This window comes from Myotis daubentonii, chromosome 1 (assembly GCF_963259705.1).
Source record: "Myotis daubentonii chromosome 1, mMyoDau2.1, whole genome shotgun sequence".
In the NCBI taxonomy this organism is placed as follows: Eukaryota; Metazoa; Chordata; class Mammalia; order Chiroptera; family Vespertilionidae; genus Myotis; species Myotis daubentonii.
The window spans coordinates 9,480,297-9,610,900 of NC_081840.1; the positions used below are offsets into that span (position 1 = coordinate 9,480,297).

At 53.0% G+C, this 130,604-nt stretch overlaps 2 protein-coding genes across 7 annotated transcripts; one reads left to right on the plus strand and one right to left on the minus strand.

Moving 5' to 3' along the window:
* Positions 1 to 894: 894 nt before the first annotated feature.
* Positions 895 to 29,257, plus strand: GPR68 (G protein-coupled receptor 68). 6 transcript variants are annotated; one of them, XM_059688095.1, is made up of 2 exons: positions 895 to 994; positions 26,576 to 29,257. In XM_059688095.1, the coding sequence occupies exon 2, from the start codon at positions 26,676 to 26,678 to the stop codon at positions 27,762 to 27,764; it is 1,089 nt and encodes a 362-aa protein (XP_059544078.1). In that variant the 5' UTR covers positions 895 to 994; positions 26,576 to 26,675; the 3' UTR covers positions 27,765 to 29,257. The 6 variants fall into 6 exon arrangements, with proteins under 6 accessions (XP_059544078.1, XP_059544061.1, XP_059544043.1 ...); XM_059688078.1 differs by lacking the exon at positions 895 to 994 and adding an exon at positions 10,148 to 10,348; XM_059688060.1 differs by lacking the exon at positions 895 to 994 and adding an exon at positions 17,493 to 17,911.
* Positions 29,258 to 34,016: 4,759 nt separating this feature from the next.
* On the minus strand, positions 34,017 to 103,682 carry DGLUCY (D-glutamate cyclase). The gene is made up of 13 exons (XM_059688118.1): positions 103,467 to 103,682; positions 78,593 to 78,737; positions 75,043 to 75,196; positions 72,881 to 73,079; positions 69,553 to 69,703; positions 68,475 to 68,597; positions 66,927 to 67,130; positions 61,394 to 61,654; positions 59,382 to 59,481; positions 53,170 to 53,318; positions 46,086 to 46,205; positions 40,377 to 40,528; positions 34,017 to 34,475 (listed from the first exon to the last, which is right to left on the minus strand). Exons 2-13 carry the CDS (start codon positions 78,705 to 78,707, stop codon positions 34,326 to 34,328), a joined length of 1,878 nt encoding a protein of 625 aa, XP_059544101.1. The 5' UTR covers positions 78,708 to 78,737; positions 103,467 to 103,682; the 3' UTR covers positions 34,017 to 34,325.
* Between the last annotated feature and the right edge of the window lie 26,922 nt (positions 103,683 to 130,604).

Genomic DNA, 130,604 nt, shown 5'->3' on the forward strand with positions numbered 1-130,604 from the left:
GTTACCTTTGTTTTTTAATATAAATTATTTAATCGCAGGCTTACGTAAGTTTATTTTTAATGATGGCTGTGTTTAACACCTGGCTTTCCAATCCCTGGAAACATGGATGGGCTCTCACAAGCCAGCACAGGCTGGCTGCAGCACCGCAGGGCAAGGGCTGGGCTGACAGGGAAGGGACAACCAGGAAGAAGTGGCCAAAGCAGAAGGTGCCTGCCCAGAGCAGAGCAGCTGGCCCTCCTGGTCCCTGCTGGCATGTGGAGGCGCAGTGACACCCCCCCCCCCCCCCCCCCGCTCCAAACACCGGCACAGAGAGGCCACCTGGGCTGGGGCTAGAGGCTGGAAACTGCCCAGGCTTCTCTCTCCCCTGCCCTCCTTCCTCCTTGACCTTTTGCAGGGGGTAGAGCGGAAAGGGGGGCCTGGGAAACCATCACCTCGCATCTGCAAAGTGGGGCAGAGTGGACAACAGGAAGGCGGGCAGGAGCCTGGGCCGGGAGGGTCCTGGCAGGGCTGACGTGCGGGAGGGTAGGGGGTGGAGGGGGCGTCCGAGCAGGGCTCAGAAATGGCCTTCCCTTTCTAAGCTGTTTTCTGGCCCAGCCCCTGAGGTGGGGTTCACGCAGCCGCTTAGCGCAGGCAGGCTGAGCGCTGCAGAGGCAACACCGGCCACCTGCGTCCCCATCGCCCCTCCCACGAGACCCCCCGAGGACACAGGGAGGAGCACACATCCGCCCCTCCGTGCCCCCCCGCGGGAGAGCGATGGCCCTGCGGAGCCCTCCTGGCAGCCGCGTCCTCCCGAGGCCCCGGGGGCAGCTGCTCCGCGCCCGCGCGCCCAGCCTCCGCCCCTCCACGGCCTGCGGTGGCGGCGGCCGCGGGCCCCTCCGCACCACGCCCCGCCGGTGCTCTGGCCCCAGCCGCGTCCCTCCCTCCTGCCGGCCGGCCCCGGGCTCAGCCGGTGGCACCTTCCTCCGCCAGCTTCCTGCACCGGGACCTGGGAGAGGTGAGTGCGCCCGCCGGGCAGCTCGGACCGAGACAGCGGGGCAGGCGGCGGGGGCGTGGGTGTAGGGGGATGACAGCAGCGGACGCGGGGCGGAGGGACCACGGGCCTCCAGCGAGGCCGGCTCCCCAACACTAACTGCAGCTGGAAAGTGGAAATTCCGTCTGCGAGAGAGGGCTTGGGGGCCAGTGGAGGACGGAAGGCCTGGGAGGTAGGGCCCTTCATGCCAGGGACCTGCCGGCACGTGGGTGGCATTTGGGGACACAGCAAGCCAGAGGGGGCTGCCCTGCCCAGGGTGCCTGGGGTGGGGCACATCTCAAAAGTCCAACACTGTCCGGTTCCCTGGGGACGTGCCCGCACCTGCCTAAGGGTTAGGCCCACTTGGGAGGAGCCCAGGACCCACCCAGGAGGGCTCTCCTGGGCTCAGTGGCACCAGCCTGGCTGGGGAATGTCATCCTGCTCAGGGGTGGGGAAGGGGGTTGGGGAATGGGAAGGTGAGCAAACTCACCTGGTCCTGGTACTTATCCTGGCTGGTCCTGGTACTTATCCGGAATTATCTCCTTTAACTGTCCCAGTTCATCCCTTCTGTTCACTCAGCTCATGGCCCTGTGCTGGGCTTCAGCCCGCACCTACACTGTTCAGAGGGCTCCTTCTTCACCTACTGCACCATGCACACCACCCCCGGGAGCATTCCCACGGTACCTCCTATCCCCTTGTAGGTTTCCGGTGAGAAGTCTCCTCTTTCAGGAAGGCCACCCTGACTGCCCTCCTCCTGATCAGGAGCTTTTGAACTTTGGGCTCCCACAGTGTGGCCCCTCCTCCCCCGCCCCCCTCCTCCAATCATAGCTGTTGTCAGAGTATTGTAATTGCTGTGGTAATCCTACTTTTCCCTTCTAAATCAGAGTTTCAAAAACTCCGCCATTCAAACTTCATTTTATTACATATGTGGGGGAGGGAGACATTTTCCTTCCCCTCCTAGGCTCTTTAACTGGCCTAATAATTAAATCGGCACCAGACAGATTCACAAGAGAGAATAACCACATTTAGTTACATATGTGTGCATGGGAACCCCATGTCCATGAGCGAGTCAGAGACCCCGCATCCACGAGGGGCTCAAAGACAGGAAGGGAAATGAGGTATGTATGACGTTCTGAGTTAAGAATGAGCTGAGGTGCCTTGGGGCTTCAGAGGGGAAAGGCCATTGCAGGATGATAAGAACAGATGCTCAGTAATTCAGAGTTTGCCTTGCCCCAGAGATAGGTCACCAAAAAAAGAGTTATTTCTGGTGGTAATTCCTATTATGGGCAAGGCCCCTAATTCAAATTCTTCTAGGTAGTTAAGGGGGAGGCAGATGTTCCTCTTGAGCCCACAGGGTCTCCATAGCCTTTAGCTCAGAATAGCCCCCATGCCACAGAGAAGGGAAAGAGACGGGACGCATGTCCCCTTATGCAGCCTGCCACCCCTGCGGGCCTCACACTGCTGGTCCTCTCTTCTCTCTGGCCAGCCTGTACTGGCCCGGATGCCCACTGTGTGGCTCCCTTGAGGCTTCCCTGCTGTCTAGACTCCTGATGTGGGAGCTGTGGCTCCAGCGCCATCTCTTCCATGTCCCCTGAGCTCCTGCCTCCACCAGGCAGCCCTCCGGGGTGCTCAGCTCCTCTCCTCCATATCCACTTAGCCACACAACCCTGCATGACAAGAGGAGGGTGTGCAGGCCACTCCCTGTTCCCTGGCTGGCTCCTGCCTCTCTCCAGCTTTCTTTTCTTCCTGTCCAGGAAGGCACACTGAGCAGACTAGCTCGGCCCCTGTCTAACCAGGCCCTCCCCCCTCGCAGCGCCCCTCCCCCAGCTCTGTGCGGGTTCTCAGACCTCGTTCTCTCAGACCTCACAGCCGCTCAGCTCGCCTTCTGACCCAGTTCCCACTCGCCTTCCCCACTATGGAGAGTGTGTGCTGGGGGTGGGGATTAGGCCGTGGACGTCCTAAGGGAGTGATCAGGCCCGTTGCTGAGGGGCACTCGGTGCCTCTTTGTCCACAACTGGACCCAGTGGTCAATTCCAGGGCAAGAGGAAGAACCTCCACACGAACAGTCACGGTTCTATGGCACTTCAGTTCACACACACACATTTCTAATCCTCACCTGAGGATTTTTTTTTTATTACTTGAGAGAGAGAGAGAGAAAAAAAAAGACCATCAATGTGAGAGAGAAACATCCATCAGTTGCCTCCCGTATGCACCCCGACCAGGGATGGAACCCACAGCCTAGGTATGTGCCCTGACTGGGAATCGAACCTGCAACCTTTTGGTGAACAGGATGATGCTCCAACTAACTGAGCCACCCAGCCAGGGCAAGTTCACTTATATTTAAACGGTAATTGTGTCCCACTCCCATAAGTGGCAAACAAGAAAACATAGAAAACCAAGCCGTGTTATTAAATTTTAATTAACACCTGTTGCCTGCAGACCAGCCTCTAGGTTACAAGGGGAGATGAGCAAGAATTAAGCTGGCACTCAGCCCATACTAGTGCCCAAGTGAAACTTTCTCCTTCGTGTCATGAAATGGATTCAGAGGGAACTGGACAGGGAATAACAAACTATGTGATGAAATTCCCACCTGTCAGCACCTGCTGAGTGCTAAGTGCCAAGTGCCACCGGGGCTCAAAGTGGTACAGAACAAACCTTCAGTCTATTTTGTGTCACCTGAAGGGCCACTTCCTCCAGGAAGCCCATCCTGATGTGCCCTCTTACGCTGCACTTCTGCTGTAACACTTGTCATGTTTTATTGCAATGGCATATTGGCGCTTCCACTCCAGAGGGTCAGCTCCATAACCACCACCAGGTCTATCTCACTCAGATCATTGCCCAGGTACCTCCCACAGGGACTAGAGCGCAAGCATTGACCCCACTTCCAGCGCTGTCTTTCCTTCCTTCCTTCCTTCCTTCCTTCCTTCCTTCCTTCCTTCCTTCCTTCCTTCCTTCCTTCCTTCCTTTCCTCCTCCTCCTCCTCCTCCTCCTCCTCCTCCTCCTCCTCCTCCTCCTCCTCCTCCTCCTCCTCCTCCCTGCCCAAACCCCACACCCTCCATCCTTCAACGCCCTGCCCTGCCGAGGGTCCAGCTCCAACCAGCTGAGCCCACCCTGAGCTCTCCTGCCCCTGAATATTCCATCCCTGGCCGTGCCTATGCCCAGGGAACGTTCGGCTCCATGGTCCGGGGTGTCCCTACACCTCCACAGGGCAAGAAGTGCGGTGACACGGCAGTGACTCGATGGATCCCGGGGAGTGACTCACCGTGGCGCTTCCTGTCGGGAGGCAGCTGTGTGGGGTCTGGGCGGCTGGACGAGTTCCCTGTTGCTCTTGTAACAAATTACCACAAACTCAGTGGCTTTAAAACAGTGCACATCTATTCTCTTGCGATCCTGGAGCTCAGAAGTGGGGAGAGAATCCATTTCGTTGCCTTTGCAGCTTCCAGAAGCTGCCGGCATTTCTGGGCTCGGGGCCAACTCTGGTCTACGAAGCCGCAGGGGCCGCGTCTCCCCCGGCCTGCATGCCTGATGCCCTCCCTCTCCTGCCGCCGCTTTCAGCCTGGTGAGGGGTGTGGGCCCACCTGGGTAACCCGGGACCGTCTCCCCAACTCAAGATCCACAGTCACGCCTGCTAAGTCCCTTGTGTCTGCAAGACAACACATTCACAGGTTCCTGGGTTAGAACAGGCACATCTCTGGGGGTGGGGAGGGGCATTATTCTGGCTACCACCACGGCTGTCCCTGGTATCAGAGGGCCTGGCGCTGGCCGCATGTTAATAAGCGGGCATGCACTGAGCATTCACTCTGGGCCGGCACTGTTCTCGCACATCACACGGCTCTCCTGAGGCAGGTGCCGTGCTGTCATCCTCACGGTAAGGGGAGGCGCTGAGAGGGGAAGCGCGCTGGCAAGTGGCAGAGCTGGTTCCGAGGGGCGCTGCCTCTCTGGCACCGTTATCACCCCCATGACACCAGCTGGCGGCCTGGAGGCCAGGCGAGGTCTGAGACCCAGCACAGAGCGGGTTCACCGAGATTTCTGGCGAGGGCCCTGTCCAGGTTACAGCGCTTTGCCAGTCCTCTCCCATTCCCACTCTTTCTCACGATCCTACCACCCACACCCCATCAGAGCCCCAGGCTTATGCAGGGAGCCTCCAGGACTTCTCTCTAGGGGCTCCAGGCAGAGTCCTGGGTGCCAGACCACTCAGATCCACCCTGGCCTCACCCGGCATCCACACAGCCAGGTAATATGAGTCCCGTGGGAGGCAAGTCTTATAATGCACAACGAAGAAAGTGAATGCCATTTCCCAGCTCGCCATCACAAAAGCCGGTAGTGTACTGAGCCAGAGGGCCACACACAAGCCTTCCACGGGCCCTGGATGAAGAGGGTGCCAGTGTTGGTTGCGCACTCCCCGGAATAGTTCTAAGAGTTTAATACTCACTAACTCATCGAACACTCACCACACCCCTGTGAGATACATTTATTATCCCCGTTTCACAGATAAGGAAACCGAGGCACAGAAAGGTCATGTGACTTTCTGAGGTCACACAGTCAGTGTAAAGCGCCAGGATTCAATCCATTCTCCATAAGCAGGGAAACCAAGGCAGAGGCTGGTCAAGGCTGGTTGAGCAGCCCCAGCCTGGCCCATCCTACCTCAGTCGGCCAAGCCCCCTTTTGTATCTTCCCAGCCTGACCTGCTCCCTGTGCACCTGTTCCTGGGGAGAGGGCAGTGCATAGATGTCCGCCTGATTTCTTGAGAGCACATTTATATTTCACTAGAGGCCCAGTGCACAAAATATGTGCATGGGTCGGGTCCTTAGTGCTGCTGGCTGCCAGCAGGGGCCTTCCTTCATTCTGTGCCACCCCCTGGTGGTCAGCGCACATCATAGCAAGCGATTGAACTCCAGGTGGGTCAAACTCCTGAAGGGACACTTTGCATATTAGGCTTTTATATATATGACTCTTACACTGACCTTCATTATTAACCCCATTTTAAAGAAGAAGAAACTGAGGCTCGGGAGGCTACATGACTTGCCAGAGCTCTGACAACCAGAAAGAACATCTGAGATTCAAAGCCAGATGTTCAGATGCTACCCCCCACCTCCCAACTGCCTCACCCTGAGCAAGCCTAGCCTGAAGGCCTCCTCCAGGAGTCTGACTTCCAGCCAGGGATGCCGCATGGGTTCCCCAGCTCTCCAGAGATGCCCAGGCTTCACCTGGGCTCCAGCTGACTCCCCACCAGCCGCAGAGCTTCCTGCCTCCCGGTGTCCTTATGGGAGGGGAAACGTCTTACTCAGGTCGTCTGATTAATCAGCTCAGGCCCCAGCCTGCTGCACTGTGGCTGATGCCAGAACTTGTTCTCAGACAAAACAACTTCTCTGTGCCTGAAACTGGCCAGGGAGGTGCTGGGCTCGGCAGTGGCGAGCATTTCTCAGCGGGAGAGCTGCCCACAGGAATGAGGAGTTAGGAAGCTCCCAGGCAGCAAGCACAGGGCAGCTTGCAGGAGGAGGTGCAGGATGAGCAGGGACCGAGAGGAGCTGGCTCTGGAGCCCAGAGAGGAAGTAGGGACTCATTCTGCTTTTCGGGGGATAAAGAGATTTCCTCTGAGGCTGGCCAGCTGTGCTAATTGGAAGAATGAACTGGGAAGTCGGTGATTTTTTTTTTTTTTAAGTAGATCATCTGTGAGCCCTCTAAAATCTGCACGCATTGCTCCGTGAGTGTGAGTGTGCGGCGCAGACTTGCTGCTTCCTCCGCTTCTATAGCAGGGGCGTCGTGGCAGGAAGCAGAGGCACAGGCAAGCAGGGTGACTGAGGAGAGGTTAACACAGGGACGGTTTTCAAGGTGATGCTTAAAGGAACCAAAGCAGGAGGAAGGAGGGGGGAGGGCAGTGCAGGAAAGGGACTGTGACAGGAGCTGGCGACTTCCGTAAAGGGAGGCAGCCACCCTGAAGACACCTGGCAGCTGGATAAGTACTCCCCGGATGCCACTCCCCTCCATCCTCTGATCCCAGTGAGTGCTTCCCGTTGGCCAACCCCAACAGAGGCCAGATGGCAAGGGGACCCGTGATGTAAGCGCTCGAGTGGGGTGAAGAGCGCATCTGAAGGGGCCATATCGAGTCCTCGGCACACTCTGGCCTGGGGCCACATCCTCTCTGGTCCAGCCATCGCTGCCGTTTCTGAGCACCTGCCTTGTGCCTCCCTGGGCTTGGCTCTGGGAAAAGACAAATGCCCAGGCTGCAACCCCCCGAGAGCCTGGAAGAGAAGGAATGACATCAATGCCACTGACACTGTGTACGGAGAAATCCTGACCGCGAGTCTGGAGCCCGGCCTGGTGTGGGAGGTGATTTTTTTGTGGGTAAGAAAGGCAGTTATTAGCAGCGTCTCAAATCAGCATTCCATGAGCCTGGGCCATAATTTGCCATTCTCTAGGAAGGTTCTGGAAAGCAATTTGTGCTTCATTTTCACTGAGAGAGCTGTGTGCTGTGTATAAGGCCGATGCCTGGTTTTGTTTACAAAACAACAAATTTGCTGCCCCTGCCAAGGATTGGACATCGTGACACCAAGAAACACAGCAATGAAGTGAATCTCTTTGCTTCTCCAAATCTCGCCTTTTCATAGGGAAAGCGCAGCCAGAGGCGCCAAGCCTGTACCCACGGGCCAATTCTGATCGGTAACTGGTACAGGCGCCGTGCTGTTCTGTCTCTGAAGCGTGAAGCATAAATCAAAACGGTGCTTGTTTTAATTGAAGAATATTTAGACCAGCGGTTCTCAACCTGTGGGTTGCTACCCCCCAGGGGTCGCCTAAGACCATCAGAAAACACATATATAATTACATATTGTTTTTGTGATTAATCACTATGCTTTAATTATGTTCAATTTGTAACAATGAAATTGGGGTCACCACAACATGAGGAACTGTATTAAAGGGTCGCGGCATTAGGAAGGTTGAGAACCACTCATTTAGACTGTGAAAGGTTCTAGGTATCCTTGGACATCTGTAAAGAGACTGAGCTACAAAAAGAGAGGCAGGGCCCAGCTGGTGTGGCTCAGTGGTTGGGTGTTGACTCGGGAACCAAGGGGTCACTGGTTTGGTTCCCAGTCAGGGCACATGCCTGGGTTGCAGGCTTGATCCCCAGTAGAGGGCATCTCTCAGTGATGTTTCTCTCTCTCTCTCCCTCTTTGTCTTCTCTCTCTAAAAATCAATAAAACATTTTTAAAAAGGGAGAGAGAGGGAGGGAGACAGGGTCACCAAGTACTGCGCAGTGTCCCCCTCCCCGGGACTGTAATGTGGCCGCCCTGGCAGGATTCACTTTGTAATCAGCTGTCTCCACGGCAGGCACCGTACCTGAGAGTCCGAACTCTGCACCTGGCAACGGATGACACTGGGCTTTCAAACGCCCGCTCTTCCCGGGGGCGTAGGGTGAGGGGCATGATCCCTGCAGGAAGCAGCTTCCAGCCCGGACTCCGTGCAAGTCCTGGCCCAGGTGCTCAGAACTCAGCGGCGTTGAGACAATTCACTGACCCTGTGTCCTGACCTGTGAAAGGAAGATTATAACACTGCTTGTTGGGATGGAAAGAGGACTGAGGACAGTAAACACCACCAAGATAAGAGCCATAGATAAAGAGGGTATTTGGAGCGGACAGTCACAATAACAGCTAACATCTACTGACCCTACTGTGTGCTGGGTGTTGAGCTGAGGGCTTCATTTAACTCAGGCAGTCATCTCAGCCGACTTTTGAAGCTGTGTCCCTGTTTCTCACACGAGGAACCCGGCACTGAGGGTTAGGGACTCGTCCAGGTCACCCTACGAGTAGATAGCAGAGGCGGGATTCAAACTCAGGCACTCTGATGTTCAAAGCCAAAGTCTTAACAGCTGCTTTCAGTTTAGCAGTTTTTATAAAGCAGGCGTGCATCTCTGTGGCATGAATTGTTAACCTGGGAAACGCCATTTGTGAGGGTTTTGCAAGAAGGAGACATTTCAAAATGAGGACCAGCAGAAGAGGTTGGTCCAGCCCCAGAGCAGAGCAGAGCCTGCTGGGAGGTTGCCGGGCGTGTGTCCAGCAGGAAAAGCAAAATTCCAGCCTCGGTCACCTGCCTGCTGGCTCCCTCTGCCTCCCCCGCCCGGGTATCTTCTGCCTTCTGCCCACTGTCCGTTTCCTTCCAGACACTCTCCTAGGGGCCCAGTCAGAAAGTGTGGGGCGTTGAGCCGCCTCAAGGAGCTAGCAGAAAGTGAGACGTAGCTCTCTGCCTTTACCTCCCCTGCGTCACTCCAGCTGCCCTCCATCCTAACCCCGGAGAATCTGTCCTGACAACCACCCGCACCAGCTCCTGCAGACACCTGCAGCGCCCGGCCCCAGACACTCCCTTCACAGACAGGAGGGGGGCACCCTGCTCCGAGCCAGGCCCTGGGCGGGAAGGAAGACCATGCATGCTAGAGAGAGGGCTGTGGAACAGTGACCCCAGTGGGCAGTGCAAAGAATGCTGGGAAGGGAGTCCAGGGAGCACCCCGGGGGCTCCGCACAAGTTGCCTGGGGCAAACAACAGGCTCCATAGGGGAAGTGACTTTCTCATCTTCAAACTGGGGCAGGCGCTCAGGAGGTGTTCTGGGTGGAGAGGGAAGCAGGTTAAGGTATGCAGGTGTGAGAGAGCGGGAGGTGCTGACGGCGCAGCTCAGGATGGCTTGAGAGAGGCTGCCGGTGGTGGTGATGGCTGTAGACTCGCCTGCCTGGGTTTGAATCTCAGTGCCTCTACTCATACCTGTGTGACTTTGGGCAAGTTCCTTGACCTCTCTGTGCCTCATTCCCCTTTGGGTACAACGGGGGTAATAATAGCATCTCACAAAGTGGCGAAGCTCCAATGAGTTCATGCATTTAAGTGCTTGGAACGGTGCCTGACTCAAAAACTGGGAGCTGTGAATATCGTTCTTGTTGTCTGTGAGCCTGTGGGGCAGAGGACCCTTAGGCTCCGTGAATTATCAACAGCACCAGCAGGGGTCCTCTGTGCTGCCCATGCCACCCCTGCCATGGGCACGCTCGGGCCCTGGGAGGCACCAGGGATCCAGCAGGCAGCAAACTGCCTCCTGCTGAGGTCGGAGAGTTGGAGGGAGCCTGAGCAGCAACAGGAGGGGCCTTCACTGAGTGGCTACCGGTGTGCTGACGCTGAGGACTCGGAGGGAAAGGGTATAGAAGGGCTGCTTCGTGCGCTCTCCCAGCTTCTCACCAAGGGGTTCTGGCTGTGGCTGGAGAAGGACCCGGGGCCCTCCCTCCTCAGCCAGGCCCAGTCTGAGCTCACCCAGCAGCTCCGGAGCCGGTCCCGGGACAGGATGGAAGCGCTGTACCTCCAGGACAGGTCTGCACTCCCCGGGTTTCTCAGGGCAGGCGCTCAGCCATGGCGTGGAAGGGCAAGGCTGGGTGCGCAGAACTGGAGGAGGGGGAGGGGGAGGGATGCGGTGAATGGGAGCACAACGTGGCCGTGTTGTCCAAGGAACAGAAAGGCCTGGCCGGAAACGGACCGGCCCAGCGCCCCAGGCCACCCCCGCCAGGCGCCAAGGACGCAGGGCCCACCTGCTTGCTGCGCGGGCCGTAGGAGGGGCGCGGTCTACGGGCGGCCGGCGGGGTGATCGTGGCCGGCCCCTCGCCGCATGGGTATGACTCCCCAAAGCCAGTCCTTTTCCCCTTGTCTGGGTCCCGGGAAACCGCTTGAGGGCGACCGCCGGCACCGGTAGCCAGCTCTGCGCCTTCCCCGGCGCGGCCTGGGAGCGCGCGGTGAGGGTGCAAGCACGTGGCCCCCACGTGTGCGTGCGCGGGCGGAGCGGGCGGCCAGGTGCGGGAGTGGCCGCGTGTGCGTGTGCGTGTGCATGTGCATGTGCACAGCCGGGGGGGTGCTGCCAAGTGCGGGCGCGCCGGGAGGCGAGCAGACGCGGCATCGGCACCGGAAAGGCCTGCCTGGTGTCTGCCCCAGCGCCCAGCGCCCGCCGGCGCGTCCCTGTTCCTCTTCTGGGCGGGGTGTCTCTGCTGCGGTTGTTGCCTGGTTTAGCAGCCACCCCCTCGGCTGGCTCCGTGGCCGCCTGGTAATTACTTCCCGCCCTTCATTTCCCAGAGTCCACGCACGGCACAGGTGACACACGTTTCCTTTCCTGCCCCCTACATCTGTGCGTTCCCCCTTAGTAGGCGGGCGGCTGTCAGGGTGGGGGGAGGCGGGGGGGGGGACGAAGGAGGAGGACAAAGCTGGGCTGTGATTGGCCGCTGGGGTCCCTGGTTGGCAGGCCCCCTAAGCTGAACACAGCGATGCGGTGTGAAAGGGCACAGCAAGGCTCTTTTCGATCAGAGGTGGGCAAAGGAGAGACCACTGACTTGGGGCCTGTGGCTTTGGGCAGGCCACTTGCTGTGGCTGAGCCTCTGTAAATGGAGATAAATACTAGCTTGGCCACCTCACAGAGGGCTTGTGAGGGCAAAAGGAGTGAGACTGGTTTGGACTATACAAATCTGAGATGACATGGTTATGTCTTGCTTAACCCTGCCCTCCCCCCTTCAGCCTCCAAAGGAGGCAGGAGGGGCAAGGACTGAGTGTCCCAGCGGAAGCGGGGCTGGAGCAATGCGACTGCACTAGACTGCATGGACCAGCGCATCTGTTGAGAGCTCAGTTCCAGAACTGGAGGGCTTGGGTCCAAATCTTGGCTCTTCCACTTATTAGAGATACTAACTGGAGATCATCACCTGCCCTCTTCTTAAGCCTCAGTGTCACCTTCTGTGAAATGGGCATGATAGTAGAGCCTGCTTCCTAGGATGGTCATGACATCATGCAGATACTATAAAAGCCTTGCAGTGGCCCCTAAAAGTTAGCTATGAGTGTTCTTGATGTTTCCATTATGCTGCCGCCTTCTGGGTATAGTGCACTGTATGGAGAGAAGACTCATCTAACAGGAAACAAAGAGTAGAAACTGGTTTCATCCTTTCTATCTCAAACAAGATACCTTACCTCTGAGTATCTTGTGGGGGAAAGGGAGATTATTATATCCACCTCACAAAGTTGTTATAAAAATTAAAATCACCCGGCCGGTGTGGCTCAGTGGTTGAGTGTCGACCCATGTACCAGAAGGTCGCCAGTTCAATACCTGGTCAGGGCATATGCCCGGGTTTCCGGCTCAATCCCTAGTAGGAAACTGCGTGCAGGAGGCAGCCAGTTGATGATGTTTCTCATTCATGTGTCTATCTCTCCCTCTTCCTCTCTTTCTCTAAAATAAAAGCAGATACTTTACAAAAATTAAAATCAAGTAACCTTATGAATGCATACAGTGCTCATGATAAGCCCATAAGTGATTTTGGAGAAAAATAATCCTTATGTTCCAGTTATCTATTACTGCATAAAAAACCACTTTAGGAGGTTAAAATAACAGTCCTCATCTATTTTGCTCACGAATCTGTGATTTGGGCAGGGTTTGGTGAGGACGGCTTATCTCTGCCCCTTGCAACATCAGCTGAGGGGGCCCAGCTGTGGCTGGGGATCTTTTTCCAAGATCACACAACATGTGGGAAACCAGTTGATCCTGGCTCAGCGGGGGCTGTTGGCCAGGGTCTAGGTTCCTCTCCATGTGGGCCTCTCTCACAGGCCACTAGGGCCTCCTCCCATCAGGGCACCCAAGTTTTTAAGAGCAACATCCCAAGAGACAGGAGGTGGGAGCTCCCAGTCTCTTCAGACCTGGACTCAGCAACTGGCACAGTGTGGCCTCGACTTTATTCTTCCGGTCACGTAGTCACAGAGCCCACCTAGGTTCAAGGGGAGGGGTCTTAGAACCCATCTCCCCCTGAGAAGAGCATCAGTTTCCAAACATCTTGAATCTACCCAAACTTGAAAGTCTTCCCTTTTGCTTTGTCTTCCTGGGTGCCGTGGTGTAACAAATTAAGTCATCTTTGCTAGACCAGCAGGCGTACAGTTGGCCCTGCCTGGGGCCTTATCACAGAGCCTGTTAGGGTGGGGGTCAGGTTCTCTGGGCCTTGCAGGGCTGAGGGTGCAGGCATTCTACATGGTGCCTTCGCGAGTGTCTGTTTCGCTGGAACCCCTGCGGCTTCAGGCCCCAGCTCTGCCAAAACCCATGCCTTTAAAACAAGAGAGAGAAGCCGGGGAGAGAGGAATCTGGATTCAGAAAGCTGGATTATAACAGGTGGCCCAGGCTGAGTCTAGTGAGCATCTCTGTAGCTTAGGTCCCTGGAGAAGTCTGTTTGTTTTTCGAGAGGACTGCTGCCTGGGTGGTTGGAGTGACTGTTGTCATACATTATTAGGTTATTAATTGATAGGTGGGAGCACTCCTGGTGGGAAGGCAGGCTGGTGGGAACGCAAGCAGGTTGGGGAAGCAGGCCTGCGGTCCCCATGGCAACCTCCTGGCCTGTGCTATGTGCTTCCTGTATCAGAACAGGAAGGGTGTCCCAAGCAGCTCTCCTTAGACAGACCACAGACTCTCCAAAGAAGAAATCGAAGTCTCTCTTTCGGCAGAAGCTCCCATGGTAATGCGTTTCCATACATAGCTACCCACCCACGCCCTCAGAGTCAAAACCAACCTTCTTCCTGTGGCCTCATCCCATACCCTGTCTCCCTCAGTTCCTTAGCTCCTCACCCTGGCCTTCTGCACGTGGGCTGCAGAAGTGAATGGAGTTTAGGTTCATTTACCGATTCAGACATCCAGCACATTTTTGTTGTGCGTTTATTTTGGCGGAGAACAGACCCAGCTCCTTCCTCCTGATGGAACCTACCGTTTGGAGGGGAAGATGGGCACGAACAAGTCATTGTATAAAGTCCCATGCGTCGCATTGGTAATTATTAAAACACAATGAATTCAGACCCTGACTTGAATCGCAGCTCGGCCGCTCAGCCAGTGCGATCACAGGGTCCTTAAAGGTGGAAGAGGAGGCAGGAGGGCCAGAGTCAGAGGAGATGTGACCGTGGGCACAGAGGGAGGTGGGAAGCACTCAGTTCCCCACTGCTGGCGTTGAGGACGTAGGGGCCGCAAGCCAAGGAATGCCAGAAGCCCTGAGGAGCCAGGAAAGATAAGGAAGTCCATTTCCCCTCCGCCCCCCAGAAGGAAGGCAGCCCTGCCAACGCTTTGATGTTAGCCCCGTGAGATCCACGGCAGACCTTTGACCACCACAGAGAAGAAATCTGCGTTGTCTTAAGGCATTAGGTTTGTGGTCATTTGTTCCAGCAGCAACGGGAAACGCATAAAGTAGCCAAGAGCCCCGTCTTCGGAGCCAAGCAGTCCTGCTGTTTCTGAGCTCTGTGACCTGGGCGGGCGGCTGGCGCTCTCAGAGTCTCAGCAGCCTGGCCTGTAACACCGGGCTAACCCTGCCTCACGGGGCCGATGCGAGGGTGCAAACGGGGAACGGCGGGAAGGTGCTCAGCACGGGGCATGGTACAGAGCACGTGCTCCCGAATGGCAGTGACTGCACTTCCTGATCCGAAGCTGCTCCCGCCTCCTCTCTGGCCGCTCCGGTCCGCGGTGCCAGGCCCTCTGGGAGGATCCCTGCCGCTCCTCCCCTCGGTCCTTCCGGCATCTTCATTCGCACCTGGCACTTCTGCACCTGCAACAGCGCAGCGCCTTGTGTCAGTTCCTCTGACCCAAGCCTGTGCTAAAGTGTAAGGCCCAAGGCGCCTTCAAGACGCAAGTCAGTGAAGGTCCCTGCAGGCCAACAGCGATGGCTCCTGACAGACACTTCCGGTGCTTACCAGAGCCCTCGAGGCTCCTCCAAGGCCTTTACCCCCACCTGCTCCAAGTCAGCAGGTAACCGTGGGGGATAAGGCAATGCGCTGTAACAAGCATCTTACCCAGGTGGCCTGCCCACCCTCACCGTTCCCCGGGCGAATCGGGCTGCGGGCGGACCTTCTAGCCTGAGGGATCGATGCTGTCACCACCACCCTCCTCAGCGTCACTGCACCCTCACTGACACGGATCAGGAGCCTACTGCATGCCAGGCGCTTGTCGGACCTCATCTCTCGGGTCCTCACAGAAGCCCATGGATCGGCCAGGAAGGCGACTTGTTCAGGTCACATAGCCAGACAGTGACAGCTCAGGATCTCAACCTCCTCCGTCCGGCCCAGAGCCTCTGCTTTTAACCTCCGTCCCTGACCACGGGGTTGCCGCCCTGTGCCGAGGCCTTGCTGGGTGCCACCAGCTCAGAGCAGACTCCAGAGTCCTCCCTCTGGTGACACCTAGGCTGCCTGGACCGCTGGGGGCCCGTGAGTAACCTTCTGGCTGGGGGCCCTGTCACCCTCACACGAGCCTCCAGAACATTTCACCCGCCCCCCAGCCCAGGTCCCCGGAGGAGTGTTCATGTTGGGGGCAGGCCGGACACCCAGGGTCAGGCAAGCCTCTGGTCTGTCATCCAGTGGGGTCGGCTGGCACTGGGCCCGAGAGGGATGGGAAAGGAACTCAGGGGTGGGCCTGGCCCAGTTTCAGCCCTTCTGTCTTTCCAGGATGAGAGGAGCCACTGCGGCAGGCCCTGGCAGCCCCCATGAGGTCACCCCCCCCCGACCCCCCCCCCCCCACACACACACACAGGGCTTGAGCATTCTCACCCTTCACTACATGCCCTTCTCTGTTCAGCGCGGCTCCGAGGTTCTGGCACTTTGGGCTTCGGGCCGGGGGTTTGAATGGGGGAGGTGAGCCAGGCTTCTCTGGAGGCCACGTTTTGATTGCAGACTCACCACTTGGGCTCAGCTGCAGGTTTACCTGGAGAGGTTTGTGAGGATCGGGGTTCTGGGTCTCTAGGCCCCTCAGGCCACAGCTTGATGCTCGGTGTCATCACGGTTTCTCATTCAAAGATGAAATCATAGCGCCAGAGTAGGTCACAGCGCGGGCTGCTCTTCCTGTCCCCGAGCGGCATTTCACAGAGGACGTGGGCTCAGCGATGTGACTAACGCTGAAGCCAGCTTCCTCCCACCTGCAGTCCCAGAGGCCCAGTGGGGAGGGAAAGGGGGTCCCTGGCCCCGGAGAGAGAGAAAGGCTTCCCATCCCAGATGCGGTGGGGCACACTGGGGCAGCCTGGGGGAGGGGGCGGGCACCGGGTCAGCAGCGTCTTCCCGGCACAGACGGCCTGTGTGCACGTGTCCAGGTGGCTGGGCTGCCTGTAGGCAGAGCCAGGGGTGCTCTCTTTGGGCCGTGTGTCCCGGGGGAGCCTGCACTCCTCACCCACCCGTCCTCTCGTCTGGGAAGGGGAGAGCCAGCCACGCTGCCGCAACTCAGAAATGGCGTCTGGTCTGTGTGCACCGACCCCCCACAACAAGGCGCAGCCTTCTCGGTAACTAACGTAGGAGACCGTTGGAGAGGGCCCGCAGAGGGGGGTTCCTGGGACCCCTGCCAGTACAGTCCCCGACAGGACGAGCGCGATTTGCTGTCTGGAGGAGACGAGTCCCACAATCGCGTAGCAGAGCCAGGGGCGCGAGCATCCTCAGGGACACCCTGCGTGGATGGTGGGCGTGGGCTTCCGGGCTCCAAGGAGGGAGGAGGCCACGCCAGAATAGTGTGGCTCTGAGGTCGGCAGCGGGGGGCCTAGAATCACCGCTCTGTGGTTTGGCTGTAAGACCCTGATCAGGAGCTTTTGCCTGGCCCGGCTGGAGTTTCCCCACCTGAAGGAGGAGGAGGCGGGGCCAGGGAGCCTCCAGGGGCCCGTGGGGCCGCTCTGCCGGGAGAGCTTAGCAGATGCTCCCGAGAGCCAGAGCACCCCGTGACGCCCAGCCCTGTGCTTGCTCCCCACCCGGGGCCCAGCTGTTTAAAAACATGAACGCTGCCTCACTGGTGGCCCAGAGCCCTGCTCCAATGCGCTCGCCCCGCTGGTCTGAACAACAGGGTCCAGCCGGCCTCCGGCGCAGACCCGGTGCCTCTGCACCTGGCTGCCCGCCGAGCTGTCCAGAGAGCTTTTAAAACAGCGGTGCCGGCGCCGCATCTCCAGCGAGTGTGGTTCCCTTCGCCCAGGGTGGGGCCCGGCATTGGTATTATTTGTTATAAGCTCCCAAGTATTCTCTCAGGGACGTGAGACCCACTGACCCAGATGGTGGTTGCCGGTGGCGGGAGAGTGACATCCTGGGCATGGGAGTGGAAACAGTCTGCTTGCCCCATCCTTGCCGCGTGGTCCCGTTGTTCTCGCTGGGGTCCGAGGTCTATGCTAGTCACCTGGGCGGCTCAGTGAGGACCCCTGGCGCAGGGCTCCACTGCCCGCGTCTCCTCTCCTGGGATCCCAGAGGTGCTCAAAGGGGGTTGATGGGTAGAATTAGTGCAGCCACTTCTGCATGCCCCCCAGCCCCCGAGGTCCCCTGTCCCTAATTCCGGCTTAACACCCCCCCCCCCCCCCCCGCAAGGTTGCTCCCTGCCTCTGGGGTGTGTGGGAAGCAGGCCGAGCAGGTGGAGGGAGCAGTCCCGTCGCCCTGGTCCTGTGGCTGGCAAGTGCTCCTGGGCCTCCGCCAGCCTGACACATGATTCTGCCTCAGCTCCGGAAGGGGCAGCCTCCAGCTGGGGTTTTCTAGACGGAGCTGGGAGGCGTGGTCTGCGGGAAATCCCTGGAGGGCGAGTGTGGGTCCTGGTGGCGGCCTGGGGGGTCCACCAGGCCCCGGAAGGTGCTTTTGCGGCTCCTCCCCCGACCTTCTCGGAGCCTCAGAAAAAAGCCCAGCTGTTTGAGGTTTGAGAGCAGAGCTCAGCCGTGAAGCAAGTCACAGAGGACCCGGGATCCCGCTGGGACAGCTTCCTGTCGCTGCCACGCTCTGCCTGCCCCTCGCCTGGCTGAGGCAGCCGCCCCCCTGGGGTCTGGAGGCTGAGCAGGTGGGGTCAGTCAGCATTCGAGGGTCAGGAAATCAGTTTGGTAGCTCATGACCTGCATTTAGAGAAACAAAACAGAAGAGACCTGATCAGAGGGCGTCGCAGACGGTAGGGTAAGTACTACGTTGGGGAAGTTCGTGTCTGTGTGCATGCGTGTGTGTGTGTGCATGTGCGTGTGTGTGTGTAGAATGTGTGTGCTGGGTTACAAGGTCAAGTGCATCTCTTGCTGTGGTTTGTGGTCAGAGAGCTTAAAGGCAGGGAGTTGTGCCTCGATGCCTGGATTCTGGATTCAGACCGCCCTGACTTGCTGTATGAACTTGAGCGACTGTGTTGTAGCCTCTCTGGGCTTCGGGTGCTGTGAAATGGGTTGGCGGCGCCAGGCCCGTCCGAGCCTCCTGAGCCCAGATGGGATTGAACTTGGAAACAGTTCCGAGGCGTTAGAAATGAGAGTCTGCCTTGTTGCTGGAGTGAGTGGGAAGCGGTGGGGGCTAAGGAAAAACGCTGCCTGCGTTCTATTCCCGCCCCAGAGGGAAATATCAACAGCCTCTGAGTCAGGCACTTGTAGGAAATGAAACAACCTTGTTGAAAGAATGTGGAGGTTGGAGCAGAGAAAGGAAGAGAAATTGGGTCTGCAGGAAACTCCCTGCTCTGTGGGCTCAGGGCTCCCGCGAGCAGGGCCACCCTGGCACGGTGAGCAGTGATCTGTGTGCCCGTGTGCACCCCGTGGAAGCGACCGGCTAGATCACGTTTATGTGCCAGCTGTGCTCCCGCACGCGGCCCCTCCTCCTGGCTTGGAACGTGCAAGCGGTCCTTACCTGCGTCAAAGGGCCCTTCCTTCTGTCCTGGGCTGACGTTCTCCTGGTCATTAAAGTCCTCGGAGACCCCTCTATGCTGATGAGCATTTGTCTACAGGTTTGCATGTAGGTGTTGGGTTGCCTGTGTGTGATGTCTGCTCCGTAGCTGGATGATAACTGTGTGAACAGATGCTGTAGCTCCTTGCTCTGCGTCTTTGCCCCGCCCCCTCCACTTGGGGAAGCACGACTGGACACACAGGTTTTCTTCAATGGGTGCTGAGGGCATGGGTGACCTGGCAGAGCATCCTCCAGGCGCAGGGGCTGGCCTGGGGCCAAGCCTGGTGGCCCTCCTGGTGGCAGCTATAAGGACTGGAGCCTGGCAAGGCCTGGAGGAGGAGGGTGGCTGCTCAGTGCCATAAAGACAAACAGGAAGAGAGCGTGGCGTAAAGGACAATGCGGGCCAGCCTGAGTTCAGGTAACGGTGGAATCCTGAGCAGGTTGGCTCATCCCTCTCCCAGCCTCAGTTGTGTTTTCTTCATCTGTAAAATGGGCACTGATGAGAATGGCATTGGAAGAGAGGTGCCTAGCAGGTGGAGGGCTCTCAGAGGATAGGGGTTGGCTCTTCTGTCCCATCTGCATCTTTTCGCTTACAGAACACTTTTGCATCCGCTGTGTGTTGATTTTTGAGGGGTAAGATTCCTATGGAGACCAGGCAGAGAAGGGACGCTACGGGCAAGGTGTCGTTTCCACCTGGGGTAGAAACTAAGCGTAGTGTGGTGTCTGTCTGTCCTCGGGCACTGGTGGAAGGGAGGACTGGCTGTGACAAGGCCTGGGTGGAAGAGCAGGACCCTCTGAACAGCTCAGGCAGCTTGAGCAGGTGCCAGATTGGAAACAAGGCTACAGTCATTCCTCCTTGTCACCTTTCTGTTTCTATAAATGAAAACCCCACTGTCCCAGCACCCAACCTCAACCACCTCCCCACCCTAGCCATCTACCCATCTACCAACCCATTCATCTATCTCTCTACCCACTCACTAATCCATCTATCCATGTACCCATCACCCATCTAGCCATTCACATACCCAGCCATTTATACACTCATCCATTCATTCATCTGTCCACCCATCTACACCTCATTCATTCATCTGCTCATGCATTTACCCATCTACCCAGCCATCTACCCACCCACCCATTCATCCATCTATCCACTCATTCACTCACATCTATCCATTTACCTCTCATCCATGTATCTGCCCATCCATTTACCCATCCGCCCACCCAGTTATCCATCTAAAAAATAATGTTTTTGGAGCTAATAAGGACTAATCACTCAGAGTCAGGAACACCTCAGATTTGTCCCTGACTGTTCCCCACCTCCCTTCTAATTAATTGTTAGTTACCACAGCTTCTTCTTATCTCCTCTCTGACCATGCCCCCCCTTTAGGCCTAGATCCAGTCATGCCAAGCTACTTTCAGTTCCCTGGAGGAGCCCATTCTCTCTCTCTTGGATTTGATCTGTTGCACACATGTGTCTACAGCAGAAACGCCTGTCTGCTCAGGCAGCCCTTCCCCTTCTCCTGGTCTCAGCATAACTTGCTCCTCAGGAAGGCTTTTCTGGCTGGGTTAGGTCCCCTCTAACGAGCTCCCTTAAAATCCTCTTCTCTCTTAGGAGCTGGCTCGTTTATCTCCCCCCGCCCGCTACCCCCCCCCCCCCCGCACCTGGGGGACAAAGCAACTTGAGTTACCCTAGGAGCCAGTGTTCAGTGCAGTGCCCTCCATATAATAGATACGCAGTAAGTATTTGTTGTGTGCATGAATAAGTGAATGGGAGAGTGGGTGGGTGGATGGACGGATGATGAACAGGTAGACGATTTGAAAGCCATTCAAGGGTTCAAAGCAGGAGGCACTAGGTTAGATTTGGGTGTTAGAGGATGGCTTTGAGGGTGGTGAGATGCCATGGAACTGATTCTGGGGCGGAGGCCTTGACCACGCCCATCGGGGCACTGGTCGGGGAGCTAAAGAGGAGACGGATGTGGAAACATTTAAGAGTTGAAAATGGTAGAACTGGGTAATGGAGTGGATGCTGTGGGTGGGGGTGAGGGGAGAAGCTGAAGGCCAGCCATCCACCCTGAGTGACTGGGCAGGCAGCAGACCAGTGGAGAAGCAGGCGGGCAGGCCTCGCTGAGCACGTCCTGTGTGGTGGCAGGAAGCTGGGGAGGGTGGTGCGGTCTGCGCGCCCTGAGAGTGCAGAGGGGCTGAAACTGTGGAGGAGCTGTCATCCCACAAGAGTGGGCAGAGTGCCAAGCACAGACCAGCAGTGAATGTGAGTGGGAGGGACGTGCAGTAAGCCCGCCGCCCATGGCCTGCGGTGCAGTCCTTCCTGCAAGTGGCCTTCCTGGAATCTTAGGAGATTGGAGGCGCCCTGAGGGCGGGAGCCATGTCTTCCTTATCCCTCAGTCCCGTGTCTGGTCTGGTGCCGAGGACATTGCAGATGCTCCACAGATACTTGTCTAAGGAAACGCAGAGGCGCTGGGCTCTTGGGCAAGCCACTCCCTCTCCTGGAGCCTCAGTTTCCTTGTCCCTAACACGGGGGACTTGACGAGGCTGTTGTGAAGATCGGGCAAGAGGGCAGATGTGAAAGGCTCTGGGGACGGCAAAAGATTTTGCAAATATGAAGTGTAAGCCCAGTCACTTTGGTTTGAGATACAGATGCAGTCGCCACATTTGAAAAGCCGGCGTCAGGCTGCTGAGCTCCCAAAGGCTGTGTCCTGGCGCTGACCACGGGGCTGCCCGGTCTCCAGTTCCCCTTCCAGCCGCCTGCGCTCCCCAGCCTGGGACCTCGTGTCGAACACTCGGTCAGGAGCAAACCCCAGACTTTCTGGACCTGTGGGTCCCTGGCTCCTCAAAGTGTGGCTCACGGGCCGCAGCACCCGCGGCACCTGGGAGCTTGTGGCTGGTTCTCCGGCCCCGGCTCAGGCTCAGACGCTCGGGGTCAGAACCTCACGTTGTGGTTCAGTCATCTGCGGCGGCAGATCCTCCGGTGACTCAGGCACCAGGGTCTGAACCCCTGTCTAGAATGTCAGAACCCTTTTTTGTTCCAAAGTGAACGTAGGAGGTGCTTTACAGAGTCCATGTTTCCTTGCCCTGCAGGCTTGACTCTTTGTGACCTTGGGAGCCAGAATGCACTCAGTAAGGAAAGGGAAGCCGCGAGTGGTTGTCCCGGCCCACCCCCTGCATATACTCGCTCACACGGTAAACACCAGGCTTTGGGCCTGGTGACTCTCAGGGGATTGTTGAGACCTGCCAGGGCGTGTTCTCGCGGTGGCTCATGGGCCCTGTCTTATTGGCTTGGGAGGGCCTGTTTATGAATGGATGTTAGCTTCCTGTGGGTGGATTGCATCTGGACTGGGGGGAACCTGAGGTCCTGGGGTGGGGAGAGGCGGCGGGGGGTGGAGGGGGGCGCCTGCGCTGCTGTGCACTTCCTCATAGCGAGGCCCCGTGGACGCTTCGGCCCCACAGGTGCGGGGTTGGGATCCACGGACAGGAGAGCTGGCGCAGGGAGGGCAAGGAGGGCCTGATTCTGACTCCGCTGGGCTGTGGGCAGAGCTTAGGGGTCACAAGTCTCAGCTGCCCCTTCTCCCCTCCTCTCACCATCAGAACATGGAAACAAAACAAAAATGCAAACAGCAAAAAAGAAAACAAGCAAAGCCTGGGCACTGGTGGGAGGAATGCAGCATGGTGCGGCCGCTGCGGAAAACAGAACGACGGTTCCTCAGAAGGTTAAAAATGGAGTTACCATGTGGTCCTGCGATTCCACGTGTGGTGTATGCCCCTAAAACAGAAAGCAGGGATGCACACAGATACCTGCACACCCATGTTCACGGCAGCATTATTCGCAACAGCCAAAAGGTAGATACCACCCACCTGCTCATTGATAAGTGAATGAGAAAACAAAACGCAGTACACGCATAGAGCAGAGTAGCCCTCAGCCTTAACAAGGAAGGACCTTCCGGCACGTTACAGCATGGGCGAGCCTTGAGGACCTTATGCGAAGTTAAATAGGCCGGTCACACAAAAGACAGAAACTGTCCGACTCCGTTTGTATGCGGGACCTAGAATAGTCAAATTCCTAGAGACAGCAAGTAGAATGGGGGGTTCCAGGGGCCGGGGGTGCGGGGGACGACAGGGGAGTGGGGAGCTAGTGTAAATGGGGACAGAGTTTTCCAGTTGGGGCAGATGAAGAATTCTGGAGATGGATGGTGGTGACGGTTGCACAACAACGTGAATGTGCTTCATGCCAGAGAACAGTTAACTGAAGAATGGCCAACATGGTAAACTTCATGTTAAGCACACTTACCCACAATGAAACACAGTGACAGCAGGGAACACCCCCTCCACCAGCATCACTGAAATGCCAGGCCTTGTGTCCTGGAGAGGAGGGGACAGGGAGGTGAGCCTGCCTGGGGGCCCCGGTCTTCTGGGGACTGAGAGGTTGGGGGTGAGTCTCAGTTGGGTACTGGAGGGGAGACATGGAGCAAGAACACCAACACTTCCTTCCTCAGGCTGGCTTTGGGCAAGCCACTTCTCCGTTGGGACCTCAGTTTCCCCACCTGTGAAATGGGGAGGTAGCATTCACTCATTCCTCCCAGAAGTGTTCATGAGTGCCTGTGAGATGCCAGGCACCATTCGAGGTCCACAAGGCTTCTGCCCGCTTGGAATTTACATTCTCGTGGAGGAGACGGATCATCAATAAGCAGACAAGTCAATAAACGAGAACAATCTCAGATATCGATGGGCGCTCTGGAGCAGTCGAATAGGATGGTGTGATGGTGACTGGGGAGGGGGCTGCTTTAAGCAGGGTGGTCAGGGAATGCCTCATGAGGAGGACGAGGTGGCCTTTAAGCTGAGATCTGGCAGCAAAGGAGCCAGCCCTGAGGTGGAGGTAGAGGGGGGTGGTGGGGGTGGGTGGAGTGCTCTAGGAGAGGCCACGGCTGGTGCCAAGGCCAGGAGCCAGGCTGGGGGCTGAGGCACAGAAAGCTGGCCGGTGTGGCTAGAAGTGCTGTGATGGGCCAGGTGCAGGGAGCTGGAGTCAGATCCTGTTGGGCCTTGTAGGTTCCATAAGGAATTTGGGTCCTGCCATAGGTGTGATAAGAAACGGATCAGTGGGTTTAAGCAATGAGGAGGAGGAGGATCTGGTCTTCATTATAGGTGTTGAGTGATAACGGTGGGGGGCAGAGTGGGAGAGTTGGTGGTGTGGGCTTGGCTATGGAGAGAACCATGGCGGGTAGAGGTGAGAAGGCGGCAGCTTTGGACCAACCAGGCCCATCTCCTGCCTGTTTTAGAGACGCTTATGAAAGTTACAGGCCCTCTTCCCAGGAAAAATGCACACACTTATCTACATAATAAAAGCCTAAGTGACCATTATGGCGGAACGACCAGAATGACTGGTCACTATAATATGCACTGACCACCGGGGGCCAGAGGCTCAGTGCAGGAGCTGCCCCCTGGTGGTCAGTGCGCTCCCACAGGGGAGCGCCACTCAGCCAGAAGCCGGGCTCACAGCTGGCGAGCGTAGCAGAGGTGGTGAGAGCCTCTCCCACCTTCGCGGCAGCGCTAAGGATCAGCGAGCAGGCGGGTAGTAAGGAGTGAGGGATCCTTGACTATGAGAGGGATGTTCAACTGCCTGCTTATGGAGGTGGTTGGACATCCCCCCAAGAGCTCCCGGACTGTGAGAGGGCGCAGGCCAGGCAGAGGGAACCCCCCCCCCAATCCCAGTGCACGAATTTCATGCACCGGGCCTCTAGTATGTGTATAAGATTGAGCATTTGCTTTCTGGGGAACCCCAGAACCCCAGACAGGGAACTGCTGGACTGATGTGTCTGAGCCCCTCCCCAGCACACTGTACCCACTTCCTCTGGCTCAGGGGCCACAGGGCCTGTGGGAGCCAAGACAGGCCACAGGTTGTAGGGGGAGGGGCCCTGGTTGGCAGGTGATGAGATGTGGGTCCTGAATGCTGAGGGGATTCTCTTCTGGTCTTGACTATGGTGAAGAGAGAGCAAAGGGCAGGGATGATCTGCTGGTGCCGCCACACCACCTCATTCAGGCCTCTCATGCAGCATCTGCAACCGTGTAGACCAGGGGTCCTCAAACTTTTTAAACAAGGGGCCAGTTCACTGTCCCTCAGACCGTTGGAGGGCCGGACTATAGTTTTAAAAAAAAACTATGAACAAATTCCTATGCGCACTGCACATATCTTATTTTGAAGTAAGAAACCAAAACGGGAACAAATACAATATTTGTATTTGCATGTGGCCCGCGGGCCGTAGTTTGGGGACCCCTGGTGTAGACCATGCATTCTCAAGGGGGGTGGGGGGTGCAGGCTGGTTCTTGGGTGGGGTGAAAAAAAAGTAGATATTAAATGATTATTAGTCTTAGGTATTAAATGATTTGTCACCCCCCCAAAGGGCACATACGCAGATATGCAGTATACCTGAGGTATCACCATTTCATGGAGCTGGGGTGTCGGGGGACGCGTCTAAAAGGGCTCCTTGGGAGGGTAATTGTGGGGGGAACAAAGGTTGAAAAAGATGCTGATTTAGACACAGCCAGACTTCTCATCTGAACCAGAAGTGTTAAATCAATAGAGAAGCTCAGAGCTTTGGCTTTGATATGTTGATTTATAAAGTAGGCTTACAACAAAAAATGTTGTTCTATCTTATTCAAATGTATTTGTATATGCAGGGTTTTCTTTAAGTTCTCAGGAACTTTTCGCTAATGTACGACTCCGACTCCGCCGCTTGGCTGCAAGAAAAACAGCGCCACGCACTCTGACATCCGTCATCTTCTGTGGCCCTCGTCCTGATCCCGAGGGCAGGCGTCTCTATCCTCACGTTACAGAGGAGGAAACTGAGGCTCAGAAAGGGTACAGTGGGGCCTTGACTTACGAGTTTAATTCGTTCCGTGACGGAGCTCGTAACTCAAATTACTCGTATGTCAAAAAAGTGAGCGAGTGAGACACGTGATGCTGGGCTGATGTTGTGGCGTTCACTGTGCTGTTCGCTGCGCCAGCTAGCGGTGGGGTATCTGAAGCTGGCTCGTAACCCGAATTTTAGCTCGCAACTCAAAGCAAAAAATCGACCGAGAGACGACTCGTATCTCGAAAAACTCGTTAGTCGGGACACTCGTAAGTCAAGGCCCCACTGTATATGACTTGTCAGCGGCTGACCTTGGCCTGGAGCTCATGTCTGTCAGTGCCTGGTCCTGCGCTGTCTCCCATGTGGGTCCCCAAGCTCCGTGGAAGCGAGGAGGGCCAGCACCCACTGACAAACACCCAGGCATCCAGGCAGTGCTCAGGGAAGCTCAGCCTTCGCTTCCTGCCAGAGCACGGTGGGATGCGGGCAAGGCCGGGCCGCACCCGTGCTGCCTGGAGAGGTCCCCAGGAGGGGCGGTGGCCTCCATGGTGACTGACCTGGTCCATTCCTGTGAGCAGGCAGGAAGATAGTGGCTGTTCCCTTGCTGTTCCCTGGAGAGCTGGGCTCAGGATGGGCTGTGCCGTGGTGATCAGGAGCATAAATAAGGGACCAGCCGGGGAAGGAGGGTGGGGAGACATAAACCGCGTTCAGAGGTCCTAGTGGAGGTGGAGCCGGTTGGCTGGATCATCCTGTAGAGCAGTGGTTCTCAACCTTCTGGCCCTTTAAATACAGTTCCTCATGCTGTGACCCAACCATAAAATTATTTTCGTTGCTACTTCATCACTGTCATGTTGCTGCTGTTATGAATCGTCATGTAAATATCTGATAGGCAGGATGGTCTTAGGCGACCCCTGTGAAAGGGTCGTTCGACCGCCAAAGGGGTCGCGACCCACAGGTTAGGAACCGCTGCTCTAGATTAAGTGAGGCACTTAGAACGGCGCCTGACACACAGTCGGTGCTTTATACATGTCAGCCGCTCTTCTTCTAAGCCTTTGCCGCCTTTGACTTTCAGAAGCTCACCCGCCGCCAAGGAGGGGCAGCCTGTGAAGGCCATGGCGGCAGAGAGGCCCACTTCCTGAGCCAGGAGGGGTGAGGCCCCCGCCGGCCCGAAGATGGGGAACATCACTGCGGACACCGCCCGCCCGAACTGTACCATCGACCACACCATCCACCAGACGCTGGCCCCCGTGGTCTACGTCACCGTGCTGGTGGTGGGCTTCCCGGCCAACTGCCTGTCCCTCTACTTCGGCTACCTGCAGATCAAGGCGCGGAACGAGCTGGGCGTGTACCTGTTCAACCTGACCGTGGCCGACCTCTTCTACATCTGCTCGCTGCCCTTCTGGCTGCAGTACGTGCTGCAGCACGACAACTGGCCGTACAGCGACCTGTCCTGCCAGGTGTGCGGCATCCTGCTCTACGAGAACATCTACATCAGCGTGGGCTTCCTCTGCTGCATCTCCATCGACCGCTACCTGGCCGTGGCCCATCCCTTCCGCTTCCACCGGTTCCGCACCCTGAGGGCGGCCGTGGGCGTCAGCGTGGCCATCTGGGCCAAGGAGCTGCTGGCCAGCGTGTACTTCCTGCTGCACACGGAGCTGGTGGAGGACGAGGACCAGCACCGCGTCTGCTTCGAGCACTACCCGCTGGAGCCCTGGCAGCGCCGCATCAACTGCTACCGCTTCCTGGTGGGCTTCCTCTTCCCGCTCTGCCTGCTGCTGGCCGCCTACCGGGGCATCCTGCGGGCCGTGCGCCGCAGCCACGGCACCCAGCAGAGCCGCAAGGACCAGATCCGGCGGCTGGTGCTCAGCACCGTGGTCATCTTCCTGGCCTGCTTCCTGCCCTACCACGTGCTGCTGCTCGTGCGCAGCCTCTGGGAGTCCAGCTGCCAGTTCGCCCAGAGCGCCTTCAACGCCTACCACTTCTCCCTGCTGCTCACCGCCTTCAACTGCGTGGCCGACCCCGTGCTGTACTGCTTCGTCAGCGAGACCACCCACCGGGACATGGCCCGCCTGCGCGCCGCCTGCCGCGCCCTCCTCACCTGCTCCAGGACCCGCGGGCCCCGGGAGGCCTACCCGCTGGCCACCCCCGAGGCCTCCGGGGTGAAAAGCGAGGAGCCCGAGTTGTTACGGAAGCTCCAGTCGACCTTCCAGACCCCTAACTCGCCTACAGGGGAAGGGCTGCCCCCCGCCGGGCTGGCCTAGCCAGAGGCACCCAGGTGTGGGGTGAAGTGAGGTCTGAGCCTGCTGGCCGGCTGGCGACGCTTTGCCAAGCGCGGGCGCCTCTTTCTGCCGGGGCAAGGCCTCTCTGTTCCAGGGAGCGTGCATTGCTGAGCCCGATGGGGTGAGCCCGGGCAGTCCTGTCTTCTGTTGCAGGCGGGGCTGATGGCGGGAGGAAGAAGGTGAACTGTCACCTGCAGGAGGTTTTCAAAGAGAAGCGGGGTGGGGGAGTGCAGGGTGAGAGGACGTGCATAGAGGGGCGTTGGGAGAGGAGGGTGGGGACTAGGTGTACGCCGGCCAGGGCCTTCCAGTGCCGTTGCTGCCATAGAGGGCTCCTGTCCAAACGAACGGTGTCATCCAAGGAGGTGAGCAAAGCTGCACTGTCATCATGAACACTAGCCCCGCCCACAAGGGGCTCGGAAGGAAGAGGAGTGGGGCCAGGAGGCTGGAGGGGAGCAGGAATGGGGGGAAGCATCTGGGGTGCTGGTAGTGTGCACAGGGGACAGTGCAGAAGTGGCACACAGAGCGGAGACCCCAGCACACCATTGAGTAGGGAGAGCCGAGCAGGTGCCCCAAGCTCCAGGGCTGATGGAAAACCGGACTTGGGGCTCCCAGTCCGATGTCTGTGGCCCTTTAAACAGCCCTGAAGCACACGTGTCAGGACAGAGGCCTAAAGCCCCGGCGTCTAATCACGTTCCCCACACGGATTCCTCCGCTTCAGTGTTGTTTCCATCTGCCCAGGAGCACCAGCCCTGGGTGTGTGTGTGTGTGTGTCCATGTTTAAAATGCCAGGGTCTCCATGACAGCTGTGTGCCAAGACCCTGAGGCTAGGGTCACGTGACTATTGGCAGTGTCCCCCACGCCCACCCCGGCCTCTGCCTCCGCCCCTTGCCACACCCACAAGGGACTGTCTAATTCTCAGATACAACAAAACAAAACAGATGCATTCTCTGGCATCTCTCAGTCTCTGTAACGGAGAGAGGAGGTGTCCCTGGGCTCCCCTCGCCTCCTTTGTTGTCCTGCACGGCTCGGCCAGATCACCCACCTCAGCCACCTGGAGCGTGAGAGTGGGCCCGTGGGCCACATGTCGCCCAGGGTGCTGACCGCCACCTTCCGCCCTGTCCTGGAAGGCTCAGCGCCCCTGCAGCTCTGCCAGGCATGTGGAGCCCCTGCCCTGGCACTCATACCAAGGACCAGAGAGCTTACTCCTGCTCCAGGGACCTGCCCACTTTAACAGACATGCTAGCCCTTCAGGTGGCCTGGTCGATGGCTGGGGCCAGCTCTCGCGTCCCTGGGATTTGAGTCCCTCACACACAAGGGGACAGGTGGGCTCAAGTCTGGGGAGGGACGAGGGCTGGGGAGATGGAAGCTGGTGCCAGTAGAACAACTGTGGAATCTGCTAAAGGCAGGGCCAGGAAGAACGTCTTCGATCTTTCTCCCCACATCCCCACCCCTCTATTTGCCAGGGATGCCCTAGGGAAGTGGGGTCCCAGGGCTACACTTGGCTTTGACTGGGCAGCACCTGCCCCAGCTCCTTATGGAGGGTTCTCTTCCCCTTCCTGAAGGTCTGAAGGTGGCTGAAATGGCCACACAACCAAGAAAAGCCCGCCCGCCCCAGCCCGGGATCCTACTGGGGCCATGGCACCGGCTGAGCCCTCCATGCCTCCTCATTCCATATTTTGACCTTAAACACCAGTGTTCCCACCAGGATGGACTAGGGAGAGCTGAGGGCGATTCTATTTACTATCAAGAGTTGTGTTTTCATATCGTCCTCTCTTTTATGCCAAGTATGTGTGTGTTGGGCTGCGCAATTGATTTATGTAGCAACTGTGAGTCTGCAAATAAAACAATAACCAGCCCCAGCTGGCGTGTGCTGCAGTCCTTGTGGGGAAGGGGGGGTCTCCTAACACCAGGAGGGTCTAGAGGGGCCTTGAAACACCCAGTGGAGTCGGGAAGGTCGGGGGATTGACTTGCTCACAGGGAACGTGAACAAGGCAATTGGGGGAGTTGCCCTTGATCACCCCGCAGTGTCCAGGGAGGATGGAGCCCTCAAGTGAAGTAGGTCTTCCCTCCCTGCTCTTGAGATCCATGTCTTTGGCCCTTCAGCACTTGTTGCAAATCCACTCTGGGACTCACCCTTTGCGGACAGAGCCCAGCCCTGTGGTTGGAGAATATCACTCCTCTGTCTTTGGACCCCTGACCCCTGCTGAGAGCTGCCCCCCGCGGAGAGGAGGGCTGGTCAGACCGGCCGCCCCGCACTGGGGAAGGTTACAAAGCAGAACGGCCTGTTGGAGTCATCTCCATCTCGCGGGCTGTCCTCCTCCGCTCCGGGTGTGGTGGGGAAGACACATCCGTTGGCCAGGCCAGAGCACCATCTCCGTAGGGGCCGGCTCCGTGTTTATTACCGAGGATTAACTCATCCCATTAACATGTACATTCAGTTTTAGTCACTTAATCCCTCTCGGGGTCAGATTCCCGGAGTCCTGAAGTGTTTTTGGAAGAGTCAGTCCTTCTTCCAAACAGACAGAGGACATGGTGGTCGCTCAGGATTCCTTTCTCTCCTGAGAGAATGGGCGGAGGGAAAGGTCCAGCTGGTATGGACTGGAGGTGGCAGAAGCCAGCCACTTCCTGTTTCACCAGATGCTGAGCAAGGGGAGGCTCATCTTCCTGTTTACGCACAGTGGTCTGCAGGGTGGCCAGACAAGGGTGGGAGACGTTTCCAGCACAGAATACACCCCCATCTGCTGCTGTCCTCTGACCGGTACAACCCAGGGAGAGCCAGAATCGGGCCAGCTTGGGTCAGTGCTTTTCAGAAAAAACTGCTGCTTACAGCTGGTGGTCCCGCAGTCTCCAGGACCTCATCTGGCCAGACAACGGTCTTTGGCGGCCATCTCCCGGGGGTCACAATGGTGCCCAGTGCTCTGGGGAAATGGTGGGACTTCAAGTCCATCTGCTTCAACTCAACAGAAGGGCCCTATGAGATCAGACATTAATATCAGTGCTGGGATGTACCGATGAATTATCCCATGTATGTCCCCCAAAATGATGGTCCAATTTTTCAACAAATACCACCCATGACACTAATTTGCTACCACCCAAAGCAAGTCACTCCAAGGTTGGGAAGAAAATCTGATGAGGCAAAGTGGAACCTCTTTCCCCACTGGCCTTAGTTCTGGCGTCTGGAGCCACGTGACCCTACAGGCAGTGTGTTAAGCCAAGCGTGCGTTAGACAAGGCTGGATTAATAGCAGTGCTTACCTGCCAAACCACGGTGCCTTAAAACAAAAGTTTATCCCTGGTTCCTGCGAAGTCATGAGCGGCTGCTTCCTGACAGGGTATTCCCGAGTGATGGCAGTGATTCAGGTTATATCAAGAGGTTCCAGGGTCTTTGGGGGATGGGGGGTGGAGGGGGTGGGGGTGGGGGTGGGGGTGGTCTTCCCTTTCATCCACACAGGTAGGGGAAGATGCACAAATAGGATCTCACAGGGGGTTGATGGCCAAGTCTGGAAGTGGTTGATATCTCTGCTACTCACATTCCATTGGCCAGATCCCAGTCACAGGGCCCCAAGCTAACTGCAAAGGAGGCTGGGAAATGTAGTTTTCCTATGTACGCAGGCAGAGAAAGCGGAATTGGGGAGCGTCCTGTTAGTCTCTGACAGACAGCTCTTCAAACCACTTCCACGGAATAGCGTTTAAACGCTTACCTTCCTATAAAACCCACTTCTTCAAAGGCGATGCTTGGGTTGGAAGTGGGACTCAGTCTGCCTGACCTGCACCAAGGAGAAGGGGACCATTGATCTACCTCGCTGTGCTTCTGTGGAGGCACTGTTTTGGGGGCTAGGACATCACATTGCTGACAGAGATCGAGTTGATGTGACCTGCAGTTAAGCCACATCTTCTCCTTCCTGCCCAGAGCTGTGGCCTTTTGAATCTGAGAGTTTGACCTCATTGTGGAGCCCATGGGGCCCACACAGAATGGGTAGGAAGTAGAAGAACGCCAGGGGCTGGACGAGGTAGGGCTGGAGGTCAGCAGGGCCTGTGCAGGGAACGGCCTGGCCCAGCTGAGGGAGGTCCACTTGGCCAGGGGACAGGCAGGGGGCTAAGGAGTCCTGACCCCCTTAGCTGGTTTGCTTGCCTTCAAGCCCCACCAGCAGGGGTGTGGGGCGTGGGCTCCTTAATGCTCCTGCCCCTGAACACCCACAGAGCATCCCGGACACTGTCTACCTGGATCCCCCCAACCCCGCATTCCTTGAAATGCCCAGGGATGCTCACATGCCCCCGAGTCTATCCTGGTGGAGACCCCAGCCCATCTCCCCCCCACCGTGCAAGGACGAGGTCACCTCTTGCCCCCCGGTAACCAGCTTCTCCAGGTTGCAGCCACGCCACTCCCCACGTGGACACAGCCCCTTCCCCAAAGCACAGCCAAGACCAGGACAAACCTGAACAGAACTTGACTGAAGGCCTGAGCAGGAACCATATTGTGGAAAAGCATCAAAACTGGATCCTAGAACTCAGGGCGCCAGTGGTCCCTGGGCGGCCCCTGCTACGGCGCCTTCTCCTGGCTTCCCTTACACCGTGGCCCCTGCTGCACGGCCTTGGGCTTGCCTCTCCCTGCAGAGGGGCCTTGAGACGCCTCACTCCAGAGCTCGGACCCCGACTCTCTGGCTTCTCTGGGCTCCGCCGGGTCTGAGCCTTTTCCCCAAACAGCTTAATCATCTCCCCATAAACTTCTGCCCACAGCGAAGACAACTCGTTCCACAGCCACGCCTCAGAGGCCCCGCGCTGGCGCAGAACTCCATTCCTATTACAAAACCGAAGGCACGTTCGTGTCTCCCCCACATGAGTCAGAGAGTGCCGGCTGCTTTACCGGTGACGTTTCTCGCTTCTAGCCACCAAGGTTTCAAAAATGCAGGGTGCAATCCTATCAAAATCCCGTGACACGGAGCTCTGCTGTCTCAAATCAGGGGCAAAACTGTCATTGGAGGAGAGCTGGCCAGGGAAGCTTACCGCTGGGGGGGCGGGGGGGGGGGCGGGGGGGGTGTCCGGGGAGCTGTGGTAAGTTGCAGGCGGAGGGACTGTGAGCTCATTACAATGGGCGCCCCGGCCCTGATGCCACACCAGCAGGAGCACAGACTGCACATGGAGACTCCCCGCCAGAATGCCAAAGGGAGGTCTGGGCCATCCTCCCCCCATCCCCGCTATGTCTGGCCAGGGGCTCTGCCACGCCCCTGTGGGGGGAGCACAGGAGTGAACCCAGATCACTTCCTATACACTTAGGGCTTACTGCTGAGTGCACAACTAGGGGTAGTTTCTACAGCATGTGTTCCATGCTTTCCAATCAATGCCCCATAGAGAAGCAAGCTAGACATGTTCAAGAAAATAAACTAGACCGTCAAACCTCAGAGGGAAGGCAGGGGAGGCAGGTAAGAGACCAACCAAAGGGCTTGTATGCATGCCTATCAGTGTAACCAATGGACACAGGCAGTAGCGGGGTGAGGGCATGTGCTGGGGGTGGGAGCAGCCGGGGAGAGGTCAATGGGGGGAAAAAGGGAGACATATGTAATACTTTCAACAATAAAGAATTTAAATTCAAGAAAGAAAAACAAACTAGGCAGACTCAGTTAGCATCTGGGGCCCTAGCCACCCCCTCCCCACCCCCGTCTGGATGAGCCAGCACAAGACACTACCGGGCTGGTCCAGCAGGTATGTGTAAAGGGATGTGGTCAGTGACTCCGTTTCTGGTTTTGTCCGGAAATGTGCAGTGGGAGATTGTGAAGGAGATAGGGACACGCTGGCTAGAGTTGTCCGGGAGGCCTCTGTGAGTGACTTAGGTCCTAGAGAGCCTGACCTGCCCAGGCTCCAGGAGTGTGGCTGCCCGCCTCACCCCTGAGCAGGGAGGGCAAAGCATCTGGATCCAGGCAGGGTATTGGGGGTGGGGGGATGAGATGAGGAGGAGGTGGGGGAGGAGGAGGCTCCCAGGTGGGGGCTCAGGCGGTGTGGGGACTCAGGAGGTGAGGGAGGGGGCGGGGAGTGATGGTGTGAAATGTTAAGGTGGGGGGATCTTTTGCTAAGCAAACAAAGTGCTGTTTGAAAAGAGAGCATTGCAAAGGTATATTTCCTTGGCTGTGGTAGTGAGTAAACCTTGAGTAAAGTCCCAGAGTTTCATAGATACGCACGTCACATGTGTGCATCTTACTGTTTCACAGTTAGCATGGGGGCTTGCTCATGGCTCTTGGTCTGCCTGGCACTTTATTGCTTACCATGTGGCCTCCAGAGCACGCCACGTGGGCGGCCTGAGAGGCTAAGGTGAAGGAGGGTTGACAGCAATGCCTCTGGCACCTGACAAACAGAAACAAACACTGGGAGGCCCAGAGGAAGGGTCCGGGGCCCACCTGCCCTATGCCCTCCCGGAGGTGGCATGCAGAGTCCCAGGCCAGCTCCCGGGCTGGTGCTCATTTGCAAGGCTGGTTCAGAGGCCCTCAGGGACTCCTCCCCGGTCCGGACATGGCCGTCTGTCCCGTACTCGCCACCGGTGTGTTGGGTGTGGTCACTGGCGCCCCGTGGTGACGTCCAGCAGCTTCTGGATCATCTGGGCGTGGGTGCCGTGGAAGGGCAGCCCGTCCACCTCCATGCCCACGTTGCCCGAGACGCCACTCCGGACTCGGTGCTGCACCAGGATGCTCAACATTTTTTCTTCCTGAGACAAGAGGAGGCAGAGAAAGAATTAGCGAATGGGGGAGGGGAAAGAAACACAGACAAGCATGTAAGTGGAGGCAGGGCGTTGGACGTGACATGGCCTCTTCTTCACGACGACGTGTTGATTAAAAATACGAATGCCACTGGGAGACTCCTCATGAAAAACAATCCTAATCAGAAAGGATAGATGCACCCCTATGTTCACAGCAGCACAATTCACCATAGCTAAGATTTGGAAACAGCCTAAGTGCCTATCAGTAGATGAGTGGATTAGAAAACTGTGTTACATCTACACGATGGAATACTACGCTGCGGTAAAAAAGAAGGAACTCTTTCCATTTGCAACAGCATGGATGGAACTGGAGAGCATGATGCTAAGCGAAATAAGCCAGCCAGAGAAAGATAAATATCACATGATCTCACTCATCCTATCTAATAAAAGAGAAAAATGGTAATTGGTGTACGACGATACCCTTTTCATTGGCTAATCAGGGCTATATGCAAATTAACTGCCAACTATGATTGGCAGTTAACTGCCAACAAGATGGCAGTTAATTTGCATATGTAGGCACAATGCAGGGAGGCGAAAGGGAAAGCAGGAAGAAGCCCCCTGCCACTGACAGTGATCGGAAACCCAGGGGGGAGCTAAGAGCTGGGGGGCAGGGCAAAGGCGGCCCTGGGGCCGCCTTTGCCCTGCCCCCCAGCCATGATCGGAGAATCAGGCGCCTTTGCCGCCCTGGCCAGTGATAGCAGGAAGTAGGGGTGGAGCCAGCGATGGGAGCTGGGCACGGTCGAAGCTGGCAGTCCCGGGAGCTAGGGGTCCCTTGCCTGGGCCTAAAGCGGAGCCCACGATTGCGGGGCCGCTGCAGCTGCGGGTCCCCGCTGCCCGGGCCGGACACCTAGGCCAGAGGCGTTAGGCCTGGGCAGGGGCGGAGCCTGCAACCGCGGGGAGCTGGGGGTCCCCTGCCCAGGCCTGACACCTCTGCCGGAGGCCTCAGGCCTGGTCAAGGGGCCGATGCGGTGATTGGTGATCGGAGGGTGATGAGGGTCAACTCCTCTGGCCGAGGCATCAGGCCTGGGCGGGGGGCAGAGCTGGGGATTGGGGGGATATGATGGTCCCCTTGCCCAGGCCTGAAGCCTGGGTCAGAGGCGTCAGGCTTGGGCGGGGGGTGGAGCAAGCGATCAGAGGGAGATGGGGGTCCCCTGCCCAGGCATGATTCCTGGGCCCAGAGGCCTCAGGCCTGGGCGGGGGCCAGAGCCAGTGATCAGGGGGAGATGGGAGTCCCCTGTCCAAGCCTGACACCTCTGGCGGAGGCGTCAGGCCTGGGCAAGGGGCCGATCAGGTGATCGGAGGGTGATGGGGGTCTATGCCTCTGGCAGAGGTGTCAGGCCTGGGCAAGGGGCCGATCAGGTGATCGGAGGGTGATGGGGGTCTACGCCTCTGGCCGAGGCATCAGGCCTGGGCAAGGGGCCGATCCTGCGATTGGAGGGTGATGGGGGTCAACGCCTGAGGGCTCCCAGTATGTGAGAGGGGGCAGGCTGGGCTGAGGGACACTCCCATCCCCACACACACCCCGTGCACGAATTTCGTGCACCAGGCCCCTAGTTTATGGATAATAAAGAACATTATAACCTGATGAACAAAAAGATAGATACAGAGCAGAGAAGCATCGATCAGACCATCAAACCTCAGAGGGAAGGTAGGGGAGGGTGGGGGTAAGGGGGAGAGATCAACCAAAGGACTTGTATGCATGCATATAGGCCTAACCAATGGATGCAGACAACAGGGGGGTGAGGGCATGAGTCAGGGAGATGGGGGGTAATGTGGGGATAAGGACACATATGTAATAACTTAATCAATAAGGACATTTAAAAAAAAAAGAAAATCCTGCATCCTGCTTTGTCGGGCTCCAAACCCATTCGCCAGAAGCAGCCACAGTTTGGGCTGTTTCTTCTGCATATTCTTTCCATAATATGCTTTTTCTGGAAACCTGCATTTTCTTAACAAACACTAACGAGTCCCTCCTGTGGCAGGGGCAGCATGGGCTGCTTCCCGCCTACCTCGCCCCTGCCCAGCTCTGCATTGCCTGCCGCTGGCCTCTGACTGTGCCAGGAAGGCCCCCATTCCTCCCGAGACCCCGCTGTTAGCCTCCTGCGGGGAGGCGCCAAGTCCTGCTGCTGTGGCCTTGCCCATCGATATTCCTTGCTGTGCATGTGGCAGCTTCTGGAGCGGGCAGAGCCATCGAGGAACTACAGGCCCCTCCTCACGCTGCAGCCCAGGGCCCAGCAGGCAGCGTGGCTGGGGATCAGACGGATCTGACTTGGGTCCTTCCTGGCAGGTGTTTCATCCTCTCTGTGCCTCTGTCCTCATCTGTACCATGGAGGCGGCGGGGGGGCGCGTTTGAGCTGTCTAAAGTGATGTGCTTCCCCTCCTCTTTCCCGCCACTCGTCTAAGCCACCAGTGTGTCTGTCGGGCTGAGAAACTCCTCTCCCAGAGGAAGGTAGATCTCAGGTGAAAACAAAAGGGGAGAGGACGGTGCCTGCGGGGAAGAAGTCAAACATGTCCTCCCCCAACCCCCTTCTCTCCACAAAGTAAGGAGGGGTGAGAGGACAGAACCAAGAAATCAAGACCAGGAAGATGTGACAGCTTCCTGCTCGGGCATTGCTAATCCACTCAGTCACCCACCCAAGTTCGGAGGAGCACCTGCTCCGTGCCAGGCCCTGAACTGGTGACACAGTGGTGGATGTGACACGGTCCCTGCCCCCGGGGCTCACAGCCCAGATGTGTGCTCAGGCAGGTGGGGGGGGGGGGAGAGGGGGATGGTCAAAGGACAGGGCAGGGCACCTAACCCCGTTTACTGGGGTGGCTCAGGCAGACTTTCAGGAGGAGGGCCAGCCAGGTCAAAGGAGCAGAAGTGGGCCCAGCAAGGGGCTACGAGCAGCACTCACTGAAAACTTTAAAACAATGGCGAGAGTGCTGGCAAATGTCACCGGGAACTGTCTCTGCTCTCAGCTGCCCCGAGAGCCTGCCATTTCCGTCCTGCCCTGGAGGCCAAGGTGGAAGGGAGGCCCGAGAGCGTTTCCAGAGCGTGTTTGTCCAACAGCCCCTCCCAGGGGCCAGCCGACCCAGAATGGCATTTTCCGCCCTTTGTTTGGGCTGTATTCTCCCATCTCTCTTCTCCATGGGTCATATCCTCTCTTTATGGGGGAATGCTCCTGGGACCCTCCGGCCACTTCCTCCCAGGACACCGCTGCTCCCACCATTCGCATCCTCTGGGTCCCAGGGAGGACCGTGTGGTCCTCAGGGTGCGCGTGGCCAGTCAACAGGAACCGGCTGGCACGCAACCGCGAAGAGCCATGGAGATGAGCTGGACCGACGGTGAGTCCTGAGAATCTCCCAGGAATCACGTCTTCCAGGAGCCTCTCCAAGGGGAGAGGGTTCTGGTGGGGAGAGAACGCCAGGGAGCGTGGAGGCAGAGCGCCGGGAGGCTGGTACACCCCTCCATATGGAGCCTGTGGAGCAGGAGAGGAGGGAGGGAGCACAGAAGGGAGGCAGAGTGGACAGGCTTGAGGCCTTGCTCATTGTGGGGGGCGACAGAGGCCCCAGGATGACTTCTGGGCTTAGAGGCCGAGTGAGCGGCTGGTCACCAGTGACTCACGGTGGGAGCAGGGTGGACCGACATCCATGGTTAGGTGGTGTTGCCGTGCAGAGTGGAGTGGGAGAAAGGGGTCTCCTGGGAAGCTGATCCTTTTATATTTGTGAATTGAACCCACTGTACACTTAAGGTTCCTGTGACTGATATCGGTTATACCTCATAAAAAAGTCAGGAAAAAAGTGGAGAGAGATCAAAGTCAAACATGGGAGCCCAGCATAAGGCCAGAGGCCATGTTCCCGTCTCTGCATCATCCATCCATCCATTACCCACTCATCCGTCAGTCTGTTCATGCACCCATCCATCCAGCTAGCCAGTCAGCCAGCAGTCCTTCCGCCAATCCGTCCATCCGTCCACCCGTCTATCCATCCATCCATCCTCAGTCCCTCCTGTGAGGTGTCATCAGTTGGCTCTTGGGCCCTGAGAATGTCTGGGGAATGCTCTCCAGCCATTTGTTCTGCCCTCAATTAAAACCCCAGGGCACAGCCAAAGGCTGGAGTGGGCAGGTGTGGCTCCCGGGCTCCTCCATGTGGTGCCCATTCAGTTGCCAGCCCTTTCCACGTGCACCTCTGTACCTCTGCCCTTTACTTCCACACCTCCTCTGAGTCTCAGTGTGCTTTTCTCTTTCCTTCTAGTTGTAGAATTTCCACTCAGCCAGCCTTCCTGTAGTTCTGGATGATGTCCGTTTTGTCTTTTAGTTGTATTTTTGAAGTGGTTGTGCAAGGCAGCAATTTCCGGTGTTTACCTATGCCACCATCTTGGTTTCTCTCTGTACTTTTGCTTTTAAAATGTTCCTTTTTGTCTTCGCTATAAGGGTGGTGCATTATTAATACATTTATGAAGGACTGGGTGGAAACTTGGAAGGAGAATTTTCCATCCCTGGCTTAAGTGTTGAGCTGTGTGACTGCGTTTGGCTCATTCTGGTGTGTGAATCAGGGATCATGTGTGAGGCAGCCCCCTGAGTGGGGTTTTTTTTTTTTCCAATTAAGATCCAGGAAGTGCAAAGAAAGCACAGAAGGCCCTCTGGGTCCATCTAGTCAGACCATTTCCCCAGAAATTATCTCTTCTGCGAGCCCTGCTTCTCCCTACCCTCCCGCGTGGCAGCCTGGCATTACCAGGAACTGGTGCCCTTACAGGACCTGGGCAACTTGTGAGCCATGCTGAGAAGAGCCCAGAGCACAGTCAGAGGCCCGGACCCAGACCGCAGCTCTGCCTCTTCGCTGATGGTGCTGGGCAAGCCATTCCCCTCTTGGGGTCTCAGCTCCCTCGTTTGTAAAACAGAGACACCACCAATCCAGGGAGGTGCTGGAGAGACGGGGTGGAGCATTGGGGCAGGAGGGAGAGACAGGCAGAAGGAAAAGGGGATTGGAACGGGTACAAGACAATGTTTATAGAAAGAAAAGAGGCAGCAGCGAGGGGCTCTGGATCCTGGGATGAGACGCCCTCCTCTACTCCAGCGCACCCCCTGCCGACGCCCCCCCACCTCGTGAGCAGCCTCCCCACTGAGCACTGAGCTGGTTCCCACCTCCCAGCTTTTGGTTCCCGCCTTGCTTCCTTTCTGAACTCTTCCCCTTCTCCTGGGTTTATTCCTTCCAACCTCCAGCCCCCAGGGTCCTCTTCCCACCTTAGTCCTCCCACCTTCACTCTGGGTGGGCTAATTGTCCCTGCCCCCCTGAGGTTGTAGTGCCCCTGGATGGTGAACTCCTTGGAAGGCGCCCACAGCTGCAGGCACCTCGTTTTATTGCACACCTTACTGCACTTCACAGGTATTGCTCTTAAAAGAAACAAAACAACCCCCGCCTCCCCCCGGCCCCAAGGCAAGACCCTCCACCAGGAAAAAGAGTGCGCCTCACTTTATGGCGACACTGGCTTTATTGCGGTGGTCTGGAACCCAGCCCGCAATACCTCAGGTCTGCCTGTATATTCAATTCTTCCAACAATGCTGCTGGCCCCCAATTTACAGACAAAGGAAACGAGGCTCAGACAGGTTAAGCAACTTGCCTAAAGTCAAACTAGAAGGAAAACGGGCATTGATATCAGGTCTTCCTTAATAATTTAGGATCATGAGTAGGTCAAAGGTCATCCAATCGAGTTCAGCTGGGACACCTTTGCGTCTAGGTAGGTTCTGCCTCTGGCTGTTGATGGTCAACCGTGGTGCTGGCCCGTGGCTTAGGCTTGGACAACAGGCCTACTCACCCAGGGAAGAGGGGTTCCCATGGGTGGTGAGGGGGACAGTGGGGACCTGGTACCTTAGCGATGGAGGGGAGCGCCTCGGTCCAGCGTTGCTCCCCAGGTGCATGGGAGGGCCCGGTTGCCTTCCTCAGGTAACGTCCATGGACCTCGCAGGAGTTCAGGATGTACAGAGCACAGGCCAAGGCGTAGCCTCCCCAGTTAGAAACGCCTGGAACAAAATGAGATTTGAACGCGGAATTGGTGATGCCGTCCATGGTCCCTCACCTTCCTCTAAGCATCAGAACTCGTCTCCAGAATGATCCCAAGACCCGAGGCACCTGGAACTTGTTGGAAACACAAAGTCTTACCAGTGGTTCTCAACCTTGGCTGCACATTAGAATCACCTGGGAATCTTTTTAAAATCCTGATTTCTGGGCCTCATCCTCCGGGTGCAGTGATTCTAATGTGCAGCCAAGGTTGAGAACCACTGTCTTGGGCTGTAGCCCGGATCTACTTCATCAGAAACTCCACAGGGGCGTGGGGCGTGGGGCCCACGCGGAGTTTTAATAAGCCCTCCAGGTGATTCTGATTCAAGTTAAAGTGTGAGAAGCACTGCTGCCCAGCACCATTTGGATATTTATAACACCGTTTGTTTAACATAATTCACTTAATGTAACTTTATGTCGCTATGAACAAAGCTCGTAGATTTATTGAATTTGAGTCCTGCCTTCGGTTGCCTTGGCCGGGCCAGACCAAATGACTTCTGGGGGCTTGTTTGGCCCGTGGGCAGGCCGTTCCCTGAAAGGGCGAGGGCTACGCCCTCCATCTTGCCCCGGATCCTCCATTTTTGGGCAGCAGCCATTAGCCATGTGCTCAGCAAGGAGCTTCTTCCCAGAAGCCCAAGCCTCTGCTAGCCACACCTAGGATTTCTTTAAACTAACCAATGATAATCAAGGGAAGTGCGCGCCATAGATATGACCACATCCTGTGTAACAAGACACCGACTTGCGCCTGGCCAATCGGCAGGGCCCACAGTCCTCTCTCCTCCCCTCACTCCAACCCCCCTATAAAACCCCTCTCCACACAGAGCTTGCTCTCTCTCTCTGCCTCCTGCCGCTGCGTCAGTGAGTGTGGTGGACGGGGAGCTCGAGCTAGCTCGAATAGACTCTTTGCTATTGCATCGGACTCAGCTGGCTCCCTGGTGGTCTTTTGGGGATCCTGAAATCTGGGCATAACATTCCCCACCCCTGCTCTAAGCTGCCTGCGTTATATACTGTTAATGCCCAACCGACTCACCGTCAGAGAAAAAGGTTCAGACCATCCCCCGAGGAAGCCGTCCCAGAACTCTCCCTATGGCGTGGCTGCCCAAAACCTCAGGCTGCATGGAAGCCTGTCCTCAGAGGGCGGGCAACAGCCCCGCCACCTGAGTTGTACCAGCCCTTCCTTCCTCTTTTATCCGCCAGCCCCAAAGGGCCAGTTCCCACTCTGGGGACCACCTCACCTGCTCTTCTCCGAAACCTGCTGGAGTCAGTTCTCCACTCGGGTGAAGGATTGATTAAGGACCTGCGGAGCTCTAGGTGCTAGAGGATTGAGAAAGGTGGGGTGCCCTGGTTGCCAGTGGGGCTCAGTGGTGATAGCATCGGCCTGGAAACCGAAGGATCTCAGGTTCGATTCCCAGTCAAGGGCACCCACCTGGGTTGCGGGTTTGCTCCCCACCACCCAGTCGGGGCACCAGGGCTCCTGCGGGAGGCAACCAGTCGATGTGTCTCTCTCACAAAAATTTCTCTCTCTCTTTCTCTCCCCCTCCCTCCCTCCCTTCCACTCTCTCTGAAAAGCAATGGAAAAGAATGTCCTCTGGTGAGAATTAGCAATGAAAGAAAGAAAGAAAGAAAGAAAGAAAGAAAGAAAGAAAGAAAGAAAGAAAGAAAGAAAGAAAGAAGGAAGGAAGGAAGGAAGGAAGGAAGGAAGGAAGGAAGGAAGGAAGGAAGGAAGGAAGGAAGGAAGGAAGGAAGGAAGGAAGGAAGGAAGGAAGGAGAAAAAGAAAGAAAAAATAAAAGAAAGAAAAGGAAGGGGAGCTCCCAATCAGGGGAGAGCAGGAAGGTGCACACAGCCCACCACAGGGTGGAACAATCATGAATGAGAGGTTCACAAGGGATTATGGGAGCACTGAGAAGGGCACTCATTTTGACTGATTTGGAAAAGTGTCATTTAATATGGGCCTTGTAGACTGGGTAGAATTTGCCAGAGGAAGGGAGAAGGTAGAAAAAATCCAAATACCCACTGAGTACAAAAGATACGGCATGAAAATACAAGTCATGTATTAGAATATGATGGATGAAGATCACGTGATAATAATGATACCGTAGTCCACTGATTCCATGATGCGCTTTCTTTTACATTTACATCTCTGAACCTGAGATGCCTCTTACACTCAATACTATCTTACAGATATAAATGGCAGTGTTTTTCTTTCTTAGCAGTATATAAAATAATGGTAATTCTTGTCATCAGTGGCATCTTATAGTCAATGGAACAAAGTGACTTGCTTCAATGGAATGCTTACAATGTGTGGCCTTACATGGGATGCCCCTGGCATCCTTACAATAAGCCTGCGAGGTATAGGCATTTATTATGATTTTCATTTACAAAACTGGGGAACGGAACAGAGGGGTTAAGTCACCTGCCTAAGGTCACACAGCTAGTAAGTGGTGGGCCTAAGATGTGAACTCAGGCTGCTGCCTCCAGAGCCCATACTCTTAAAAAAAATTTTTTTTTAAAAAGTTAATTGTGTTAAGAACCACAACAACAACCCACATAGAACTGACCATCTTAGCCATTTTCAGGTGTATAGTATTAAGCATACCCACACTGTTATGCCACCCTTGAGCCCATACTCAACCTCCCGGCAAGTGTGGAAATAAAAACATATGCATAGTGATATTAAAGGGAAAGAGAAGTATTTAAAGTGCAGGTTTGCCAGGTAGAAACTACATACAATGGGCATGTATTGAGCATGAGAACTGGAAGCTGACATGCAAAACTAAAAGTGCTGACAGTTCTGCTGAGACGGTGGTATTTCTGCCGCTCCCATCACCGTCACCACCTGCCTTTTGAAAATGCCTATAGTATTGTTGTTACATCATCCTTTCAATGGAAAAATTAAACTCATGCTGCATCTGCACAACGACAGGAGCCATGCATGGCTGGATCCTGGGGTACATAGGGGGATCAGGCACATGAAGCTGGGAGGGCCCCAAGACCAGGAAAGGGGGCTGGACTTGAGCCCACAGGCAGGGGCCCTGCTGCTGGGGGCCTGCCTGGAACAGGATTCCCCTAGGTAAGCCCCCCCCCATGAAAACCCCCACACTCGGGACGGATAGGACTCCACCAGGGTGCTACAGACCCCCCTATAGAGGATAAGTAGGGTGAGAAGGTGGATAGTACAGAACTTAGATTGAGAAGATGTGCCATACTGAGTCCAAAGAAAGAAGACTCTGTATTGATATCTAGATTAAGAAGATGTGCCATACTGAGTCTAAAGAAAAAAGACTCCGTATTGATCTTTTAACATATATGCTTGTTAGCAGAGGAATTAAGGTTACTCCCAGTCAGACAGAACATTTTATACAAGAAATACGTCCATGCTTTTCTGAGGAAGGAAAGGTGCCGGAAAGGTAAATGTAGAGGCATGGGAGAAGGTAGGCCCAAGGAGCCTTATCCTTAACCCCACTGCAGCCTTTCCACCCCGGGAAAGTGCAGGATTGGCAAGCTCTCCCTGGGGTGATAGATCAGGACTCAGGTAATAGCAGAAAGCACCAATCCTACTCTTAAAATGGATACAAGAGAGCGTTTCAGGTTTTTCTTTTTAATGCCTGCTTTTAAAAAATAAAAAAGGGGGAATTTGCCGGGAGCCGGTCCATCCTTGCTGTTTCAAGGGACCTGGCATATATGGCATACGGTTCTTAATATGTTTGCTCACCTTCTTGGCGCTGTGTTTTAACCAAAGTCACCTCTCCGAGAAAGGTTGAATCCCCAGGTAGGGATTTTCCCCTGAAGTTAGGGAGGGAATAAAACCCCTCAACTAAGTGCCAGGCGGGTAATTAATCCCTTTAACTACAAACAATCATGCTTAAACTACATAATCTTTTCTCCCTGGAATGGAGATAAGAAACGCCCTAACCTTTGTAATAGAGATTGATAGGATTCAATCAACTGGTATAAATACAGTTGTAACAAGACAGAAACACGCAGAACTCAGAACAGAATCAAGAAGACAGAACCTACACGGAGCCTGGAGACAGAAGAACTTCGCTGGAGAGAGCATGCCGGAGGATCCTGGAGAGGGACTGGCCTCAGAGCCTAGAGACAGAGCCTAGCGGGAGAACATGGCAAGGGATCCTGGACTGAACCTGACTGCAGAGGTTGGCAAGAGAGCCTGACTAGAACCTGGCTACTGAACCTGGCTAGAGGAACCTGGCTATGATGATCACCCGAAGGCTGCCTCCGTGTCATTCCTTCTTCGCCGACTCCGTCCACACCTTTGGGGACCCCTGGACCCGTTGGGGTTGGACCCCGGCAGGGGCCCCATGTGCCCTGAGTCCCCCTGCAAACTCATCTCTATGCTGGTTTGTGATGACAGGACAGGACAGCAGGCCTTTAGGGCCGGGGCGCCAGTGGCGGGTGGACCCTGTCGGGCCTGAGGAAGCTGGGCCCGGCTGGTTGCTGACCCGTCCCGGGTCTGCCTCCCTCCCTGGTGTCAGGAGCCGAGGACGGAGATGAGCAGGGCTGCTGGACCTCCTGACTCACTCTCCTGGGACATCCCCCTGCCTACTGCCCCGGGTCCACCCAGCCGGCTACAAGCCCAGCAAAGCTTCTGTGGCCGCCCAGCCCAGGGCGTTACACAGGTTTCTTCTGACCCTCTGCAAGCGTGAGGACAGCGAGGCTTGGGAATAGAGCTGCCATCGGCCTGATTCAGAGCCCTTGCTCTTTCTGGGCTACACTGAGCTGAGGGAACAGACGCCATTCTCTGTCTTCAGGTCCGAGCACTCCCAACCCTAACTGGAGGGGACCCTGTCCACCTCCCGCAGCCCCCAAATCACAGGTTTTCATCCGAAGCTTCCATTCCACACAGCAAGCCCTCGCCCCACTGTCAAGTCCTCTCCTCTCTTTAGGGGACCCCACCTGCTGCTGAAGTCACCGCATCAGGGATGCAGCGGGCCAAGCCTGTGGGGTTTGACCAATTTTACGAAGGACCTAGAATCTGGGTGGCAGATAAACTTGAGGAAATCTGAGAACTTCCAGAGAAATTCTCCTGAGGCTCTTCCCCTGGGATCCAAGACCCCAGGATACGGGGCGGCAGATAACGGATCTGCCAACAGCCAGCAAACTCCAGGCCTGGGGGTTTCCTCCTCCTCTTCTGGGTGTCCCAGGTGAAAAGCGAACCCAGAGTAGAGACCAGAGACGTAGGATGTGGACATCTTTTCAGATGCCTACCTGCCATCTCTACATCTTCTTTGCGAGCTGTTTCAGGTCTTTTGCCCATGTTTTAATTGGGCAGTTTGTTTTCTTATTGTGGAGTTTTTAAAAGTTCTTTGTATTTATTGATTTTTTTGCGGGGGATAAACTTCTGGCTAGACAGGCTCTGAGCCAAGCCCCTCTCCCTAGGCAGCTAGGCCCCTCCCCCTGGGCAGCCAGGCCCTGCCCCCTAGGCAGGCAGGTCCCCCTGGGCAGCCAGGCCCCGCCCCCTGGGCAGCCAGGCTGCACGGGCCAGCCCTCCTAGCACTCACCAGCGATGACAGCGAAGTCAGCCTCCACGTCACAGGCGATGACATCCCCATTTCGTATGTGGCTCTTCACGGCCTCCTTCACCTTGCCCATCCCAAGTTCATTGCCTCCGTCACCAACCCCTAAAGGAAAGACAAACCGAGTCAGTATATATAGGATCAGGCCAAATGGGGTTTGTGGGGCAGGGCCACCCCTCCACACAGGCCTCACTGCCTCTGGGGAAAGAAGCGGGTTGGCTACGGATATATTTTCAGATAACCAGGAGATGTACGTCTCCTTTAGGTATTCTAGAAAGTTCTCTAGTTAAAAATGAGTCCAATTGTGGCCCGGCCAGTGTTGCTCAGTGGTTGAGTGTCAACCTATGAACCAGGAGGCCACAGTTCAATTCCCAGTCAGAGCACACGCCTGGGTTGTGGGCTCGATCCCCAGGGTGGGGCACGCAGGAGGCAGCCCATCGATGATCCTCTCTCATCATCGATGTTTCTATCTCCTCTCCCTTCTTCTCTGAAATCAATAAAAATATATATTTTTTTAAAAAAGATTAAAATGGGAACATACCATGAATGGAGCTTGCAGGAGTGGGAGCTGCTCCAGGTGAGTGAGTGGTGAGTGAATGTGGGGGCCAGGACATTCCTTACACGACTGTAGACTCTATAAACACTGTACCACTTAGGCTACCCTAACTTTAAAAAAAAGCGTTTTCTTCCTTCAATAATAAATTCACCTGAGCTTATTGTAACTATTATCCTTTACAAACTTTAAAAGTTGTTTAACTTTTTGACTCATCAACACTAATAAAAGAGAAAAATGGTAATTGGCGTACAAGCTACCCTTTTCATTGGCTAATCAGGGCTATATGCAAATTAACTGCCAACTATGATTGGCAGTTAACTGCCAACTAAGATTGGCAGTTAACTGCCAACAAGATGGCGGTTAATTTGCATATGTAGGCACAATGCAGGGAGGCGAAAGGGAAAGCAGGAAGAAGCCCCCTGCCACTGACAGTGATCGGAAACCCAGGGGGGAGCTAAGAGCTGGGGGGCAGGGCAAAGGCGGCCCTGGGGCTGCCTTTGCCCTGCCCCCCAGCCATGATGGGAGAATTAGGCGCCTTTGCCGCCCTGGCCAGTGATAGCAGGAAGTAGGGGTGGAGCCAGCGATGGGAGCTGGGCACGGTCGAAGCTGGCAGTCCCAGGAGCTAGGGGTCCCTTGCCTGGGCCTAAAGCGAAGCCCACAATCGTGGGGCCACTGCAGCTGCAGGTCCCCGCTGCCCGGACCGGACGCCTAGGCCAGAGGCGTCAGGCCTGGGCAAGGGGCCGATCCTGCGATTGGAGGGTGATGGGGGTCAACACCTGAGGGCTCCCAGTATGTGAGAGGGGGCAGGCTGGGCTGAGGGACACTCCCCCCCACACACACACCCAGTGCACGAATTTCGTGCACCGGGCCCCTAGTTTGTAATAAAAACTTAGCCTAAAACACAAACACATTGTACAGCTGTACAAAACTATTTTTCTTTATATCCTTATCCTAGAAGCTTTTTTCTAGTTCTATTTTTTAACCTTTTTTTTTTTAATTTTTAAACTCTTTTAAAAACTAAGACATAAACATACACACTAGGGCCACGCAGGGTCAGGACTATCGATATCACCACCTTCCACTCCCCGTCCTGTCCCACTGGGAGGTCTTCCGGGGCAAGGACACACGTGGAGCTACGGTCTCCTATGGCAACAAGGCCTCCTTCTGGAACACCTGAAGGGCCTGCCTGCGGCTCTTCCGAGGAGGGCTCACTGTTTTCTGAGACACGTTCGCGGTGGTTTGCTTGTTTTAGTTTTCCATCACAGATTTGCTGGTCAGCAGATAATGCACCATGAACACTCCTCTCTATTAGTGAAAACCTTTCCATGTTGGTTTCAAACTTTTTACGGAGCTGTCAAGGTCTGCAGAAGTTTCTGCCAAACCCTTCACTGTGAAATTTCTTGGGGATTCTTCTTCCAATTTAAAAAGAATATATTCTTATTGATTTCAGAGAGGAAGGGAGAGGTAGAGAGGGATAGAAACATCAATGATGAGAGAGAATCATTGAACGGTTGCCTCCTGCATGCCTGCACTGGGGTTGGAGCCCGCAACCCAGGCATGTGCCCTGACCGGGAATCGAACCATGGCCTCCTGGCTCACAGGTCTATCTATGCCCAACCACTGAGCCATGCCAGCCGGTGGGGATTCTTCTCCTGCACTCTCCTTTTCTCTTGCCTCTTTAGTTATGCATTCCTGTTCCAGCTCCAACACCTCCTCATTGGTCAGTTCCTCAGGAACCACCGCTAGGAGCTGCTCAATGCCATCCGCACCTGCAGCCAGGTACAGGGCTTTGCCGTCTCAGCCACAGCCTTGGTGACTTTTGCAACTTCCTCATCCTTGGCAAGTCCTCTGACGTCATGGACCAACCTCTTGAGTGTCCTCTTCCAGACGCCACTCATACACTCCTGGAGGACATCAGCCCAGCCCAGCAAGGCTCCTGATGCGGAGACAGATGCTGCAGGCCTTCATCGTTGCCCCGGCGCATTCTCAGTGTCCTCCTCAGGGGCAGCAACAGCCTGGGCAAAGGTCATCCTCGGGGAGTAGGTCTTAAAAGCTGTTTTAACTTCTCGATGGATTGTTTGGATCGCAGAGACGGTGTTTGGAGAGAGAAGCGCCTCTTCGAGACTGGGATGAAGATCGCCAATAAAAGGAGCGTGTCTGGGAGCACTGGCCACAATAAGCAACGTCTTGAAAGACATGTCAATCTCCAAACATACCTCTCCCTTCTGCTGACAGAGCCCCCGAGGAGGGCGCCTCGGAAGAGGAGCTGGGTCACCCGCGCCTTCTTGTTGCCCCTGTAGGACTCTGCTCGGTGAGAAGCTCGAAGGCCTGGGGTCCTCACTGTGCCATATTAAAGGGATTCAATTTGTAGCCTGCAACACAGCCCCAGCAGAAATGTTATCCTGTCCTTAGAAGCCTTGAAAGCTGGCATTGACTTGGCCTCCGCATGGACGAAAGAACGTTCAGGCATCTGTTTCCAGCATAGGGAGGTGTCATCACTGTTGAATGTTTGTTCTGGTAAGTAATTTTCCTCCTAAATAAGCTTATCTAGAGTTTCCAAAAATTCCCCAGCCGCCTTCACACCGGCACTGGCAGACTCACCACTCACTTTCACATCATGTATGAATAACAATTCTTTAAAAAATATATGTGTTTATTGATTTGAGAGAGCTGGGAAAGGAAAGAGAGAGAGAGAGAGAGAGAGAGAGAGAGAGAGAGAATCCATGTGAGAGGGAAACATGGATCGGTTGCCTCCCATATGCACCCTGACCAGGGACCAAACCCACAACCTGGGCATGTACCAGACCAAGAATCAAACCAGTGACCTTTGGGTGTACAGAACGAAGCTCCAACCAACTGAGCCACACTGGCCAGGGCTCAATACTGATTCTGGAACTGCTTCAGTCACCTAGAGCTAGCAGGAAATTCATCGTAGCCGGGTCCACCCTTTTCTTTCAACAATACACTTCTTGCTTCATCATGATCGTCAGGGTGCTGAGAAGGACATGCTTCTGTGTCTGGCCCCTAATCCAGATCATCAGACGTTTCTCCATGTCTGCTACGGCACCGTTTCAAATGTTCGTTGGTCTCGTTGCTTTCAGTGAAACAGATCCTATAATGACTTTCGTTATTTTTCCTTGTTCGTCAAGACGGTAGCTGTGGTGGAATGGGAGAGGCAGACTGGTGAGCAGGGGCCGCCACTGACTTTCCATCGTCGGAGACCGTCACCACTTTCAATTTAATTTCAGTGACTCGACATGGCCTCTGAATGGCAACGTTAGCAGTGATTTTGTATGTTGGGGCCCATGATGAACAAAACACAAGATTAAATCAAGCACAGGAGAAAAGGGTGCAGTTAGGAGACTCAGTGACATGGCACACTGCTTTACCAGGACAGCAAACTTTTTTTTGATGTTGTTAATTCTCACCTAAGGATATTTTTTCCCCATTGCTTTTCAGAAGAGAGGGGAAGAAAGGGAGGGAGGGGGAGAGAGAGAGAGAGAGAAACATCGATGTGAGAGAGACACATCGACTGGTTGCCTCCCATATGCACCCAGACAGGGGGCAGGGAGCAACCCCGCAACCCAGGTACATGCCCTTGACTGGGAATCGAACCCAAGACCCTTCAGCGTATCCGCTCTAACCACTGGGAAACACTGGGCAGGGCTACAGCAAACTTTTTTCTATAGAAGTAGAAAGAGTACACTCTAAAAGAAAGATAAAGATATAGTAAATACAGAAACCAATAACATAGTCATGTATTATCATTCTCAAGTATTATGGACTGTCCATAATGGTATGTGCTATACTTTCATGCTGTGAGTGGCGCTGTAGGTCTGTTTACACCAGCATCTCCACAGACACGTGAGTAATGGAATGCTCTGACGTCTGGACAGCTACGGTGTCGCTAGGCGGTGGGACTCTTTTGGCTCCCTTATAATCGTAGGGGACCGCCCTTGTAGATGCGGCCCATGTGGACCGGAACATCAGATGCCTCTCATGATTGCCAGTTTCTGCATCTGTTTCTACAAAGGCTTGGACTGTGAGGTGTGGACAAAAAGGGGCCACATGCTGACCTGACCGGCTCAAGGGAGGCCTGCATGGCGGTCTTGCAAACTCAGGGACCTAAAATAACCACAAAGGATGGTCTGAAATGAAAAGTCTAACTAAAAGCAGTTATGGTGGGCAGTCACGTCCGAGGCTGGTATCTTCCCTGACAAAGGCCAGTCTTTACCTTAACTGAGCCTACTGTCTTTTTGTGTCTACGATAATATATCGTTGGAATGTCAAAGTCATTTTCCTTTTTCCGGACCCCTCAAAGCACAGGCACTGCTCTGCGGAGACCACCAATCCCCTCGTTGTTATTGAGTTAACTGTTGACCGTTGACTATCCTGCACCCACCCAAGTAAAAGAAGTGTGTCTGTCATTTACTTTTTATCCAATCCCAGAGGTTTCCCCGCTTTGCTTTCTCCCGCCTCCCTAATCTATCCCCAGTGGATTCCATGTAACCCACTTATGTTTCCTCTTTTTTTAAAAATATATTTTATTGATATTTTACAGAGAGAAAGGGAGAAGGATAGAGAGTTAGAAACATCGATCAGCTGCCTCCTGCACACTTCCTACTGGGGGTGTGCCCGCAACCAAGATACATGCCCTTGACTGGAATCGAACCTGGGACCCTTCAGTCTGCAGGCTGACGCTCTATCCACTGAGCCAAACCGGCTAGGGCTACATCTCCTCCTTTGGTTGTAAGGTGAACAAGGTGAAAAAACACCATTCTCAGGAGCAGTATCCCAAGAGGTTGAGATTCTGCTTCCCGACAACTGTCAACAGTTCGGCTCAAATAAGCTCACAAAATTCTTGACAGGTTTGCGTGTTTTTATACGTTAACAGAGGGAACTTCCACCAGGGGTAGCACTCATTGTGAGGCGGCGGAGCGGGGCAGTGGAGGTGACCCACCTGGAGACCTGGACTTGGCCAAAAGGATGGACCATGGACCGTTGTGGCAACCTAATTCCTTTGGTCCGCACCCCGAGGGTTTTTCTCCGAACAGAACAGCGTGGGGACCGTGACAGCCCATCGGAGGAGGGGAAATAATGACAGCACCTAGCAGTGGTATTTCGCCTCTTTCTGTCTCTGCTCTTGAGCCTTTTATGACTTTCATCCTGTTCACTCCTCAAGCCAGTCCAGCGAAAGGTGGGTGTCTGGGTTCTCATTGGAGCGCCCTGAGGCAGCTGCCTGGGGAAACTGAGGAATAGGGTGTTTGCTGATGGAGCCACGAGGAAGGACCCTCAGGGGTAAGTAGTCCTGCTGGGCACGGGGCTGGGGGAAACCACGGGAGGGGCTTCAGCCCCCGAGGCCCAGAGAAGCACCCAGAGGCCCACAAAGGCGGCAGCTTGACGGGGCCGCAGTCAGCCAGCTCCCCTGGGATCTCGGGGGGCCTCAGTGGGGGATCAGCATAAATTGGGGGGTCTGTTAGGCGGGGAACAGCAGCTCCTTTGGACCCCGATTGCTCCTTTGGACACGGAGACCCTTTCCTTCTCCACCCTGGGAACATCCCCTCCCTCCCCCCACCCCACCCCGCCCCGCCCCCCAGGCTCTAGGTCCTAGGCGCCCTGCCCAGAGCAACAGGAAGCACAAAACCAACCACACAGTGGATACCACGCCCCAGGCCGCTTCTGGGAAAGACCAGGGTGGGTTTGCAGAAGTTTTCAGCTCAGCCGGGAAGACTTTCATGGACTCATTAGAACCTTAAAAGCCCAAGGTGACTAATGAGTCTGGGAAGCGCTCCAGGGTTGGAGAAAACAGATAAAGGCAGACAGAAGGGCAAACGGGTTAATGACGGCAGGTCCTGATCCCTATCGCCCCAAGGGGAGGAAGCCTTGCAGAAATCCATCGAGTTCCTGAGAAGCTTGTCAGGTAGGGTCTTGGGAGCCTGGGCTCTGCTCTGGATTCTCCCGGCAGCGGCAATGAGCTGGGCAAGCCCCTTCGGCCTCATTTTTGGACACTAGACCTGCCTTACCTACCTCACAGGGTTTGGAGAGGCTTCAGCAATACAATCAATGCGAAACCTCTTTGAAAACGATAAAGTTCTGTACTTTCCGCGAATGACCACACTAGGATGCTGTGAGCAGTCCAAAGATGGCACTAATCACATCGTTAACACGTATCTTAAAATTAAGATGCTTCCTAACATGATACATCGTATACTTGGTACATTCACCCCATGTGACCATGGTAATATACCGTGCCTTGATATTATTATTATTCTATTATTAGTTTTAATAGTTTAGAGCTGGGCAAACAGAATGCGCAAGGTTCAATGTCATTTCCCTCGGATGCTTGTGGGAACGCTGGCTTTCTAAATGACGTTGTCATTATTGTCTACACAGACCCTCTCTGCAGTGGAAAACAATGGTCCCCCATATAACTCTTTCCTGTCCTGTGTTCAATAGTCAATAAAAAGGCATGTAGTGCGGACACGTTCTGAATTCCTGGTGCCTCTTGCTTACCCGTTGACGAGATTCCAGGAATTTTCTGGGCTACAAGGAAAAGGTCGTCAATGGGGTCCACCAAATGCTTGATGTTCATTTTCCTGGCGTTGTAGTAATTGCCGTCCGCAGCCCTGCCCGCGCGCTCTATCGCCACCAGGTGGTCGAATCTGCCGGGGAGCAAGAGCACAGAGGCCTGAAGCAGAGGGTGCTGCCTCCTGTAGCATCACGGCTTTTGGGTGGAGGACAGGTTACTCTCTCTTGGATTCCTTCATTCCTACAGAACGTGGCTGAACGGCTGCTCTGTGGCAGGGCCTGTGCTGGAGCTGGTCTATCTGATCACTGTAAGAAGTGATATCAGAATCTTTAGCAATTTATTAGAGTCGGAGGCCGTGAGAGCAGGAAGGCCGAGGGTCAGGGTCAGGGCCGTGGACGATGCCGGAGCCTGGCCCAGATCTCCGTGAACCGGCGGGGGAGCCGGCTCCCAGGGCTGTGAGTGTTGGCTACTATTGGCCCACCACTGCCCCTTCCAGGCTCTTGCTCAGTTTACAGACACAAACAGACCAAAATGGAATTGAAGTATTAGAGTCTGGCCCTTTAAATACAGTTCCTCATGTTGTGACCCAACCATAAAATTATTTTCGTTGCTACTTCATAACTGTAACGTTGCTACTGTTATGAATCGTAATGTAAATATCTGATATGTAGGATGGTCTTAGGCGACCCCTGTGAAAGGGTCGTTCGACCGCCAAAGGGGTCGCGACCCACAGGTTGAGAACTGCTGTATTAGACCAATGAATCTACCACATGATAAACTTCCTCAGACAGGAAGAGACAGAGAGGTAAGGGGTACAGGTGGTGTGGTGGGGGAGGATGTAGGCTGTGGCATCAGCTCGCAAGTCCTCATGCCACTGGCCTTGGGCGGTACCCCTCTCCTGCAGTGTGGGAAGTGAGGAAACGCCCACGAGGCACTTAGCGTGCAGCACCACACCGCGGTGCTCAGGCTCAGGGGCTGTGGTTGCTCTTATTATTGGAGGAACATTGTGTTGATCATTCAAGTGAAGAACAGAGAAATTGCACTTTTATATCTCTCTAAATCTGCCCCATCCCATGATGGAGTTCTTCAAAATCTTAACTCTGCTACGGAAACACTGTGGGGCAACTCAAAAAATCTAAATAGAATTACTATGGGAACCAGCAATTCCACTGCGGTATACACCCCAAAGAACTGAAAGCCGGGTGTTGAAGAGATAGTTACATACCCATATGCCTGGCAGCATTAGTCACAATGGACAAAAGGTAGAACCATCCCAAGTGTCTATCAGCCAAGGAACACATCAGCAAAATGTGGTCTCCGCATGCTATGGAATAGGATTCAGCCTTCCAAAGGACAGGAATTCTGATACCTGCTACAACGGGGATGAACCTCAAGGACATTTTGCCAGGTGAAATAAGCCAGTCACTAAAAGGACAGATCCTATGTGATTCCATGTACATGAGGGCCCTACAATAGTAAACATGTCCTATCTAATAAAAGATAAAAAGGGTAATTAACTGTACCTCTGCTACGCTTCCCATTGGTTAATCAGTGAGATATTCAAATTAACTGCCAACAAAGATGGCGGCCGGCAGCCATGCAGCTGAAGCGAGCAGGAGGCTTGCTTGCTCCAGTGATGGAGGAAACCAAGGTTCCCCACCTGCTGTGGTCCGTCTCTGAGCTCTGAAAGCAACAGCTCCAAAAGCAACAAAGTTTCAATTATAGAAGGCAAATAAATCCCAGAATAAAAAGAAAAAAGGAAAAAAGGAGAGGCTGGGAGCTTCAGTTGCCGGCCAGCCTGAAAATGGCCCTCAGCCCCTCACCCAGACTGGCCAGGCACCCCAGTGGGGACCCCCACCCTGATCCGGGACACCCTTCAGGGCAAACCGGCTGGCCCCCACCCATGCACCAGGCCTCTATCCTATATAGTAAAAAGGTAATACGCAAACTGACCCTAACAGCAGAAAGACTGGGAATGACTGGTCACTATGACACACACTGACCACCAGGGGGCAGATGCTCAATGCAGGAGCTACCCTCTGGTGGTCAGTGCGCTCCCACATGGGGGAGCTCTGCTCAGCCACAAGCCAGGCTGATGGCTGCCAGTACAGCGGTGGTGGTGGGAGCCTCTCCTGCCTCCTCAGCAGCGCTAAGGATGTCCGACTGCAGCTTAGGTCTGCTCCCTGCTGGCAAGTGGACATCCCCCGAGGGCTACCAGGCTGCCAGAGGGATGTCTGATTGCCAGCTTAGGCCCAATCCCCCCAGGGAGCAGGCCTAAGACAGCAGGTGGTCATCCCCCGAGGGGTCCCAGACTGCGAGAGGGCACAGGCCAGGCTGAGGGACACCCCCCCCCCCGAGTGCACAAATTTTTGTGCACCAGGCCTCTAGTAGAGACATAAAGTAGAACGGCAGGTATCAGGGGCTGGGAGTCGGAAGGAATGTGAATGGGGACACAGCTCCCGCTGGAAAAATGAAAGAGTTCTGCTGGAGATGGATGGTGGGGACAGCTGCACAACAACATGTATGTCCTTAATGGCACAGAACTGTGTACTTAAAATGGCAAAAATGTGAATTTTATGTTGTGTATATTTTACCATAATAAAAACAACATCGTAACTCCGGATCCTTTCTCTGTACGTGTCTTGAAAAACAAATCTTCCTGCCGGTCCACGTGCCTTGGTTGTGCTAGAATGACGAGCAGGTGGACAAGCCGGCCCTGAGCAGGTGCTGGAAGGTCACCCAGAGGCGATGTGCCCAGTGTGGGACGGGTGGCCCTTGAGAAGCTAAGCGACAGGAGGAAGAAGCTGGTCCTGACTTCCCTCTGGGTGGACACAGTGGTGATGAAAATCAGCTCAGCGCTGAGCTCTGGGCCAGACCCGTGCAGCCTCTGTTCTAGAAGGAGAGCACTGTGCCTGGACCTTCCCCAGGAGCATGCAGCACCACCCCTCCTGAAGGTGCATTGATTAAAAAAAAAAATTATATATATACATATATATATAATTAGAGGCCTGGAGCATGACATTGGTGCACTGGCGGGTGGGTGGGTCCCTCAGCCTGGTCTGTGGCCTCTCGCAGACCGGGACCCCTTGGGGGATGTCCGCCTGCTGGCTTAGGCCCACTCCCACTACTGCAGCTGCACTTGCCATCTGTGAGCCCAGCTTCTGGCTGAGCAGCGCTCCCCCTGTGGGAGCACATTGGCCACCACGGGGCAGCTTCTGCATTGAGATCTTCCCTCTGGTGGTCAGTGCACGTCATAGCAACCGGTCATTCTGCCATTCAGTCAATTTGCATATTAGCCTTTTATTATATAGGACTAGAGGCCCAGTGCACGAAATTCCTGTGTGTGTGGGGGGTTCTCAGCTCAGCCCGCACCCTCTCTCTTCCAGGACCACTTAGGGGATGTTCGACTGCCTCTCAAAATCCAGGACCACTGGCTCCTAACTGCTTGCCTGCCTGCTTGCCTGCCTGCCTGATAGCCCCTAACCACCTCTGCCTGTCTGCCTGATCGCTCCTAACTGCTCCCCTGCTGGCCTGATTGCCCCTAACCGCCTCTGCCTCACCCTGCACCCGGGACCCAGGATTCCCTCCTTCTGGCTGGCCACAGGTACCCAGGCCCCAGGCCAGCTTTGCCCGGGCCAGCCACAGCTGCAGGGGACTGTAGGCGGGTGGCTTCGCCCGGGCTGCAGCCACAGGTGCCTGGGACTGTGGGGTGGATGACTTGTCCTTCTCACAGGCCACAGCCTGGCTGGTCCCCATTCTTCTCTCGTGAGCTCATTTGTGCCTGGCTGGTACCCATTTCTCTCTCCGCAGTGTTGAGTGTCTGAGCCATTACGGCGTGACGGCGTGAGGGCATGATGACCATTTGCATGTTAGCTCTTTATTATATAGGATTATCCCTCAATATATTATACTATTGAGGATGGAAGGGGGGGTGCTACGATGGTCAGTGCGTGGTCCTTCACAGCGTGCCAGCCAGGCCAGGCGGGGCCTGGGGAGGCTTGTCCTCCTGGAGCCGTTCTTCCCAGGGAGGCAGCATCTGGCTGCTTTTTTTCAGCTTTTTTTTTTTTTTTTCTTATTGGAAAGCAAGCTCTGGAATTGGTTCCTGGAATCCCTGGGTCATAGCATGCACCTCCATGCCTTGCTGCACCCCGTCACCTTCCTCCTGTGTTGAGCATCAGCCAGGCCTGCGCCCTCTTGCAATCTGGGACCCCTTGGGATTGGGCCTAAACCTGCAGTTGGACATCCCCCGAGGGGTGTAGCAGTGCGCCAAGTGGCAGGCGGCCAGGGAGGAGCCAGAACTGGGGCCGGGCGCTGAACAGCTCATGCTCATCCCAGCTGCTGCGCCTGCTGCCACTGCTTGGTAGTGCTACCGCAGATCACCAGCCATGAGCCCAGCTTTTAGCTGAGTGGCACTCCCCCTGTGGGAGTGCACAGACCACCAGGGGACAGCTCCTGCATTGAGCCTCTGCCCCCTGGAGGTCAGTGTGCATCATAGTGACTGGTTGACCGGTCATTCCAGTCATTCTGCTGTAACAGTCGCTGGGCTTTTATATATATAGATTATTAATTTCAGAAAGGACGGGAGAGAGAGAGGAAAGATAGAAACATCAATCATGAGAGAGAGTCGTTGATCAGCTGCCTCCTGCATGCCCCACACTGGGAACTGAGCCCACAGCCCGGGCATGTGCCCTGACCGGGAATCAAACCGTGACCTCTTGGTTCATAGATCGATGTTCAACCAAACCACACTGGCCGAGCTGATTTTTTTTTTTTTAAGCCAGAAGAGTCCATTTAGCTACCCAGGAAGGAATTCACTCCTGGAAACCTGCTCCCTGGGAAAGTTAGTGCGTCTTCTCTAAAGAGCAGAGGCCTCTGCCTGCGATCAGATCTGACTCACTTCCTCCATTCATCAGGGGATCAGATCTGGCTCACCTCCCTCCATTCAGCAGGGGATCAGATCTGGCTCACCTCCCTCCATTCAGCAGGGGATCAGATCTGGCTCACCTCCCTCCATTCATCAGGGGATCAGATCTGGCTCACCTCCCTCCATTCAGCAGGGGATCAGATCTGGCTCACCTCCCTCCATTCATCAGGGGATCAGATCTGGCTCACCTCCCTCCATTCATCAGGGGATCAGATCTGGCTCACCTCCCTCCATTCATCAGGGGATCAGATCTGGCTCACCTCCCTCCATTCAGCAGGAGAGCGCATCTGTGTTACCCGGCCCAGGAGGAGCTTCTAGCTTCTCCCTGACGAGTCTGAGCTTTGTGTGTATGCCACCCATTCAGGAAACATAAACATTCTATCAGGTGCCACACACATTCTCGCAGCTTAGAATAGCATATCGGGTCTGCAATCACACTTTTCCTTGGTGACTGAGGGTCCTCACTGGGAACACCTGACTGCTGTGAGCTGCAATACGGCTATGCCCCAGGCCTATGCAAGCAGTATTCTTCAATTCTACTCATTAGTGGGTGGTAAAACAGATTTATTAGGTCAGGTCAATATTTTCTGAAAAGTAGATGAAAACAGAATAGAACAGAACAAAACAGACTAGACTAGGTTAGAGTGCACTGCCTGCAGCAAGTAAATACTGTTATTTTGAAACTTCTGTTTCAATTATGTGTGTGTGTGGTTTGCAATGCAAAATGTATTACCGTGGACTGTGGTTAAAAACGTTCGCAAAACACAGGACTAAAATTTATAAGGTCTGAAATGCATCCTACGTACATACAAAAGAGAAGTGTTTTTCAAAATGTTTGACCACAATACACAATAAAAAATACACACACACACACACACAGCAGTTTCACAAGCGAGTACTTGCTATTACGACACAAGATGTACGATGACATTTCTATTTCATTTGACAAAGGTGCTGACTACCCCCCTGAAATGATCTCACGACTCTCCAGTGGACCATGAGCCAGTCTGAGAAACAACTCGTGTTGGTGTTTTATCATCTTCTCCCTCATTCAAGAAGACATGCCACCTCTCAGGGACCTGCGACTTGGAGAGACCCTTGGCGCTGCCCCCCGTCACCCTGAAACCCCGGCCTTGTTGGCTAGTCTGGCCCACAGCTCACAGCTTTGTTCTCTCTGGAGGGCTGACGTATGCAGGGACGTAGTTGTCAAAGTTAACAGCACGCGGACTCTCCCATCATCACCCACTGTCAACGGGGAGGGGACACACATACCTAGGAGACTTGGGGTCTCTCTCGTCGCAGAGAAAAGCCTGAGCAGCTCCTGCGGATCCGCCCTGGTAAGTTAGGATCGGGATTGGAGTCTTCAGAACACCTTGACAAGACGGGCAAAGGGTGGACACATCAGCCTCATATGGGTTTGGGCAATTCCCGCTGGCTTTTCCAAAAGCTTCGTCGGAAACAGTCGTTTCCATGATTGAACGACATGTGGCTGTAGAATTCTTAGGTAAGCCGAGACCTCGAGCCAGAGGATACGTAAGTTGATTTCCTTTTAGTCCTGAGTAAACCCTAGGGCTGGTGGAGGGGGAGGTGACACCGGGCTGGTGTCACCAATGTTGTGAGCTAGCAAATGTGCTCCGCACAGATGCCACAATACCACGTCGGGGACAGCGAGCCAGCCCTTCGCTAACACATGGCAACACTCTCATCTAATGTTCGCGATTCTGTGTGATAAGAACCATTGTGACCCCCATTTCACAGAGGAGGAAAACCGAGGCTCAGAGATGCCAAATCGCTTGGGCAAAGTCAAGTATGTAGGTCAGGGTCACAACACCAGGGCCCACCCAAACAGGAAGCCGACAACAGAGCAGAGATGTAACGTACCCCCCAGGGGACTCACATCTGTCTCCACATGTTCCTTCAGTGTCATGCAGGAGGCAGCGGATGGATGGTTCTCTCTTATCACTGATGTTTCTATCTCTCGCTCCCTCTCCCTTCCTCTCTCTGAAATCAATTTAAAAAACACACACAAAAAACCCCAACACATATCTTTAAAAAAATGAAAGCCAAAGCCAGAACACGCCTTTCTCCTCTCAGTGCCTCAAGACCCCCCCCCCCGCTATCCCCCCCAGAATAAAAGGCCAGGTGCTCACAGTTCCCCTGAGGCCCTTCCCGGTCTGCCCCTGTGACCTCTGTGTCTCCCTACCCAGCTTCTCTTCTCCTCATCCTTTCTGGGCTAGTCGCTGACCATTGCCCTCTCCTCAGCTCCACCTAATGGCCTCTGTCCCGGCCAAGGTCACAGCCTGGGACATTTTTCCTCTAGCCAGCCCCGGCCTCGCTGCTTCATTGACTTCAAGTCTTGGCTCCAATGGCACCTTCTCCGTGAAGCCTTGTCTGAACATCCTGTTTAAAACAGCAGCCCCCCACCGGGCCTACCCACACTTTCCTTTTTCCCTGTGTTGTTTATTGTCGGTCACACTCCAGTACAATAGACACCCATGGGGGTGGGGTTGTTTTCAGTTTTGTTCACTGATGGATTTCAAGAGCCAAAAATAGCGCCTGGCACATAGTAGGTGCTCAACATACATTCGTTGCTGTATGTTCAGACACATCCTTTTGGAAACTTCTGAAGGAACGGGGGCTTTAGGAATGCCTTCCTGGGGTTGAAACTCTTATGAGAGGCTAAAAGGATTTATGGCTCCTGAAGAATGCATTTTGAGGGACACAGAGAGATGGGCAGTCAGAAGCAGGGGAGAGTCATGAGGCTCCCAGCTTATGCCTGAACAACACCTGCAGGATGAAGGAGAGGGGAGACGCCTGAGACCCATCTCGGCATCCCGGCCTTACAGCCCCATCACTCACAGCTCTTTGCCCACCTGTGTGCTCCGGGGACCTGAGCAGCGTGGGGCAGCCCTGCCCATCTGGGCCACAGATGAGACGCTGCCATTTGAGCCTCTCGGTCACGCTATTCTCAACTCCCCCATCCCCAACGCCAGGCGTCTAGGGATGTCCTGTGTTGCCAAGAGTCCTCTTAGGCCACCCCACCTCTCACAGGTTGGGCATCAGGTACATGGGCTCTGTGGCCTGATGGACTTGGGTTCAAATTCCAGATCACCTGGACCTCTCTCTCAGAGCCTCAGTCTTTTCCTCTATAAAGTGGGGATAATGTTGCTTATACTAAAGAGTTGTTCTGAGCTGTAAGGACTTAAAACGCCTGTGTCGAGGGCAGAGCAGAAGTTCCACAAACACTGACTCCTTCCACCGTCCGCCCTCGCCTCACCGCTCACCTTGCTCAACAGCCTCTTCCACAAGCTTCTGGAACAAACTCAAGGCTCTCCGGTCCACGATCATGGAGACGCCCTTGTCCAAGGCCTGCAGGAAGGCGGCCAGAGCAATGGCGCCCGGTGGCCCGTCCGTCTCTTCCGGGGGCTCGTGGCTGAAATGCGTGGGGAACCCGGTGGTGAGGAGCACCGCGTGGGCGTGGGACAGCGACAGAGAGGCCCTCAGCAGCTCATCTTTGCGGAGCAGGTGCCCGATGCCCCTGTTGCCTAAAATTACAAATAAAATAAAACAAAATCACACAATCATATAATTGTGCTTCAAGTAGAAACTCATGCAGACAGCAGTTTGCTTCTTTGTCCGTTTCAGAGGTAGTTTTGAGGGATGTGCCAGAGGCTGCCAACTGTTCACCAGAACGTGTCCTCTGCCCCTGCCCCGCTAGGGAAGGGCAGCGGGATACATGGCCAGGCAGCCTCTCTTTCAGTTAGCTGTGGCCACAGACTCGGTTCTCTCTAGGTAGCAGTCCTAGACCGGTTGAGTAGGAGTGATGTACGCCCCCTCCTGGCCATGTACCTCCCATGCACTCCTCCAAGCTCTTCCTTTCCTGGGGGGGGGGGGGGGGGGCTGAGCTGTTGACACCTGGCGCCCTCTAGGGGTCTCATGAGGCGATGGCAGGGTGCTGGGTCCCTGAGTGACTGGCTGGAGCAGATCGCCTTCCTGCTGAGCTTGAATACTCACGCTGGGAGTCCCACCCTGGACTGTTGCGTGACAGGCATATATTTCTATTTTATTTGAGCAAAGCATCCTGGGGTTTATTGGCTACGGCAAACCCCAATTCAGGGGACCACAGAAGGAGGAAGGGACACAGGATTCCTCAAAAGAAGACCCTAGGACGTTAGAGCATTCCAATGGAGAGTGAGTGCAGGAAAGAAGTCAGAAGGTGGAGGAGGTGACATGACAGAGAAAAAGGAGAGAAGCCGCTAAAGCATGTGTGGGCGAGCAGATGAACTCTGAAGGCATCTGGGGCTCAATCCTGTAAGAATGGTGTGGAGCTTGGCCAGTGTGGCTCAGTGGTAGAGCGCAGACCCATATACCAGGAGGTCATAGTTCAATTCCTTGTCAGGGCACATGCCCGGGTTGCAGGCTCGATACTCAATAGGGGGTGTACAGGAGGCAGCAGATCAACGATTCCCTCTCATCATTGATTTTCTCTCTCTCTCTCTCTCTCCCTTCCACTCTGAAATCAATAAAAAGAAAGAAAGAAAGAAATGGCATGGAGCACAGCTGAGGGCTGTCCTTCCGGAGGACAGGGGGACTGGGCATGCCTGCACTGGCTCCTGACCCCTGTGGGCTGAAGGTTGCCCATCGGGACGCTGACTCCTCGCACCCCCAGGCTGTGTCTGCTCTGGTGGCGGAGCAGAGAGACTCCGGCCTAAGGTGGGAGCCATTGTTCTGAGAGCTGCCCGCTGCAGCTGGGGTTTGGGCAGGGCACCAGCAGCATCTCTTAGAGCTGCCGCCAGTGGCTGCCAAGCCCGTGGCAGCCGGGCAGCACAGCTTTCCGACTCTCGTCACATACCACCGTGCCGCCGTCTACACTCAGGTCACACGGAGCACGTCAATGCCACGTGGAGGCGGGATGTGGCTCAGGGCTCCCTCCCCGCGGCGGCTAAAATGAGAGGTGGGCCTAAGGGACCGGAGAGGGCGTCAGCGTGCATTGGAGGTGCCGGGAGACTCTGCAGGGACCCGGGGCTGGATTCCTGCTATGGAGGAAAAGTCCCAGGTTTAGAATCTGGAAACTGACATTCAGGTCCAAGTGTTGGCACATCGTAGCTGCGTGACCTTGGCCTCGGCCTGGATTGCTCTTGACCTCAGTGTTCCTACGAGGAGCCTGGGGGTGGCCCAGGTGGGGGCGGGGGGAGGCTGCCAGTGGGAATGGGAACCAGAACACTCATCTGGTGGGGACCATAGATTTGTCTGCGGGAGCCAGCCATCGCTTCTAGGAAGGTAACCCAGTAAAGTGGTCAGTAATGAACAGTCATGCGGATGGCCACTGCGGCACTGTTATGGTGCCAAAGAGGATCTTAGCAACAGGGGCGGGACATTTGTAAAACGGAACCCTATGCAGACATTAGAAAGATTGCTGTAGAAGGCGAATGACATGGGAAAATGTTCACAGCGTATTAAAAGGTTTAAAAAGCAGGCTCTAAAATAGTATCACAGCATGATTCATATATATATATATATATATATATATATATATATATATATATATATATATATATAGAGAGAGAGAGAGAGAGAGAGAGAGAGAGAGAGAGAGAGATATTGTTTTTGTTGGTGTCAGTCTTATAGGTTCAAGACTGAAGAGAAAGACTTTTCAGGGCCAACATTTGGGGTGGGATTCTGGTAATTTGCATTGCCTCTTTACTTTCATATACTTATACAATGAACATGAGTTGCTGTCGATAAAAAGAGAAAAATAAATTTTGAAAGAAAACAAGGAGGAAATTGGACTGTAACCTATTTGGACTGAGCACACACACACACACACACACATACACACACACAAGAGAAGGAGAGAACTCTGTCAACTCTAAAGTGGTCTGTGCATTTGTGATGGATTTATTATTAGTGCAAACATGACTGTTATAAATCTCCGGAGTCTCCAGGCACCTCAGATGCAAGCCAACGTCCTCTCAGAAATGACAGAGTGGCTCTATTATTAAGCCCAGGGAGCAGTGCCCGGTCCACCGCCATTAATCTTATATCTGCGTATTGAACAGCGGAGGAGTGAAGCGCATCTGGTGCTTGGAGGATCAAAGATGCTCCTTGATCGATGATATTGGCACATCCAGACGGTCATAGATCTGCCTTTTCCCCGAGCCCCATGCTTCAGGCCCTGACGGACCCCCTCTGCACAAGCACCAAGTGGGGGGCTGTGGCCGCCCTCCCAGGACATTTTATTCAGCGGTGGGTGCCCTGCGTCTGCAGTAAATTCACTTCCCAGTTACTTTTTTAAAAAAATCTGAGCTAAAGGCAGAGTCAATAATTCATCTTTCCTCACGATCCTCGTGCCGTGTGAGAGAGCCGTCAGCGTGGGTGAGAGTGTTTGTGAGAGAGAAAGGACTACAGGGATTTGTAAAAAAATATCCACCAAGGAGATTAACTACGGAAGAGACTAGGTATGCACAGCCGTGAGCGTTCACCTCTGTACATGCCTATGTCCTAGAACAGTGATGGCGAACCTTTTGAGCTCGGCGTGTCAGCATTTTGAAAAACCCTAACTTAACTCTGGTGCCGTGTCACATATAGAAATTTTTTTGATATTTGCAACCATAGTAAAACAAAGACATATTTTTGATATTTATTTTATATATTTAAACGCCATTTAACAAAGAAAAATCAACCAAAAAAATGAGTTTGCGTGTCACCTCGGACACGCGTGTCATAGGTTCGCCATCACTGTCCTAGAAGGTGCATCTTGGGGGCGGGGGGCGCGGGAACCACGTCCTACATTTACTGTGTGTCTATAGGTTAAGAGAACCATATTCCCTGCAGAATAAATGAATGAATGACCAAATGAAAGACCTGACAGACAATCAAGCAAAAAGCTATGCCCTCTGGTTTCACAGGAACTTTTGTTATCGCAGATCCCTCTGCAATTGGGGGGCAGCCTCTGCTCTCAGGTCCAGGGGAAAGGTCAGACATGACTCAGGCTGGGCTGCTCTGTCGGATTCTGGGCCACAGTGTCAGCCAACACCAGCGGGCACCCAGGCTGTCTGCTCCGTGGCCCTGCGCAGGCGCTGTTCTCTCCCCCAATGTCACCACCATCAGCGGTCGGGGTCTCAGGAGTCTGGCCTGGAGGGTCGACCTCCCAGGTTGGCCTCACGCCTCTGCTCTCTGCAGACCCCACCACTGTCGATCTAGGTATCTGCTTGGGGGACAGGTGTCTGGTGGGCCAGCAGCGAGGCCACATATGCCCTCTTCAGGCGGTCAACGTGCAAGAACAACCAGGGGTAGAATCACAGCCCGTGAGAAGGGCAGGAGAGGGACTGGGGTATGAGTCAGAAGAGGCCAGAGCACGTTAAATGCCGGGCACATACCATTCAGAGTCAGATTCCAATTTATCCCCCACTTACTGATCGTGGCCTTGAAGTCAGCAAGTGTGGGTTCAAGTTCTGCCCAACCATCTACTAGGTATGTGGACTTGGGCAAGTTTCTTAACCTTATATGCCTCAGTTACCCCATCTGTTAAAAGAAGTTAATAACAGCTGCCTCCTAGGGTTATTGGGAGAATTTGATGAAACATGTAAATGCTTTAGCACATGCCTGGCCCAGGTAGAATAGAACTCAGTAGATAATAACTATTATGCTCATGACCTATCAGAACCCCTGAGAGAAAGGGTGTAATTGTTATTGCTCCAATTATACTGATGAGGAAACTGAGGTGCAGAGCAGCTGTGAAGTCTACACCTTGCTTCTCTGTGAGCCTTTGTCAGAAAAAAACCTACAAAAACAGAAAAACCTCAAACCACTCAAGCACAATGGCGCCCTCTGCTGGCCACCTGAATTAGAAATCCAGCCGGTAAATGAAGGCGCAGCGGGAAGTTGAAAGCCCCTCAACCAGCCTTCACAAACCTCCTCCCACTTGGACCCAGCAGATCCCTCGTGGGCCCCACTAGCCCTGCCCTTGTCTCGAAAGCCAGAGGCTGACAAACCACAGAAGGACTGTCTTTTCTCTGAGACGCGAGTGCAATATCCAGGTTGGCTGCAAACGGTTGTGAGGCAAACTACAGGGTCCTGCCCACCAGGACCCCCAAAGAGTAGAATTCCAGTCCCTGCTCCCCTGTATAAAAAAACAAAAAACTGCTCTGCGCCCAACCCCGGGGCAATGGCAAAAAAAGGGGGAGATGAGGCCACTGTTAAATGCATGGATGATGATGTTTGAACAGTGGCACTTGGCTACCTAGAAACCAGTCGCCCTTCTTTCTTACCTCACCAACCCCAATTTAGTTCTGGCAACGTGCCCAGCTAACCAGCCCGCCTCCCAAACTCGCTCACATGTTGAAGGTTGAACATTTTGGGGGAAAAAATAAAGAAGAAGAAAGATCACCCTTTATTCTACTACCCAGAGACCGTCACCTTCAGTACTGCGGGGCATTTACTTCTAGCCTTTTGGGGATTCATATACAGTATAAACATTTTAAAAAATCATACTATCGCCCGGCCGGTGTGGCTCAGTGGTTCAGTGTAGACCCGTGAACCAAAAGGTCACTGGTTCGATTCCCAGTCAGGGCACATGCCCGGGTTGCAGGCTCGATCCCCAGTAGGGGGTGTGCAGGAGGCAGCGGATCAATGCTGTTTGTCTCTCACTGATGTTTCTGTCTCTCTCTTCCTCTCCCATCCTCTCTTCCTAAAAATCAACAAAATCATTTTTTTAAAATCATGCTATAGATACAATTCCACACAGCCTTTCTCACTGAACATCGTGTCAGTGATGAATTTCTCCAGGCCCTGATGGCGTGAATGTTTGTTCCTTACCTGGGTCTACGGCAATTACAGCCTCTAGTTCTCTGATCTTCTGCACGGCCGAAGCGGATGTGATGCTGTAGTGCAAAGGATCTTGGGAAATAGGATGGACCTCTGGAATTCCCTCTGGGGTGGGACAACCGGCTGGAGCCTCCAAGTCCTTCAGGTCAGTCATAACCGTGGAGCCCGGTGCGCTGGTGAAAGCCAGCGGGGTCTCTAAAACACACAGCAAGAGGGATGAGCCCACCCCTTCATCAAGCCCAGTGCATTCTGGGCTAGCCTGCTGTTGATGGACAAGAGAGGGCCATGCACTGCCTCCCCCAACCGCACTCCTTGCACCCTTTGTTGGCACCATAGGCTGGCTTATGGCTAAATAAGTTCCACTTAAAACTTGGTGCCTTCAAGTTTTAGGAAAGTGAGGATGAGGTGAGTGTGGGAAAACCAGTGAAGTTCAGCCACAGCTACAGGTGGGGCCCTCGGGGCCCCATCAACACAACCCCAGGGACATCAGAAAGTACCTCCTGAACTCTTACAGTGCATCAACCATTTCGCTCCCTTTGCAGCAAATGCTCTGTTTGCTAACAAACAGCTCTCTCTGCACGGAGCTTCTGTTCTTCTCTGAGCACTTATGTTTTGCTTTGGTTCAGGCTAATTTTGTTCTTTGGAAAACTCTCTCCTGCTAGCTGACAGCAATGGGAAGCACTCTAGCGGAATCTCTAAGAACATGACTTAGCATGGCAAACACACTGCAGTTGGAGATGCAACTTTATCCTCTCCAAACCTGCATCTGCAACTATAAGACAAAGATAGCGCTGAGACAGGACGGGGGTGAGGCCCAAGACCTCACCTGTGCCTGGCACATAGGAGGTGCCCAAATATTCATGTTAAATAGTCAGAATCCCATGGGTCTTGGGGTTTATGCCTCATCAGCATATCAGGGATGTCTTTTCCTCTCATGAGGCCATTCTGATAGCTAAGGAAATAAATGGAAAGTGACACTCAGTTCTACGATTTGTAGCACATGTATGGCAGACACTAGAATGTTCCAGTGTCTACGACAACGGGCGGCAATCGTTATATTTTTATGTTTCGCTCACATCCCACCCTCACCGTGAGCTAATTGGGGCCCTCATGTGGCTCTTCATTGTAAGATCACCCTGGGCCTTTGGGAAAATGTACTGCCAGTGTGGCTTGCAAACACCATGTGGAGTGGGTTTGTTTAGTCCTGTTGTCTGTTTTCGCCTTTGCTTTCAAAGCCACACCAACCTCCAAAATGTCTCAAAAAGTCCATCTAAAGGATGGCCCTTGGACCTAGCTATGAACCTTCTGAGGAGAGAAATATGTTTAATCAAGACAATTTGAGCTGAAGGACAAGCTACTCTGGCGGGACCCACCCCGGGATGAAAAAAGAAGCCAGAGACATCTTGGCTGTGGGCTGCAGGTCTCTGTCACATGACTTCCCTCCTTAAGTCACTGCACCGTGAGCCAATCCTTTCGGAAACCACAGACCACCAGGTTCCACCCTAGGCCAGAGCAGTTGCCCGCAGAAGCCGGACGTACGGTAGCTGCTGACCGCTTCGAGACTGGTCAGCTGGGAAGGCCAGAACACCGGGACCTCCCCCGGCTGACACGGCACAGGATCCCCGTAGTCAGGTCTGGAAAGATCTCGGATTCCCAGCAGCTCTGCAGAGGGAAAAGGAACGTGAATTCCACCAGGGCCTGTCCTGGCAGCCCCCATCCGAGTTGAACTTGTGGAGAAGTGCATGGTTCTTTCCCCAAGAGGAACTCTAGTCACAGGGCTGCTGTAGATCAGCGGTTCTCAACCTGTGGGTCGAGACCCCTTTGGGGGTTGAACGACCCTTTCACAGGGGTCACCTAAGACCATCGGAAAACACATATATAATTACATATTGTTTTTGTGATTAATCACTATGCTTTAATTATGTTCAATTTGTAACAATGAAATTGGGGGTCACCACAACATGAGGAACTGTATTAAAGGGTCGCGGCATGAGGAAGGTTGAGAACCACTGCTGTAGATGGTCCTGGAAAAGGATGGGTGGCACGGGCTGATTGCATTGTCACAGAATGCAGGCTGTGTCTGACTTTGTGACACAGCTGAGCAAGTTCAGTGACACTAATGCTCACTTGCACCCAAGGCCCAATCCCAAGTCCCCACCAGGCCCCCTGAGAGCCTCTGAGAGGCCAGGGCGGCCTCCACGCCTGGATCTGCTCGCTCACTCTCAGAGGTTTTTCCTTGCACTCAGATTGAGTTCAGATGCTGGGGATCAATGGGTTTCAGCTCACGTGAACATTTGGAAGGCAGCTGTGTCCCAGCCAAATACGCCGCTGAACAACAGCCCAGATTCGAGGCGGCTCTGAGCTCAAGTCTCAAGACAAATAGCTCAGCTGCCACACTCCACCACCTGCTTCCCCCGCCCCAGGTCCACCTGAAGGTCACAGGAGCTGTTCTGCCCAGGGCAGCCCCTTGAACCTGTGGGGCATCTGCCGACCCAGCACAGGTAACGCAGCTGCGGGAGGGCCAGCTTCGGGAGCTCAGGAACAAAGCCCGTTCCAGTCTTCTCGGGCCGGAGCCCACGAGCAGCTGTCAGAGTCATGAGCGAGCCTGGCCACTCACCTGGGTCGCCGATGTGCACGGGCTGTCCTTGCTCACCCATCAGGGCGCAGCTGGCCTGCACCAGCCTCTCCAGCTTGTCCTTGGGCACGGGCCTCATGGTGACCACCAGAGGGCAGCAAAAGCCAGCAACGGTGGCGCAAGGCACCGTGGTCTGCCAAGAAATCAAGTTGTTTAAAAAAATGTTAAAAAATAGAATTAGCACAGAACGGAGCTCTGAGTACTGAGAGTTCGAGGCAGTGAATGAGGTAGGTAGGAGGTCCCAGTAGCTCTTCTACAAATATAGCTTCTGCTCCCATGCGACACACAGATGAAGAAGTTTGCTGGTGACGATTGGTCTGAAACAGAGAACCTTAACTTTGTGGGTGCCGTGGACCCCTTTGGCAGTCTGGCGCAGCTCGGGAGCCCCGTCGAAGTGATGTTTTAGACCACAGGAAAGGAAATGCTTTGGATCATAAGGGAAACCAATCATACTGCACACGCAGTTATCAGATGATGAAAAATGTGACCCAGCAATCTGTGTGTCTCTGCATTAACAGGTTAAGGAGCAAGACGACAGGCCTGCTGTGATAATTTTGAATTCGTGATCAGCACACAGGATGATCCTGAGATGTCTGAAGACCCGTGATGGGATATGGAAATGCCTGTGGTTCCTTGGGGCAGCCACCGAGTCGCAGATACGACTGCATTTGTCGCCTGCGTTCATAATCGAAGGCCGCGCTCAAGGTCAGTTTGAGGCTCTGAAAATACTAGTGAAAATACGGTTTTTCTCCCCATCCAATTCCATGGAATCCTCTAAATGTTCTCCGTGGGCCTCAAGTGGCCAGTGGGCCACAGCTGAAGCTGCTGGGGGCAGCGGAGCCGAGAAACGCCGGAGCGGGAGGCACCAGTCGCCTCGGCCTCCTGAGCCCGCACAGGGACAGAGGCCTGTGCCTGGACCCCGGGCCCTGCCTCGCTGTCCTGACTCAGGAGAAGTGGCCCAGGATGGCCTGTGTGACTGACTTCCTGGTGGGTGTTTCCCCCTGAATGGCGCCTGGGCCCTGCAGGGGCTTGGGACAGATGTAGGGCATGGCCAGGATGTCATCTGCGGGGACCATGTTGGCGGCCAGATGAAACCTTGGGGAACCTGCTGAATAACAGCACCCGAGAGGGCACACACAGGCCGGGGACGCTCTCAGGAGGCGGGCAGCTATCCCCGAGGGTGCCCTTCATCCGCTCGAGGCCGCCGACTAGCTCGCAGGTGGCTGCCAGGCCGTGTCTCAGGAGCTAATGTGCAGAGGCGTCAGCATTAAACCGAAAGCAGCTCGGTAGCCACTGGGGCCGTGAGTGTCGGAGAGAGACCCTGGCTCGGCACGCTCTCCTCTCGGGGCACGTCCCCCCAGGCCAGTGGTACTCAACCTTGGCTGCACATTAGAATCACCTGGGAATCTTTTTAAAGTCCTGATTTCTGGGTCTCATCCTCCGGAAATTCTGTTTCTTTGTGATGGGGTGGGGCCACAACCTTAGTAACAAAGAAACAGAATTTCCGGAGGATGAGGCCCAGAAATCAGGATTTTAAAGAGATTCCCAGGTGATTCTCATGTGCAGCCACGGTTGAGAACCGCTGCCCCAGGCACGTTACCTTGAGCCTTCTCTCCCCTAAGCTCCACGGGCCCTGCCTTTGCCTCTGTCACTTGTTCCCTGAGCCCATGTCGTCTACGGCTCACTTCTGCCTCCATGACTTGCTAAATGCACTTCCTCTGGCAGTTGGGAGTCTCGGCTGTGAATTCTTTCTCAGCCAGAACTCGAGTACCCAGGCTGCTGAACCCAAGTCCGGTCTGACACCACCCGGCTAACATCTGGTGCTGTTCTTGCCGCCAACACAGTGACTCAACTCCGCTGCTGCAGCACGAAGCAGCCGCAGACAGTGTGCAAATAAAGGAAAAAGAACAAGGAGAAAGCCATGGCTCTGTGAGCGCTGCCTGGCAGAGACGAGCACCCCTGCAAGGTATCGGCCGACAGCCACTTCCACTATCAGCATCGTACACCTGGGAGCCAGCAGGCCCCGGCTCCCGTCTGGCCTGGGGACCTGGGAAAGTCTTTTTTCTCTCCAGGCCTCAGTTTCCTCACCCAAAACGAAAGGCCGCAGGTGATGGGCCACAAGGTCCTCCCAGCTCTTACCTGCAAATGCGGGCTGTGTTCTGGGGCCAGGCCCTGCCGGGCCGCCAGCAGCGAAGGCTCTGCCCCGCCCCCTTCCCTACTTTCAAGAAAACCATGCAGGAGCCTATTTCGTGCGTGAAAAGCAGCTCGCACTGTGGGCAGCCTTGTTTATTGTCAGAGGCAGCGCGGGCCTCCTGGCAGGAGCCCAAACCAGAGAGCTTTCAGCTCAAGGTGAGATCCCCAGACTGAGTCCTCCGTGAAGAGACCCGGGCGGGCCGTGGACGCTGGCTGACCACCGACCCAGCCAGGTACCTTCTCGGACCTCACACCACGTCCAGGGGGTGGTGAGTGGAACGAGGGAGTCTGGTTCCTTCCCCATGGCAAGCGGCGGCTGGAATAAAACCTCGGAGACACAGCAGGGAGGCAGCCCTAACAGCGGGCACGTCCGGGAGGGGGACCACCCTGCGTGTGTGTGACCGCCGGCGGCCGCCTCCGGCCCAGAACATGACCCAGCCTCCTGACAGAGGCAGCGGATGGCCCGGCCGGGGCTCTGCCACAAATCCCCGGCTTTTACCCAGCCGGGCGCATCCTCACTGATGCCAGGACGAGCGAGCCAGGGAGGGTTTTCAAAAATCCCACTGAGCTGCCCTAAGTTAAAGAAGCCAGACAGCCCTCGCCGGTTCGGCTCAGTGGTTAGGCTGTGGGCCTGTGGACTGCAGGGTCGCGGGTTGATTCTGGTCAAGGGCATGTACCTGGGTTGCAGGCTTGACCCCCAGCCCCTGTCAGGGTGCATGCGGGAGGCAACCGATCGATGTGTCTCTCTCACATGGATGTTTCTTTCTCTCTGTCTCCTGCCCTCTCTCTAAAAATCAATGGAAAAATATCCTTGGGTGAGGTTGACAACAACAACAACGAAGAAGCCAGACAAATTCCAAACAGGCTTGGTTTACGCAGCCGCAGCGATCTGTCTGAAAGGGCTGGATTCCCACCCCAGGCCACGCCGGGTGCCCACGGCAGTCCTGGGGGTGGGCAGGAGAGAGACTCGCGCGCGGAGGTTAGCAGCTGCAAGGGTGGCTGAGCTGGGGCCAGCGCTTAGGCCTCCCGCCTCCTGAGCCGCTGCTCTCCCAGCACAGGAAAATACAGGGTGATCCACACTTTCAAGTCGTTCTGCCCTTGTGGACTGTGTCCCTACCTTGTATGCACCCACGTGGCCGTGGCCCGGAGGGTCTCTTCTGGGGAGCCCCGCTTTCTCCCAGGCCCCTTCCAGGGAGGCGCTGCAGCCCAGGAAGAAGGTCACCATGTCCTTCAGCTGCTCCGAATGCTCCTCCAGCGAGGCCAGGCTGCCGGTGCAGGCACCGAACTCGTACTTGCGGAACTGGGGACGGTCCTTCCTGGGGACACAAGGGGAAGTTCGCAGGCCCCAGGCTCAATAGGGGCCTTGACCAGGCATTTTTAAAAAGGACCAGGGTGGTGGTGGGATGTTTACTACTAGGGAATACTATGCAGCTGTCAACAAGAGGGGTCTCTTATTCTTTAGGACAGCATGGATGGACCCGGAAAATATTATGCTAAGTGAATATTTACGTCAGCCTGAGAAAGACAAACATCACATGACCTCACTTATGTGTGGAAGCTAATGAACAGAATGAACTGACCAACAACCTAAGACCCGAAGCAGGGAGGCGTGGAACAGACCGATATACCTCGATGTGGGGTTGGGTGGATGAGAAGAGATAAACCAAAGAACTGATACACTTATATCCATGGACAGGGTAGCGAAGACCTGTGGGAGGGAGAGCAGGGGCTGGGAGGAGGGGGGAAGGGGGGGAAGTGGGAGGTATCTGTAATACTAGCAACAATAAAAATACATTAAAAATAATAAAAAATGAAAAGGACCGGGGAGAGGGAAGAGGACGTCTGGGGCTGAAATTTCTGGCACTGGCCCTGCGGCAGGCGATGCAGTTTTGAGCAGGGGGCCTTGCTGGCGTTTTTCAGATCTCGCCAGATAGGAAACGACTAAGTCAGCATGTATATAATATAGCCCCCGCCCCATCCTGTTATAGTTCCTGGAACCTTACCCAAGACCAACCCAACCAGCAAGAAAAATAATAAATAAATAATAGTGGCCCGACTGGTGTGGCTCAGTGGTTGAGCATCGACCCAGGAACCAGGAGGTCATGGTTGGATTCCCAGTCAGGGCACATGCCTGGATTGCGGGTTCCATCCTTAGTAGGGGGCGTGCAGGAGGCAGCTGATGGATGATTCTCTCTCATCACGGATGTTTCTATCTCTCCCTCTCCTTTCCTGTCTCTGAAATCAATAAAAACATATTTTAAAAAAGAAAAGAAAAAAAACAATGGTGTTCTCTCTGCTGTCGAGGCAGGGCCCGCAGACAGAAGGGACAGAGGACACATGGGCTGGCCATGGCGAGGCCTTCCTCGTTCCTTAGAGAAACGTCTGCAGGGTTGAAAGACTTTGGTTACAAGCCCGTTCTTCATTCACTCCAAAGCCGTTTGCCGAACCGCTCCTCCGTGCCAGGCGCAGACCCAGTGATGGGGCTATGGTGATGGAGAGGGCACAGGCCCAGCCCTTAAGAAGCTCAAAATCCTACCCTGGCAGGTGAGACTCCATTGGAATCAGAACTGTGAGTGCTCACAGTCTAGGTAGAGGAGTGGTACAGGGAGGGGAGAGAGTCATTCTTCCCCACAAAGCGGGAGGTGCCGGAGTTGGGCCCTGAAGGATGCATAGGAGTCCACCAGCTGGACAAGGAGGAAAGCACAACCTAGGCAGAGGAACAGTGGAGGCAGCTCAGTGGTCTGCTCTGCGAGTCCCCGAGTTGGGAGCATGGGAGGTGCTAGGGGGAAGGTACGTGAGCTGGCCTCGGCCCGGGGGGATCGCTGGAGTCCACAACATGGTAACAGCAGAACATTCCCCAAAGTTTTCTCTTGGGGGAGAGGGCTGGGGGGTTGGAGGTGACCAGACATAGTGTCAGGAAAAGTCACTCCAATGGGACCATTTTCTTCCTTGTGCTGTGCAGACAGGGTTCTGGCTTTGGTGATGACGTGGCTGGAGGGCAGTGCCAGTGGGCTTTCTCCAGGGCTGGGCTTTCTTGGTGATCCCAAAGATTTTACCTGGGGCAGGGGCAGGGGCAGGGACAGGGGCAGGGGCAGGGGCAGGGGCTAGCGGTAGGAGTGGGATGGGGGGGAGGGCATCTCCTTCCTGAGTAACAGTCACGAGTGAGCCTCCGTGCCAGGCCCTGTGGGGTTGCGAAGCTGGACAGAGGTCCCTGGTGACAGGCACCTGGCTGCAGCATCGGCCCCTGCCACCTTTAACCCCGCTAACGCGAGTATTTACCTGGTGCCAGAGTCGGCGCCCAGGGCAGGCAACGCCCACTTGCCCGGCTCGCTGCGGCCCAGCAGGGGCAGAGGGCCACGGTTGGCCTGGCAGAACGTCTCAAAGGCCGGGGCGAGGGCCCTGTGCAGGACCACCACACTGGCCGGTCGGGGCCCTGGGTATGGGGAGAGAAAGAACACACACAGTCAGGTGCTTCTCGGAGAGCCTTCGTAGTTTAACTTCCTACTGCAGCCCAGCGCACACACAGAAAAGTGCACGTGAGCGTACAGCCCGCTGGTCTCAGGGGAGGAACACACCCACGGAACCAGCATCCAGGGGAAGAAACCAGACATGATGAGCACCCCAGAAACCCCTCGCTCTCCTTTCAGTCATCTTACACCCCTCCCCCGGCAGGGGCAGCCACTACCCACTACCCTGACCTCTAACATCACACATGCCTTTGCCTCTTTTTCATACGATGTTCTTCATGGAGTGGCATTGTGCAGTGTGGGTCTTGGGAGTCCAGTTGCTCTCATTCAACAGCATGTTTGGGGGAACCAGGCATATTGCTGCGTTGAACCGTAGTCGGTGCACTCTCATGGCTGTGTGGTGCATTCACTACCATAGGGTATCTAGCCCAGACTGCTGCCGACGGGCATCTGCATGGCTTCCAGTGGCCTTATTACAAATGGTGCCGTCGCGACCATTTTACCACATGCACTTGGGGGTACACATGTGCATACTCCTGCTTGGCATAGGTAGGGTACGTACATATTCAGCTTTGGTACATACAGCTAAGCAGACCCAGAGTGGTGGTACCAATGTGCATGCCCACCCACAGCGGCGTGTGGGTTCTTGGTCACGCCATCCTCTCTCCCACACTCCGTATTCCTGGCCTTTCGCCTTCCGGCCACCCCGGCAGGTGTGCAGAGGCGTCGCACTAGGTTTTTATTTGCATCGCCCAGGTGCTGAGCATGAGTGAGCGTCTCTTCAGATGCTCCATTGGCCACTTGGATGTCCTTCCTGGGAAAGAGACTGTCCATGTGTTCTGTCTGGGCAGATTCTCGGCTGAGCGGCTCACAGAGTCCTGGACTCTCCCTCCAGAGACGTCTTAGCGGAGCCGTAGAGGAAGGCCCCACTTGCCTGCCCCGACCCCCTCTGGTGGCGACCACCCTCCTCTGGAACGAGAAGGCCTTTGGCTTTGGAGGTGTGAATCCCGAGTCTCCCTCTGACCAGCGGTGTGACCCTGGGCTCAGTTTCCCTCGGGTAACATGGCAGTAATCTCCCGACCGCAACGAGAACTCTGCGAGTTCATTCCTGCGTGTACAGTACCTAGCAGACAGGTGTTCAGGAAGGAGGGGTGGAGTTACACTCAATGGAACCTTGTACAGACATTTAAAGTTATGATACAGGAGAAATGTTTTATGATATGAAGAGCTATTTGGGCTGTATCATTAAAGGAATGACACTGGGTAACGAAAGTAGGTTCAGCATATTCCCCTTTGTAAAAAAGTCCATGAGAGCCTTGGCCGGGTGGCTGGGTTGGTTAGAACATTGTCCCGTACACCAAACGGCTGCAGGTTCGATTCCTGGTTAGGGTATATACCTAGGTTTTGGGTTCAATCCCTGGTCGGAGGCAACCAATCGATATTTCTCTCTCATATCGATGCTTCTCTCTGTCTCTCTCCTCCCTTCCTTCCTCTCTCTCTAAAATCAATGAAAACATCTCCTTGGATAAGAATTAAAAAATTAAAAAATAAATCGAGAGAGAGAAAGAACTAACAGAAAATACATCCACATGCTAATCATATTCTAAACTTTACCCAGTAATTAGGAATCATTCTATAACTGGAGGGGGGAAAAACACAAAGAAAAAAAGTTATATTTTAAAAAAGGATTTCCTTTAAAAAGACCATCCCAAAGAAAAACATAATTATGCTCTTTTGGAGAAATAACCTTGGGCACAGTCCTCCTACATGCCAGCCTTGCTCGCTCATCCTGTGGACATTCTTTTCCGCAATAATATTGTCAGCTAATATTTTCTGTGTGCTTAGCATGTGCCAAGCTGTCTGTGCCAAGCAATTTATCTATGTAATCATCTGCACACACGAGGAGAATAAGGCTCAGAGAGATGGAGTGAATTTCCCAGGGTTGCACAGCTGGTGCATGGCACAGCCAGGATGCAGACCTGAGACGGTGGCCTGTGAGTCCCTGGGGGCACCAGGCCTCGCTAGGCTGGGTCTGCCCCCACCTCCGGCACTTTCCTTCTCGGGGATGGTGAAGTGGAGCAGATGCCGGGTGTCTGCTGGGAAGAGTCTGGGGCTGGCTCCTGCTCTAACTGCCTGGAGCTCCTGATCGCGAATCCTCAGTGCCTGCCAATGCCACAGACAGACTTCCAAAATGAGGACAAACCGGACGCTGCCAGCTGCTGAAAGCCCAAGGAAGCCAGCTGCCTGTCTCAAGCAAGCCCAGCGAGCCTCCAAAAATAAGCTGGAATGAGGGGGAAGGGAACTGGGCCAGCCCAGCGGCCTCGCGTTCCCCGGCCACCCCCTTCTCACCTCCAAAGCTGTGGTGAGAGCAAACGGGACCTTTAAGACCGTAACTCCGGGAGGTGCGACGTGCACAAAGCTTCTTTGTTTCCTCTTTAATTATTGCATGGAGTTCAGAGCCACTGCGTTTTGGTTTTGTCCATCTCCGCTCTGGCCCTGGAGAGTCCCCATTAGCAACAGGACGTGGAACAGAGGGTGAGTGGTGCCTTTTTGAGGTCGACAAACGAGGGGAAGGCTCTTGATGGTCTGATGGGATTCCTGCACCCCCTGGGTTATGAAATTTGGCTGCGACTGGGGTCAATGACAACTTTGACATGTTTTCTCTTGCAGGATCTTTTAGAGCCCTGGGTGTCACTCTGGGGAGACAGTGGGGAGCTGGGTACCCCCAGTGAAGATCAGACCAAGGCAGGGAGACCTGGTCTGAATTTGAACCAGGTTAACATGCTGCATACCCGGGGGCACTTTTCCGGGAGGGAAACCCTCTCATCGTCCGAGGCCGTGGGTGGTTCTGCCTACGGAGCTGTGGCAACCAAGCAGAACCATGTGGTGCCAGTCCCACCTGTGGGCAGGTATTCACACCCGAGGCTGGCCCACGTGCCAGCTCTGCTGGGAAGCTAAGTAGAGACCAGAGCTGACAGCATTCTGCTCTTACTTTCTGTCTCCCATGTGACGCTGGGCATCTCTGGGATTCCTGCGCCCTGCACAACCGGTATCTCCAAAACTTCATGACCCAGGGAATTTCTCTCTCTCTCTCTCTCTCTTAGTTTTAATTTTAAAAAATATATTTTCATTGACTTCAGAGAGGAAGGAAGAGGGAGAGAGAGGTAGAAACATCAATGATGAGAGAGAATCATTGATCGGCTGCCTCCTGCATGCCCCCCACTGGGGATCAAGCCGCTAACCCGGGCATGTGCCCTGACTATGAATCGAATCGTGACCTCCTGGTTCACAGGTCGATGTTCAACCACCGAGCCACACGGGCTGGGCTTTTTCTCTTTTTTAAAACATCTAGCACCACTCACCCCGAATCGTGCTGGACATGTTTCTGATGTTTGGTTTCTTTTGTAGAATCAAACTCCTTATGGCAGCAAGAGGGCAGGACTTCGGGTGGAGTGTGAAGGTCATCGTGAAGGTCATCGGGCCATCCTTTAATGGGCTGCAGAGAGTCTGGATGAGGGGACGAAGGGGAACAGATGAGAAAGCACAGCTCCCTTGAAGGTGACAAATTCCCCATCAGATGCCCGATCCCGTCCAGTCCTGGCTGTTCCTGGCCCAGCCCCGGGATGTGTATCAGTTGCAGCAAGTTCTTATCCCTCCCCCACCCCTTTCCTGTCTCAGTCTCCAGAAATTCCGAACACTTCAAGACCTTTGCTCACGCTCTTCCCTTGGCCAGGAATGTCCTCCTACCCTCCCTCCCTCCCTCCCTCCCAGAAGGCCTTTCCATCCCTCATAACTGGCTCAGAATCTTCCACCTCTAGGAGGAAGCCAAGAGGTGTGCACTGGCTCATGCTGGGCGCCTGGGCCCTCAGAACATTCCGTGGCCTGAACTGCAGTTGGCCTGAGGTTCTACTTGACTCGGGACCCCCATCCCACCCCCGGGGAGACCCCAAGTGCTTAGGCCTTTTCCACAGGTCCCAGAGCGCCAACCACAGCCTAAGCACATAGTACACACCCAAAACACTATGACCCAACGAACAAATGAATGAGTGCCGATCACAAATGAGACAGCGGCTGAGTTTTCTGTCCACACGTGACTTCTGTCGTTTAGACTTAGGGGTCCTAGAAGATAAAGATTTTATGTTTCCTCCTTTATACCTCCTTACTGCCACTACTCTGGACACTGCCTGACACAGAGCTTTGGTGAACGAATGAATGAATACAGGGGTGGGCAAAAGTAGGTTTACAGTTGTGAGACCGTGAAACGGTTTATTCTTGTATTATTATTATTTATTAATGATTGTATTATTTATTCATGGTACAACTGTAATACAAATATAATTTTTAAGAGTTAGAGATGGTCTCAAAGCTCCAGGAGATTACATTTAGGAAAGAATCCCATCAGTTGACTTACACTCTAGAAAAAGAGGCTTCAACGTGTTAGCAAAATTGAGGTCACATTGTGTTGGCTTCCAAGGCACAGCTCATGTCTTCTTCACCAAAACAGACCCACTGCCTCGCCAGTGCCTGGCGCAAAAGTGGGAGTTCAGCGAGTGTTTGTTGAATGACTGGCTGACTGTAGAATGGGTGGAAGCACAAAGGCAGTGCCCACAGGGAAGGCTCTGGACAAGCCTGGCTTCCCACAACTCTTTCTGTCTAAAAGAGGAGAGCCCGATGGGATTTTAAACCACCGATGTATGTTTTCACTTCTAATATCAGCGGTAGAAAACTACGTAACCGCCATGGCCGTTTGATGAAGAATTTGAGATTGTATAAAATCTCTAGCAAACAGAAATGTAAAGACAGTGCCCCGGAAGAGGTAGCGATGTATTTAATACCGACAGCAAATGCTTTAATAGGCGCAGGAACCGAGCGCTGTGGGCACACCGGGAGAGGACAGTGGGGGGTCAGGTGAGATTGGGTTCCATGCCCCCGTGGAGATGCTGAGGCTAAAGCAGCTGCGTTGGCAGGTCAAGCCTGAGCTTGCCGCTGGACTGGCAGAGCCCGCCTGGGCCCAGCAGACCTCGCTCCTGGGCCAAGCAGCCGGGCACTGGCTAAGCTCTTGGATGTCTATGGCTCCCCGTGGTCACTGCGGAGGGCTTAACACCTCAGCCAGGCACTCAGCAAAGGTCCAAGACAGAACCATTCCCTACCCATGTGGGGACATGGCCAGACCCCTCTAACAACTGTCCTCACTGCATATCTGGAGGAAAGAATGATGTTTACCCCAAACCCAATCAAACGAGAGACCCCCCACATGTACCTGTTAGCCTTCACCCCCCATTATATTTTTATTTATTTATTTTTAATATATTGTTATTGATTTTAGAGAGGAAGGAAGAGGAAGAGAGACATAGAAACATCAAGGATGAGAGAGAATAATTGATCCTCCTGCATGACCCCTACTGGGGATCCAGCCTGCAACCCAGGTATGTGCCCTTGACTGGAATCAAACCGAGGACACTACAGTTCATAGGCCGACGCTCTATCCACTGAGCCAAACCAGCTAGGGCTCCACCCCCCCCCATTATTACTGGATAGGATGGTAGGTATAAACTGGGGGCTGTTTTGCAAATAGCCAGAAACTAAACTCTGAAGATGATTGCCTTCCCTTTGCTTTATTTATCTACTGTTTTAATATAAATTCAAGTGGACCTCAGTTATTCCTGTTACTTTCCTGGCCTGGAGATAAATGAGGGCAGCTAGGACTCCTGCCCTGTGAAATGCATGCTGGGAGTGTGCCAGGCACCTGAATGTCACCACATGCATGCTGGGAGGGAAAGAGGCTGAGATCTCCTACCTCATGGATCATCCCCTTGAAGGCAGGGGTCAAACAGAGCATGACGTACATTGGCTCCTGCCAAAGAAGTGCCCTCAATACACCAACCAGAGAATTCCCAGTCATATACGAAACGGTAGCAACCTCCACCATATGTGAGAACCCACTGTGTGCCAGGCCCTTTACCCTCAATGGTTTACAACCATTGGTTCTTCACCCCCCCCCACCAACAAAGAAGACATTATTAATCCCATTATAGACAAGAAAGGTGGGGTTCAGGGAGGTCAAAGTAGTTAACTAAAGTCTCATAACTAGTATATGGTAGAGCCCAAATCCAAAAGCAAGTATAAAGTCATGCTTGCTTGATCAATATCTACCTATCTATGTCCATCCACCCATCCATCCATCCATCCACCCATCCATCTATCCATCGTGTGGCGTTAATGGGAATGACATCCTCAGTAGGAAAAATGGGGACCAGCCCCCCCAACAAGATGATTCTGAGGCCAGAGTCTCTTGAGCCTTTATGTTTCTTTGGGACTGAACCCTGAACTTCTAGGCTTTCCACCAGGGTCTCGAGTGAACTCACTGCTGAGGGGTGCTGAGTGGCCCAGTGTCTCCTGGTCCAGTGAGGTCTTACTCTAGGAGTGAGATAGGACAGGGAGGTCTCATTAGGGCGGCTTGGTTGGACTTTAAGAAGGCACCTTTCTGCTGCAAGTTCTTTCGTTTCTCTTTAGAGAATAACAAACTATCAAATCCACAAATATCATTCCCCAGCATCAAATATACCAGAGAGGGGGCCCACAAAAATCAGTTCCTTAGCAGGATCTGACACATCCCAAGCCCAGTGTCAAAGTATCTGCTCTATGCCTGTCACAGATGACTGAAACTCCACCATTAGGAAGTCATTCCTCTGCTTTACCCAAGCAATCCAATCCAATCCAATCCAATCCAATCCAATCCAATCCAATCCAATTCAGTCCAGTCCAATCCAATCCAATCCAATCCAGTCCAGTTCTGGAGGAACGCATCTTCCAGATGTGCTCAAACAGTGGGCTGAATGCAAACCCATGGTGGCAATGTGAGTAATAGAAACCACATAGCAACAACCTAACAAAGGTTGGTTAAATGCTAGTTAAATAAAGGTGTAGCTAAACTCTAGTACATCCATACCATACACTCCCAAGCTCCCTCTGACTGCATTCCCACCCTTGCTAAGATAGCAATCACAACGTTAGCCTTATTCCGGCACAGTCCAGCATCCATGCATGCATTCAGCAGGCATCATGGCACAAAGCACAGATTTGGGGGCAGACTGTCTGAATTCTAAACCCGTCCCTACACTTAGGAGGGGGTCATTAACCCCTCTGGGCCTATTTTCTCAACTGTAAACAGGACCTAATAACAGTATGCACTTCCCTGGGTTGCGGTGGGATGAAATTAGCTAACACAGGTGAGGTTCTCGGAACAACTCCTGGCTGGGCCCACGGTTAGCACCACGGAAGCATTGCCCTTGTGTGTGTTACTCCCGCCCAGGGCGCTGCAGACACCGTGGGGGAGAAGACAGCCACAGCCCACGCTCACGGGGCGGGGGGTTGCCTCCCTGGAGACAGACCTTAACCACATAATTAGCATCGTGTCTGTCTCCCTGGGAGAGACAGAAAGTAAATCAGTGACTATGATGCCATGTGCAGAGGGAGCCCTCCTGGGCTGAGTCTGAAAGGAGGAGGAATGATCAGACTCACAGACGGTGGGGAGGGCGGGTGCTCTAGGCAGGGACAGCATGAGCAAAGGCAGGGAGCAGTGGGGAGAACTAGCTTCTTGTGCAGAGGACCTATATGCCACAGGGAGGAGGAGGGGCACAGGGGCTGAGAGGGCAAGCAGAGGCCAGCTCTGAAAAAAACCTGGATGGAACCCCAGAGCAATGGGAAATCACAACGGTTTTCAGCAGCAGAGTGACTTGGTAAGACTCACCATTTATGAGGATGCTCTGGCTTCAGGTGGGGGATGGACTGCAGGGCAGGCAAAGAGGCGCTGACAGATGAGAGGGGAGGCCAGGCCAGGATGATGAGCATCTAGAAAGTCTCACTCCCAGAAAAGACCCTTGCAGGAGAGAGGCTGTCTTAACCCTTCGTGTGCCCTGCTGGGCCAGCCAGTCCTCAGCATGCTTAGGGGAGCCCAGGTGGCTCTTGTGAAGGAGGGACAAGGGATCTCTCTCTCTCTCTCTCTCTCTCTCTCTCTCTTACACACACACACACACACACACACACACACACACACACACACACTGAGAAAGTTTTCAGTTTCCCTTCAGTTCCACCAGGGCAGAACTTTTGACCTGTTCCATTTCTTGATATATCTCTGGCGCCTGCAACAGTGCCTGGCACAGGGAAGGCACCCAATAAATGTCCACGGTCAGGGGGATGGGCAAAGCAAGTGACACCCACAAAAGCAACCGAGATGAGGCAACCAGGGAGGTAGGAGGGAAACCAGGTGGCTCAGAAGCCAAGGGAAGCAAGTGTTTCAAGGAGGAATTTATGTCATGGAGGTCATGGAGAATGAAGTTTAAATGTCTGGTCAGCAAGCATCTTGTATGTATGCAGGACGTGACCTTGACGGGTACAAAGAATAACAGAAGACACAGTCCATCTCCTTGAAGCTCATAGTCAAACCAAGAAGATCACATTATTCACAAGCACAAGCACTTCCCGATATTAGGAAAGTCCATTTCTGGTCTGTAGATGTCACTTCCCCAGAGTCTTGCGCATGACCATGGAAGAACAGAACAAGGAGGTGTGCAGACCTTGTCTCCACTCATTAATTTTTGTGGTGGAAGTTGTTCAACTGCCAAGACAGTTGCTGGTGGCAGCCTAGACACAATTGCAAATTTGCAAAAGAGGTGTTGCCGTAAGGAAAAGGTATCCTAACTGTATAAATATTTCAAAAAAATTTTTTCATTATAACAGAGACAAAAGATTGGGCCAATGCTGGACATATTATATATTGATTTATATTGTTGATTCAATAGGTCAGATACAAGTGCTTCCATTACGCAAGGATTGTGAACAAAACAAGTATTTTTAACCAAAGTTGATGGTGGTCAAAGCCGACTAAACAAGTTCAGTCCTAGAGTCAGGAGGTGGAGCAGAGCAAGGCAGGAATCCATGGCGAGGGATGGACACCTTGGTGACCCAAAGCAGGGGGTCAGAGCCCAAGTGGTGAGGAGGGCATCCATCCCCAGAGAGGGTGGTCTGGCCTGTGGTGTCACAGCCTGATCAGGGTAAGGAGGGGTTCTTCAGAGGGTCGGGAACGGCACCTGGCATGTGATATCGAAGGGTAAGGACTATGTGTGTGTGTGTGTGCGCGTGCCCACGCACTCTGGGAAACAGTATCCTTTAGCTCTGCCTGGGGGCAGCAGCATTTCATGAGTAATGTGCACATCCAGCGCATATCTTGGCTTCTAGATACCATTTTCCATTCAAATGAACTGAGACTCCTTGGAGAAATGGTTGATTCCACAGCTTGGGCAAGGAAGTCAGAAAGCGAGCCTGGAACATCTTATCGGGTCAGAAAGTGGCAGCATGCTCCAAGAAGGAGGAGGCCACATAGAGAGGATCCAGACTGAAGGGGCTCTCACTGGTCAAACTGGGGACGTATGAGCTTCAAAATAAATAATGGTGGGACTGAGTATAATTCACAAACTAATATAGAAATCTATACATCCATATGGATATAAAAAAATAAAGTTAATGAGGAGTGGGATATTTACATAGCCTCAAAGTACCTCCCTGTAAAAAGCCTTTTAATTACAGAGAGGAAAAGACTAACTTTATCTTAGAGAAACCTGGTAGGTACCACCTTAATCATGTGCCCGAAGTGACCATCATTAGGATAGGAATAAATTGAAACGATGAGATCCTTGGTAGGGGGGAAGAAGGAGGCCAGCTCACTGCCATTCAAAGCGACATGCCTGCCATAGATGCATAACCTGCATCTGATCATGAGGAAGCATCAGACAAATCTTAACCAAGGGACGGTCTACAGCACCTGTCATCTTCGAAAGTGTCAAGGTCACGTTAAGTCAAGGAAAGATGGAGGAGCTGTTCTTCCAGGCTGAAGGAGAGTAAACAAACACAATGAAATGCAAGAGTGATTCTGAACTGGATTCTTGGGAGAAAAAGGACACTATTGTGATCACTGGTGAAACTTGAAGGGAGTCTGAGGATTCGATGGTAGCAATGAACCTGTGTTAGCTTCCTGGATTTGACAGCTGTGTTGTGGGTAGGAGGGAAAAATGCAGGAAAGTATGGGAGGAGGATGGGGACACCAGCAAAACGTACTCTCAGAGAGTTCAAGAAAAAAGAAGTTGCAACTTTCCTGTCACTTTGTGATTGCTTCAAAATTTAAAAATGATAAGAAATAAGTTATGGAAAAATTAAACAGAAAAAAATGAAATGTGGTATATACATATCATGGAATAGTATTTAGCCTTTAAAAGGAAGGAAATCCTGACACATGCTATAGCACGGATGAACCTTGGAGACATCATGCTAAGTGAAATAAGCCAGTCACAAAAGGACAAACACTGTATGATCCCACTTATAGGAAACTAGAGGCCCCGTGCATGAAACTAGAGGCCTGGTGCACGAAATTAGTGCAGGTCCTTCAGCTGGGCCTGCACTCTCTCCAATCCAGGATCCCTCTCACAACCTGGGACCATTGGCTCCTAACCGCTCACCTGCCTGCCTGCCTGCCTGATGCCCCTAACTGCTCCCCTGCTGGCCTGATCACCCCTATCCACTCTGCTTGGCTGCCTGATCATCCCTAACTGCCTCTGCCTCAGCTCCCGCCACTGTGGCTGATAGCCCCCGGTCTATCTGGTCTAATTAGCATATTACCCTTTTATTAGTATAGCTGCCTGGAATGGTCAAATTCACAGAGACAGGAAATGGAGCAGTGGTTGCCCAGGGCTGGGGACAGGAGAGTGTGGGGAATTGGTGTGTCATGGGGACGGATTTTAAGTTTGGGATGATGAAAAAGTTCTGGAGACGGATAGTGAGGATGGTCTCATGACGATGTGCGTGTACTCGCTGCCACTGACCTGTGTGCTGAAAACTGGATAAGATGGTGAATTTTATGTTATATATAGTTTACCATCATAAAAAAATAAAATCTAGATTAAAATATCAAACTGCGAGGGTTAAGGTATATTCACATTAACAGTTTAGTTTCAACACCAGGGTTGGCGTGAATCTTGAATTACATATAAAATGTTCTCTGACTCAGGCTCCTGTCCTAACTCCATGGCAAAGCAGGGTTTTTGTACGTGTGCTTCACATGGCCAAGCAGTGACTTGATCGCTCTGTGAAACTTGGGGAAAACTCTTTCTGCCAAACATGACTGTGAATGTCCATTCTTAGAGAGTCGTGGACTATTTGAGAGCCTCGATCTTCAAAGCGAACCTGCTTTCGGTTGCTCAGTGCAATACAGCAATCCAACCCAGTGGCTGGCAAAACTCCAAGGTATGCGCTGTCAGGGGCCGCAAAGGCCAGCCCATCTGTTTCATCGTTGGCTGGGCCTGCACGTTTGCTTATTTATTTCAGAGGCTCTGCAATGCCCTGCCAGACCAAACCCCTTCACTGTGAGATGTAACACATGGACCCAGATATCAGGCAAGGGAATGATGCTACTAACAGTAAACGCCAAGCCACACGGTTCCCTGGGGAGGAACCAGGCAGTTGCTTAAATGTCTAGCTACCCTTCCACTGCAAGCTTCACCAACGGCATGACCCACAAGCCTACTTCAAGGTCACTGTGAGCATCGCTCCCTGGTGGGAGGAGCTGGGGGCTCCATGGACTTCCCTTCCGGGAAAGGGCTTGCCTAGCGGTGGTGACCTCACACACGGCCTGCGTGCACAGAAGGTACGTGAACTGGACGGCAAAGCGTCTCTTCGTGCCAAATGCCAGACAGACGCTTCTCCAGTGCCTTCCCGTTGGATGATTTTCATAATCTGTAACTTCTTGGGCAGCAGTTTATGAGTTGATGGTGGTAGTAACTATTAAAGTTTCTTAAAAATTCCTTTGTTGGGGGTATGTGTGTTCTGTTTTCAGCCTGTGCTTTAATGGAGAGTAAAATTAATCTCAATGGTCAGTTCTTAGAATTATTGGTCTCAGAGACATACTTTAGTTCAAAAGCATACTTGCTTTCCCCAAAAGCAGGGGTCCTCAAACTACGGCCCGCAGGCCACATGCAAATACAAATACTGTATTTGTTCCCGTTTTGTTTTTTTTACTTCAAAATAAGATATGTGCAGTGTGCATAGGAATTTGTTCATAGGTTTTTTTTAAACTATAGTCTGGCCCTCCAACGGTCTGAGGGACAGTGAACTGGCCCCCCCCCCGTTTGAAAAGTTTGAGGACCCCTGCCCTAGCGCAAGCACGTTGAACTTGCGGCCAGCGGGCCGCAGCCTTGCCCTAAAGGAAGTATGCCATCTGGCAGCATAAATGTATAGAAATGAATATATCTAATAGAGCCCCATACGGACAGAAGTGGATATTAGGGGCAGAGTTACTAACACATGGTCTTTAAACTTAATCCTCCTGCCGGGAGCCGGTCCATCCTTGCTGTTTCAAGGGACCTGGCATATATGGCATACGGTTCTTAATATGTTTGCTCACCTTCTTGGCGCTGTGTTTTAACCAAAGTCACCTCTCCGAGAAAGGTTGAATCCCCAGGTAGGGATTTTCCCCTGAAGTTAGGGAGGGAATAAAACCCCTCAACTAAGTGCCAGGCGGGTAATTAATCCCTTTAACTACGAACAATCATGCTTAAACTACATAATCTTTTCTCCCTGGAATGGAGATAAGAAACGCCCTAACCTTTGTAATAGAGATTGATAGGATTGAATCAACTGGTATAAATACAGTTGTAACAAGACAGAAACACTCAGAACTCAGGAGACAGAAATCAGAAGACAGAACCTACACGGAGCCTAGAGACAGAAGAACTTTGCTGGCGAGAGCATGCCAGAGGATCCTGGACCGGGACTGGCCTCGGAGCCTAGAGACAGAGCCTAGCGGGAGAACATGGCAAGGGATCCTGGACTGAACCTGACTACAGAGATTGGCAGGAGAACCTGACTGGAACCTGGACACTGAACCTGACTGGAGAGCCTGGACAGAACCTGGCTGGAGAACCTAGCGAGGGAACATGGCTACAGAACCTCGCTGGAGATCCGAAACAGAACCTCTCTGGAGATCCGGGCTGGAGATCCTGGCTAGGCTGCTGATCAACTGAACGCTGTCTCCGTGACATTCCTTCTTCGCCGACTCCGTCCACACCTTTGGGGAACCCCTGGACCCGCTGGGGTTGGACCCCGGCATATGGCGCCCGAACAGGGACCCCTAGGTAAGCGCCCCGCACTCGGGACGGATCGGACTCCACCGTAGGAAGAAGGTGGATAGTCTTCGCCGACTCCGTCCACACCTTTGGGAACCCCTGGAACAGGATTCCCCTAGGTAAGCCCCCCACCCCCATTGAGAACCCCCACACTCGGGACGGATCAGACTCCACCGTAGGAAGAGGGTGGATAGTCTTCGCCGAATCCGTCCACACCTTTGGGAACCCCTGGAACAGGATTCCCTTAGGTAAGCCCCCCCCCCCCCCATTGAGAACCCCACACTCGGGACGGATAGGACTCCACCAGGGTGCTACAGACCTCCCTATAGAGGATAAGTAGGGTAAGAAGGTGGATAGTACAGAACTTAGATTGAGAAGATGTGCCATACTGAGTCCAAAGAAAGAAGACTCTATTGATCTTTAGATTAAGAAGATGTGCCATACTGAGTCTAAAGAAAAAAGACTCCGTATTGATCTTTTAACATATATGCTTATTAGCAGAGGAATTAAGGTTACTCCCAGTCAGACAGAACATTTTATACAAGAAATACGTCCATGCTTTTCTGAGGAAGGAAAGGTGCCGGAAAGGTAAATGTAGAGGCATGGGAGAAGGTAGGCCCAAGGAGCCTTATCCTTAACCCCACTGCAGCCTTTCCACCCCGGGAAAGTGCAGGATTGGCAAGCTCTCCCTGAGGTGATAGATCAGGACTCAGGTAATAGCAGAAAGCGCCAATCCTACTCTTAAAATGGATACAAGAGAGCGTTTCAGGTTTTTCTTTTTAATGCTTGCTTTTAAAAAATAAAAAAGGGGGAATTTGCCGGGAGCCGGTCCATCCTTGCTGTTTCAAGGGACCTGGCATATATGGCATACGGTTCTTAATATGTTTGCTCACCTTCTTGGCGCTGTGTTTTAACCAAAGTCACCTCTCCGAGAAAGGTTGAATCCCCAGGTAGGGATTTTCCCCTGAAGTTAGGGAGGGAATAAAACCCCTCAACTAAGTGCCAGGCGGGTAATTAATCCCTTTAACTACGAACAATCATGCTTAAACTACATAATCTTTTCTCCCTGGAATGGAGATAAGAAACGCCCTAACCTTTGTAATAGAGATTGATAGGATTGAATCAACTGGTATAAATACAGTTGTAACAAGACAGAAACACTCAGAACTCAGGAGACAGAAATCAGAAGACAGAACCTACACGGAGCCTAGAGACAGAAGAACTTCGCTGGCGAGAGCATGCCAGAGGATCCTGGACCGGGACTGGCCTCGGAGCCTAGAGACAGAGCCTAGCGGGAGAACATGGCAAGGGATCCTGGACTGAACCTGACTACAGAGATTGGCAGGAGAACCTGACTGGAACCTGGACACTGAACCTGACTGGAGAGCCTGGACAGAACCTGGCTGGAGAACCTAGCGAGGGAACATGGCTACAGAACCTCGCTGGAGATCCGAAACAGAACCTCTCTGGAGATCCGGGCTGGAGATCCTGGCTAGGCTGCTGATCAACTGAACGCTGTCTCCGTGACATTCCTTCTTCGCCGACTCCGTCCACACCTTTGGGGAACCCCTGGACCCGCTGGGGTTGGACCCCGGCATCCTCCCACGCTAGGCCTAAGGTTTAAAGGGTGTATGTATATAGGGGTTGCATTTCAGAAGATGTAATTGGCCTACATCCAAATAAAAACGAACTAAGCTTGACCAGCTTCATTTATATACATCTATCAACAGTTATGCAGAGATGGTTATGGAAATACTACGGATGGCTTGAGGAGTTGTTTTAAGGGTCTCTCGGTCCATGAAAACTGCATTCGGAAATAGCTGAGCTAGGCCTGAGTCTACTGCCCGAGGTCTCACAGACCGAAACCCACCATCTCGGGTGTGGTGAGGCCCTTCCCTGCTCTGCTTCCTGGCTGAGCTCCTCCGCGGTTTCCTTTTCCGAGTATTCCTGAAAACATTCGGGACTTGGTCCCCGCCCCAAGGCTCTGTATTACCCACTCACTGCATAAAGCCAGCGGCAGCTCCGCATCCAGGCAGGATGGGGGTCCCGGGCTCCCAATGCGGGTGATCGCTGTGCTGGGCAGAGGCCACGCGCCTTCAGGACTTCCCTGGGAGGGCTGGGGTGCCCTTGGAGGGACGCTGTGCCCTCGGGGGCCTCAGACAATCGCAGTGAGAAAGTCAGAAGCCTGGAGAGGCCATCCTAGAGTGGCCCTCTTCCCTGGTCTGGGGGTCGGGCCCTTTGGGGTCCTGCCCTCGGCAGCAGCCAGAACACAGCAGAACCCCATTCTCCCCAACACGTGTGCATTTCCATGGGAACGGCTCGGCCTATTTCTATGGCACCTATCACCATGGCACCTACTTACTTTGAGAGCACAGGCTAAAAACAGAACACAGAGAAAGGGGCACGCCACGTCCTCGCCTTCCCCTCTCCCATAGCCAGTTGTGCCTCCGGCGGCTCGGTGGACCCGAGCCACTCCCAGCTTCTGTGATGGTGTTGTAAGTGCCCTTAACACTGAAAAGGCTTTCTACTGGCATCGGCATCATCGAGGGGTAATGCGGCCCAAGGCTCCAGAAGGGGCTCCTCCCTGGGCTTGGTCAGGGCCCCTGACACGGTGACCGGGGGAGGGGAAAAGTGGGGAGCAGGGCAGAGGGACACCAACGTGCACAGATGACCCAAGAAAGGACCTGTGTTTGTTCTCTCCTGGGAGCATGTGGGACATCCTCTCCAGTCTGGATCCACAGGCCAAAGAGTCCCCCCCCCCCCTCAAAGGTTTTCCTTAAGTGATAGAGACCACCCTTCCGGTTTCTGGGGTCAGACAGTTGGAATCTGGGCTCAGCCACTTGCCAGCCAGGTGAGTCCAGCGGTCCCCCTCTCAAAGGTTACGTGCACTCATCTCTAAATGGCGGTGAGGGTGCACAGCCCACGGAACAAGCCACGTGCTGTGGCCTCAGCCTTCATGGCTGCTCCCCGGTTTCCTCATCTATACACGGGGAGAATAACCGCACCTGTCTCGAAGGAGCTTTTTGGGGTGCGAGGAAACCATGTATGCAGTGCACTGAGCTGACGCTCGAGCCGCTGGAGAGGAGGGTGTGAGGAGGAGGCCGGCGATGATGCTGGGCAGCCCTGTTTCTCCCGGGCCCTCCGTCCTGCCCTCCGTCCCGCGGGGCAGGTCCATGAGCAGCCCCCTGCCCTCAGATTTCTACACTCACCAAGCCCCTGGCTACCACACATGTAACGGAGGACAAGCTCCTGCTCCGAAGCAGCTGTCACCACGCCTAGCGCCATCGGCCAGGGGACTCGCTGTGACACCCTGGACAGTGGAATTCTCACAAACTGGAGACGGTTGCAACACAGTTGCCGGCCTGTGGATTTGAGAGCCACGCAGGCCTGCGGGCTCCAGGCTCCCTTCTCCCACCTGTGAGCTGAGTGACTCTGGACGAGTCCCCTAACTCCCCCTTCCTTCTCCATCTGGGAACCGGGGCGATGCCACCCGTCTCAGAGGGAGCTGGGGAGCATTCAAGGAGAACAGGCAGAGATGAGCTCCTGCCCAGCACGTGGCGGGCACCCAGGAACCGTGGACTCCCTTCTCTCCTCACCACCCTGAACACTTTAAAGGCGGAATAAATAGTCAATGGCCGCAGCATCAGCCTTCATAATAGAAGGAAACATAACAGAAGGAAACTGGCCCCTTTCCGGCATTTGCTGGCGGTGCTGGTAGACGCACCAGTCAAACTCCCAGGCACACTGCAGGCCCAGGGCTGGCACGGCCCGCCCCCCCCCCCCCTGTGCCCCCACTGCCCTCCCACAAGCCACTTCTCACAGCACCCTCTCAGGGATGCTCTGCCGGCCCAAGGAGCGGTGGGCTCGCTCTCAGACACAGCCTGCTCATTCCTTTCTATTGCAGAGCAGCCATGTCCCCGTGGTGAGCACAGTGGCAGTCTCCCTGCCAAATCGCACCCCCCAAGAGCGCCCCCTTTCCATGTGGGGCTCCAGTGTTTCTACAGATCTGGGTGTGGAACCTGCAACCTAAGCTGAGCCGATCCCAGAATTCTACCCCCGTGTGCGGGATTGCTCCATGCGGCCTGGGACGGTTTGGTCAGAAGGAGGCTCAGGACTCGTCCTAAGAAGGGGGGTGAGGGGGGCAGAGGCCTTCAGGGCTGCAGCTGCAAGGGCTGGACTGCTCGGGCCATTCCACCATCATGAGCAGAGCAAACTGGCGCCCGAAGAGCTCCAACCCACAGCATGGGGGCCATGACGGTGCCCCCTAGACCCAGGGCATCTCACGCGTCCTCCTCGGGACATCCTTAGGTCCGTGAGTCAGGGAACCCCGTTTATAATCTCGTTTTTTAAAATGGTTCGTTTTATTTACGTTACTCTTGGAGTCCCGGGTGAGTGGCCTTCTGCCAAGGCCCGTGAGGGGCAACTGGGGCTGGGGTGTCTGTGACGTTAGGATAAAGGAGAACCCCCTGGAACGCTCCTTCCTCTCTAATCTCGGGCCCTCGCCACAGGCAGAGCGTCATTTCCAAGTCCGGTCTCGAAGCAAGCCCACCTCGTTCAGTGCCCACGGTCACAGAGTCCGCTAGCAACCGCGGATGGACGCAAAGTTTTCTAACCAGTTCGAAGTACAGTACTTTCCACTACACACCTCTGATGCATCGACAAGACCAGCAACCCCATGAACTTCACCAGGACTCAGCGTCTGATTCTCAACCACCGGCAGCCAGGAGGAGGCAGCAGGAAACAGCAGCGTCTCACCCAGCAGCTCTTCAAATCACAACGCCCAGGTGTGTGTGTGGGGTGGGGGGGGTTGTTTGCACTAAATGTGGTGGGTGCAGCAGTGGCAGCTCGGGTCGCCAGTGGGTGTGGCTGTCTACTGACTCTCGGTCTGACTCATAGCTGATTAACTTGAGGAAATCACACGCGCATCACCCTCTGCCACTGTGTACGGCAAAGGGTGGACACGTGCGCACGCCTCACAAGAAAGGCCTTGGGGATCCGTAGTGTCTCCATTTTTCCGATGAGGACACTGAGGCCCCCAAAGGATGCAAAGTCACTTTCTCCAAAGCTGTGGCACGTTTCGTAGTTGGCGAGCACAGGACGGGAAATGAGGCTATGAATTGTTTTCGTTTCTTTCTCTAGAGAGGCAATGCTTTCAATTCCCCCGTTGGATTATAATTTTCTTGAGTCCAAGTCTATTTTTTCTTTCCTATTTCGACCGTCCATTATAGTCACTTAAGAAGTGTTTGTTCCCAAACTGTCAGCGGAATCTCCTGCAGCCAGGAACGCCCAGCTCGGCCCGACAATGCCCGGAGGTCTGCTGAGTGCTTTTCGAAAGTACCAGGCACTGGGCTGAGTGCTCGACATATATAATCTCGTTTTTTAAAGTGGTTCATTGTATTTACGTTATTCTTGGAGCCCCGGGTGAGTGGCCTTCTGCCAAGGCCTGTGAGGGGAATGGTTTGGGCTGGAAGTCGAGGGTCTGTTCTGAGGAACAGACACAGAGGCAGTGGCCCGAGAGAGTGGCAAGTGGCACACGACTACATGGAAGGGGCAAGGACTCTGGGTTTGATTCTAGGCTCTGGGTGGTCTTACTAGCTGGGTGGTCTTACTAGCTGGGTGGTCTTACTACCTGGGTGGTCTTGCACAGGTTACTTGTGTATTTGTGCCTCTGTTTTCTCATTCATTCAATGAAGACATAACCCCAACAGCTCTCTGGGAGATGAAATCCTATCAGTCACACACCTAGCACAACACGGGGCACAGTTTTGGTTTTCTCCACTCTATTTCTTCTCTGCTGGGCACCACCTCATCGCTGGCCCTCGTGGGCATGAGGGCACCAGCCCCTGCTCCGTGGATTACGGCCAACCCTACCCAGGAGCCAAAGAGAGGTACAAAAGCTCGAGAAAACATGGGCTGCCAGGTGGTGGTGGTGGTGGGGGGGGGTTAGTTTCCACCCGATTCCTTGCCAAGCATAGATTAGCCGCTGGAAAGCAGAGTGAGCCAAGGAATGGCTGTAGCCCGGGCTGCTTTGTTTCATTACAGATTCATTGTGTTTAGATGATAACAAGTCTTTTTCCTTTTGTCTCTGCCTATGGGGCCGTAAACAGTTCCAGATCTGAGAGCCTGAGCACCACGTCTGAGTGACTTACTAAGAGAGGAAAGGGGGTTTGCCAGGAGGACCCCGTTGAGGTTAAGATGCGATGCTGTCCCTCTGGACAGCCGGGCATCCCTGAGAGGTGAGCGCTCTCACCCAGCCGGGGACACTTGCTCGGAGCCCCTCTCGGGACAGGGGAAAGTGACGCCGCCCCAGGTGAATCTGACGGAGCTGCACATTCCTGGGGCTTAGGAGGGGTCTTCACATTTTACCACCTCCTCTAATCCCCTCTTTCCTTACAGAAGGCTGCAGGCCCAGCATTTTCTTTCACCCAGAATGAGGCTGCAGGTGCTGCACATTACATCCTTCTCATGCGAGCAGTTTCGCTTCTGCTTATGGGAGGCGGTGTTCTCAAAGTGCAGTGCTCCAGAACCCCCGCTGTGGCGAGCCCGCACGGCCATGGCTTACTCAGCCCCAGGGCGCCTTATGTGCCGTGTCAGCTCAGCCAGGTTCATGGGCCCTGAGACGGGGCGGTGAAAGACTTAGAGAAGACAGGCAAGAGAAGAAAGCTGGGTCTGGGTGGGATGCTGTCCTCTCTGATGCAGAGCTAGCAACAGCGCCAAGGACCTCAAGCCGTGTCTTTATTTTATAGCCAGATTCCACGAGGCAAAGTAAGGGCATGGTCAAGATGTTTACAGCATTCTCATGGGTTTGGATCCTACTCAATTATATGCACCTGAACTCTATCAAGCCCACATCACTCAGACACGTGGAGCCATGTGTTCGGACCATAGGTTCAAGCTTACAACTACAGCTGTTGGCTATAATTGTGCTGGGAGGGCTCTGCCCTCCAAGCTGGGACTTGCACGTGGCCATGAGAGAACTGTGCCCTCTCATTAGTCCGAGGCTTGAACCTGTCCAAACACTGTAGCCGCTCTCCACACCCCGCAGCGGAACCCTTGTAAAAATGCAGATTCCTGGTGCCACACGATTCCCGCTGAATTAGACTCAGGGAGCCGTTAAGAACATGGGTTTGAGTCAGAGCTGGAGCTGGGAGGATGGATGAGCTACCTTTGCCCTGTGGCCGTGGGCCAGGTATTTAACCTCCATGAGCCTCAGTCTCATCACTTGTACAGAGGGAATGGCCAACAATCAAAGGAATATGGAGCTCACGTGGTTGTTACACGGATGAAATGAAATGATACATGTTTAGCCACGCTTGGCACATGGTACGTGTTCAGTACAGGATAGCTCTTCTTTTTATATAATACCAGTACTCAAACAGTCTGAGGACCCTACAGGAAATAATAAACGTGACCATCCCCACCAGGGTTAAGATTCGTGCTACAGTACTTTCCACTGCACAGGTTTTGAGGCATCGACAAGACCAGCAACCCCATGAACTCCTCCAGGACTCGACCACCGCCAAGCCAGGAGGGGGCAGCAGGAGAGAGTGGAGTCTCACCCAGCAGCTCTTCAAATCACAATGCCCAGGGGTAGGGGGCACTTGCACTAACTGAGGTGGGTGCAAGAGTGGCATCACGGGTCACTGGTGGGTATGGCTATCTGACCCTTGGTCCAACTCATAGCTTATTAACGTTAGCAAATTACACACACGTCACTATATTCTAGGAAACAACAAAACTCCATTGAGATGTAGATATTGGGAGAAGAGATTAAGCCAGGGTTGGCAAATTCTGCGCTACGAATGTGTTTTACATTTTAAAAGGGTGCTAGGAGGGAGTGGGTAGAAAAGGAGGTCTCTGTGAAGGATATGGAAGAAAAATGTCCAGCAAAGTAGGTTGGAAACCTAGAGAAGAGAGCCACGGTGAGAAGCTCAAGGTGCAGCCATGACAATGGTAGCGACATTAGGCACTAGAAGTGTCTACTGGTCCCGGACGTGGCTCTCCTTCCTGACTTCTGTCTGGGCCTGCGATCGATCGTGGGCACAGAAGCCAGCAGGGGATGGAGGACTGACAGAAGGGGCAGGCGGGCAGTGCAAAGAGCCCGTATAGATGGTTCTTTCAAGAAGCTTGGCTGTGAAGGGAGAGAGGAAGGGAAACTGAAGAGAGAAGTTAGGCGGGACCATGGCACCAAGAGCATGTTCAGGTACTGATGAATAATGCTGGTAGAGGAAAGGCTGAGGGTGTGAGTGAGAGGGAACAATGTGTGGAGGGAGGTTCCAGGGGAGATGGGAGGGCATCTGGCGCACAAGGGTGCCGGGGTCCAGCCCCAGCGGGTCCAGGGGTCCCCAAGGGCGTGGACGGAGTCGGCGAAGAAGGAATGACACGGAGACAGCGTTCAGTTGATCAGCAGCCTAGCCAGGATCTCTAGCCCGGATCTCCAGAGAGGTTCTGCTTCGGATCTCCAGAGAGGTTCTGTAGCCATGTTCCCTCGCTAAGTTCTCCAGCCAGGTTCTGTCCAGGCTCTCCAGTCAGGTTCAGTGTCCAGGTTCCAGTCAGGTTCTCCTGCCAATCTCTGTAGTCAGGTTCAGTCCAGGATCCCTTGCCATGTTCTCCTGCTAGGCTCTGTCTCTAGGCTCCGAGGCCAGTTCCTGTCCAGGATCCTCCGGCATGCTCTCTCCAGCGAAGTTCTTCTGTCTCCAGGCTCCGTGTAGGTTCTGTCTTCTGAATTCTGTCTGAAGTTCTGAGTGTTTCTGTCTTGTTACAACTGTATTTATACCAGTTGATTCAATCCTATCAATCTCTATTACAAAGGTTAGGGCGTTTCTTATCTCCATTCCAGGGAGAAAAGATTATGTAGTTTAAGCATGATTGTTCGTAGTTAAAGGGATTAATTACCCGCCTGGCACTTAGTTGAGGGGTTTTATTCCCTCCCTAACTTCAGGGGAAAATCCCTACCTGGGGAAAACAACCTTTCTCAGAGACCTTGGTTAAAACACATAGTGCCAAGAAGGTGAGCAAACATATTAAGAACAGTATGCCATATATGCCAGGTCCCTTGAAACAGCAAGCATGGACCGGCTCCCGGCAAATTCCCCCTTTTTTATTTTTTAAAAGCAGGCATTAAAAAGAAAAACCTCAAATGCTCTCTTATATCCATTTTAAGAGTAGGATTGGCGCTTTCCGCTATTACCTGAGTCCTGATCTATCATCCCAGGGAGAGCTTGCCAATCCTGCACTTTCCCGGGGTGGAAAGGCTGCAGTGGGGTTAAGGATAAGGCTCCTTGGGCCTACCTTCTCCCATGCCTCTACATTTACCTTTCCGGCACCTTTCCTTCCTCAGAAAAGCATGGACGTATTTCTTGTATAAAATGTTCCGTCTGACTGGGAGTAACCTTAATTCCTCTGCTAACAAGCATATATGTTAAAAGATCACTACGGAGTCTTTTTTCTTTAGACTCAGTATGGCACATCTTCTTAATGTAAAGATCAATACAGAGTCTTCTTTCTTTGGACTCAATATGGTACATCTTCTCAATCTAAGTTCTGTACTATCCACCTTCTTACCCTACTTATCCTCTATAGGGGGGTCTGTAGCACCCTGGTGGAGTCCTATCCGTCCCGAGTGTGGGGTTCTCAATGGGGGGGGCTTACCTAAGGGAATCCTGTTCCAGGGGTTCCCAAAGGTGTGGACGGAGTCGGCGAAGACTATCCACCCTCTTCCTACGGTGGAGTCCGATCCGTCCCGAGTGCGGGGCACTTACCTAGGGGTCCCTGTTCGGGCGCCATATGCCGGGGTCCAGCCCCAGCAGGTCCAGGGGTCCCCAAGGGCGTGGACGGAGTCGGCGAAGAAGGAATGACACGGAGACAGCGTTCAGTTGATCAGCAGCCTAGCCAGGATCTCTAGCCCGGATCTCCAGAGAGGTTCTGCTTCGGATCTCCAGAGAGGTTCTGTAGCCATGTTCCCTCGCTAAGTTCTCCAGCCAGGTTCTGTCCAGGCTCTCCAGTCAGGTTCAGTGTCCAGGTTCCAGTCAGGTTCTCCTGCCAATCTCTGTAGTCAGGTTCAGTCCAGGATCCCTTGCCATGTTCTCCTGCTAGGCTCTGTCTCTAGGCTCCGAGGCCAGTTCCTGTCCAGGATCCTCCGGCATGCTCTCTCCAGCGAAGTTCTTCTGTCTCCAGGCTCCGTGTAGGTTCTGTCTTCTGAATTCTGTCTGAAGTTCTGAGTGTTTCTGTCTTGTTACAACTGTATTTATACCAGTTGATTCAATCCTATCAATCTCTATTACAAAGGTTAGGGCGTTTCTTATCTCCATTCCAGGGAGAAAAGATTATGTAGTTTAAGCATGATTGTTCGTAGTTAAAGGGATTAATTACCCGCCTGGCACTTAGTTGAGGGGTTTTATTCCCTCCCTAACTTCAGGGGAAAATCCCTACCTGGGGAAAACAACCTTTCTCAGAGACCTTGGTTAAAACACATAGTGCCAAGAAGGTGAGCAAACATATTAAGAACAGTATGCCATATATGCCAGGTCCCTTGAAACAGCAAGCATGGACCGGCTCCCGGCACAAGGGGAAGGTCAGCTGTGGCAGGAGCACACCTCTTCCCTGGCATGGGAGGGTGGAGAAGAGGAGGAGGTACGCTGGGTGGTTGCCAAGGGAGGACCTTGAGTTTCCTGGGGCCTCAAATTTGTTCCATGTTATCCATGGAAAGGATGGATTCACTGTCAATGACAATCAGAGACAATAAAACTGATTAAAAGAAGGGCTGGGGAAAGAGGGACAGTCTTGGGGACCCAGGGCTGTCATGGGTCAGATAGACATGGCGGACTGAATAATTTCTCCAGCAGCCTGCCCCCAGGAAGGAGCAGGCTCCAGAAGTGGGGTTCAGCTGGGTGGGTCCACAAAGAAGGATAAGTGGACAAGAGTGATTAGAGAGAGATGCAGGATAGAGAGGAAGGTGCCCCCAGAGTTAACAGTAGTCAAAGGTTAGGTGTCCAGCAGAGGGGTCAAGGTCACGTCTGTATATAGACTAGATTCCCTCTGCAACAAAGAAAGTGATTGGAGGCAGGCGAGGTAATAATGGAAAGAGCAGGATTTTTAGAATCAGACAGATGTGGGTTCAAAATCATCCTTACCATTTCCCAAAATAACATTAGGTCTCTAAAATGTGAAAAATAGCCCGGCCGGTGTTGCTCCATGGTTGAGCGTCAACCTATGAACCAGGAGGTCATGGTTCAATTCCCGGTCAGGGCAAATGCCCAGGGTTGAGGGCTTGATCCCCATTAGAGGGTCAGCAGGAGGCAGCTGATCAATGATGCTCTCTCGTCATTGATGCTTCTACCTCTCCACCTCCCTCTCTGAAATCAATAAAAAAATATTTTTTAAGTGTGAAAAATACATGCTTTGAAGAACTTGTAAGAATTCGATGAAATAATTTAATATAAAGTACTCCAACTAGACATTACCATTTCCCAGGTGCCTGTCTTATTATTTAGTGCTCTAACTTCTGCTTCTAGTAGGTGCCTGGCACATAGTAGGCCTTCAACAGGTACAAATGTCCTCCTTCATCTGGTGAGGTTGGTAGTGTGGGCCCCCTTCCTGTATTCATCAAATCACCTTCTTTGGTTCTGTAACAAGCTCCCCTGAGACAACTGGTATTCCCTTCCTTGACCTGTTCAATCTCAATTATTGCCATAATGAAATGGAACATTGATCTATATTTCCTTTCACTGAGCCAGGCTGTTACTTAGTGATTTCAGGAAAGTATACATCATGGAGGTTGAACTCTCAGACCACAGAGATTCAAAGATCAAGAAGAAGAAGAAGGAGAAGGAGGAGGAGGAGGAAGAGGAAGAGGAGGAGGAAGAGGGAGAAGAAGAAAAAGAACAACGACAGAGCCCAATACCACTCTTGCTGGGAGGCTTGGGCAGTAAAGGAAGAGGCTGCCCAACCCAGTAAACAGTCTGACTGGTCTGCAGAGATAATCACATTGTCACCAGAGGTGTTCCTTTGAAACACAGAGCCAAGAGCTCAGTGTTTTGCAAAAGAAGAAATCTGAGAGAACATTAGGCATCCAGAAGACAGGCAGTAGAGCACAGGTGGGCTGAGAAACTGGCAGACTGAGAAGACAATAATAACATCAAATTCAGGTCCAAAGCACACATCTGTGGTAACACGGCACAAAGACATAAGCTGTTCCCAGTTTCTGCTCTCCCTTTCTTCCTTTTAGAAAGAGAACTCTTAAGTTGTAGTTGGGAGTATTTAGTTGGCCCAGCTAGCCATTACCATTTCCCAGACTCACTTGCAGCTAAGTGTGCCCAAGTTCTGCCAATGGCCTATGAGTGGAAGGACATGGCCAACTTCTAGATAATGTCATTTGAGAGGGGCTGTTTGCCCTCCACCTTCATCCCTGCTCTTCCTCCAGACAGAACAGAAGGTGGACGGGATGTTGAGCCAGCTTTGACTATGCAGAACAGAACACAGTAGGAATGGAGAACAACACAATGGAAGGAACCTGGGTTCCTGAATGATCCTGTGGAGTAGAGTTGTTTACTTGTCCTGACCATCTACCTCTTTTTAGCTATTAGGCGAAAGACTGCTATTCTTTTTGGGGTCTTTTGGTTACAACTTAGCTCATACCCTACCTAATATAGATATTTCCCAAAGGTACAGAGAATAATAATTTTTGTACAGATCGTGATATTTATTGAACGCTTATTCTGCTAGGCATTGTTGTAAACATTTTACATGTATTATCGCATTTAATCCACACAACACTCGCAAATGAGGGCTTTTATCCCCATTTTACAGAAAAGGAGGCACAGGGAGATTCAAGACTTTCCCTAAAGACTTGTAGCTAATGAGTGGCCTAACCAGCAGTCAGACAAGTATGCTGGAGATCAAACCCTTAGTCACTATGTTTATCAAAGCATAACTTTTTACAACTCTATGCAGTCAAAAGGACACAATTTTCCAGGGAGCTGTGCCTGAATATTAACTTGTCTTGCCATTTACTGCAGGATCAAGGCAAGGCATTTTGCTTCTCTACTAGTTGGTTTTCCCCAAGAGCGTATAAAGGGGGCCCACACTATGGACCTCACAGGACTGCTGGGATGATAAAAATGAACTCTAAGAAATGCTTTGAAAGCTGTAAGTGTGGCATAAATTAAATAGGGCCTTAAGGAAGGCTGGGGAATCCTTAAACCAAAATAACAAAACGCACTCAATTTTTTAAAAAAAAATGCAAATACCATCTAGCAATTTGGCAGGCCGCCTGGGAAGGCTGCTGAAATATGCTAAGGAGAGGGGTACGTTTGGTTTCGTGCATATGTCATCCTCATCTGAAAAAGGGAGAGATTAACTGAAATGAATTGAAAGAGAGCCTACCTGTGTTTGTGGTGTGCATGTGCATGCACACACACACAGGCTCCCAGTAGAAGAGATTGTTACGGAGAGCAGGAGTAGCAACAATCCTCAAGGCCTGTGGGAAGCAGGCAGGTGCAGAGGTTGGGGAATGCAAAATGCCTTCAGTGTGAATGGGGACCTTGGGGAACAGGAGCTCCAGCTTTCGCCACCCTGCTGCCGTGAGAGCCTGGTGTTGCCAGACCTTTCAGAATCACATGTGAAGTGATCCCATTTTCCAGGAATGCTCCAATTTACAAATAAAACATGTCAAGGGCCAGCAGTTGACCTCCCAGGATCTGGCCCTGAAGCCAGAAGTCACATTTGAGTCTTTAAGGTCCTTCATCATGATTATGCACAAGCCACAGTTGAGCTTTCTCTCAGCTCACAGCCTCCTCCCCTCGCCCGCCCCCCCCCCCTACTCCGCCCTGCCTCACCCCATGCCACCTTCCTCTTCCTTTCTACTCTTGGACCTCTCTTCCCCTTCCTTTTAGCTTGTACCCAGCTATCTGGGAGACGCAAATGAGCTTCCCTCCTCTGCCTGCCAATCAATGCCAACACTCTTCTTTCTGCCAACATCATCTCAACCTGCTACCTGCCCACCCCCCCATGCTGACTTTTGCATGTGTTCTCATGAAGTAAGGGGGACTGCAGGTAGCTCTCAATTGTCTGTAATGAAGGCGGGAGGGGAGGCACAGATACTGCTAGAGAGGAGACACCCCAAAGCCAAGTGGTTTTGCCTTTAGTGTTTGGTGGCGTACAAGTCAGAAGTACATCACTGTGGTCACTTGCGCCATGCTGGTCCTGGCCCCCAGGGGAGACGGAGACAAGCAGCACTTCGGTCTGGACCAGGGGTGGGCAAACTTTTTGACTCGAGGGCCACAATGGGTTCTCAAACTGGACCGGAGGGCCGGAACAAAAGCATGGATGGAGTGTTTGTGTGAACTAATATAAATTCAAAGTAAACATCATTACATAAAAGGGTACGGTCTTTTTTTTTTTTTTTAGTTTTATTCATTTCAAACGGGCCAGATCCGGCCCGCGGGCCTTAGTTTGCCCACGGCTGGACTCTGGACAAAGCCTTGAAGAAAATAGTCAAACTCCGCCTCCAGGTGGAGGTGATGACCTGGGTGCTGCCTCACCTCCGCCTCTTCTCTAAGGTCCCTGCGTGTGTCCTTCGGGTGCTCAGGGAACTTTGACCGGCCAATTGCCCCAGTGTCTGCGGCAGCCTGTAGTCCCTTCACCCCCACGGCCACCCGCCATGTGGGTCATTTAGCCCATCACCTCCTCGCAGCAAGCGCCTGCCCCAGAGCTGACAGGTACCTCTGACGGGGTTTCAGTTTCACTTCCTTGGCCTTCACATGACCTGGGGGCTCTCAGGGCAAAGACAGGGAGCACCAGGCCCACGCAGGAGGGAGGACAGAGGGGAGAAAGGCTTCCCACACCTGAGCTATTGTCAGTCATCGTGTGCTGAGCAGAGCCCAGACTTTTCAAAGAGAGAAACAGAGACCCGCCCGCACCCCCGCTTGGAGGATTTCAGGAAACGTTCTGCCCTGCTCATGGGCTGTGCCCTGCCAGCCCAGGGGAGGGCTCTCTGCAGACTCCGCTCCTCTGGGAGCTGGGAGGGCGGGTCTGTGCTGTGTTCCCTGCCCTCCTGACTTACAGTTTGTTTGGGACGGCTGGCCTAGGACTACACACAGTTCCTCTCTTTGTTTCCACAGCTCTGCAGAGTGCTTCTCTCAAAAAGGCATAAAGGTCCTCTTTCTTCGGCTGGCCTGCGTCCCCAGGTTGTCCTGCAGGGCCTGGTCAGCACGCCCAGGCCAGCCCCAGGGACTGTCAGAGCCTCAGCCCACAGCCTGAGCTCACGCGGGCTGTGCTTGGGGGTGTGGCCTCCGTGGCAGGCAGCCACCCCAGCTCTTAAAGCCGCAGAGCCTGGAGTGGCTGGGCGGGCCCTGCAAGCCTGCATCCCAGCCTCCCTGCAGGAGTTGGCCTGCTCTCTCTGGAGCAGGGACACGTCAGGCAAGGGCTTGGCTGGCCTCACCCCGGGGACTTTGAAAGTTCTGATGCCAGGGTTGCGGTCTGGGCACCACGTGTCTCTCTAGGCCTCAGTTTCCTGGTCGTTTAACGCCCAATAGACGATGGCTCTTATGCTTTTCAGAGGGATGCCTCCTTCGAGGGGAGAGCAGGACCTGCTTTCTGCTGCTCTGGCTCCGGCTTCAAAGCCTCAGGACTCGTCTTTTGCCCGAGGATTAAGCCCAAACACCATCCTAAGTCACTCACCAAAAGGTCCCTGCCCCAGCCTGTGGCTTTCCCTTCCCCGCCTCCTCTGACTCTCAGCACAAGTCACACACCTGAGCCCCCTGCAGGGTCCTCCCTTCAGCTGCAGCCCCTTGCATGCCCCTACCTGTGTCTGGCTCATTCTTTCTGCCCTCTGCCTCCGTCTGGCTAACTTGTTCCCTTCCCATATGACTTGGCAGAGCAGAGGTGTGGCTTCCGTTCCTGGCTCCCAAGAACAGGTGAGGTGCCCGCTGTGTGTCCTGCAGCCCACTGTGCTATCCTCCTAAAGCCCTTACCCACAGGCATCGCCTATGGAGCCTTTCTTCTCTCTGCCGGCTGCAAGCTCAGGGTGGACACGGCCTATTTTCTTACCACTGCCATTTTAATAATATTGGAATGAGTGAGTGATAAAATAAGTGGATTTAGAGCAAACAAAATAGAAACAGACTCACAGATACAGAGAGCAGACTGATGGTTGTCAGAGGGAAGTGTGTATATGTGTGTGGGGTGGGGGTTGGAGGGACTGGCTGAGAAGGGTGAAGAGATTCAGAAGTGCCGGGAGCCGGTCGTTACAGAATAGTCACACAGAGGTAAAAGTATAGCACAGGGAAAATAGTCGATAATATTGTAATATCTATGGATGGTGCCAGATGGGTGCTTGAAATATCAGAGGGAATACTTTGTAAAGTATAAAGTCTAACCATGATGCTGTATACCTGAATTTTGTACAAAATAGCATTGAATGTTGACTGCCATTCAAAAATAAAAATTAAAGAAATGAGTGGGTTTAATAGAATGAGTGAGTGAACGTTCTCTTTTACTATAGAATCAGAAACCTTATGTGGTGCAATCCTACCTGCCCAGGGTGCTGTCTCTGACCAACGGGACCCTCGGGCGTAACTCTGCTAAGGCCCATAGTGACCACAGCTAACCATCCCTCGCCTTCACCAGCCCCAGCTTGCCTACAGAGCACTGGTGTCAAGCTTTCCCAGAGTGATGGCCTATTTCTAGAGAACGAAATAAAGTGAAAGGTAGTTGTTAAACTGTTCCTGGGTCACAGAGGAGCCAGATTCCATCTATTATGTTAAATTTTATTAGAAAAGTACTGAAGATGGGAACAACCGAAGTGTCCATCAACAGATGAATGGATAAACAGATGGTATGCACAGCCAATGAAATATTATTCAGCCATGACAAGGGACGAAATTCTGATACAGGCTACAATATGGATGAACCTCTAGGACATTATGCTACATGAAATAAGCCAGCCACAAAAGGACAAATGTTACCTGATTCCACTTATATAATACTAGAGGCCCAGTGCATGAAATTCTTGCACTTGAGGGGGGTCCCTCAGCCCGGCCTGTGCCCTCTCACAGTCCAGGACCCCTCGGGGGATGTCTGACTGACGGCTTAGGCCCACTCCCCGCACCGTCAGTCGGACATCCTTAACGCTGCCGTGGAGGCGGGAGAGGCTCCCGCCACTGCCACTGTGCTTGCCAGCCGTGAGCCTGGCTTCTGTTTGAGTGGCACTTCCCCTATGGGAGCACACTGACCACCAGGGGGCAGCTCCTGCATTGAGCGTCTGCCCCCTGGTGGTCAGTGCACGTCATAGCGACCAGTTGTTCCGCCTTTAGGTTAATTTGCATATTATCCTTTTATTATATAGGATACCTGGAATAGACAAAGTCATAGACACAGAAAGTAGGATAGAGATAACAGGGGCTGGAGGAGAGGAGGATAGGGAGTTACTGCTTAATGTGTATAAACTCCTGTTTGGGCCCTAGCCAGTTTGGCTCAGTGTATAGAGCATCGGCCTTCAGACTGAAGGGTCGCAGGTTCAATTCCGGTCAAGGGGACAGCCCGGTTGCGGGCTCGATCCTCAGTAAGGGGTGGGCAGGAGGCAGCAGATCAATGATTCTCATCATTGATGTTTCTATCACTTTCTCCTTCTCCCTTCCTCTCCGAAGTCAATAAAAATATATTTAAAAAAATAAATAAATAAACTTCTGCTTGGGGTAATAAAAAGCTCTGCAAATGGATCGTGGTGAGGGTTGTCTAACATTATGAATGTATCGAATGCTACTGAATCTCACACTTAAAAATGATTAAAATGGTTAATTTTCATGTCATGCATATTTTACCATGAAAAACACACACACCACTTTATTAGAAACCCGTGGCAACACCCTAACCTGCACCCTCGGGGAATGACTGCTTATTTCGGGGCCTGAAATGCTCCTGGACCTGGCCGTTCCTTTCTGGTTTCTGGAGGCCTGAGGCTGAAATGCAGAGCCCGGAAGGTGAAGTTGTGTGGATGACCAGAGGCACCAGGAATGCCAAACATTTACAGTTGGTTTCTTCAGTGGCTGAGATCCAGGGAAAACTGCTAAGGGAGACATAGTCAGAGAGCACCAGAGCGTGTTTGGGGAAAGAAGCAATTGCTTGTGTCCAGAGAATGTAGAAGTATAATCAAGCTATTGTGTGCAACTGCTCAGCTAAAATGAGGCCCCCTTGAGAATTAAAAACTAAACCCAGGTAACTATTGTATGCCAGGTAATTGTGGCTGTTTAAAAGTGAAGAAAAGGAAAGGCAATTGAAGGGACTCAGTGGGTGATAGGAATAAGAATTCAGGATGCTTTTTTTTCCAAAGAGGTATCTCAACCTGAATTAGACATGAAATTTCCAGATTCGGTCACCTCTGATAATGGTGGGGCTGCGGGAACAGTCCTCCAAAGCTGACTTGTCCTCTAGTTGAAATCAGGTTTCTGCAAACTGCGGAAGAGAGATCAAAGTCCGTTTCTTGTCTCAGCTCCACGGTGCCGGCGTGTCCAGGCCCTACCTGACATCTCAAGGAGAAACCATTAGCCATCGGCCAATACTCTGCAGCATCTTTTTGCTCCTTGTGAAGTCAGCCCAAGAAAGTTTACTTTAGGGCAGGAAAAATGCAGGTTCCTGTCATCTGCGTCCACAAAGGCAGCTGGGAAGGGCTTGGGCTATGGTTTCCAGCTGTCTCCTGTCCAGGCTGGGCCTCCAGCGGGGTTTCCCCCTTTGCTGGGTCATACCACTGTCTCGGCCAAGCGCATTTGCACTTCTCATCTCCTGTCTGCCTGGCCTCTCTCAGGGAAAGGGGGGGGGTGTTAATATTACAATCTGAACCTCACCCCCCAGGGTCCAGGGGAGCCAATGCATTAAAACAGCCAGGCCTCAGGGCCCCTACAGGTCCAGGGAGGGATATAGGGGCCGGCTTAGTCATTTCCCTATCTTCAGATCTCTAAGCTTTACTTCTTCCAGAAAACTACCTGACCTCTCCCCCACCCCTGCCCCAGACCAAACCAGCAAGCACTTCCTGTTACAAGTTCTCAGAGCTCCCAAACTTTGTCCTTTAAAGCAGTCATTACTGTATGGAATTCTAAATTCATAAAATTATTAGATTGTCTGACTCTCCCACTAGACATCAAGACGCTCTACAGCAGGAAATGCACATGTTTTGTTGACGGCCGTGTCTCCTGTGCTTAACAAAATCACCAGCACATAGTAGGTGCTCAATCACCATAGTAGGTGCTCAATCAATTCTTGTTGACTGCATGAATCAGTGGGAACCAGAGGAGATGGAAAGGGTGTTCAGAAATATTGCCTTTGAGTCCTGAAAATTAAACTTGCTCCCATGTTAATAATAGCTACCATTTCCAACCATATTAGCAACTGTAACCATTTACTGAGTTTTTACTATGTGCCGTGTTCATGGTTTACCTAATTTAGGGGTTGTCTCATTTGACCCTGAAAGCTATGCTCTGGAGCAGACGTTACAGAAAACCAGAGAAGAACCAAGCAACGCTTAGAGAGATGGAGTTACATTTATTATTATTATTATTATTATTATTATTATTATTATTACGCGCAGGCCCAGAGGAATATGTCTCTCAAATTCTGGGTCAAGTCACACAGGAAGTTTCCTGTATTTATATCTTTTTACCCTCTTTGTCTCCCAAATATGGGGTTTTCCGGTCCCCTTTGCAAGTTCTGAAAGAGCCCTATGTGCTGGGGCTTTGAAACTGTTGTGCCCAGATTTCAAGGTTCCCAAAAAGCCCATCAGGGAGCCAGCGAGTCCGATGCAAAAGCAAAGAGTCCTTCATTTCGAACTAGTTCAGCTCCCGGACCACACTCACCGATACAACAACGGTAAGCCCAGTGGCCGAAAGAGAGCGAGGCCTGATGGGATTGTGGGTTTTATAGTAAGGGCAGGGGAGGGGACTGTGGGCCCCGCTAATTGGCCAGGCTCGAGTCGGGTCTTGTTACAAAGGATGTGGTCATATTGATGGCGCGCACGTCCCTTGATTGTCATTGGTTAGTCCAGAGAAATCCTGGGCATGGCCAGCAGGGGCCTGGGCCTCCGGGAAGAAGCCCCCACCGAGTGCATGGCTCTGCCCAAAAATGGAGGACCCAGGGCAAGATGGAGGCCGCAGTCCTCGCCCCCCCCCAGGGCGAGCTGAGCCCGGGCTCCAGGGGCCAGTCCGGTTGCCGGGGGTCCAGCAGATCGACCAGTCCCAGCCCAGACAGGAAGTCCACATCCTCCGTCTCGTCCCCGGGGGCGCCGGCGATCGCCTCCTCCTCCATCTCCTCGGGCGAGGGCACACGCCCCGCCCTGCCGCCGCTGCAACCGCTGCCGAGTGGGTCCGGTCCGGGGGGGGGGGGGGGGGAGGGGGCGGCGGGCGAGCGGCCTGTGCCAGGCTCCCGCCGTGGGCTGGGGAGTCGGTGCCCGAGGGCGCCAGCAGTGTGGTCAGGCTGTGCCTCATGGGGCCCAGCAGCCGGCCCACGTAGGCCCCACAATGACTCGCCCTTTCAAGACCTCAACCAAAGGCTTGGCCTGGTGCCAGCACTGATAACTTCATCTGGGGAAGGTTTGATGGCCTCTCTGAAATGGGAGTAGTCTTATTTTCCTTATTATTTAAGCAAGCAAGCATTTACAGAAGCCAAAATGCAGGGTTAAAATGTCAAACAGCAGTTTTTATATAACATGGATGCTTCCCAGACACTATAATTCCATATCAAATATAAGAAAACTGGCCCAGCCAGCGTGGCTCAGTGATTGAGCTTCAACCTATGAACCAGGAGGTCATGGTTCGATTCCCAGTCAGGGCACATTCCCCAGGTTGCTGGCTCGATCCCCAGTGTGGGGGGTGCAGGAGGCAGACGATCAATGATTCTCTCTCATCATTAATGTTTCTATCTTTCACTCTCTGAAATCAATAAAAATATATATATATTTTAAAAAGATAAGAAAACTGAAGCTCTGAGAAGTTGCTAAGTGTCTTGCCCGTGACCATACAGACATCAAGTGGCAGAGCGAGGATCTGACTATGGCTGGGTCCTTCATACACATACTAGTAACGGCACTTCATCCTCATGGGAACTCTAGGAGATAAGGCCCAGAGAGGGTCAGCAACCTGCATAAGGTTCCACAGTTAGAAAGCCAGAGTCAGGCTTCAAACCAGGCTCTGATCCTGAAGACTGCTCTCAAAAAGAATGTCTTCATGGCTCAGGAGAAAATGTCATTTTAAAAAACGACTAGAGAAGTGCGTTGAGGGAGGCCCCCCGGGGGAATTAGAACCAGAAATCTGGATTCAATTGAACAGAAGACCAGAAGTTCCCATTGAAGAGGCTGCCTGCACCCCTCTTCCCCACTCCAGTGTGGTGCCCACTGGACATTCCTGTCCTACTCAGTCTCAGGAAATGACCTTTCCTCTGAATTCTCCCAGCCTGGAGCCACTACCTGGGACTGGACCCTTTATCTAAGAACGAAGCCTGGGGCAGGGGAGGGTTTCCTGTGACCTCCCTGTCAGTCTCCCAGCTTCACAGGGCCTGGCAGGCACTGGGCCAGCCTCTCCCTCCACAGTGCTGGGGCCCCACACAGCTGGAGTTCCTGAAAGGCTGGGCAGCCTGGTCCGCAGTCTCAGGAACAGCTCCTAGTCCCTTCTGCTGGTCGGGCAGAGGGAGACCGTGGCTCTGGAGTGGGGCCCACCCACCGGGAGACTCCATAAGCACAGCCTGGCTTCTGCACAAGGGACCAGTGGTTTTCAGAGTTTTCAAAAGTACATTTCTCAGCCACAAATAATGCCATTGTCACGGTGGCACTTCCTGTTTTACACAAAGCAACCCGATTAAAAACAGAAAGAGGCAAAAGGCTGGCGTTCATGGCAACTGCTGGGTTGTTTGGGAAATGCTGACTTCTGGGATGTTTAGAGGCCGACCAGACACATGAGAGGCGTGGGGCGGGGGCGCCAGCTTTGCCTCCACTGCCTGCTATTCCAGCCCCCGGGGCCTGGATCCTCGCAACCAATTTCCCAACTGGTCCTGATGCTCCGGTCTCTTCCCCTCTTTCTCCATAGGATTCCAGACCAACTGTCCCCAGATGGTATGCTGGTGACATCGACTCTGTGCTCAAGACCCTCCGTGGCCTTTCCACAGACCAGAGTTAAGTCTGCAGCCTTAGCCAGGCACCCAAAGTCCTCCTGTGGTGACCCTGACCACACAGACTCTGCTTCCGGCGCTGAAACCAGCACAAAATGTAAGAGGGAACCAAATAACTCAGCCACCAGGATAAGAACGTATCTTTAAAAATAGAAATTAATGCAAAAAGAAATCCGTGATGAGCAAGATACAAAATTTCACAGAAAGACAGGGTCAGAACCTGCACTTGCTGGCTCACCTCGCCGGCCTGTTCCCTGTCCCCCACTCCCTCCCCACCCAACGCCTGGCCCCGCCTGGCCTGCTTTAGCTTTTCATGGCACTTCTCACCCTCTGATGGGCCACTTTCAGTTTATTTCTCTCCAGTTGTTGAGCTAGGTTCTAAGCTTCATGAGAGCAGGGCCTGGTGTCTGTTCGTGGCCGAGTTCTGGAGCCTGAAGCAGGGCCTGGTACATGGTCCATTCTATCCCTCTGTGTTTCTCTCCTGTGTCCTCACTGCGGGTAAGCTCCTTGGGGCAGTGATTCTGCCTTGTACCTCGTGAAGCGTCGGGTATAGTGCCTGGCCCATGGCTCATGCTCAGGCAGTGTGTGTGTGTGTGCATGTGTGTTTGCGTGTGTGTGTGTGTGCTTATGTGCGTGTGCATGTGTGTGTGCGTGCGTGTGCGTGTGCGTGTGTGTGTGTGTGTAAATTAGACTGAACTGCCCTAACCGGTTTGGCTCAGTGGATAGATTGTCGGCCTACGGACTGAGGAGTCCCAGGTTCGATTCCAGTCAAGGGCATGTACCTTGGTTGCGGGCACATCCCCAGTGGGGGGTGTGCAGGAGGCAGCTGATCGATGTTTCTCTCTCATCAATGTTTCTAACTCTCTATCCCTCTCCCTTCCTCTCTGTAAAAAAATCAATAAAATGTATTTTTAAAAAAATCACCATTCTCCCCTTTAAAAAAAATAGACTGAACTTTACACCTCTATTGATTTGATCTAGTGAGTCCTCGAGGTCCATTCTGGAGCTCCCTGGTGAAAAGTAAAAAGATATGCTACTTTTAGGTCATCGGTAATAAATGACAATAATGACGGCTAAATGAATTAAACTCTATCCCATGAGATTTATTGGGATTTCCTCTACAGTAAGTGCTATTATTACCCCCATTTTACTGGAGAACGAACTGAGAAGAATTGTTGCTACAGACACAGCCATGAAACTGAGAGTTAGGACTCCAACCACAGTCTCTCTGGCTCCAGAGCCGGCCTGGGAATGGCATGAAGCCACTGGGTGGCCAATATGGAGGGGAGAGGAGAGAGAACTATGAGAAGAAAGCCCAGGCCTGAGTCAGGTAGAGGAGGACCATGCAAAGGAATGGCCCAAGGTTAGGTGGGAAACCAAGACAGAGAGGTGTCCCAGAACCCAAGAGAGCGCGCTGGGTGTGCGGAGCATGGAGGACAGTTGCTCAGACTCAGCCTCGCGCGGAAGTTCCTGGTAACCCAGCCAGGAGCAGGCTCTGTCCGGGCTTTCTCCACTGCTGCACGACTGATATTTGTGGCCGGATAATTCCCTGTCCTGCGTGTCCTTCTGTCCAGCTGCACCCTGGCCTCCACCTGCTAGACGCCATAGCACCCCTCCCCTGAGCCATGACAACCAAAATTGTTTCCAGACATTGCCAAATGTCTCCAGGGGCACACAAGTGCTCTGGGTTGAGAACTACTGCTCTGCAGAGGGTGGGGCAGACGTTAGATTGAAGCAGGTAGAGGAGAGAATGAGAGGTGAGAGGGAGGAGAGAGCCAAAAATGAAAGGAGGTGGGAGGTGGGAGGTGGGAGGTGGGAGGTGGGAGGTGGGAGGTGGGAGGTGGGAGGTGGGAGGCAGGACCAAGGAGTTGTAGTTTTGAAAAAAAAAAAAATATATATATATATACACACACACACACACACACTAAAGGCCTGATGCACGAAATTTGTGCAAGAGTAGGCCTTCCTTCCCCGGCTGCTGGCACCGGCTTCCCTCTGGCACTGGAACCTGGGCTTCCCTCGCAGCCCTGGCTTCGTCTGGAAGGTCGTCCAAAAGGACATCTGGACTAATTAGCATATTACGCTTTTATTATTATAGATATATATATATACTATATGTTTTCTATATTTGTAACTATGCATATATACTTACATATACATGTATATATACATATATGAAAGCTTTAAATACACACACACACATATATATAATGAGAGACAGCAGGCCTATAGGTTGGTGCCAATGATGATCCAGGACAGAGGAAAAATTGGCTGATGGGACGGTGGGGGAGAGAGAGAGAGACTAGACTGACAGTAGGTGTGATATTCTGGGACAGGCAAGAAGGAGTAAGATCCAGACCACAAGTGGAGGGATTCGCCTCTGAAAGGCAGGGAGACACTCAGCCCAGTGTAAGAGAAGAAAGAGAGGCCTGTTGCAGGAGTAGGTGTAGGAAGGTGTGTACGTTTGGTGGTGGCGAGAGGAGGGAGTTCCCATCTGTTGGCTTCTATTTTACCAGCCAAGCATGCGGCTCAGTGAGCAGCAGGGCTGGGATGGAGAGCAGGGAGGAGGGGAGAGGAAAGGCATAATCCTTGTGGTGGAGCAAAGCGAGCTCAAAGGGGAAGAGGGAGGGCTGTGAGGCAGTGTCCACAGCCCCTTTGCAGTCAGAGCCCAGGAATCTGAAATGAAGCCAGTCTACGGGGTGAGAACATTCTCCGGCAACTTCGTCTGCACTGGGGACAGCGTGGAGCAGGTGGATGAAGCCCCGGGGACTGGCAGCGGCTCGCCCAGGCAGCCTGCAGGAGCGGGCCCCAAGGATTGGTGGCTCTTCCTTCAGCCGGAGAGAAACGTGGTGGCATCGGTGCATCTTCAAGATCAGGAACTGGGGAGCCACAGCAGCCTCGCATCTCCTGGAGCAGATGCACAAACCTCCTGGCCTATACCCAAGCCCATGGAGCTGTCTGTGCATGCGCCGTGAGCTCCCCAGGATCCCACCAAGCTGGAAGCAAAGTCCGCTGATCCTCCACAGTCCAGCAACGGTGCCCCAGCTCCTCTGCGAGTCCTGCCCGCCTCCCGCTCCCAATGACATCTGCCTTTTTGGCTCCCGTCCCTGTTCTTAGAGAGCAGGCAGCAGATAGGAGCAATGATTCCAGGTAGGAATCAAGATGCAAAGTTCCAGACATTATGATCTGCTCATCTTAATTTCTCCCCCCAAAATATATTTGTCTTGATTTCAGAGAGGAAGGGAGAGGAAGAGAGAGATAGAAACATCAATGATGAGAGAGAATCATGGATCGGCTGCCTCCTGCACACCCCACACTGGAGATTGAGCCTGCACCCTGGGCATGTGCCCTGACCGGGAATCAAAGTGTGACCTCCTGGTTCATAGGTCGATGCTCAACCACTGAGCCACACCAGCCGGGCTCATCGGCTCATCTTAAAAGGAGGCAACTTCTCTACTAGACATGAAACAGAAGGAAATTTCAATTCTCCCCACACATCCTCCGGGGATCCATCCTTCCTCTCCCAGAGAACTTCAGTAAGAGGAAGCAAGATGCCCGCGGTCTCGAGCACTGACACTTCGTTGGAGCCAGAAAGTCCAACTAGAAGAGCAACCTCTGGGGGGTGGTTTTCACTTGGCTCAAGCATGCTTCCACCAGCCACCGCCATGATCTGTGTGGCGCTGGGACATCCCTAGAGTGTGAGCAGATCACCTGCCCCCTAGCGAGGAGTGGACAGTTTTCAACCTCCTGGTGGGAATGTCACACCATTGTGAGGACATCGGGAATGCTGGCTTTCTGAGGATCTCCGCAGTGTGACTGCTAAGCAAGCTACGGCCGCGAGGCCGCCTAACACCATAGAGGGGTTCTCATAGACTATGGTCGGCAAACTCATTAGTCAACAGAGCCAAATACCAACAGTACAACGATTGAAACTTCTTTTAAGAGCCAAGTTTTTTAAACTTAAACGATATAGGTAGGTACACTGTTATTAACTTAATTAGGGTGCTCCTAAGCTGGCCTTTGCTAAAAACGTCCTCAATCTCATTGAGGTACGTTCGCTGAGGTCGACCCCTTCCAACTCTCCCATCCACACTCGTATACTTGTTTCGTCTATCTCATGTCACCCGCGCGCCATTTGCGGACGCGACTAGCACTAACCACCGCACAATGAGACTGCTGACTGACTGGCTCACTCAACTCGTGCATGAATCGCGGGCGCCTCCCCCGCGCTGCGTATCTTGCAGCCCGCCGACCGACACCCCCCACTTCTTCTAACACCACTTCTTCGAAATAGACTCGCCCAGGCCGAAAACCGACTTCTGCGAGTGGGCCTCGAAGTTTCAATCGCACTGTACATGCGCACCCGCATGTGGTATTTTGTGGAAGAGCCACACTCAAGGGGCCGAAGAGCCGCATGTGGTCCGAGAGCCGCAGTTTGCCGACCACAGTCATAGGTGAACGGGCATCAGAATCCCTCCCACCCAGGGCTTGCTGGACTCTGCCCGCAGAGTTCCTGATTCAGTAGGCCAAGGGGAGCAAGGGGGACAAGAACGTGTACTTAGAAGCTCCCAGGGGCTGCCCATGCTGCTGGCCCGGGAACCCTGCTGGAGAACCACTGACACTGAGGCAGAAGATGGGTGCTGGTGGCAGATTTGAGTTTGAATCTGGGCTCCATCAAGTTCTGGGAGCCTGGGCCAGTTGCTTCCCTCTCACTTATAACACGGGGCTCAGCCTGAACACCCTGAGAGCTTGTTGTGACAATCCGAGGGAAATCATGCCAAGTTCAAGGCACTCGATGAAAGAAAGTGGCGGCTAATTTCACCGGTATTTATTCTAACACACCTCCACAGCTCAGCGCTACTCGGTTCCGCACTCAAGACAAGCATCCACTTGGCCTCAGGAGTCGTGAGGAGGTGACTGACTTGGTAATCTCCCCACCTTCTCTTCCTTCTTTTCTGAACACCCAGACACCAAAATAGCCCCAACACCCACCAAGGCACTGCCAGCGATGACATTTCCAAGCGGAGGAGATAACTGATCACTTTCAAATTTTGTGATATTTTAAGCACATGATCATTCAAAATCTAGGTCATGGTGAGAAATGAACTTGGGCTCACAGATTGTTAAAGCTGAGGGGAAACTTCAAAACGATCTAATTTTCTGTCAAAAATGAGAGAGTTAAAGGTGAGGAAGCCGAGGCTCAGAGAGGGGCAGCCGCCAGCCGGAGGTGGCCCAGCGAGTCCAATGGCAGCTGCAGACCTGCAGTTCTCAGTCTTTCCCAGCCTGACTCTCAGCCAGCGAGGTGACAACGGGGGGAGGTCATTGGGAAAAAAGAAACCTCAACCAACTAAAAATGCCTGTTTTCATAAATGAAACTGCATATCCTTTGGGCTGGTGGGGAGACCCAAAACTATGGAATAAGAATGAGTCTCATCCTGAAGCAATGGTTAGACCTTCATAGAATGTTATATTGGAATCTCTGAAAAAGAAGGGAGATTCTTATGTTTATCAGTGAAGGGCGTGTGTTAAAAAGAATTTGGAAACACGGACCCCACATCATGTCACCTCCCTTCTTAATTTGGCAGATGGGAAAGTAGACACCGCCCCGCCCCCCCTCCCGTTTCTTTGCCTTGAGTCTTCTAAACCAGCGGTTCTCAACCTGTGGGTCGTGACCCCTTTGGGGGTCGAACGACCCTTTCACAGGGGTCACCTAAGACCATCGGAAAACACATATATAATTACATATTGTGTTTGTGATTAATCACTATGCTTTAATTATGTTCAATTTGTAACAATGAAATTGGGGGTCACCACAACATGAGGAACTGTATTAAAGGGTCGCGGCATTAGGAAGGTTGAGAACCACTGCTCTAAACCAACTTCCTGCTTCAAGCGGGTTCCCTCCTCCACTCTTCACCTCTCATGCTCCTCTAATGTTGCACCCCCAATGCAAAGAGAGCTAGCCCTGCGCCCAGGGCAGAAAGGCATCTTTTCCTTTTATTTGACTTTGAAAGATGAATAAGCGAATGACCTGTTTGCATTACATTTTCAATTATTCCATTCTCCTCCCTGGTTGAAGCAGCCAATGTTTCCAGGAGCCCATTGTTCGCCAGGCGCTCTTGATCAGCTGCCTTGGTTACAAGGATGGCCCCTTGCTCTCAGTCAACAAGCTGTGCTGAGCGCACCTAGTGCCTGCCGGCCACTGGGCCACGCGGAGGATTCAGTGATCAGCAAAGGGCACTGTCCCTGTCCTTGAGAGTGTCCAGGCTGCCCTCTAGGAAATGATGTCTTTTCAGCGACAGGGCAGGTAGGCTCAGGATGAGACGGGCGGGGTGCCGGAGCTGGTAGGAGCTTATGGTGAAATTTTCAGGGATTTTGTGAGCTGGTAGTTAAGGACAGCCACTATTAAAAATTAAATAATATGAACTTACAATAAAATAAATTACAAAGGTGATACACACTTCAAACTCATCATTTCCTAATTACTTTATAATGTTTTACTATGCTCTTGAGGTTATTTATATCTATAGGTGGAAATGCTGCATAATGCCTGCTGGGCACTTCCCAGCTCTGGGCTCAGCCATTGCATTGGTAGTTTGGCATTGGTCATGGTGGGAGTATTTACATCATGGAAATCAGAAAATGTTATGAACTAGGGCTTTTTCTTTTTCCTGGAGAGCTGGTTATTAAACATATATTAACACACCGCTGCATACAACTGACATAGTAAGAGGTAGAGGAACCAAGTGAGTAATTAAGAATAGTTATAGGGGGTGGCTCTGAATTGGTCCTTAAATGCTACCAGTAAGTAGAGAGAGAGATGAGGGAGGGTAAGGGTGAGGCAATTATGTCTACACTGTTGTCTAGCTTACACAATTCACCTATTCAATCATTTTTAGTATAGTCACAGAGTTGTGCAACCATCACCACAATAAACTTTAGAACATTTTCATCATTCCAGAAAGAAAACCCTGGACCCATTAGCAGTCACTCCCTATCCCCCCCCTCCCTTACTCCCTCCCCTTCCCCTCCAAGTCCTAGGCAACCACTAATCTACTTTTTTGCCTCCATAGACGTAAGGCTATTTTTTAAAGCTAACACAGAAACCAGAAATTGCATGAGGTAATCTTGGAGAGTGCTTCATGGTTTGCATGCTCTGCACCAGTCCAGCAATTTATCCAATTGTCCCCCAGTGTGAGTTCAGTAAAATTGCTTGCTGACCCATCCTCTCCCAGTGGGCCAACTGGTTCCCCTGGGAAAGATCAGAGAGGGAAAATTCATACAGGTGAGCTCTAGCCCCAGGCTGAAGGTGCAAGCTACAATCTTGGTGGTTGAGCAATTCAGAGGAACAAGCCAGTGGTCTGGCCCCAGAACATTCCAAGGGCAGACGAGTCTCTCTGGAGAACTGCTGTGATGAGTCCCCAGGCATTTCTGAGAAAGCCCAGACTCTGTACAGCTGTACAAACTGCTCCATCGTTGACTCAGTGGCCCGGGAGGAGTAGAGAAAAGGTCACTTCCCAACAATGCATCGTTCCGCTGGTTCAGTTGGCTACTTAGGCTACATAACTTAAGGGCTTGATGGAGACTCAAAAATATGTTCTTCTATCTCAAAATATGCCTCCCACCAGCCCATAATAGCACCTGAAACCCCGTCATAGAGCTTCTGAGTTACGCCATTATCCCCGAGGCCACAGGTGAGATTCTTGTGAGGGGGGCTTGGATGGAAGGGGCACTGGCACCGTAGACAGAGGACTCAAGTTAGAGTCTCCGGTCAGCAAGATTTCACCTTGGGAAACAGGTCTTGGAGGGGGGGTAAGGGTGAGGCAATTATGTCTACGCTGTTGTCTAGCTTACAGTGAGATGCTGGAGAAGCGAGGCGTGGAGTGACATGGTGAGCAGTAGTGATAGTTTTAGATCATAAAGGTAAGAGGATGCCTTTTGGGAAAAGGAGGGACCAGATTAGAAGCGGGAGAGGGCGGGTGGACCAATGGAGAGTACACTGAAGAGGGTAGAAAGGAGAGGGCCCCAGCATCCGAGGGAAATCTGGGGCACCAGTTGCTCTCCCTCATTTGCATAGTCTTCATTTCTCTCTCCCATCCCACACCGCAAATAATTGCAAGTTTTTGTTCCTCGCCTTTGTTCTCCAGCTGCCACATTTCTGAACTGAATAAAGCATCTCTTTTGAAACCCACAGAAGAAATTGATTGAGCTGTGTGTGTTTTTTAAAAGACATTTGACTTCATTAGGAGAAAAGCACTCCCTTGCAGAAGAAAGAACACGGAGTGCATCTAACACGAGTCACTTTCCTTCACACGCAGAGCTGTGGCGGGAAGCACACTCCCCGTGTGCCTCGTTAGGCCGGGGGTGGCGGGTGGCAGGGCAAGATAACAAGCAGGGGGCAGACATACAGAGCGAGCCCTGTGAGGATCCTGAGAACGAGCCCTCCCCCCTCCTTGTGCTCCCCAGGAAACAGGATTTCCCAACCATCTCTTGGCAGCTTTTCAGGCAAGGGCAGATTCATTTCTTAGCAATAACCACTGTTTTCGTGATACTGTGGGAAGCAGTTCTAGAAGGCAGGGCCGCCGAGGAATGGCATCTGCTCTGCTACCTCCGAGAAGAAAAGCGAGCTGTGTGTCTGGTCCCCCTTCGGGGCCCACGTCATTGGCAGAAGAACTGGAGGGGGAGTTGTCACGGGTGCCATCTCAGAAGGGGAGGAGATGGCCAAGTTTCATGGGACCAGGAGAGGTGACGGGCGAGTGCACACCTCCTATGCCCACGGCTTCATTACAGCTTGGGGTGGGTCCTTTCACAGAATTATATGTCCTTCACCTTGACGCCCACATGGGCCAGATGGTAACCCAGTCCAGCAAGGTCACAGCTTGGCCGCTTGCTCCGAGCCTGAGAGGTTCCAAGCTCTCCCAGTTGTGTCTGCAGGCTCCTAATGTTCTTTCTGAACCATCACTCCTCCCCCCGCACCCCGCTTCTGGGATCCTGTTTCCACATGGGCTGTTGTTACCATTTTTGTTTTTTTTTCTTCTTGTGGTAAAATACACATAACATAAAAGTGTACAGTTCAATGGCGTTAAGTATATGCACAATATTGTGCCACCTCCAGCACTGTCTAGTTCCAGAACTTTTCATCTCTCACAATGAAAACCTTACATATTGAGCAGTCACTCAGGCGCCCTCCCCCACCCAACCCCCCAGTCTCACTGCTCCCAGCATCTACTAATCTGCTCGCTCTCTCTCTGGATCTGCCTCTTCTGGACATTTCATATGAATGGAATCACACAACCTGCGGCCTTTTGTGCCTGGCTTCTTTCATTTAGTGTAACGCCTCAGGGTTCATCTGTGTTGTGGCATGGGTCAGTCCTTCGTTCCTTTTCACCTCTGAATGATATTCCACCGCATTTTATCTGTTGTTGTTCTTCTGCATCTCATCTACCCACATGTAGGGCTCGTCCCCTTCCTCCATTTCCACAATGACCCCCACTCACCATTTCCCCGTGGGCTAAATCATACTCCACAGCTGCCGTGAAGGTCAAACCACGCACGATAGGTAAAGTGACCCAAAGCACCTAGCAGTTACAGCGCAGTGCCATATTATTAATAGTAATAGTGTGAGTAGGTGAATTCCTCCGAACCCCTTTTCTGTTGTATCCATCCGTTTGTTTCACAACATATTCTAAATGCAACCCGGGCTTGATAGCAGCAGAGAGAAGATGTTTGGATGAGGTACTTGCCAGGATTCTGTTGAATGTGTACTCCAGTGGGTCCCAGTCTGTGCAGCCACAGCGAGCAGTTCCTGACCCGCATCCGCAGCAATCGTCCAGTGGCTGCTCTGACTCTCCCGCACACACAGCCCGACTGTTTCTCAGACGGGTGTAGTCGTTGTTGGAATGAATGAAAGACAAGTCATGCAAATCCTTCTTTCATCTCGTGTCTTCCCAAGGCAGCCACACTCAGAGTACCACTCATCTCTTAGGGAGGTCTTCATGTTTGAGGTGATTGGAAACCACTGGCCCACAGCAAAACTAACGGGAACCAAAGCATTTCAACTCACGAGGGACATCAAACCATCAGCCAGTTTATTGACCATCTGCTATGAGTTTGGTACTATCGTAAGAACCACGGTGGGGGCTATGAAGAAGCAAAAGGGTAGTTTCTGTCCTGGATACTCTGAGAAGAACAAACGCACAGGCCAGTGTAATAGTAATGTGTCATGTGACAGCAACTGTTAAAGTCATTCATATGGAAAACAAATGACATCCGTGTGGCTGAAGCCCTCAGGAAAGGCTTCAAGGGAGAGTCAGCTTGGAGGAGAGGCAGGCTTTGTAAGGGGCCGGGGCTCCAGGCAGCTAGAGACAGGAGTGAGTAAGGAGAATAGGAGTCCGGGGTTTGATTTGACAAGTATGGTCAATTTCCATGGGTACGAGGTCAGAGGATAGAGCACCATAGTTGCAAGGGTGATTGATGGGCAGTCAAAAGCCATTGAAATTTTAGAGCAGCAGAGGGTTAAATGAAAGGCTTATCTCAGGAAGCTCAGCCTGGCTGGGGCAGGAGAGCCTGCAGCCAGGGATGGGTTCAGGGGACTCAGGGACATTTATTCCAGGCTACAGTCATTACAGGGACTCCGCCAGGATGGCACAGGGGTCTGTACTCACAGTGGTCTCCTATGACAGCACCTGGGTGCCTTTGCCCTCTGAACCAACCACCTTCTACACTGGATATGCATATTATCCAGACAGGCCTTGGACCTTTGCCCAGTTGCATTATTTCCAGGTTCAGGAAAGGCCTACGCCTTCTGGGAATGGGCAAGTGGACTGGAAATTTGCCAAGCCGGTTTTATAGATGTCTTTCCACACTCAACACTCCTTCCAAGAAATAGCCCTTCACGCGGTACAGTCCACTGGCCACACCTTCCTCCCAGTCTTCTTGAGGGCAAAGGTAGAAGACTAAGAGGCCGGATGTTTAGAGAAGCCAGAGTAACTGGTGGATTTACACCTGAGGATGCGACCTCTGGGGCAACCCTGACTAGTCCCCGACAGCTCACAGGAAGTGACCCTGGAGGACGGGACCATCACCACTCTCATTCCCCGGGATTCTAATGAGGACAGCATAGAGGAGATGGCCTGGCTCCACAGAAGGCGTGAGCATCCCCCTCAGTACCTTCTCCTCCCACCTGTCCCGGACAGCTGACCTGAGTGACCTCACATGGCACTAGATGTGGCTGCAGGGCTGAGTCCTTAACCCCAGGGCCCCCTGTGGACATCGCAAAGCTCCTGCCAGTGGCTCCCAGCTTCCCAACTAGGGCAGACCTCCCCCAGAGCCTCGGCAGGAGACACCGCCCAACGCTCAGGAAGTCCTCGCCCTCGGCTCGGCTGAGGAGGGATGCTCATGGTCAAGGCAACTGGCAGGAAAGGTTTCAAGGTCACGGTCAGGAGGCAGCAACATCTGAAACTAGAGCAGAGCTGGTGGGGACAACATTGTCATTCCACAGGTTCCCTCCCTCTGCGTCTCTGGCTGGGGAAACTGAGGTTCTCTAGGGAACCAGTGAGAGGACGGAGGGAGGGGCAGGTTTTAGAAGGGTGAAGGGTGTAGAACAGACAGGCCCTTCCGTGTCCAACTCAGTCAACCCCAGTCGTGACTGAGTGACCCCCGCGGCATTTCTCTGACAGCTTGGTTGTTATGTGTGCCACAGGGAGGAGAGATGCCATTCATTCTGGCGTGGCGCAGGGAGCCGGCCTTGGAGCAGCACAGTGAGGGGGCTGCCTTGCTTGGGACGGCGGGGTTCCTGAGTAAAGATGCTGGTTCCCAGAATGCCCATGGGGTGTGCCTGTGTGTGTGTGTGTGTGTGTGTGTGTGTGTGTGTGTGTCTGTCTGTCTGTCTGTCTTCACAGGACCCGAGGCGCTGGGAGGCAGGCCCTCTGGCCTGTAGCATGCCCTGCTGGGGGTGACCCTGTGGAAAGAGGCCTCTTCGTCCCCCGCCCCCCTCTCTCCCTGATCACAGTCCACACCTCCTTCAGGGAAGTGCTTTCGAGTTCTGCCCCAGGCTCCCGCGTGTCCGCAGAGGCACTAGCAGCTGCAGCAGCAGCAGGAACAGTGGAGAACACAGCCTCCGGGGGCCCTGGGCTTTCCTGGCTTTCCTCTGCACAGGCAGACACACCGGGACTGCCCCTCAGGGCCAAGCAGGGCCCCCGGGATATGGGGCTTATGGTGGGAGAAGGAGGTTCCCCGAGAAGGGAAGAAATGCCTTCGAAACACTCAAACATCGCGGGGCGGGGAGCTCAGGGCATTCAGACTGTCACCTGAAGGGCCCCCTCCCACGCACGCGAGAGGTGAAGTGGAGCCTGCGCTTCAAATGGTTATTTATCTCACTATTCACGTGTCTTTCGCTGTAACTTCCTGGAGGGAAGGGACCCTGTTTTCTAGGTTGTTGGAACCCCAGAGTTGGGAACAGCGCCTGGCACCTACCCTGAACTGTCAGTAATTATTTGCAGTTCCCAGCAGGATCCTGTTCTCCCTGGCTTCCGGCTCGCCTCCTCTGCCTGGAACATCTTCCTCTGGCCCTTTGCCTGCCTAACTCCTCCTCGTCCTTAGAGACCCCACTCAGCTGTCCCCTACCCAAGACACCTCCTCCCACCCCCGGCGGGTTACAGGCTCCTCCCCTGAGCTGTCTTGAGGCACGGATCACACCGATCACACCACACTGTTGTGCCTGGTGATAGGTCTGTCTCCCCCCACACCCAGGCAGGCGGCTTCGGGAGGGCAGCACACTTGCTGGCACACAGTAGGCGATCAATAAATGCTTTCTAAACGGACCAAAGATGATTTTGTAAGCAATGCCTGATTCTAGGCATAGCTCAGATGAATATGACATTGGCCGAATCCCCTGAACTTCTCTGGGGCTTGACTTTCTCAATCTGTGACAAGGACACTTGGTGACTAAATCCCTTCAAGCATGTCAAACTCGTGGCCAGCGGGCCGCATGCCTCGTTTAAATAACTGAGTTTGACATGCTTGGTTTACATCAACTCTGTAGCAAATTGCTAGACTCCCTCTGTGCTTTGGACTTTCAAAGGTGGGGCCTGTGTACTGTAGCCACCTGGAGGTACAGCCCTGTTTTGGACCCTGGGATCAGTCCTGCCCTTGGTCAGGGGGAATTTAAGGTTCTTTATTTTTAAACGTTTACTGAGTGTTGTGGACTGAATGTTGGTGCATCCCCCGAATTTATACATTGGAGATGGGGCTTTGGGGAAGAAATTATGTTTAGATGTGCTCATGTGGATGGGGCCCTGGTCCGATTGGATTAGTGTCCTTATCAGAAGGGACAGACACCAGAGAGCCTGCTACCTCTCCACCATGTGGGGACACAGAGAGGAGAAAGCAGCCACTACAAGCCAGGAAGAGAGCCCTCACCTAAACCCAATTGTGCCAGGATCCGGACCTTGGACTTGCAGCTGTCAGAACTGAGAGAAAAGCGATGTTACTTAAGCCAGTCTATGGTGTTGTGCTATGGCAGCCCAAGCTGATTAGGATGCTGAGTGCCTTGCCCTGAGGGGCACCCAGTCTGCTGGGGGAATCTGAACAAGTATAAGATCATGACCCATCAGAGCTGTGGCCACGGTGCTATGGGGCGTAGGGAGGGCACAGTTAGCTCTGCTGGAAGGGGAAAATACGTGGGTGGGCATTGTAGGAGCGGCCTTTAAACCAGCCCGTGAAGAGGAGCTGGCGTTTCCCAAGCAGAGATCAGGAGGGAGGATCTGCACGCGGGAAAGCATGAAGGGTGAGGTTTCACGACCTACTTAGGAGAAAGAACGATCAATAGCTCTCTTAACTTTAAAACCACATCCTAGCCTGCCTGATAACCGCAAAACCCCAGGCCCTCCCTTCACAATATTAGACACACAGAATTAAATGTGAGTGCAGAATAAAGCAAAGCTAGTGAGAGAAGCAATGCTTTACTTTGCTTCCAATCTGCACATCCTTCCAATCCCCCAATTCCAATGTACTGCCCTGGGGTACCCCTCTCTGCTACCATACAGAGAATCAGCCCATTGGTTTGCATGGAGGGGCAGGAATATAAATAGGAAAGCAGCACGGGAGATTCAGGAGGAACACGTGGTGGCAGATGGGATAGAGACTGGAGCAGATAGAGCGGTAGGAACACTGTAATCATTGTAGGGGCCAAACATTAGTGCTGGGGGTTAGTGGGGATGGATTAGAGATGGATGATGGAGGGAAGAACTATTAAAGCTTGGGACTCAATGGATGTGGGGCAGGCAGGAGTGCAGGGCTTTGGCCCAGCCGCACCACTCATTCATTCCACAATATGCACTGCTAGTGTCACTGTGTGCCAGAGACTGTAGTAAGTAGGGGGATACAGCAAACACAGCGCAGGGAAGCCCCCTGTTTCCCTGGAGCTTGCATTCTAGAAGCGGGAAGATGGGCCACAAACAAGCAAATAAGAGCATGAACAAGATCATTTTAGATAGCGGTCCATGCCAGGAAAACAATAAAGTTGGTTGATGAGATGGAGAGTGATAGGGGTGGGGTGGGGCGGGGTGGAAGGATGCCTGGGGGTCAAGGAAGTGACTCTAAGAAGCGGCAGCTCAGCTGACACGTGAACGATGCTTCAGCGGTGAGCCATGGGAAGATCTGGAGGCAGACATCTAAGACCCCAAGGCAGGAACCCATATTTCTCACATACTATTCAAAAATTACAGCAAAACATTGTTGGCATCCTTGTTCTCAAGTTGACATAGAGGCAAGGAGACATCTCTATTCCCCAGGAAGGAACTCCAAGGAGCACACTGTCTTACTCCTTCTACTAATTTCTTTTTCAATTACAGTTTACATTCAGTATCATTTTATATTAATTTCAGGTGTACAGCATAGAGGTCAGGCAATCATATACTTTACAACGTGATCCCCCTGATATTCCCAGTACCCACCTGGCACCATACAGAGCTGTCACAATATTATTGACTATATTCCCTATGCTGTGCTTGACGTCCTATGATATTGTGTAACTAGCAATTTGAACTTCTTAATTCCGTCACCTTTTTCACTCAGCCTCCCCTGCCCCTCTGACAACCACCAGTCCACTCTCTGTGTCGATGAATGTTTCAGTTTTGTTTATTTTGTTCTTTAGACTCTACATATAAGTGAAATCATATAGTATTTGTCTTTCTCTGACTTATTCTACTGATTGCTCCTTCTACTCTTGCCTGCCCACAGTAAGACATCTGGACCTGGAGACTCACTCTTTTCTGGGTCTTTCTCTCTTTGTTCTATAGCTGTGAAGTGACCACAACCCTCAAAGTGGTGAAGGCGTAAATGTGCTGAGAGCAGGCCCACAAATAGGGCTCTTTCTCTTAGACTGTTGCCGACATGTAGATTTAGGTTGAAAGTGGGGATTCAGCACACAATGCCTGTGGATCTTTCTGAATAAAAGATGTACAACTTATTAGCAAAGCTAACCAAAGGCCCGGGCCGGGGATGATGAACCCTGTACTGAACATGAACTTCACTGAGGTCCCCAGGTCCATGACACATAAAAAACATAGAAGAAAAAAATACTAGAAGAAAATATTCCACAATAGCAGCAGAGGGTGTCCCTAAATGGTTATTTCCCCCCATTTCTTTATTATTTCTCTGGACTCTCCAGTTTTCTTCAGAGGACATGTAATACCTGAAGACCGAAACCCGAAACCCAAAAATGTCCCAACCCAAACACTTCAGTGTGGCATGTTTCTTGCTCATTTGGGGCTGCCACATCCTCCAGGGTACAAAGCTATCTTCTCTTCTAACAACTGCTACTTTAATCCTAGTTGTGGAGGTTAATCTAGCGTTTTCAAAAAAGAGGTATATGCTTGTTCACAGGAAGACAGACTGACCAATTCAGTGAATGAATGGATGAAAGGATAGAGGGAGAAAAGGACTCAAAGGACCCACTGTACCAGGCGGGGGGCGGGGGGGGGTGAGGGGGATGGGGCTTCATTTTCCCCTACTATAGTAATCTCACCATAAAAAAAAATGAGGTTCTAACACCACAAGTTTTCATTTTCAGAATAAAAGCAGACAACCAAATCCCTTCAAAGCAAATGCAGGCCAAGGTTATTAAATTCCTTTTTTGGAGGGCAACTCAACTGCATACCATTCAAAGTAGCTTTTATTGCCATTGATATTGACTTTTTAAAAAAGCAATTAAAGCAATATAGCTTAATTTTTTTTTTTTAAGGCTCGCCAATGTTTAATGCACCAGAAAGACACCATAAGCAGATTCTTTTTTCTGCAGGATGTTAGTAAAAAGAACTTTATTTTACTCTCCCACTAGTGATTTCCCAACTCCTGTGGGGTCACCCTGACCCGAGACCTAGCACGTGACTCCCCCACTGTGCAACCTCCCTGCTCTGGGCATTTGCAGTCCCCAGAACTCCTCCAGCTGTGCTGTGCCTTTTTGTTTTCGCTCTCATTGCTCATGCCTGGAATGCCCTCTCCACCCCTTGCCCATGCCTACTCATCTCTCAATACTTAACCCAAGTGAACGTACCTCTGTGAAGTCCCTCTGAGCCCTCACCTCCATGCCCCCATGGGTTTGAGCGTTCTTCCATGTTCACCTCCCTCAGCTTCTGAACGGCTCCTCTCAGAACCCCCAACACACTATTGCACACACTTGTTTTCATGCCTGTCTCCCTGGCCCAGCCACGAGCTTCTTAAGTGCAGGTTTATCTGTGGTTCGTCTTTATAACCCCTTGTAACCCTGGTGCACAGACAGGGCTCAGGAAAGTCTATTGAATGAATGGGGAAACTAACCAACAGGCGAATGCCGACTGCTCCTCTGCTGGTAGCAAGAATTGACTTAGGAGAAGATATTATAAGGCACATTTGGTCAGGAAAAGGGGGCAGCCCTCACCCCATTTCCTCTTCTCCATTCCCACAGTCAGCCAGCTCCAAAGTCAGGCCATCCTATTTCCGAGAACCAATGAATTGTCTCCTAACTAGTCCCTCTGCCACCTGCCTCTGTGTCCTGACAAGTCACCCTACTCACCCATGGTCTGTCCCATGCACACTCCAGGGGTGTGGAGAGCGGCTACAGCGTTTGGACAGGTTCAAGCCTGGGACTGGCGAGAGGACATGATCGTCTCATGGCAAAGCCACGTGTAAGGCCCAGCACGATTATAGCCAAAGGCTATCGTTGTAAGCTTGACCTTATGGTCCGAACCTGTGGTCCCACCTGGCTAAGTGATATTGGCTGTGGGAGGTGCAGCAAGTAAACAGAGCTTGATCAGGTGCATGTAATTGAGTAGATTCGAAACCCACGAGAATGTTGTAAACATCTTGACCATGCCCTTACTTTGCCTCGTGGAATCTGGCTATAAAATAAAGACTCGGCTTGCAGGCCGTGGCAATGTCTCTCCATCAGAGAGGGCAGCGTCCCACCCAGACCCAGCTTTCTTCTCTTGTCTGTCTTTTCTTAATCCTTCACCGCCCCCTCTCAGGCTCACGGAACCTGGCTGTGCTGGCTCGGCACATATGGTGCCCAATGTGGGGCTCAGTATGGGGAACAGGGGCCTGAGTTCAGGTTCACCCATGGCTGTGCCAGCTCAGCACACAGGAGTGATTTGAAATACATGAGGATGCCAAAAGAAAAGCTTAGGAGTTTCATTATCATCCCTCATTTTAAATTCTTATTTGCTGTGTGTGAATTACAATGTTCATACCATTTTTAACAACTCTTATTTTGCACTTACTATGTATCAGGGATTGTTCTAAGCACTTTACATACATTCACTAATTTAATTCCACAACAACACAATAAAATAGATAATATTATTACCCCCATCTTTTAGATGGAGAAACAGGGCTAGGAAATTTGTCCAATGTCATAGAGCTCATAAGTGGCAGGTCTGGGATTTGAACTCGGGCAGTCTGACTTCATAGCTTTCACTGTATTCATAGCCCTAACTATGCTGCTTGTAACATTAGTAGTGCAGTGTACAATAGACTGTGTATTAAGTAATATGTATACACTAGAGGCCAGTGCACAAAATTCGTGCACTGGGCAGGTGGGGGAGGGTCCCTCAGCCCAGCCTGTGCCCTCTCAAATTCTAGGAGCCCTCAGCAGTCCGACATCCTTAGCGCTGCCGTGGAGGCAAGAGAGGCTCCCACCACCATTGCTGCACTCGCTAGCAGTGAGCCCGGCTCAGGGCTTCTGGTTGAGCGACACTCCCCCTGTGGGAGTGCACTGACCACCAGGGGGCAGCTCGTGCATTGAGCATCTGCTCTCTAGTGGTCAGTGCATGTCATAGCGACTGGTCGTTCCACCATTCAGTTGATTTGCATATTAGCCTTTTATTATATAGAATAGGATATGCATGCCCAGACTTTTGTTGCCAAGAGTGCACAAAATTATACTCCATGACACTTTTCAATTGCTATGACAAGGGGTAACAAAATTTTTCTCTAAAGGGCCAAAAGGCAAAATGAAGGCTATTATGTAGATACTCACATAATAAGAGAGAAAACGAAGTTTCACAAATTTTATTGATGAAATAAAAATATAATAATCATAACTGAATATAATATTTTGTCATATCTGTCTACTAATGAGAAGAATGGAATTCCTTCCAATGGGAAATAGAACAGTTTCACTTAAGTGGAGCTCAGTTGGTTTTCCCTATCATCTGATCAACTGTGATTGTTTTTCTGTAAAAATCTTTAACTTGTGGTCTGAAAACAGTGAGCAGATTTGGCCTGAGGCCATAGCTTGCTGACACCTGGGCCCTGCCATTGGTCTCAAACTCCTCCCCAATACAGTCCCAAATACCTTCCCAGCTTTGATCCCTGCTCCCCTGATGAATAGTTTTAAAAATCCAACTCGATTACTGGCGTTCCTTGGGCATTCTCTGGTCTTTTCTTAAAAGTCCTCATTGTCCAATAGAACAATGAGAAGTCAAGAAGATCTGGGTTCTATCACTTCAAAGCTCTATGCCTTTGGGCAAGTGATTTAACCTCTCTGTGCCTCAGTTTCCCCCTCTCTAGGTAACCTGGTTTTCAAGCTTCAACCTGCTATGGGCAAAGATGGAGCCACCAGTTTCCCTGATGCTTGTCCCACCTTCTCCTACAGTGCCCTTGGTCCCAGTCAAAGACTTCTGGGGCTCCCACCCAAACAAGCCCATGCCTGCTGGACACCACCATTGTCCAATTGTCACTGATGCCCTGGGCCCAAACCCACCCATGACACCAGAGAAGTTCAGTCGATCCTCTTGGATGATGGGGGAGGGAGGTTGTCTTGTCCTATCTATACTTCATTGTTGCGGGGGCGGGGGGGCAGGGGGGGGGATCAGAGGAATACTACTGTGGCCCAATATTTAAGAGAATTTCTGGTATAATAATCCTTTCCATGTCAGCCCCCAACCCACAAAATTCAGAGAAGAGATCCCTGGGGCCTGAGCCAAGAGAAGGCTCAAAGGCCCAGCCAGGAGGCTAATGCGGGAACCATCCTGCTTTTCTGAGGACCATGACATTTTTATCAAGGAAATCTCTGTGCCTGGCTGAGATGCTTGTTCTCCTAGGATATCCCTCCCAAAGGCTTTTGAGCCCCTCCATAAACAGTCCTCTGCTGGGCTTAGCCAACCCATTCACTTGGATTTGAGGTAAGACCCCCCTCCCCCATTACATTTCCAGGGTCAAGAGTCAGAGCAATGACTCAATTGCAACTTCCTTGTGCATAAAATGACAGCTTAGAACAAGCATACAGAACTCTGCTTCCCTTGATGCATACAGCTGAGTTCTACCTGGATCTTTCATTCCAAGTTCTGGTGACCTGGTTCTTCTCACTCAGGATGACATGGCTCGAGGAGGCAGAGACCCCATATGCACCGATGACTTCTAGGGTTTTGCCCAGGTGCAAGTGTGCACAGATTATGCAGGGTCTGTGGCAACCGCTTCCTCTAGAAGGCTGCCAGATGTGTCTGTCTGATGCGAACGGCCCCACCTCTTCGGCTCCAGACCTCACCGGTTGGGAGGTGGCAGATGCTCACCAGCA

Bases quoted from the DNA above. Each gene is read 5' to 3' on its own strand.
- DGLUCY (XM_059688118.1), bottom strand. From the start codon at position 78,707: ATGACCTTCACGATGACCTTCACACTCCACCCGAAGTCCTGCCCTCTT. The intron at 73,080-75,042 runs GTAAATACTCGC...TTGTGTCCCCAG, and splicing joins GGCGCCGACTCTGGCACCAG to GAAGGACCGTCCCCAGTTCC. The intron at 68,598-69,552 runs GTGAGTGGCCAG...TTCCCTCTGCAG, and splicing joins CGTGCACATCGGCGACCCAG to AGCTGCTGGGAATCCGAGAT.
- GPR68 (XM_059688095.1), top strand. From the start codon at position 26,676: ATGGGGAACATCACTGCGGACACCGCCCGCCCGAACTGTACCATCGAC.